Source organism: Enhydra lutris, unplaced genomic scaffold (genome assembly GCF_002288905.1).
Source record: "Enhydra lutris kenyoni isolate GAN:26980312 unplaced genomic scaffold, ASM228890v2 scaffoldscaffold5, whole genome shotgun sequence".
Lineage (NCBI taxonomy): Eukaryota > Metazoa > Chordata > Mammalia > Carnivora > Mustelidae > Enhydra > Enhydra lutris.
This window is the reverse complement of record NW_019154089.1, coordinates 44,413,128-44,544,470: the sequence shown is the minus strand read 5'-3', so window position 1 is coordinate 44,544,470 and position 131,343 is coordinate 44,413,128. Positions and strand designations below refer to the sequence as shown.

Here is a 131,343-nt window from a genome sequence, read left to right as displayed (position 1 = left end):
AATTAGATGAGGTGATATTCATCACATTAAAATCTATTCTTTTGGGGGGCGCCTGGGTGGCTCAGTTGGTTGAGCATCTGCCTTTCGCTCAGGTCATGATACCAGGGTCCTGGGATCCAGCTCCACATGGGGCTCCCTGCTCAGCGGGGAGTCCACTTCTCCCTCTATATCTGCCCCTCTCCCACTAGCGTGCGCACGCTCTCTCTCAAATAAATAAAATCTAAAAAAAAAAAAAAAAATCCATTCTTTTATGTAGTGATCAGTCACTTCTTACCGGGACTTTACAATAGGAAAGACAAACTGTATACTGAGACAGTGAGAGTGAGTTATCCTGATGTTCCACTGAACTAGATGCCCTACTCTTATCTTGGGCTTTTGTTTGCATTCATCACCTTTTTGTTTTCCTCAGAACTTTGATCATGACTAGCACTTTTTTTATTTATTTGAGAATAACTCTACTCAGCATCCACAGTAACATCAGGATATCTTTATAGCCACCTTTTGTTAGATAAGGTGGTTAATTGCAATGTTATCCTTTGCCTTCTTCCAATTTATTGTATGTAACTTTAGCCCTATTCTTAAGAGATGGGAAAGGTGGCCTTAGAGATAACATAGACGGATTTAGCTTCATTATAATAACACTAGTTAATGTTTAGTATCCACCAGCCACTGTTTCAAGAGCATTATTTTATCATTTTATTTAACCCTCACATCCCGAGAATCAGGCATTCCAATTATCCTCATTTTACAGAAAAGGGGTCAAGATATTGCAAGGACTGTATCCATCTGGGGACAGTTACAGGGCTAAATGGAGGTGGTAGGTATTGTAAAACCCCAAGAGGCCAGGGACACCTCTCTGGTTCAGTTGGTAGAGCATGCAAATCCTTTTTATTTTTTTTTTTAAGAGAGGGAAAGGAAGAGGCGGGGTGGAGAGGGAAAGAGAGAATCTTAAGCAGGCTGTAGACACCCAGACACCTTATTAGAGCATGCAACTCTTGATCTTGCACTAGCGAATTGGAGTCCCACACTCGGGAGAAAGAGTCCTTTAAAAAAATGCCAGGTCACACACACACACACAAACATAAGTACCATATAGGACTCTCCAGAGAGAATCATCAAAAAAGCTCCTTCTCTACATTTATGCCTTTCTTATTGATTTATGAGGGTTATGAGGGTAGAGCTAAATTTAGAGAGTTGGAAAATGTGTTACAATATGGGAAAAGGACCGGCTGTAAACTATGGAAAGGATTTGTTTCTTTAAACTGGGTTTGAAAGATATTTTGCAGGAGGACTTACCCAAGCTGCCTAATCTTAGATGCTTCCCTTATGATAGTTGTACTTTGGAAAAACTGTGTCTTGGCACTTAGCATGCTAGATTGTTAATATTTGGTCTATTCCTTATTTGGTCTAGTCTCTATCTTCTTCATTAAACTACTTCTGAAGTCAGAGGACACTTTTTTTTTTTTTGTAACCTGTACACCTGTTGTGTACCTTGAACTCATAACCCCAATATCAAGAGTTGCATGCTCCATTGACTGAGCCAGCCAGGCACCCCACCCAGAGGACATCTTTTCATCTCTATACCCTTAGATCTTAGCTGAGTACTTGGTACACAATAGGCTTTTAATTGTGATAGGAATCACATGCAATACTGCTTTTTCTTGGGTCACTAGTATAGTGATGATAAAAAAAAGGGGGGGGCGCCTGTGTGGCTCAGTGGGTTAAGCCTCTGCCTCTGGCTCAGGTCATGATCTCCAGGTCCTGGGATGGAGCCCCGCATCCCAACTCAGTGGGGAGCCTGCTTCCCCCCCCCCCCCCCCCCCCCGCCGCCACCGCCTGCTTCTCTGTCTACTTGTGATCTCTGTCTGTCAAATAAATAAATAAAATCTTTTTTTAAAAGGCTGGTTTTCTTTTATAGTTTTTGAAAGACTTAAATATTTTTTTAAAAAGAAGATTGCTGGGGCGCCTGGGTGGCTCAGTGGGTTAAAGCCTCTGCCTTCGGCTCAGGTCATGATCCCAGGGTCCTGGAATAGAGCCCTGCATCGGGCTCTCTGTTTAGCAGGGAGTCTGCTTCCCTTCCCCTCTCTCTCTGCCTGCCTCTCTGCCTACTTGTGATCTCTGTCTGTCAAATAAATAAATTCTTTAAAAAAAAAAAAAAAAGATTGGTTTTCATAAAGCGGAACTAAATGGCTTCAAGGTCATCATTGGAGAATATGGAAGTAGACAGTGCAGGCTTTCAAATCCAGCTAATAGGAGAAAGTTTTCATAAATATAGGGGAGAAAATATTTGCAAGCCATATGTTGACAAAAGATTTATATCTAGAGGTGCCTGGGTGGCTTGGTTGGTTGGGCGTCTACCTTCAGCTCAGGTCATGACCTCAGGGTCCTGGGATCCAACCTCAGCAGGGAGCCTACATCTCCCTCTGCCCCTCCCCGCCACCCCCACTGATGTTCTCTCTCTCAAATAAATAAAGTCTTCAAAAAAAAAAAATAAGACTTGTATCTAGAATATATGAAGAACTCTCAAAACCCAGCTATGAAAGAATAATCCAGTTAGGAAATGGGCAAAATACATGAATAGATATTTCACTGATGAAATAGAGGGGAAAATGTTCAACTTCGTTGGGTATCAGGTAAATGAAAATTAAAACCTCAATGAGATTTCATTGCCTACTTATCACAATGGTTAAAGTAGAAAATACTGACAACACCAAATGCTTGCAAGAATGTAGAGAAACTAGACACTGAGTCACTCATACTTTGCTGGTGGGAATGTAAAATTGGTATAATCATTCTAGAAACTAGTTTCTGGCAGTTTCCTTAAAAATTATACGTATAACTATTATACAACCCAGAAATTGCACTCCTGGATATTTGTGATAGTTAACTTTATGTGTCAATTTGACTGGTCCATGGGATGCCCAGATATCTGGTTGAACATTTTTTTCTGGGAATGTGCATAAGGGCACTCCTGAAAGATTAGCATTCAGACCAGTAGACTGAGTAAACAAGATGGTTCTCCCCAAAGTGTAATGTTATCCATTGAGGGCCTAAGGAGATCAAAAGGAGAAGAAAGGGAGAATTCCATCTCCCTGTCTGATTGCTTGGGCTAGGACGTTGGTCTTTTGGCCTTGGACTGGGACTTACACCGTTGGTGCTCTTGTTTCCAGGCCTTCAGACATGGACTGGAACTATACCACTAGCTTCCCTGGATCCCCAGCTTGCAAACAGAAATCACGGGTCGTTTCAGCCCTCACAATCATGTGAGACAATTTTGAGGATTGGTTTTGAATATTACAGTGTCATGGAATTTGCCTGCTAGTAGGTTTCTTTTCTATTTTCCTTTTAGAATGGGAATGTTTGTCTTATGCTTTTCCCACTATTATGTTTTAGAAGCACATAACTTAACTGGTTTCATAGCTTCACAGCTGGAAAGGAATTTTGCCTCAGGATGAATGATACTTTGAATCTCATCCATATCTGATTTAATCTTATTTATTTATTTATTTATTTATTTATTTATTTATTTATTATTTAGTAGGTTCTACACCCATTACAGAACCCAACGTGGGGCTCGAACTCATGACCATGAGATCAAGACGTAAGCTGAGATCAAGAGTTGGATGCTCAACAAGTTGAGTCACCCAGAGGCCCCTAGATAATATTTAGATGAAATTTTAGACTTTAGTTTTTAGACATGGTGCTGGAATGAATTAAGATTTTGGGAGCTCTTGGGATGGAATGACTATATTTTGCATGTCAGAATTTTTTTTTTAAGATATTATTTATTTATTTGATCACAAGTAGGCAGAGAGGCAGGCAGAGAGAGAGGGAAGGCAGGCTCCCCACTGAGCAGAGAGCCTGATGCGGGACTTGATCCCAGAACCCTGGGATCATGACCTGAGTGGAAGGCAGAGGATTTAACCCACTGAGCCACCCAGGCACCCCCAGAATTTTTTAAGAAGGGCAGAATGCTATGAATGTTTGTATCTCCTCCAAATTCATACGTGAAAACTGTAATTCCCATTATGATGATATTTGGAGGTAATTAGGTTTAGATGAGGTCATGATGAAAGAGCCTTCATAATGGTCCTCTTGCACTTATAAGAAAAGGAAGAGACCAGAGACCTCTGTCTTTGTACCATGTGAGAACACAGCAAAAAGATGGTCATCTGCAAACCAGGAAGAGGGTTCTCACAAAAACCTGGCCATACTGGCACTTGATTTTGGACTTCCCAGCCTCTAAAACTGTGAGAAATAAATTTGTTCTTTAATCCACCCAGTCTGTGGTACTTTGTTAAAGCAGCTCAAACTAAGCATTTTTCCCAAAGAAATGAAGATATATGTTCACACAAAACCCTGTACCCAAATTTTAATCACAGCTTCATTCATACTATTCCCAAACTGGAAACAACCTACATGTTCTTTAATGGATGAATGGTTAAACTGTGGTGCATAGAATACTACTCAGCAAGAAGGACAACTCCTGAGACATATAACTTTGACAGTTCTCGCAGGAATTATACTGAGTGGGGGAAAAAAACCAGTCTCAAACAGTTATTATGTGATTCCATTTATACAACCTTGCAATGACAAAATTATAAAGATGGAAAATAGCTTAGTGGTTGCCAGGGATTAAGGAGGGGCTGGGATTCAGAAGGAAGTAGTGTTGCTACTAAAAGGGTAGATATTATGAGGAATCTTTGTAATGGAATTATTTTGTTCTTGACTATGGTGGGGGTCACGTGAATCTACATATATGACCAAATTGCATAGAACGAAATACATGTATGTGTGCATACACACGCACAAATGAGTGCATGTAGAACTGAGGTAGGCATATTGTCAATTTCCCGAATATGATATTGTATTGTATTTATGGAAAATTATGTAAGATATTACCATGGGGGGAAACGGGGTAAAGAGTAAATAAGATCTCTCCGTATTCTTTCTTTCTTTCTTTCTTTCTTTTTTAGGTTTATTTATTTGAGGGAGAGAGTGAGTACAAGTGAGAGGGGCAGAGGGAGAGGGTGAGAGATTTGTAAGCAGACTCTGTACGGACCCCAATGTGAGTCTCCATCTTGAACCCTGATCTGAAACCACGAGCTGGATACTTAACCAACCACGCCAGCCATGTGGCCCTCTCCATATTATTTCTCAAAACTGTTTGTAAATCTGAATTATCTCTAAATAAAAAGTTTTAAAAACTGAATGCATATAAATAAACCTTGTTCCATCTGTTGTGTTTTTTTAAAAGATTTTATTTATTTATTTGACAGAGAAAGACAGTGAGAGAGGGAACATAAGCAGGGGGAGTGGAAGAGGAAGAACCAGGGTTCCCGCTGAGCAGGGACCCCGATGTGGGACTCCATTCCAGGACTCTGGGATCATGACCCAAACTGAAGACAAATGCTTAATGACTGAGTCATCCAGGTGCCCCAACCTTGTTCCACCTTATCCCATCACTTCCTACACTTTCCTAGCTAGTTCAGTTCACTCCTCCCCATCCAAATTATCATTGCAATGTATATTTCATAAATTAATGGGGAGATATTAAGAGAGAGAAGAATTAGCTGACATGTTTGTTCTCTTGTGTCTCTTTTGTATAAATTATCTTCCACTCCTAGTCCACTCCTATATGAAATTTAGTCCCAGCCAGTCAGGACTTGACTCCCATCTGGATCAAGGCTCCAGTCTATCTTTGAGTCTGAGATAGCAAGGAATGCTACTTAGGATTTCCCCAACATCTGGTATGCTTACTTGTTTAATGTTGATCTCTTAGCTGAACTAGAATTCCATGAGGACAGAAATTCATTCACTCACTTATTCATTCATTCAGTAAAAAAAAAATTTTTTTCTTTAAGTAGGCTTCATGCCTAATGTGGAGCCCAACACAGGGCTGGAACTCACGACCCTGAAATCAAGACCTGAGCTGAGATCAAGAGTTAGATGCTTAACTGACTGAGCCACCCAGGTGCCCCTCACTCAGTAAATATTTATTGCATGTCTACTCTGTGCTGGACACTGTTCTAGAGCTGAGGATAAGGAGGGGTGTGAGATTAGTAGCTGTGAGGTGTCTGAGACTAGAAGTGGGAAGACCTGTGATGGTTGTAGCAAAAATTCCAGAGGAAATGATGATGGTGATTAAGGTAGTAGTAGCGGGGCTGGAGAGAAGCGCCAAATTCAAGAAATGTTTCTGAAAAAGCTAACAGATGTATGCAAGGCTTACTAGGAAGCCAGAAATAGGGATGACTCCCAGGATTCTGGCTTTGATCCTTCAGTTTCCAAAAGTGGGCATACCAGAGGGGGGCAGGTTCAGCAAAAAAGGGGACACTCAGTAGCTCCATTTTGGACATTTCATCTGGCACCTGGTGCATCCAAGTGGAATTGTTCAGGGGATGGGTAAATTATGGAGTTAGGGGTCAGAGGAATGTTGCCTAGCATTAGACATCTGAGAGCTGAAGCCATAGAGGAAATAAGATAACTTAGGGAAAGTGGATAGAGGCAGAAGAGGAAAGAGAAGCACACATTTAACGGCTGTTATTATATGAAGAAGAGGGATCTGTGTGTTCTGTTTACATAGGGCTAAACCTGAGAGAAGCCTCGAGAACAGAATGTAAAAAGGAGAGGGCCCTGGGGCACCTGGGTGGCTCAGTCAGTGAAGCGTCTGCCTTTGGCTCTGGTCATGATCTCAGGGTCCTGGGATCCACCCACCTTCAGACTCCCTGCTCAGCAGGGAGTCTGCTTCTCTTTGCCCCTGCCTCTCCTCACTGCTCATTCTCTCTCTCTGTCTCCCTCTCAAATAAATAAATAATATCTTTTTTTTAAAAAAAGGTGGGGGGGATGGCCCAAGAGTGTCATACATTACAGAGAGGCCAAATAAAAGTAGGATTCTGAAGGAATACTAAGTAGGATTCTGTGAGAGGGCCCCTTCTCTGAGCCTGAGCCCTCTACTCACCTCGGCAGGTCCATCCTGCCTATGGCTGCTGACCCGCTGGACAGTAACTGCCTCTGGGAACCAAGGCCCCCTTCATCCTGTGATCTTCCAATTATCTATCTAAATTTGCTTTTTTTTTTTTTTTTTTTAGACTTTATTTATTTATTTGTCAGAGCGAGAGAGGGAGAGAGAGCGAGCACAGGCAGACAGAATGGCAGGCAGAGGCAGAGGGAGAAGCAGGCTCCCTGCCAAGCAAGGAGTCCGATGCGGGACTCGATCCCAGGACGCTGGGATCATGACCTGGGCCGAAGGCAGCTGCTCAACCAACTGAGCCACCCAGGCGTCCCTAAATTTGCTTTTTGAGAAGAACAATAACAACAATAATAGTTAATATTTAGCACTTGGTGCATTCTAAGTAAAAACACTTTACATGAGTTATCTCATTTTAATTATCTCATTTCATCTTTCAAACAACCCTGTGAGGTAGGTACTATCACTTTCCTCGTGTTGTAGATGAAAACACCGAGACTGAGAGAGCTTAATTAACTTGCCTAAGATCACAGAAATAGTGAGCAACCCAGTTCTGTGAAGTGTGGAGTCCACAAGCTGAAACAATTCTACACTTTATCTCCAGAAAACGTGGGTCACAGAGATGCAAATATTCTATTCTATTTGAATTCTATTTCTCACCATAAATTAATAAATAGGCATTCTCACGAAATTTGCAAATGGAATAATATAGATTTGCGAATTATTTGGCTACAAGCAGTTGTCAGTATTAGGAAGCATTGACAGCTCTAATTCTGCCAGTGATATAAATGGGAGAGATATGTGAAGTTTGTAAGGCAAGTATATTACAGATGTTTTGTCACCGTTATAGTTTCTTTTTTATTTTAAAGATGGGAGAAAGATGATTTGTTAGCTAAAGACAGTGAGGGGAGAAAGGAAAACATCAGGAGGAAAGGGGGGAACTGAGGGAACAAAGGACCAGAGGAAGAGGCCACAAATTCAGAGTACAGGTGGCAGAAATAACTTCAGATGGAGGAAAGCTTTTTCCGCTAAGAAATGGAAGCAGATGCAGAGAAATTGCGGGAGAAGGAGGGTGCTGGAAACTTAAGATGATCTCCATGTTCTCAGTAAAAATGGAGATGTCTTTACCTCGAGGGTGGGAGACATAAAAAGGGGGATTTTGAGGAAAGCTCGACGGTTGCAAATGCTGCTCTGGGAAAGGAAGCTGCTTCAGAAGAGGGCCAGTTCACAGAATTCCTGGGGGCCCGCAAAAAAGTCCAGCCGGGGTTGGTAGACCAGGGATTTGCAGGGGCAACGCTCTGAACAATTTTGTGATTTTCCTCTAGCAGCTCTTGATGACCTGATGTAGGAATCGAGCAGTCTGTTACTGGGAGTGAAATTTCATTATGCGGTTAAAGCAGGAGAGTAAAGTCAGAAGGGGTTGAGGGGCTGCTCATGGCTTAAGCTACATAGAGAAAGGATTGAAAACGAAAGATGAATGATAGATCGGAAGGAAAAGGGAATCAAGAGTCAGAAAGAAGGGAGTCCTAAAGAAAGAAAGTGGTGGTCAGAGTATGAGAGCTGAGTTGAAAATTTTAGAGGAAGTTCTAGGTGAATAATTACAATGCGCAATGTTCTACTAATTGCACAGTTCCAAGAATTGAACCGAAGTGCTTGCTGGCTAGCAACGAGATAATGTAATAGCTAGAAATGCTATTTTCAGGCTCCAAATATGGCATTCAAAAGACAATTAGGAACATTAATATTTAATGTATAAATATCGAATAAGAGGTCTTTTGGTACTGACGTGTTCTATCTTCCTAGCTCTCTGCCACAGTCTATGTACTGCTCTTTTTTTTTTTTTTTAAAGAATTTATTTATTTGACAGAGAGAGAGATCACAAGCAGGCAGAGAGGCAGGCAGAGAGAGAGAGGGAAGCAGATTCCCCGCTGAGCAGAGAGCCCGATGCGGGGCTAGATCCCAGAACCCTGAGATCATGACCTGAGCCGAAGGCAGAGGCTTAAACCACTGAGCCACCCAGGTGCCCCTGTACTGCTCTTTTTGTTGGCACAAGGCCAGTACAGTCGATCTTTGAACAACATGGATTTGAACTATGCAGGCCCACTTATATGCAGGCCCACTTATATGCAGATCTTTTTCAATAAATACAATATGGTACTGTAAATATATTTCCTTATCATTTCCTTAACATTTCCTTTTTTCTAGGTTACTTTATTATAAGATATATATATATATATAATACATATAATATAGAAAGCATATGTTAATTGTTTATATTATTGGCAAGGCTTCTGGTCAACAGTAGGCTCTTAGTTAAGTTTTGGAGGAGTCAAAGTTATATGCAGATTTTCAATTATGGGGGGTGGGAGAGGGTCAATACTCCTAACCCCTACATTTTTCAAGGGTCAACTGAATCTTCTTTCTGTTTCAACTCTTATAGGGCACTCACAATGTTTATCTTCCTCTTAACAAATATGTGTTAAATGCCCAATGACAGATAGCTTCGTGACCCCGAGATCAAGAGTTGTAACCTCCTGGGTGCCTGGGTGGCTCAGTTGGTAAGCATCTGCCTGTGTCTCAGGTCACGATCCGGAGGTCCTAAGATTGAGTCCCCATGTCCCGGCTCAGTGTTTGATTATCACACAGAGCTTCTTACTTTGAGATCTTACCTTCTAGGATCTACTTTGGAGCAATAAGTTTGCAGCTATTTTAGGTGCAAGAGCTTGTCTTTAAATAGATTGGATACTCAGACCCACACCCCCTCAAGTCTGCCCTGGTCTTAATGTGTGTGTGTGTGTGTGTGTGTGTGTGTGTGTGTGTGTGTGTGTCAGTGAGGCGCCTGCCCATTCCTGTTCATTCTCTCTTCCTCTCTCTCTCTCTCTCTCTCTCTGTCTGGAATTAAAAGAAAGAAAGAAAGAAAGAAGAGTTGCATCCTCCTTCAACTAAGCCAGCCATGCACCCCTGCCCATTTTCTATTTGGATTTTTTTAAAATATTTTATTTATTTATTTGACAGACAGAGATCACAAGTAGGCAGAGAGGCAGGCAGAGAGAGAGGAGGAAGCAGACTCATTGCTGAGCAGAGGGCCCGATGCAGGGCTCGATCCCAGGGCCCTGAGACCATGACCTGAGCCGAAAGCAGAGGCTTTAACCCACTGAGCCACCCAGGTGCCCCTCTATTTGGATTTTTTAAGAACTGTTGAGTTTTGAGGGTTCTTTATATATTCTACATATACACCCTTTGTAGATAAGTGTTTTGCAAATATTTTCTCCCATTCTTTTCTTTTTTTTAAAAAGATTTTATTTATTCATTTTAAAAAAGATTTTATTTATTTATTTGACCGGGGGGGGAGGAGAGATCACAAGTAGGCAGAGAGAGAGGAGGAAGCAGGCTCCCCGCCGAGCAGAGAGCCCGATGCGGGGCTCGATGCGGGGCTCGATCCCAGGACCCTGATATCATGACCTGGGCCAAAGGCAGAGGCTTAACCCACTGAGCCACCCAGGCGCCCCTATTTATTCATTTGACAGAGAGTAGTAGAGAGTGAGAGAAAACACAAATAGAGGGAGTAGCAGAGGGAGAGTGGGAAGCCGGCTTGAGCAAAGGCAGATGCTTAACCCACTGAACCACCCGGGCACCCCTATTTTCTCCCATTCTGTAGCTTGTTTTTTTTTATTCTCTTAACCTCATCTTTCATAGGTTTTTCTCATTTTGATGAGATTCAATTTGTCAGTTTTTCCTTTTATAAATCAAGCTGTTGGTATCAAGCCACACCCTGGATACTGAAGGTTTTTCTCTTATTTCTTTTAAAAGGTTTTGTGGTTTTGTAACCGAACCAACATGAGTTTGCTCTTTGGTGAGTCAGAAATTGTACCAGGTTGAGTTGTTGCACAAGGAAAACTTGCATTTGTAGCAAATGAGATCATAAGGAATGGCTTCCAAAGCTGTGGCTCCCTGAGAGGGTGAATGGGTTCCTTTGGGCTAGTGTTAGGATGAATGTTTAGATAGAGAAGACTTGTCATCCTGCGGAGAAGAGGGCATAAGGTCATGCCTGTGTCTTAAGGAAACGTGTCTACACAAACATTGTATGTCATGGAAATGCGGCTGAGGCTTCTCCTGGAGCAGAGACTGTGGTATTATAATTAGGTAGAGGTAATTATAGGTCATTCCCTAGGTCAGACCATGGTCCATCTGCAGATGTATGAGCCAGGTTTAGCTCAAATGGTCTTGGTGGTCTGGCCAGCGGGGAGATTTTGTCAGTGCAGTTCGTCACCTGGGGGGTGATTTTAGGTTTCATGTGCCTGAGTCTAGAGGAAAGCCTGAAAGAAGTGCTTAGGGGAAAATGTAAGACCAAAGTTAGTGGGTACAAACAGGTGGGCAGTAAAGGCAGGGTTTTGGGGTCAGGCTGGTGACAGTTTTACATTAAACTCTGTATTCCATTCTGATTTAATTATTGTATAAACTGTGAGACTTAGTTTAGTTGGAGTGATTGTTGCCAATGGATGCTCAGTTATTTTAACACCATTTCTTAAAAGGCAAACTTTCCTCCACTAAATTGCTCTTGCATCTTTGTCAAAATTAAACTGGACACACTTCTGAAAATCTATTACGGGCCGGAACCTGGGCTATCTTCTTTACAGTAGTTTTTTCTCCTAGAAACAACGTGCAAAATCATTATTTAGCATCTGTTCTGTGCCAAGCTCTGTGCCAGTTTGGAGAACTGAGAGGCGGAATGAGCCTGCCTGGAATGCTTCACAGAGGAAGAGACACATGAGCACAAGTCTGCAAAGAGTAGGGAGAACAGGGGCGCCTGGGTGGCTCAGTGGGTTAGGCCGCTGCCTTCGGCTCGGGTCATGATCTCAGGGTCCTGGGATCGAGTCCCGCGTCGGGCTCTCTGCTCAGCAGGGAGCCTGCTTCCCTCTCTCTCTCTCTCTCTGCCTGCCTCTCCGTCTACTTGTGATCTCTCTCTGTCAAATAAATAAATAAAATCTTTAAAAAAAAAAAAAAAGAGTAGGGAGAACAGGGAGAGCTTTCCGTGCTGAAGAAAAAGCGTGTCAGAGGGCTAGGGAGTGTAGAGCAGCTTTGTTCTTTTAGGAAGTAGTAAGTATATTATAGCTAAAAGAGAGAAACAGGAGATAATTTTCTCATGTTGAGTTTAAAATACCTGTGGCTAACTCAGTGGAAATGACCAGCAGGGAGCTGGCTACATGGGTCTGGAGCTCAAGAGAGAGATCTGGGCTGGACACTAAGCTTTGAAGTTGTCATAGCACAGTTGACACTGAGCAGGGAGCCCAACATGGGGCTTTAAACAAACTAGCAATTATTTAGCTTTGTGCTGGCTTTTTGATGTCAGTTTTCCTCCATCCTCTTCCAATTAATGTTGAACAGTGTAAGTTCACTTAGTTGGTTAATATTTGCTTCCTAAAATCAATACAGTCTTGATTGGTCTGTTGGGAAAAAAAAAAGGGCTGAGATTGGGGTTAGCGATGGTTGCCTTAAAACCAGTCAAGTATCTGCATTATTCAAAATCGCTGGAGTCTACAGAGTCTAAGAATACTTTCTCCCAGGAGTTGTTCACTTTGCTAATACTTACTTGTAAAAGGGAAGCTTGAAACCATAAACTACGGATAACTGTTTAACATAATAAGCATAATAAAAACGCATTTAGTTGACCTGTCTCTGGCTTGGTTTTAACTGGATGCAGGGTTTTGATAACGTGTTCTCTTTAGGATTCAGGTGGGTTTTTTTTTTAATTTTAAGATTTTATTTATTTATTTATTTATTTGACAGAGAAAGAGAGAGAGAGAGAGAGAGAGAGTGTGCATAAGCAGGGGGAGCCGCTGGCAGAGGGAGAGGGAGAAGCAGGCTCCTCGCTGAGCAGGGAGCCTAATGTGGGGCTCCACCCCAGGACTCTGAGATCAGGAACTGAGCGGAAGGCAGATGCTTAACCAATTGAGCCACCCAGGCACCCCTAGCATTCAGTGTTTGATCTCATATCTTCTCAGGCTCAGTCTACATTTTGATTTTTGGCTATAGGGCACCTCTCTGTGTTGAGGTTCCAAGACAACCTAATGGTGTGTTATACTCTTCTAAAGATTTAATCTTTTTTTTCTTTTAATAGATTAGGACTCTAAATGGTAAATACTGTCTTTAAGCATTTGTGGGTACAAACTCTCCTAAATTTCAGAGGGCTTAAATTTGGATGTGTTTAAAATTGGATCTATCCTGGGGCACCTGGGTGGCTCAGTGGGTTAAAGCCTCTGCCTTCGGCTCAGGTCATGATCCCAGGGTCCTGGGATCGAGCCCCACATCGGGCTCTCTGCTCAGCGGGGAGCCTGCTTCCTCCTCTCTCTCTCTCTGCCTGCCTCTCTGCCTACTTGTGATCTCTGTCTGTCAAATAAATAAATAAAATATTTAAAAAAAAAATTGGATCTATCCAGGGGCACCTGGCTGGCTTGGTCAGTAGAGTGTGGAACTCTTGATCTCGGGATTAGGTTTGAGCCCCATGTTGGGTGTAGAGATTACATAAAAATAAAATCTTAAGAAAAAAATTGGATTGTCCAAATTTAAATTATCAAATATTTCTTATTTAAGTTTTTGTTTATTTGTTTAAATTAATTATTAATTATCTAAATCATAGCCAAATCTGTAATTCTGTAAGGAAAATCTACATATATGTGAGAGATACTTTTCTTTCTTTTTTTCAAAGATTTATTTATTTGAGAGAGAGAGAGAGAGAGAGAAACAAGTGGGGGAGGGGCAGCTGGGGAGGGAGAGAAGCAGACTCCCTTCTGAGCAGGGAACCTGACATGGGGCTCAATCCCAAGATTCTGAAATCATGACCTGAGCCAAAATCAAGACTCTGCCACTTAACCGACTGAACCACCCCAGCATCCTCAGAGGGGTGGTACTTCTCTAAATGGGGATTGGGGGCGGAAAAAGCCGGGAAGAAGAAGCAGATACCAAAGTGGACAAAGTCCTCACAAAACCAAAGAGGGAATATAACATTTTTGCAAAAATTTTATACAAGGTATTTTCTAAGATTCAGAAGCAACTAACTTACAAACTTTTGGAACTTAATCCAATTTTCTTTGGAGACTGCTATGAATATTTTGTAATTACTATGTAGGAGAGTGGGGCCTAAAACAGAACCTTCCAAATCACAAATGTTTTCATCTGGAGCAATGGCACCAAGCTATGTTCGACAAATGAGAAGAATGAATTTTAAAAATTATCATATACTTACTGTTTAACAGAAAAAGCGAAAAATTGTATGTCATCTTTGAATCTGTTCTGATGTGAAATAAGAAGGTGAAATTAAATAACCCATTAAGCATTCATTTGAGCCAGGATTTCTCAGTTTTAGCACTGTTGGTGTTTGGGACCAGATAATTCTTTGTTGTAGGGAGCTGTCCTGTGTAATGTTGACTGGTTAGCAGCCTCCCTGGTCTCTACCCATTAGATGCCTTCCCTCTGCAGTGTGATGACAAATGTCTCCAGACACAGTGGGATAAAAGTGTCCCCAGCTGGGAACCACTGATTTTTGTTTTTTATTTGGAACCACTGATTTTTAAGCCTTGAAAGAGAAAAGCAACAAATATTGGCCCCCAGTGTTTTAAAATGAGTATTTGTTTTCCCCAGTTTGATTGAGATATAACTAATGTGTAGCGCTGTATACATTTGAGGCATACAGCATAAGGATCTGACTTAACGTATATCATGAAAGAGGCTTAGTCTTAATCCTTACCAATTACTTCTGTCTCGTTGAAACTGCTGTATCTTGAACCTTTTTCTTTGGTTACATTTATCATGGTTCATTACACTTTTTATCTTTTATTATTTTTATTTTTATTTTTTTTTAAAGATTTTATTTGACAGGCAGAGATCACAAGTAGGCAAAGAGGCAGGCAGAGAGAGAGGGGGAAGCAGACTCCCTGCTGAGCAGAGAGCCCGATGCGGGGCTCGATCCCAGGACCCTAGGATCATGACCTGAGCGGAAGGCAGAGGCTTTAACCCACTGAGCCATCCAGGCGCCCCATCTTTTATTATTTTTAAAAATTTATTTATTCAAGAGAGAGAGAGAGAAAGCGGAGGGGAGGGACAGAAGGAGGAGTAGAGAGAAACCCAAGCCGACTCCTCATTGAGCATGGAACGTCACTCAGGGCTTGATATCATGACCCTGAGATCATGACCAGATGGGAAATCAAGAGTTGCAAACTTAACTGACTGAGCCACCCAGGTGCTCAAAGCTTTTATTTTATTTTTTAAAATTTATTAAGAGGGGGTGCCTGGGTGGCTCAGTGGGTTAAGCCTCTGCCTTCTGCTCAGGTCATGATCATGATTGGAGAGTCCTGGGATCAAGCCCCATATGGGGCTCTCTGTTCAGTGGGGAGCCTGCTTCCTCCTCTCTCTGCCTGCCTCTGCCTACTTGTGATCCCCCTCTTTTCAAACAAATAAAATCTTTTTAAAAAGTTTATTAAGAGGATTAGAGGGGCACCTGGGTGGCTCAGTCCTTAAGCATCTGCCTTGGGCTCAGGTCATGGTCCCAGGGTCTGGAATGGAGTTATACATCAGGCTCCCTGCTGGGAGGGAAGCCTGCTTCTCTGTCTCCCACTCTCCTTGCTTGTGTTCCCTCTCTAGCTGTGTTTCCCTCTGTCAACTAAATAAATAAAATCTTTTAAAAAATTTGTTAAGAGGATGAGAAAGAGAGAACACAAGAGTGGGGGAGGGGCAGAGGAAGAAAGAGATTCTCAAGGGGACTCCCCGCTGAGCCTGGAGCAGATGCCAGACTCATTTTCAGGACCCATGAATCATGACTTGAGCCCAAATCAAGAGTCCTATGCTTAACTGACTGAACCCAGCAGCCGTCCACCGCCCTTATATTTCCTGAAATACGGGGCTTGTGTCCTTTCCTGTCTGTGAACTCTTTCAGAAGAAGGGCAGTGTTTTTCCTTGACATCCTCTGGATGCCAGTAGAAGTTCGTTAGTTGAATGACCTTTTATGCTGATTAAAAGCACCAGATGGACGTCCTTTATTTTAAAATTTATTTATTTGTCAGAGGGAGAGAGAGAGGGAGCAAGCACAGGCTGGGGGAGCTGCAGGCAGAGGGAGAAGCAGGCTCCGCTCAGCTCGCTCCATCTGGGCACTCTGGGATCCGCTGGTGACCTAGGGCTGAAGGCAGACTTTAGTGTAAGAGATGTTATTAAAGGAAGGGTTTCTCTGAAGATTCTTTTTAAAGGAATATCTCTGTTTTGCCTATCTTGAATATTTCACTTAAAGTAAAAAGCAGTGATCATGCTGACATTTCACGATGATTGAGCTTTGACTAAGTGAACCATTTTATGTATTTGATTCTTCTCACTTTTAATCAGAAGACACCTGCAGACTAACAGAACTATGTGGAGAGGACAGGCAGGTCCTTATGTTTTGGGGTCCTTTAATAGTTTTGGTGCCATCAACCCAGGCCATGTCCGGCCACTTCATGTCCATCTCTAGCTGCTGGATATTAATACTACCAGCCGCACACGGCTTTCTCTGGGCCCGCCGTGTGAAGAAGAATACGTAGATGTGTGTTAATTTTTGGGCCTTGACATCGTTTCCGAGGAATTTAACTCCACCTCCCCGGGCAGAATGCAAAAACAGCGCCCTTCTTCCCGCCCTTCACTACCCCGTGACCTCCTCCCACTTGCCTTTTGGTCCTCTTCTGTTACAGAAGTTCTGATTTTTTCCTAGACAGCTAGAGGGAAGGTACCAAAAGTAGAGTTATATTATCTCTTTATTTGCTCTGGTGGGACGCTGGAGAGGAAATCACACTTGCAGCTGGTTCTCCAGTTACAAATGTAGCGCCGCAAACTTCAGCGCCCGCGCAGGGCTCCAGGTTTGATTGACAAGGACGCGCCGAGGGAAAGCGCGGAGGCGGGGCAGGGGGCCGCGGGTCGAGCCCGAGACAAAGAAGTTTTGGCTGCTACTGAGGAGTGAAGGGCCCCTTGGGGTAACTAGCTTTGAGCTCCCAGGGGGCGTTCGGCGACGTCGTGTTCTTGTCGGGAGCGAGGGAGGCAGGCACCGGGGCCGAGCGGACTGAGGGGCGGGGTGGGGAGGGGGCGCGGGGCGGGGGAGGGGGCGCAAGAGGGAGTGGGGGGGGGGTACGCCGCCGTCACGTGGCCTCCGCCGCCGCGGGGTTGGGGCTGTTCTTCCGGGTTGGAGGCGCAGAGCGGTGGGGCCCGAACCCGGGTCTGCCAGCGCGGCGTCCGCCGCCGCGTGCCGCCCACGGCCGCCTGGCCTCCCAGCCAAGGTGAGCGGCGCGGCGCGGGCCGCCCAGGGGCGGGATTGGGGCGCAGCTGGGGAGGGGCCGCGGGGGCTCGCGGGGATGGTCCGGGCCCCCGCGGTGGAGACCTGTCAAGAAGCAGAAGGGGGCGGGGTCGGCAGTGACCTGGGTGCGGGGTGCCCCCCGGCGCCCGCAGGCAAGAAGCTTGGGTCCGGAAGGAGAACCGCGCTTCGAGGGCCCTCTTTCCTGTCTCTTGCTGGGGCGACGTGGAAAGGAGTGGCCGGGTGGTTGGGAAACTGGGTACTCGCAGGGGTCAGGGGACTGGCAGCTTTGCAGGTGCAGATCTTGGAGCTTTGGGGGGGGGGGGGCAGCGGGAGTCGTGCGGTGTCATTTCTGCCCGCAAGTTGGGAGGAGGAGGGGAGGTCATAGAGGACTTTTGATAGAGGGTGCACCTAGAGAATTGGCAGCTGGACGCCCCGAAATTGTGCTAGAACCTTGAGGGAATTCGGGGTTGGCGATCGGCTGGAGACCTAGGCGAGCGAAAGTTGTGAGTGTGTCTGTCTGTGCGGGCTGATGGTGGTCCGGGCAAACTTCAGCCGGGCAGAGTGGGGCTCGGGGTTGGCGACCCGAGGAGACAACGGTGGGGGCCGAGCTGATTCGAACCCTGGAGGCGGAATGTCTATTATTCGGCCTCCGCCAATCGGCTCCGGGGGAAGGTTATAAATAGCGGTCCGGTGCAGTTGCCAGCAGCGCGGCAGTTTAGTGGCCGAAGGAGAGGGGCGGTACCGGTGGGTTTGGGCGAGGCCACACTGCCTGCCAGTCTAAGCTTCTGTAGGGTATAGTGTCCTTGGTTGGTATGCTTCGATTTAAAAGCGTGACTTGTTTACGGTTGCAGGCGTCCTTTATTCGCCCTGTTGTGCAGGGCAGTCGTAAAAAGATCGCCTTGTAAGGAGTCTTGTGGGACAGACTCCGTTTGGATGGGGCTTGCATGCTTTTATTTAAAATGCCCCCCTCTTCTCCATCGCACCCCCTTTATTTGCAAACATGGCTCTTTTTTTTTAAATTTTATTAAATGGACAGTTTAGGATTACTTTCTTATCGGCAAGTGTGCTCAGGCTTTTTACCTTTGCTGATGGAATCAGTTTTCCACAAGGATACACAGCATTTCATTTTCAAAGGAAATTTCCTGAAACTCTGTAGAAAGTGTTCCCTAGATACCTAGGTTTCAGGTTACCTAGCCCTAGTTATTCATTCATTCAGTCAAAAAAACACTTGCTGTTTTCCTACTTTGTGCAAAGCTCTGGGCCAGTTAAAATACCAAAGTGAATAATAATAGCAATTAAGATAACTGTGTCTTTTTAATCTTCACAACCCAAAAAGGGCAGTGCTGTCATTATGTTAAAGGTGAGGATATCAGGTTCAGAGGAGTTAAGTGACTGATTTGCCAAGGACACAGCTAATAAATTGCAGAATGGGGGCTTAAAACCAACAGGTCACCTTGTTAGACTGTAGGCTGCCCTCTCTTTCTGCCCTCAAGAATTTTAGGGAAGATAGTTGTCCAAATCACTTACATTACACTGCTGCATGACATACACGGATGATATACTAATTTTTTTTTTCAATTTTGAGTTGTAAAGCTTTCCCCCATCTCTTCAAAGTCGCAGAAGCATGTGGATAATAAAATAGAAGAGAGCTTTTTAAGTGAAGAGAGGGGTAAATGTGACAGTTAAGCTAGTATTCTACATTTGATGGAAACAAGTACCTGTCTGTGATAACACTGTCTCAGATATTCTCTGAATATCTATCAGGGTCATTTGTATTTGATTTAGGCTTAGTGGTAGGAACCGTTCCTGTCAATAAACTACTTTCTGATCGCTGTCTGGTTACGTTCATAACTTGATTAAGTGGAAGTTTTTGGAGAGATCGGCCTCTGAAGGCCTTGTCCTTAACTGATGTCTGATGCCAGGGATCTGTTCAACATCAAATTCCCATTTTCCAAGTAGGCAGGGCAGTTTTTTCCGGATTCCATGAAATAGGACTTCAGCTTTAAGGCATTGTAAAATCTCATCATAAAAGTTTTAGAGCTGAATGGGGGGTCTTACAAATGAGCTTTCCTATGTTTTATATATGGGCAGACTGAGGTGCAGAGAGATTCAGGTCAAGCAGGGAGTGAGTGGCAGTGGGTCTGGGTAAACCTCATCAGCCCCACGAGAACAGTGGTTGTTGGGGAGGTGGGATGATCCGAGAAGAGAAACTAGGGTAAGTGGGGAGATTGGAATAAGACTAGGTCATTGGTAATGGTAGGACAAATCTCCCTCAAGACAAGGATTTTTTATATCTGTATCTTTTATATATCTTTGTATCTCCCTTGGTTCTTGGCATAGATTCACTGAATGTTTTTGAATGTAGGGTTGGATTGCTCTCCATTCTCAGCCATGACTAATCCTACAAGTGACCCATGAATAAATAAGGAGAATATTTATGGGACTCAGGAATGCTTGGGATTGAAATGAAACGACATGTGGAAACACTGAAAATATAAAACCTATTCAAGGGCAAAGCATTATTCATACACATTTCTGATTGCCTGTACCAATCTCGCACGCTTCCCCTTCCTTACTTTTTTTTTGTATTACTTTCTCCATCTTAAATGTTTATTTCTTTTCTTTTTTCTGAGACCTGCAGGAATGCATAATCTCCTTCTTTGATTCCTCAAAGAACTTTGGACTTGCCTTACTCTGCTTTGTAGTGTTATTACTTGTTGACTTTTCTTATCTCAAAATGTGTGACCTATTCCAGTTTGATTTTACAGATGCTTCTAACGACTGTGCCTCTGACTAAGCTCTGTATACATGTTTGTTGAATTAAAGGACATTTTAAGAATAAGCACCATCTGGATTAAGAATTTCCATTCCCAGTGTGGCTTTCTGGTATTTGTAAGAAGTTGCTTCAGGGAGTTGTAGCAGCAGTTCTGAGGGAGCTAGACCCTTCTTCCTCTGGATGCCGGAAGAATGCTTATGGAGGTCTTCTGGGACTGGGTCCTGGGCCCCATGAGGGCCCACATGATGGTGCAGAACTTTTAAAGTAGTTGGTGGAGTTAGCTGAGCTTGAATGATAGGGTTCCAGATCTTCCACTTTTTCCTGATTTTTAAGGAAAGAAAAGAAGGTTGGGGGTTGGGGGAACATTGGGAATCCAGGAATGGTGGGGGTACCTTCCACGTACCCCTGGGGTTCTGCCATGGAGAGCAGTGGAGGGAACCACTGAAGCTTAGGTCATCCAGCCCCTTTAGAGCTGGTGAAGAGTGGCCACTTGTGAGAACCACTGATGGAAGAGTTCCTAGTGGCACTCATACCTACAAGCACAAACTTCTGTGATAATGGCATTTTCCTTTCTTTTTAAAAATTGGAGTCATAGCCCACACATGTTTAATTTTTTTTTTGGGGGGGGGAGATTTTATTTATTTATTTGACACAGAGAGAGAGAGAGAGAGAGAGAGAGTAGGCAGAGGCAGGCAGAGAGAGGGGGAAGCAAGCTCCCCGCTGAGCAGTGAGCCCGATGCATCGCTCGATCCCAGGACCCTGAGATCATGAACTGGGCCGAAGGCAGAGGCTTAACGCACTGAGCCACCGAGGTGCCCCATGTTTAATTTTCTTAAGATGTGCACTTGGCAAACATGCATCTCATGTTCACTTATCTCAATTCAGGGGGTCTTACAGGATAAGCATCTTACTGTACTGACTAGGTTGCCAGTGTTTTCTGTTCAACATGGTGGCTAAGTAGGTTGCTATTATACAGTATTATAGACAATTTAAGGGAAATTCAAGGGTACCTGTGTAATTTTTGTTGAACATGCAGACTTAGAAGGTAACTTTCCCGTTAGATGTGACTGAACTCTAGCAATTTTCTTTTTTAGCTTTCCAGCTACATTAGGGATCAATTAGACTTAGGTGATTGAGGCTTAGAATTGAATAATAGGTTTAGAACCACAATTTAAGTGGGAAAATGAATTCCAAGTTTTAAATATTGGAAACAAACTTTTGAAGCATCTTCTGTAAGTAAAGGATTCGGCAAATAAATTCATCTTAGGTGCCCACACACAACTTTTATATTCCAAACTCTTTGAATTAGTATTTTTAAAAATGTTTTTGATGGTCAAATGACAAAGTATGTTTTTCTTAGCACATAAATGCTTTATTTTCTTTCCTTTTAGTATTTTACTGTCAAGGAAATTTGGCATCCAGAAAGTTGGGAGCTCATACGAACATGGCGAGTCTACTGAAAACCATGGTGACTGGCTGTTCATGTCCGTTACTTAGCAATTTGGGGTCCTGTAAGGTTATACCTGGGAAGAAGGATTTTTTACGAACATTTCATACTCATCAGGCACTGTGGTGTAAATCTGGAAAACCAGGTAAAGTCTCACGTCAATTTATGTAAATCAAACCTTCAAATTGTAGAAGCTAATAGATCTTCTGATGATTGATAAAAGGAAAAATTGGAATGTGATAGCCTGGTGTTTGTGAGTCATTATTTTGCATTAAAGAAAGCCTAAGGAGTGCTTTTTTATATTTTCCATGTATAGAAGTTACTGATCATCAGTGCTAATAGAAAAGAAAAGAAAATAGAAAAAGAGGAACAATAAACCAGTTGAGTTGTATCCGGGAAGCTATTGCTCCGCGTAAACGTTTCTCCCAGCAGCTCTTCTTCCTCTTTCCTTGTCAGTACTGAGGAATTGTAACATACATGGCTCATCTCTGCTCAAGAATTAGCAACAAGTATATGAATTAATCTGAAGTAGTGCTTCTTAGTTTAGTGAATGGCAACTTCATCTCAGTTGCTCAGTTCAGAAACCTTGGGGTCATCCTAGATCTTCATAGAGGTATGGGTCAGCTCTATCTTGTATTTGAGTCTATTCTCACCATCACTGCTATTATCGTCCTGTTCCATGGCACCATCACCTGTCCCTGGGACTACTGTGCTAGGCTTCTAAATGTGCTCTATGCTTTCTGCCTCTGCTCCCACTACAGTCTGTTCTCTACACAACAGCATCATCTTTTAAAAATGAAAGATCATGTACTTTTCTATTCAAAATTTGCCAGTGCCCTAGCCCATGCAGAGTTAAGAGCTGAAGTCTTTCAGTAGCCTATAAGGCCTTCCCTGCTAGGATCCCCACGCTGCTGTTCTAGTGTACAGGCCAAAAGGAGAAGCTAAATGAGGGCTTTCTAAGCTGAGTGAGATCCCTTTATGCACTTTGCACAAAGGCCCTCCTAGGATTCTGTCTATACCTCATTGGCCAAAACTGAGATAGGTGGCCATTATGTGGTTGTAAGGGAGACCTGGACATAAAAGAGGTCCTTTGTTCTAGATGATGACATATTCCACTAAAATTGGCATTTTTTAACTAAGGTGGAAGAACAGGATGGATATTGGGGGGGGGGTAACCTGAAGTCTTTGTCACATAGAATAATGCCCTCCTTTTTAAGTTTGTAGGACTCTTTGCATTTGGGATCCCAACACTGCTATGCTTTTTTAGTTCTTAGGTCTGTCTATCACAGAATTCACAGCCTCTTTTCTTGTTCTCACATGGCAAGTGACTCTTGGCTGGGTACCTGACCCTGCGACTCCTCAATTTTATGTTCAGATTTTTATTTTATTTTAGGTGTTCTAGAAAGCCAAGTGATCCAAGTGTGAGAAAACTGTGTGTAAGATAAAAGTAAGTAACTGCATTGAGGATGTGAGAATTGTCCTTGTGAATAAAGGCTGGACATCAAGATCTCTATAGCAACTATGCAGGAGACTTGTTTATTCAATTTCTGGCTCTTGACTATTTCCTAGATAATTCCTTTTTATATCTAAAAGATAAGGATTCTATTTAAAATATATAACACCACAATTTCATTACCACATTGAAAAGCGTGGACAGTAACCCAGTTAGTATTCATATTTTTTTTCCATTTTTTTAATGGTTGCCTTACCCAAATAATGATCCAAACAAGGTCCATATGTTGTATTTGCTTGCTACATCTCTTCTTTTGTTCTCTGTGCTTCCCTTTTTCTCCTTTTAATTTATTTGTTGAAGAATATCATTGTTGCCTTGCAGAATTTCACATTCTAGATTTAGCTGACGGAATTCCCTTGGTCTTATTTATCCAGTTCCTCTGTCCCTTGTATTTTCTGTGCCGTTTGGCTAGATCTAGAGGTTTGATCAGACTCAGGTTTCCTTTTTTGGGCAGGAATGCTTCATAGTTGATGCTGTGTATGATTTATTGCATTACATCAAGAAGATTAATCAGTGAGTTTAGATGTTGTTGGTATCCATCTATTAAGAAGTTCCCATCAGTGTTTCATTCAAAGGCTACACAGCTGTTTAATGATCATTAACTAAATCCATGGTTTCATGTGGGGTTTTAAAATGGTGATAATGCTATCATTTTATCTCCATTTAGAGCTAGAATTTTTCTGTAAGAAAAACTTTTCCTCTATTATTTAGTTACCCTGAGGTTGCGATGGTGAAGTGGGATGAATGTTGGATTCTGTCCCATTATTCACTAGTTTTGGTAATAATGTCTTGGTACCCTTAAGTATTAGTTGTCTATTTCTGCTGTAACAAGTGATCACAAATATACTGGCTTCATATGACACAAATGTATTGTCTTGCGCTCCTGGAAGCCAGAGTCTAGAATGGCTCTCACTAGGTTTATATCAAGGTGTTGGCGGGGCTGTATTCCTTCTGGAGGCTTTAGAGGGAGGTCTTTTTCCTTACCTTGTCCAGCTTTTGGAAGCTGCTTGTATTCTTTGGCTCATGGCCCCCACTTCCATAGCATCTTCAAATTACTGTTTGACTCTGACTCTTCTGCCTTCTTTTTCCACAGTTAAGGACCCTTGTGAGTGCATCGGGCCCACCCAGATAATCCAGGATAATCTCCTTGTTTCAGGGCCACTTGATTAGCAACCTTAATTCATCTGCTACCCTGATTCTCCTTTGGTGTGTATCCTAACATATCCACAGGTTCTGAGGATTAGACTGTGGCTATCTTTGGGAGACCGTTACTCTGCTTTCTACACATCTGCTAAAGTTGGCCAGTGAAGCTTTTTAAAAATTCTTGTTTTTTGAGTATCATGACTAACTCACTTGGATGTGTTTTATTATATTGCAATTAATTATTCTCTTTCCTGCTCAGATTGCTTCTTATTTGGCCAAGTGGATGCCCTTTCAGGTTGGCTCCTAAATCTTCCTTCATCTTTGGTAGCTTCCTTGACTTACGGTATATAGGGCCTAGGTAATCTGAGGTTGTCAGATAAGTAAACTCCAAATGTGATTTAACTTTGCACATCCATGCAAAATATTTTCCAGCTTTCTATTATTTTCCTCCCTCTTCTTCAAGTAGAGGGTAAGATTCATCATATTTTTGCCTTTGGCTTACTATCAGTTATTACTGCTTATGGAGTATGGGGTCTAAGACTGTGATCAAGTGAAGGTATTTTTAGGTTGACTTCATTTCTCTAAGGCCTCATGTAATGATTATTGTTATTCTGTGGAGATAATTTTTTTATTATGTATATTTAGAGTTTAAGTTGTTAGAGTAGATTTCCAAACTTTAGTAAAACGTATAGAAGCAGATCTTTATTTAAAAAAAAAATCTATTTATGACTGCATGTTGAGTAAAACAACAGAAGAAACTAATCTACTTTAGCTAAAGCTGTTCAGAACCATCTATAAATACTTTACGTATATCATACAGGCTGTTTTGGTTTGCAAGGAACAGGATCCCATTAGGATATATTTTGTGATGAGGGTTTATTGTATGTGTTCTTGTTCTTGTTCATATACTTCTTGGAAAAGTAGAATGTTCTTCTGGATTTCATAGCTATGGCTCATCTTTCCTCTTGTATCGCCACTCCTGATGTTTCTACTGCTGTTGCTGTATACCTCCCTTTGATTACCTCATGACTGCTTACAAATAGCTTCTGTACCACTTACTCCCTCTGTCCTTTTCTGTGGCTCTCAGACTCCCTGAGAAAGAACCTGACTGGATCATCACAGGCCAACATAGAGTGTCCTTGGGCAGTTCCTGTGTAAGTCACATCAGAGGCGTCTGGCCTGTAGACTGTTATCTTTGACCCAGCTGTGGATCCCTGGTCTGATCAGCTGTGGCCAAGAATGTAGGGTCTCAGGATACAACCTTGGAAATCTGTGAGGTATTTCTTGTGGTCAAATTGCCAGGAAGGAAACTCTTGTGTGCGGCAGGCCACCAAAATGTCTAGTATAGGGTAGTTCTTCAAAACAGCAAATTACTTCTGTCTTCCTTAAAGGTAAGGACAAGGTGACCATAAATCCCAGAGGGGTAGTTTGAAGAGTGGAATTTGCCTGTTGATCGATTTTTCACAACCCATTTCCCCCCCTAAGGCTAAACTAATCTAGTCATGTGCCTTGAAGAGAGCCATTTGGCTAAATGAAATATTTGGGTATTTTCTGGGGAGCGGGCATAAATATTTTCCATCATTGATAAAAAAAACTCAGTGTGACTATGAAGTGGGAACATTATGTTGAGCTGTAACTTGTATGTGTAGTATATTTTGAACAAACTGCCTATTTTTGTTTTTATGTTGTTTTTTTTACCTTTGTAGGAATTCCATATAAACAACTGACTGTTGGTGTCCCCAAAGAGATTTTCCAAAATGAGAAGCGGGTGGCCTTGTCTCCTGCTGGTGTTCAGGCCTTGGTCAAGCAGGGCTTTAGTGTTGTCGTGGAATCAGGTGCTGGTGAAGCTTCCAAGTTTTCTGATGATCACTACAGAGCAGCAGGTGCCCAGATCCAAGGGGTGAAGGAAGTGCTGGCTTCTGATTTGGTGGTCAAAGTAATTATTCTTTTCCCCCCTCATTTATGGCATGCTGACTTTTAAAAAACTTTTCGTAAGAAAATTATATTACTCTATTGCTATGTCTCTTCATATTTTCAAACAATGCCTTTTCTCAGAGAAATCCTTGCATGTTCTGAATATTCTTCATATTCCAGTAGAACTTTTATCAGGCAATGTGATCCATGGTTAACCACGAGGGGGAGAAAGTGATCTTCCTTTTTACATTTGTCGTGTGGGAATTCCCTTCTTTTTGGCTGGGGAGAATTTGCACTTCTGGTTCATATATATCTAAAATACCAACAGGTGAGTATTTAACTGCTACGAAATAGAAAAAAGGCATGGAATTCCTCCTGGGACTGAATGTACAGTGATGTTCTGATACATAGAAGGAACAGTGAGGTAATTGACATAAATGCTATTTCTAGAGAGGGCCGCGCTGCCCTGGATAAAGCAACATGGGGCTGAGTGGAGAGTAGCCATACCTACTTTAATAAAAGGTTTTAATATACAATAGAATCTCTGTGCTGAAGAACTTTAGATGTAAAACCTAAAGTAAAAATTCATATAGAGAAAGGAAGAGATTGCATCCCAAGTCTAGCAGAGATAATTACTAGAGGGGAGCATTAACTTAAGTCCTAAGCCTTCTGCAACCAAAACAAGGAGGAAAATAGGGATCATAGAAGCATGATCGTTAGGCTGAAAGAAGCTCCTTCCTTTTTCAGGAAACACGAGCTGTGTGTGTGTGTGTGAGTGTGTGCGTGTGTGTGTATTAATTTTTTTTTTTTAAGATTTTATTTATTTATTTGGCAGACAGAGATCACAGGTAGGCAGAGAAGCAGGCAGAGAGAGAGGAGGAAGCAGGCTCCCCGCCGAGCAGAGAGCCTGATGCGGGGCTCGATCCCAGGACCCTGGGGTCATGACCCGAGCCGAAGGCAGAGGCTTTAACCCACTGAGCCACCCAGGCGCCCCTGTGTATTAATTTCTAAGATGAATCAGTCACATAATTTTTTTCATAATCTCTACTGAATAACTTGGGTAGAGTCTTAGTGATTTTTGCAGAAGACACAAAATTTTTTGCTATAGACGTTAATAGTAAAATTTATGGTACATAGGTAAGTTGCAATTCAACTAAAGCTTTTAGAATGTTTAGGTGTGCAGATGCTTGGTGATATACTTAGTATATTAAAAGAGCTTAGATAGAAAAATAAGTATAATCCATTCCAATATCTGCTCTAGGGATCAAAAACTTTTGAGACATCCCACAGTAAAGGGTTGGTAGGGTACACATAAGTTTTGGAAATGCTTTGTGTTCTTATTAGAGACTCAGTGTGTAGGAGCATGTTAAAAGCATTGAGAAACCTTGTAATATTGAAACTTATATAACTCTGTGCTTGCATTAATAAACTACTTGGCTTTGGGACCTATTTTTTTTTTAATCAAGCCTTTACTATCTTGTGGAACTAGTGATCTAAAAAGCACATTCAGGGAAACATTCTATTGACTTAAATCACTCAGATGCCAACTGTTTCAGCTGAGCATTTGATAGGGGTCAGGAGCATTAATGCAAAGTTGTCCTCTAATTTTTATTAAATTTATATTATAGATTCTCACTGAGGAAAAATAGACCTTGCCAGAGAGTCTTAATTAAGTCCAGAACCTTAATTAATTAATTAAAATCACATGCATCACTAGAGCAGCAACTGACATGGGAGTAACCAATAAAGGTGTCTCAGGTAAATTGAGATGAAATGCTGCGGAATGAAAGTGTTGACCCAGTGTCCATGTTTCTGTTTCCTTTTAAAATGTAAGTCCCCGAGCTATTGTTTTCTGGGCTTACTTGCCTAAGAACACGGCTGCGAAATGAGAGCTAATGAAAGGATACATGTTAATTGGAGACTGATTTTTAAACTTGGATATAAAACACATTTTAAAAGCCAGCCAATGAATTGGCTTACCTGAATGCCTGCAGGAACTTCGGAAAAGCTGGTGGTAGTAAGCCATGTTACCAGCCTTACAGACATTGAAGTCATTAAGGTCCCTGAAAATGGCTATAAGAAATTAAAAAAAAAAAAAAAAAAAGAGAGAGAGAGAGAAAAGCCAAAAATTTAAAAATCTTTTTAGGTGGAATTAAAAAAAAATGTGGTTTCAGAACATGGACATTTGAAACTTCCTAACATATGGTGTGTATGTTCATTGACTTATTTGATACTTCTTCCCAGGACAGAGTTGCTTTTTGCTTAAGTGCAATTCAGCAAGGCTACTAGTTTGAATAGTGTTCATCCATAAATATTCCCCTGGAATTTTAAGGTGACATAAATCTATAGGTATGACAGTGGAGAGTTTAGGTTATACTGTTCTTAACTTCTTGCCACTCCAGATGTTTGTGCTTGCCAAAATTTGCAAGAATCAAAGAACACACAACAAAAAATCCCTGTCCATTTTTTCTAATATCTCTTAATCTTACCAGAATAATAGTATGCTCTGTACTCAGACCAGTTCATAGGTCATCAATCAGAGGACAGATGGCAAAGATCTTTGTGTTCCTTACCTCATTTAGGAATTTAATCAGAAATTTATTGCCGAAAGATGACTTCTGGAGTGTTATTTTAATTATGGCATATTATTTACATTGTCCTAGTTACTTAAAAATATGATAAAGATATTTACATTTTTAATCAGTGATGTGACTTTTTTCCCTCAGGTACGAGCCCCCATGGTTAACCCAACCTTAGGTGTTCATGAAGCTGACCTTTTAAAGACATCGGGAACACTGATTAGCTTTATTTACCCAGCCCAAAATCCAGACTTGCTAAATAAACTTTCTGAAAGAAAAACTACAGTTTTGGCAATGGACCAGGTTCCAAGAGTCACAATTGCTCAGGGATATGACGCGCTAAGCTCCATGGCCAACATTGCTGGGTATGTCGATTCTTTTCCATTTCAGTTGAACAAAAGTACAGTGGTGCTCTAGAAACATTCTCATTGTAGCTCTTCTCTCTTACAGGGATCTTACCTGTAATCATTGTTGGAGATCACAGCTTTTTGAAAGTTTGCTTATTTTTAAGGCTTGTTTTATTTTTTCACAGTTATAGGAAATGACTTTTCATGTTATAGTCCGCTCTGCACCCTTTTTTATTCTTCATAGGTAGAAACCTTATTTCCTTGCACTGAGCAAATGATTATGAAATTATTTGTATGAAGAATAGACTCTCTTCTACATATGTGTGGATACATGAAATGCCTATTTTTAGATATGTTGTGATATGTGATATGTTGAGATGGCTATTTTTTTTCAAGTTTTATTGAGAGATGATTGACTTATAACCTTGTATAAGTTTAAGGGATAAACATAATGATTTGATATATCAGTATATTGTGAAATGATTACCACAGTAAGTTTAGTTGATATAAATGGCTATTTTTATAGGTAAAAAAAATGGTTGGATATTGGCAGTTTCATATGGTTCAACCTAATGTATACATGTTAGTATTTGCCATTTTAATTAGGTTTTACTTAGGGAAATTCATAAACTATTTAATGAATACGGAAAATGTCTGGACTTGAAGAAGTTTCATTTGCTGTCAAAACCCACATTGCTAACTGAGGGCTAACGATGTCCTCTTATCTTTGCTTGCCACTCATATGTTCCCCGGGTACTGGCTGGAGTGCTGTGTAGAGAGGAGACTAAGGCACTTTCTGCTCGGAGGAATGTGGCTCAGACTGAGGAATCGTGCCTGCCCTGGGGAGGGATGGGAGTAGCTGTATGAGTGTGGCCTATTGCTGACTTTGCTAGAGAGTGGGAAAAATCTGGAAATAGATGATGCTTCTGAAATCCTCTCCTCTAAGAGACTAGTTGAATTAGGTTTTAAGCATGAAAACCATTGGTAGTGACAATTTGCTAATATGAATGAGGCACCAACAGATGAAAATGGTTAAATAAACAGTGCTTGAAAGTGAGACTAACTTGAATAAAGCTTTTTATGGCCTTACACACGAGCTGTAGTTTTTCTTAGGTTTTATATCTTAGATGTAGTGGGTCAAATAGGCCAATAGAGCAAATAGATTCTACTTTGGGTTTCAACTGTCTGTTTTTTATAGAAAAGCGGAAAACAGAATGGACAAATTAAAAACACATTTTGCCACTATAATATGGCAAATGGTTGGTTTGGAAGATGATTTTTGTGATATAAAGTATATACCAAAGGACAGAATTTTTGCCATATTATTTAGTTTGTAGAAAAGTTACATTAGGTATTGTGGGACTAAAAATTTTCTGTAGAATGGCTCTAGATCAGTGGTTTTTAACTATGGAATCTTTTGAGCAAATGAAATATTATGAGGTGATATTAACAAATCCAGGAAGAGCAGAGTGGCCTTTCTTAAATTGAGGGATGAAGGGGTGTCCAGAAACATGTTTATTCTCTACCCTTCCTGGAATGGCTCCAGAGCTGGCTGAAATTTGAACCTTTGGGGATTTATGGGGCACAGTGTAAAGAATCACTCTCTTAGGTCCTGATCTGATATATACAAAGGGCATAGTTGCAGGTGAATCTTCTGGTATACTTATCCGCACAGTATGTGACAAATCACTGTCTAACTCACACACATAGCCATGTTACAGCGAGGATATACTCCTTCCAGTTCACTGATGTTCTTCTGGGCTATTTTGTTCTCATCAAAAAAAGGACAAACTGTCACTACTTTTCCCCCCATCAATGTTTTCTTGTACCTTTCCTGTGTGCTCCATCTCATTTTTGTTATTTTTTCAGCATAGCAACTGAATCTTTTGAAATATTCCAGTGTCTTACAGTGGCCTTTGAATCTTTATTATGTTTGCTTTTTGAAAATTTCTATGACTTGGATTCAAAAGTAAGACTAGCAAATAATGTAATCTCTAAAATACTGTTTTCCTGCTATAATAATATTTAACTTAAAGTAATAGTGGTTACCATTTTATACTTTTGCATCCATTATCTTATCAAGTATTATTTTATAAAAAATAGGATCAGGGAAAGGTTTTATTGTCAGCTAGCAAGTAGATCTTATTACACACTTGCATTGTGATTTTAATTGTGTGTATGTTATCAAGTGAGACTGTAGAAGTGTCTTTAAGGTATAAAATGATCTGAAAATGAACTTACTCTAATATGTTAAAAAATCCTAGTAAGGGAAATTGATATATCTTACTAGTTTTCTTGCACAGAGTATTTCTTTAGTCAGAAACACTAATATTTACCAAGCATTTATTGTGGCGGGCTTTGTGCCAAGAGCTTCACCTGCATTATTCCATTTAGTCCTTGCAACAACACTAAGAGACAGATGCTTTTTTTCCCCACTCTATAGACGAGGAAACCAAGGATTAGAGAATTACAAAAATTTACCCAAGGTCACAAAGCCTGGTTAGTGGTAGAATTGGGACCTGAGCTGAGGGCAGTCTGTCTCAGCATCCCATGCTTTCAACCACTAGTGATCAACGGAAATGTTTTGTTTGTTTGTTTTAAATTCCCTGACTCTCTCTGTGTCTCTTTTTACTCATCTATAAAATGAAGATAATAACAGTACCTTTCTACAGGATTGTGGTGGAGGTTAAAGGAGTAGGTATCCATGCGACAGTGAGAATGGTTTTTGACAGGTTTCATGCCTTACAACCTAATTCAACTAGTCTCTTAGAGGAGGGGATTTCAGTAGCTTCATCTATTTCCAGATTTTTCCCACTCTCTAGCAAAGTCAAGAACAGGCCACACTCATACAGCTACTCCTATCCCTCCCCAGGGCAGGCACGATTCCTCAGTCTGAGCCACATTCCTCCCAGCAGAAAGTGCTTTAGTCTCCTCTCTACACAGCCTTAGTCTCTACACAGTACCCAGGGAACATGTGAGTGTACTAGTGTACTAGTACTAGTGTACTAGTGTACTAGTATGTACTAGTACTAATAAGTACTAGAAAATGTTAGTGACTTTTCTTTGACGATTAAAGAAAGCTTAATTGGCAAGGTAGGATAATAGAGGAGTCTAAGATCTTTCATTTCATGGAAATATTTATTTTTTTCAGTTATAAAGCTGTTGTACTAGCAGCAAATCATTTCGGACGTTTTTTTACTGGTCAGATCACAGCCGCTGGAAAAGTTCCTCCAGCTAAGGTAGGAAAAACTTTGCATGTTTCTTCATAATATGAATGGGTGAAAAGTGAGGGTAGGTGTAGTACTAAATAGTACTAAACTACAGTTGTTTTAAAGGTTTTGTTCCGTGTTGACTTCACACTAATAACCCTGTGGCACATACGGACACATGGTGGAGCCTTAAGACTGTTTACGGAGGCTTGACAGAAAAGAATTTGGACATTTCTGGAAGTTCTAGTGTTTTTCCATTTTTGACTTACTAGCTTGAATTCTTGGAGGTGTTTTGGGTAACTCGTTCTGTGTAGCATGTTTATTACTGATTTTTAAGAAAAAGCTTCAAGATACCATTCAGTAAGTTCTCGATTTCACAATGTTGTGACACTTGGTTCATAGGAAAGATTGTCTTAGTTCAGCAAATTCTCGATTTTCCAGCTGTTACATTTCACTCACAGAAAAGATTGTCTTAGTTTTTTCCCTTTTCTTCAAAAATGGGTTAAGAGGAGGGGGAGGGAAGGGAGGTGGTGTAATCCCATCCTTGGCAGAGAGAAGGGGTGTGATTTCTTTAATCTGGATTGAAAGCCGGGAGGAGCCATTGATGAGCTGTGGGGATGGCTGGGTGGAAGAAGAGATTGCTTTGAAACCCTTCAACCCTGCATCCACTAAATGACAGTGTAAGCACATTGTCTGGTTAGAGGAAATAGGACTGAAGAGTATGTCTGTAGGTACAGGTTTCCTTAGTGCTTCCTGCTCTTAAGTACTTTATTATACAAACTGAGAACTCATGTGAGATAAGTCTCCCAGAAAAAAATGAAAGGGAAAAAAAAAAGATATGGCAGCTTTGAGGAATCTAGTGGTATATTGCCTTAAAAAAAGGCCAGGTAAGGAAAATGGCAAGTGGTTTAAATGGAGGCCAGAATACACAGCAAGGAAATTTAGCAAAAACAACAGGGATGTGACATATGAAGGGATTACATTTTTTGGGGGGGTGGGTGGAGTTTATTTAAATCATCTCTACACCCAGTGGGGCTCGAACTCATGACCCCAAGACCAAGAGTCACGTGTTCTTCTGACTGAACCAGCCAGGCGCGCCTGAAGTGATTCCGTTTGATTTCTTTGTCAGGATCGTAAGAGTAGGTCTGGCACTCATGGCAGCCAGCAGTTCAAGGTTGTTTTTTAACTGGCTGAATGCTTTGATGCACAAACCTGTTACTCAGTTTTGGTTAGACTCTTTCCTGAAGTATATGGAAACTGAGAGGAAAGCTGGGAATATATTAGAGATTAAAATGTGAAACAGAAGACGAGAGGCTTAAAGGAAGGAGAATCAGTCAGCCTTTAGAAGGTAGAAAAGAGACTGTCTTTACTGAGAATTTAAACTGCAGCTTAAGGGACTGTGGTCATCTGTCAGAAATAGTTTTCTGGTATTGAAGAATTAGACACTAGGGGGGCATATCATTCCTATAAATATGGAGGGTTCTTACTTGTCTAGAATGAGCTAACAAGCATCGTTTGATGGCTTATGATATGTCAGGCACTATTCTGGAAGCTGTGGAATGAACAAGGCAAACGAGATCCCTACCACATGAAACCTACACTCTAGTAGGGGCCACAGTGAGGCGATAAATCAAATAAATACATGAGATAATCTTAAACATGAAAGGACCAGGATGATGTGATAGTAAGTTGTGGCGGCCAACTGCTTTCACTAGGGCAGTGGGAAGGCTCCTTTGACACTTGAGCTGAGACCTAAAGGATGGCGAGAAACGAACCAGGTATTCAGGATTTCAGGCAAAGGGCACAGCACCTATGAAGCCCTGAGATGAAACAGAGAAAGATAAAGAAGGCTATAGGTCTTGAGTGCGGTGAACAAGGTGGGGAGTGATGTGACTTGGTGGAAAGGTAGGTTGGAGCTGGATGACGTTGGGCTTCTCTTGTCAGGCTTGCTCAGATTCTCTTACAGCTGATGGAAATGTCTGATTCAGGGTCATTTTGGAAAAACTCACTTTTGCTTCTGTGTCTCTGCTGTCCCATAGAACACTTCACTTCTGACACTTCTGGTCACCCAATGTGTGGGGCTTTCTCTACACCGAGCAACTCTGTGACACCAGCAGTGTGTCCCACAACTTATTTCTAATACCATCTCCTTGGGGGTAGTGTGCGATCCACAGGTAGAGGGCTCAGTCCCCCAAGGCTGCCCCTCACCCCCTTCACATGCCAGTCGCCAAGTCCAGGTTGTTACAGACAGACTGACTGTAAATCATTCAGAGGTTCCCATGATCCTTTCCCTGGGTTCAGTTAATTTGCTAGAACTGCTCACAGAACTCAGGAAATTTATAGAAGGTTATGATAACGTGTACAGATGAACTTCCAGATGGAAGAGATGCCTGAGGCAAGGGAGGTGGGAAGGGGCGTGGAGCTTCCATGCCCTCCCTGGACGCTCCTGTCTCTTGCACTTCCCTGTATTCACCCAGAAGTTCTTCAAACCCTGTACTTTTGGGATTTTTAAAGGAGACTTCATCACATGGGCATAATTGATCATTAACTCCTTTTCCAGCCCTTCTCCTCTCTCTGGAGAATGGGAGGTGAGGCTGAAAATTCTCAGCGGCTGTCCACAGACTCTGGTGATCAGCTGCCATCCAGGAGCCCCCCAAGAGCCAGCTTGTTAGAACAGAAGATCCTGCTATCACCCTTGAAATTCCAAGGGATTTAGGAACTCAGTATCATGAACTGGGGTCACTGATGAGTTATTAGAGCAAAAAATGTTCCCAGTGCTTTTCTGGTTTTGGAAATTACAAGGGTTCTAGGAGTTCTGTGTCAGGAACTAGGGACAGAGGCTAATATATGTATATATTTATTATTATCTCATGAGGATTAAAAAAAAATGTATGGAAGTTCTTTGGGAGAATGGTTAGTAGGGGGAAGAGTGAAGGCAAGATCTGTTCGGAATTGACTGCAGAAGTTGTGCCCTGGAAAGGCAGTGGCAATAGAGATGTGTAGAAGGGGATGGGTTGGGAGATCTTTGGGAGTTGACACCAAGAGTACTTTCTGGTGGACTGGAGGTGGAAACGTGCAAAGGGAAGCCTCAAGATGACATTCCCATTTTGGCTTGAACAGTTGTGCGCACAATTAGCGCTCTTAACTGAGCTGGGCAGGCTGAGAGGAGGAACAGGTTAAATGACTGGAAATGGAGAATATCCCTTTTTAAAAAGATTTTATTTATTTATTTAGAATGTGAGCGAGGGGAAGGACAGAGGAAGAGAGTCTCAAGCAGACTCCATGCTGAGTGTGGAGCCCGACATAGGACTTGATGATCTCACCACCCTGAGATCATGACCTGAGCCAAAATCAAGAGTTGGACACTTAACTGACTGAGCCACCCAGGCACCCTGGAGATAAAGAATGTTCCTAAAGGTCATTTCTTTCCCATGGCCTTCCCTGTTTCCCGAGTATATGTCTTGTGTGCCAGTCAGCAGTCAGTGCTTTAGATTCCATCATTTAATATAACTGCCATCTGGGAAGGGTTTTTTTTTTTTTTTAAAGATTTTATTTATTTATTTGACAGAGAGAGATCACAAGTAGACAGAGAGGCAGGCAGAGAGAGAGAGAGAGAGAGGGAAGCAGGCTCCCTGCTGAGCAGAGAGCCTGATGCGGGACTCGATCCCAGGACCCTGAGATCATGACCTGAGCCGAAGGCAGCGGCTTAACCCACTGAGCCACCCAGGCGCCCCTGGGAAGGGGTTTTTGACTGCTCTGTTGCACAAGCCAAGCGGCTTGCTCAGGGTCACCCAGGACTAGTTGGTAGCCGAGTCAGGATTTGACTGTGCCCCTTAATCTCTGTGTCTTTTTCTTCACCCGGTGCTGCAGAGAAAGTAAATTCCTGTTGTGAGATCTACACGGCTTTATTATTGCGCAATTACGGCTTTTAAATTATGGTTTTGTGTGTGTGTGTGGGGGGGGTCATTTCTTGATTCAGGATAGCTTGGTCTAGTCCTGTGATTTTTATTTACTTTATTTTTATTTCACATATTCTTTTTTTGTTAGTTTTTTTTTTTTAAAGGATGTTATTTATTTATTTGAGAGAGAGAGAGAGAGAGAGAGGAAGAGAGCAAGAGAACACGAGCAGGGCCAGAGGGACAGAGGAAGAGGGAGAAGCAGACTCCCCACTGAGCAGGGAACGGACTTGGGGCTTGGTCCCAGGACTCTGGGATCATGGCCTGAGCTGAAGGCAGAGGCTTCACCTGAAGCATCCCTTAGTTCACATTGTCATAGTGTGGAGTGGGGTGGGTGCCTTGGAGCCCATAGCCTTCTTGGTCTCTCTTTGTCCCCTTTTCTGTGGAGTAACCCCCAAACCCTAAACCGTCACCATCAAGATGAATTCACGTGATCTCTAAAACACTGCTTAGGGGGGCCCTGGAGCATGGGTTGACTAGGCTTCTTAAAGAGGCAGAAGGACATGTGGACATGATGGGTAGGTGGGAATTTATAAAGCTTCACTGTTTCTGTGTCTGTGGGTGGCTTTTATTTTTCTATTTTTATTTTTTTTAACACAACCACAAGGAGTTGCCTCAGTTGACTGGGGACTATAATAGAACTTTTTTTCTGGAAGGCCCATTCCAGACTAGAGACAACACTGCTCTTATTGTGTTTCTTAGAAGGCAGGGGCGACTCTTGTTTCTGAGGAATTCTTTGGTTTTCTTGGCTCTGACACTTCCACGGCTAGGGAGAGTCATCGTGTTGCTGTGGTACGGTTCATTCATAATGGTTCAGAATTACGTAGTTCGTCATCTGCTGTTCTTTCAGAAGCATTTGAGCTCCAGATACAGGGTAGAGTAGCTATTTCACCGAAGTTGTACCCATCTTTGAAACTTATTTTGACATCTTATGAACATAGAGAAACCTTCACATTTGAGAGGAGAGAGGTAGCTGGAATGCTACACTGGGAATTTGTTTCAGTACACATAGCTTTTATACACTAGGAAAGACCTAGTAATCTTTAACGTATGTACTGTTCATCAGACTATATGTGGCTTCCACACGGAGAGGCTGGTTGTCTGTTTTCAGTGAAGGTTGTGGGCCTTTGCCAGCAGGTGGTCCTTTCATGAATTTGTAAAAACAGTGGTGGTTCCATTAAAGAGTGGTCTGTCCACTCAGTGTATTAACTGAGGGCTGTTCACCACCAGCACACCTGGTATGTTACTGAATTAACTGTGTAGTGCCCTAGCCGCTGACAGTTATTAGCTGGTGGTTTTTCATAGTCAGTTGATAATGAACTTTATTTAAAACATACCATTCTGCCCTTTCCCCTAGATTCTGATTGTTGGTGGTGGTGTTGCTGGGCTGGCTTCTGCAGGTGCGGCGAAGTCGATGGGTGCAGTTGTTCGAGGATTTGACACCAGGTAAGTGCCTTTCTAGTGATTGCTGCTAAGGCAAAAGCATTTTGTTTCAGGTGGGTATTAGGCTTTCCTTAGGATTTATAAATGGCAGTTGCACATTGAAAACTGCTTTATAAGCTCTTTCCACTTAAAACTATTTCTGTTTCTTCAGTGTTAACTCAAAGTGGAAAAATATTATCTGGTGGGGAAAAAAAAATGGAAGGGCCAGACTCAGTACTGAAGAAATCATTTAAAAAGCAGAGAAATTGGGGGTGCCTGGATGGCTCAGTCGTTAAGTGTCTGCCTTCGGCTTGGGTCATGGTCCCAGGGTCCTGGGATCGAGCCCCATATCGGGCTCCCTGCTTGATGGGAAACCTGCTTCTTCCTCTCCCTCTCCCCCTGCTTGTGTTCCCTCTCTTGGCTGTTCCTTTCTCTGTCAAATAAATAAAAGTCTTAAAAAAAAAAAAAAAAGCAGAGGAAATGAAAAGGAAAGACTCGCATTCAGTTTTGTTTCTTTTCGATGGATTAGCGGTGGGACCAGAGTTAATCCTATCCTGAGTTTGTGATATGTTGCTGTACATGTCCTCTTTCTGTTCAGGATGCATTTACAAATCAGGCAGGACATGACCACCACATCTGTGAGTTTGAAGAAAGAAAGTAGTAGAGGAGATATTTTGGGGGCACTGGGTTGGCTCAGTCGGTAGAGCATGTGACTTGATCTTGGGCTCATGAGTTTGAGCTCCATGTTGGGCATAGAGTTTAGTTTAAAAAAAGTCAGCATTAGAGACATTTTGGAGAACAGACAGGTGGCAGAGAGGTAAGGGGTATACTCTGCCTTGAATGGTTGGAAGCAGATAGAGGTGATTGGGCAATAGTAGAGCCCCTAGGGGAAAGTAGTCAATTAGGTTCACAGTGTACTTTAAAGCAGGCATATCAACGTTGTCAATAATTCTTTAAAGAAAAGTTTGATTAAAATTGTTTTTCATTTTAGAAGATACTAATGCTTATTGAGAACGGCTATCATTTATGTGTATGAATACTATTTCAAGGTTGAAACATGTGGTGGTTATCAGCTGAGATCGGTAAAGGAATAATACCGTGGCTAATCTTGAAAATAGAATGATCAAAATTTTCAAAAAAATTTGCAATATTCAAAGTTGGAAAGAGTGTGCATTTCCGGAGTAAGGAATGTTCCATAGAACGTGGTTGTCAGGGCTTACCTGGAGTTTAGAGAAGTGATGTACTGATGGAAAGCTATCCCGCTCACATGAGAAAAGGCATTTTTGAAGTAACCAGGTTGCAAGACAAGGATAGCCAGAGTCAAGCCTGTCATTAGTGATGTCTTTTAATTTTTAATATTTGCTGATGTGAAGTCTTTGAAGACAGCCAAACCCAGAGGGAGGAGGTTGTGCAAATTTTCATTGTAGTGACAGTAAGCAGCATTAAAGTGGAAATGTGTATTTTTGGCTTAGAGAGGTTTTGAAACTTGATGTTGGGACTTGATGTTTGAAACTTGATGTTGGAGAATTTATTAGGTATTTTGATGTCATTGGTTTAGATTGTATTCAGAGCTGATAGCTTGAGGGTGGCTGTTGCTTAAATCCATTTACCGTTTATTAGGATAGTTCAAGTACACAACGAAGAAAGATGTGCCTGAACTGACATAATGCTTTTCTAAGAATTATAGCTCATTAATCACTATTTTGAGACTGGAGATTGGTATCATATATAAATATGAAATCCAAATGTATTAGAAAACACACGATTACAGACTGAATAATATATATTTTTGGATAAACATCCTAAAACCTTAAGGACAGCTCATTGCCCAGTGATATTAAAGGGGTGTGATTTAAAAATTTTTTCAAACAATAATTAGGAGATTCCCCTCGTAACTATAGTGAGCATCCTACTGAATGCCTACATTGAGAAGTTTAGAAAATAATAGCTTTACTTTTTTATATTTCTGTGTGTGTGTGTGTGTATGTGTGTGTGTTCCAATAAAGTTTCATTTATAAAAACAATTGGCAGGGGTGCCTGGGTGGCTCAGGGGTTAAAGCCTCTGCCTTTGGCTCAGGTCATGATCTCAGGGTCCTGGGATGTGAGCTCTCTGCTCAGCAGGGAGCCTGCCCCCCCCCCCGCCCCCGCCTCTCTGCCTACTTTCTTGATCTCTCTCTCTCAAGTAAATAAATAAAATCTTAAAAAAAAAAAACCCAAAAAACAATTGGCAGGTTTTTGGACACCTGTTCTAATGCTTACTCTCTCAGGCATTGTGCTATATGCTTTATTTTGTTCTTTACAGAACTCTATGATGTAGAGATAAATAGCCCTGTTTTACATATTATAAAGAGATATAATCAATTTTATAACATTCAGTTTTATTTCTTATCAAAAACATAATACATGCTTATTTCTCCAATTCAGAAAAATATAAAAAAATATAAAAAGTGAAAATAGCCTATTCCCTGGAAAGAACTATTAACATCTTTGTATATGTTCCCTTTTCTACATGTTAATTTAAAATATAATTTTACTGATAGTACTAGTTAACTGGCTTTTTTTTTTTTTTTTTTTTTTTTTTTGCTTAACAGTAGATCATGAAGATCTTTACTTACCTACAAATATATTTAATGGCTGCATAGGATTCCACTGTGTGGAAGTACAGTGACCTACTTAATTAGTCCCCTATAATGGACATTTTTACTATGTATAAACAATACTGCATGTATTTTCTGTGTCAGAACATATGTATTTTGAGAGATTGCATTATTTCCTTAGGGTAAATTCCTAGAAGAGGAATTCTGGGGTCAAAAATATTCATGTCTTATATTTTGATATATTATAATAGTTTTAAATGATAATTATTTTGAAGGCAGAGATTCCAAAATAGGAGATGCCTGGGTGGCTCAGTCAGTTAATCCCATGGTCTTGGGATCGAGTCCTGCATCCTGCTTCTCCCTCTGCCTGCTGCTCCCCCTCCTCACGCGAGCACTTTCTCTCTGACAAATAAATAAAAAAGATCCTAAAAAAATTATAAAAAAGCATTTATGGTTCCGATTATGCATGTTCATTTTTAAAAAATACAGAGAAACCGTAAGGAGGAAAAGGAAAATGCCTTTTATAATTCTCTCAGCTAGATAAAATTGCTAATGATTTTGGGGGCATCATTTCTTACAGATATTTATGTAGATACGTTTTGATCAAAATTGTGATCACTCACACATATATGTCATTTTTATTTTTTTATGTCATTTTAAATTTATCTTATTTCATTAAAAATAGTAGACATTTCTAAAACTTGGTAAACAGTAGTATACCTTTGGCTGTAAGGAATAGAAAACAACTCAAACTGGCTGAAACTCTGAGAAAATGTGTTAGCTCTCCTAAATGAAAGTTCATGGGAAGGGCTCCCTTTTTCACATTTGCGTCAGCAGCACATTGGTGCCCTCCAGGACCAGGTTCTTTTTGTCCTTTCTGTTGTCTTCTGCTTTGGCTCATTTCCCTGAGTCACAAGTTGTCTTCCGCAGGCAATCTGGGCTTTAAGTTTCCGTGTTCAAGCCCACAGAAAGGTGAGGACCTCTTGCTCAATCATGTCCTACCCATTGGGTCTGTTCTCTCTGACCCCAGTGGTTGCTGGGGACTGGGAGGCTCAGGCCGCAGTTTCCTCAAGTTTCCTGGTGGCCAGAATTACCTAAAGCTCTTGCTAAAAATAAGTTTCTGTCCTCTCTGGGGGAGATTGTAATTCAGTGGGTCTGGGAAGGGGCCTACGAATTTGAATTTTTAACAAGGCCCTGAAATAATCATTGTCATCAGGGATGTTCGGGGCTCACTGTAGTGGGATGGGTGTTGACAAGCCAAACACACCATCCAGCGTGACTGAGATCTTTGCTGACTCTGGTTTTCCAGCCAGTACACAGTGCACGGCTAGAGTTTATTTATTTATTTATTTTTATTTTTATTTTTATTTTTAAGATCTCTGGTTCACTTGCGAGAGAGAGAGAGAGAGAGAGAGAGAGCCCACAAGTAGGGGGAGGGCAGAGGGAGAGGGAGAAGCAGACGCCCGGCTGAGCAGGGAACCTGATGTGGGGCTCAATCCCAGGACCTGGAGATCATGACCTGAGCCACCCCGCTGCCTCTAGTGTTTATTTTTTTAAAAAAACTGAATGTATTTTTGTGTAATTTTAAATGTATTGGCTCTTTATACCTTTTATAGGTTGCTTTTTCAAACACAATTTAATGAGGACTAGGGACAAAAAATCACTTTGTTAAAATGCTTCTAAGAGTCATTCATGAGGGAGAAGTCCCCCTAATTCAGAACATTTATAAATGAAGATCTCAACTTGAGTGATTTGAATGAAGTCAAATCTTAATGTAGGTCAGAGTTCACATCATCGTTGACAGTGGGGCCCCATGAATCAGAAGTGATTATTGGAGTTATCAGTAGTGAAATTCCTTTTGTGACTGAAGTAAGTAGAAGTTGGAATTCCCTATAGTTTTAATTTTTCCAGGAAAAATTAATTTTTGTAGAAGTGGCACATACTTTTGGAAATAACTGAAATAGTCCAGTCAGAGATATCAAAAGAAAATGTCCAATGTTGCATATATACAGTTTGCTCTTCTTAAAACTCAACACGCACAAAACAAACAATCCAATTAGAAAACGGACAGAAAACATCAATGGACATTTTTCCATCCAGATGGCCAACAGACACATGAAAAGATGCTCAACATCACTGATCATCAGGGAAAGGCAAATCAAAACTACAATGAGAGATCACCTCACATGTGTCAGAATGGCTAAAATGAACAACGCAAGAAACATCATGTGTTGGTGAGGATGTGGAGAAAGAGGAACCCACTCTCACTGTTGGTGGGAATGCAAACGGGTACAGCCACTCTGGAAAACAATATGGAGGTTCCTCAAAAGGTTGAAAATAGAGCTACCCTACAATCTGGCAATTGCACTACTGAGTATTTACCCAGAGAATACAAAAATACTAGTTCTTTTTTTTTTTTTTTTTTTCAAAAATACTAATTCAAAGTGATACATGCACCCCAATGTTTATAGCAACATAATAATAGCCAAATTATGAAAGCAGCCCAAGTGCCCATTGACTAATGAGTGGATAAGGAAGATGTGGTATACACACATACTCTCTCTCTCTCTCTCTCACACTCACACACACACAATGGAATTTTGTTCAGCCATAAAAAGTAATGAAATCTTGCCATTTGCAATGACATGGATAGAGCTAGAGAGCCTAATGCTAAGTGAAATAAGTCAGAGAAAGACAAAAAACAATGATTTCATTCATATGTGGAATTTAAGGAATAAAACAAACAACCAAAAGAAAAAAAAAAGAGGCAAACCAAGTAACAGACTCTTAACTGTAGAGAGCAAACTGGTTACCAGAGGGGAGGTAGGTGGGGGGTTGGGTGAAACAGATGGTGGGGATTAAGGCGTGCACCTGTTGTGATGGGCACTGGGTGATGTATGGAAGTGTTGCCTCACTATATTGTACACCTGAAACTAATATTACACTGTATGTTAACTAACTGGAATTTAAATAAGTAAAAACTTAAAACCTCAAAAATCCCCCCAAAATGTGTAGTAAAAGCTGATCTTGATTTCTGTTAAGGCCCTATAATAACCACCGCTTTCCCTTCAATAATCACCAGAGCTGCAGCTTTGGAGCAGTTCAAGTCTCTTGGTGCTGAGCCCTTGGAGGTGGACTTGAAGGAATCTGGTGAGGGGCAAGGAGGATATGCGAAAGAGATGTCCAAAGAGTTCATCGAAGCTGAAATGAAACTCTTTGCCCAACAGTGCAAGGAGGTGGACATTCTCATCAGCACAGCGCTGATTCCAGGTACGTCCTTAAGCTCACACTTATCAGCAGAGCACTTTGACTAGTGGTATTTCAAAAGGAGAGTGAAAGTTGTTTAACATTGGAATTTCTTTAAGTAAAGATTGATTTACTTTCTAGAAAATGAGAAAGCACGTGAAAGCCAGAATGGACAAAAATCGTGTAGCGCCTGGATAAAGATGATCATTAATAGTGGCATCCACTTTTTTTCTATATATTTTTATGTGACTGTGTTCATAGTCATATTCTGTATATCGTATTATATTTGTAAGCAATTTCGTTTGTTGATACCCTTGATGAATTGGTTTTTAAATTTATTTCTGTTCCCTTTGTTAAAATACTACATTTCCTATTGTAGGACATCCAAACAGTACTGAAAAATATGAAGAAAAAAAGTACATACCAGAAGTTGCAGCAGAGATGACCGTTATTAATATTTTAATCATTTTTCTATACACTAGAGAGAGAGAGAAGGGGACTTGGTGTGTGTGTGCATGTTTTTGGAAATTCTGGTATATGTTTTTTACTAAAGGATGTGACACTTTATCACTTTTAAAATCATTCCCTTTGGCATGTTTGGTCTTTGCAACCAAATTGCAAGCTCTTTGATGGCAGGAATTACTTTTCAATCCTTTACCACATCCTCTTTAAAGAATATTTTTCACTCAATAGATGATTGATTAAACCTTACTGGTTTAGTAAGCAGTTATTAATCAGTAAACAGTAGCTTGATCTAGCAAGATTTTGGCTTTGAAGAAATGCTCCACCCCTCCTCTTCTCCCTTTCCTTCTGATATTGAATAATGACCACCATGCTAACTCTGCTGTTTTCCTTTCTGAAAGGAAGTGGGCCAGATAATGAGAGTTTAGAGGGTTAATGGTTACTTGTGTTAGAATCTTCTAAAGGAAGCTTGCTTTCTCTAGGGGACAGTGGAAAATTAGAAGTTGCTTTGTCATGAGGTCATGGGAGAGGAGAAGTTCTCTTCTGGCATCTTTCCACAACTCCCCAGCTGAATAATGTGTATGCAAGGGCAAGAACTTGAGTGACACCACATCTGTGAGCTTGTAGGGGAAAATGTGTCCCCCAAACTCTTCTTTCTGTCCTCTGTTTACCCAGATGATATCAGATAGGCGAGCTGGTCTCTCCAGACACCCACAGCCCACCAGAGCTGGCTAGGGGAAGCAGATGGCATGGGCTAGTGACACAGGGTTAACCCATAGAAGAATCTGTGAGTCTAGAAATGAGGTGGGTCGGTTACTGGAGGTGGACGCAGATCAGGCCAGCCAGGGGCTCATGGCGGTATTGGTGAAGTCCGCTGACTCATGAACAAGCAGTGGCAGAAGAGCGCTGAAATTTTGTCCTTTCCTTTTGTGGCAGTGGCTTGTGGCCCAGCTGTTGCACAGGTGACTTTGAAGGAGGGATGGGGTGGCCTTTGCTGTAGCCCCCATCTGACCTTTGGAAGTTAGCTGCATGTTCTGGAGAGGTTATGAGCTGACAAGGTACAACAAGTGGCCAGTAGAGGGTGCTAAAACATTTCCTCATGGAGTAAATGATTTCGGACAGGAAGCTGGTTTTAGTCAAGTCATACTCTTTTTGGACATAAGATAATTTGGACATAGTATATGGAATTATTATTGGGGATAAAGCCTAAAGTAAGCAATACAACTCAAGACTTCTTGTATAAAACACATACTCTTTTTAGAGTACTTTTAATACTTTATAAGTATTAAAAAATAATACTTATTTTTTAAATAAGGACTTTATAGTAAGTGTACTTTAGTAAAAGGTCAAATCGTGTAATAGTCTTAAAGAGGATTTGTTAAAGACATTTTGTTAATCTGTTCCACTGAGCCTCTACTGTCTTCCGTCTTTTCTGAAGCAGTGATCTGTTCAGAGCATGTTCAAGTTAGATGAAGTGCCTGACTAGAGGGCTAGTCTTCTGTTACCTTTTTTTCCCTTTTTTAAAAGATTTTATTTATTTATTTGACTCAGAGAGAGAGAGAGATTACAAGTAGGCAGAGAGGCAGGCAGAGGGGGAGTGGGAAACAGGCCCCCTGCTGAGCAAAGAACTTGATGCGGGGGCTTGATCCCAGGACCCTGAGATCATAACCTGAGAAGAGGCAGAGGCTTAACCCACTGAGCCACTCAGGCGTCCCTACATTTTTTTTTGAAAGCCAAAATAAAAGAGAAAAGTTGGTGGGAATATTATGAGGAAGAAGATGATTTTTCTAAAGATCTTTCTTATCCCTGGGGGACTGAGACCCAAAAGTGTGAGCATTTCAACGAAAAGATGAAAAGACTTTATAAAAGCACAAATACCCTTTGAAAAACTGTCCTTGGCATTGTACCTTGACTGGTTTATGTCCTGGGTCTCTGCATGGGTCACCTGATGTGTGTCGAGCTCCTGAAAGACTTCTCGGAACAGAAGCTGTTCTCAAAGTTTCCTTGAGTGGATCCAAAGGGGATTAAGTCAAATGTCAGAAGTTGGCCAAGCTCACTTGCTTGGACACAGGTGCTTGGAAGGCTGCACACAGGACCGGATTTGGATAAGGACACTAAGAGGGGGGCATGGGCAGTTAGCTAGCTTCGGGTAGCAACCTTATGGAGCTGGCAAATTTTTTTTTTTAAAGATTTTATTTATTTATATGTCAGAGAGAGAGAGCGAGAGCGAGCACAGGCAGGCAGAGTGGCAGCAGAGGCAGAAGGAGAAGCAGGCTCCCCGCCGAGCAAGGAGCCCGACGCGGGACTTGATCCCAGGACGCCGGGATCATGACCCGAGCCGAAGGCAGCCGCTTAACCAACTGAGCCACCCAGGCGTCCCGGCAAATTTTTGATCCTCCACGGTGCACTCAGTCTGCGGGCTTGAAAGAACAATTACATTGGGTTTGTGTAGATCGTATGTGGAATTAAATATCTCTGGAAGTTGCTAATTATTATGCTGCCATTTTGTACCACATACTTGTGCCATCATCTGGACTCCCTAGATTGGGGTGGGTGAAGGGTTAAAGGCTCTAGTGTCACTTAATGTAGGTAGCTTCAGGACAGGGCTGACAGTCCCCTTTTGTGGTGCTCTGCACACACGGGAAGACTCCCCAACTTCCCTGTCTGGCTCTTTGTCCTTTGGGGCTACTATTAAAAAGTAAGTCCCTCTGGCCATGTTCAGGTTGTGCTCATAATCTTTTCTGCTAAACTTTTTGAGACTCAAGAGATTTTTCAGCATCTCTCTTGTTCTGGGTGCCATCCTGAGGTCTTTGTTGTTACAGCCTCTTATTTTTCAGTTCTGTCTAAGGAATGAGAGAAAGAACACTCTCTTGGCTCAACTTTTGGGTAAGAATGCTGCAAAGGCCAACTTAAGATTGGGAACCTAGCTTTCTTAAATTTTCCAAAACCAGAATACTTGCCAAATTTGTAATTTGAGGTGGTTAGGTAGGTCTCTCAGGAGATAGAACTGGGAAGTAGTAGGAGGTCTGTCTAGGAGTTAGAAAGTGTTTATTGGTCAGGAAGGAAGATAATCATTGCTTGATTATAAATTATAATACCATAGGTCATATATGCTGGGACATCTTTTTAGGCACAATACAGATTATGATACTTTTTATCTATACTAGGTAAGGTCTGTAGAATATACCCTATACAGGATACTTGTGATAATTCTACATGACTCTGGAGAATTGGGAGGGGCTGTTTTCCCCAACATGCAAAGGCTATATGCATAGGACAGCAAACTAGAGATATTTTGCCATTGCCTGGAAAATCAGCATTGGTTCTCCATCTGACATTACTTGTCTTTTTGAAATCTGTCTATCCCGAAGAGTAGAAATATGGCACACAAGAATACTTTTTCACAGTAATGTTCAAACTTATGTTTAGGCAAGAGAATAATTGATACGGTGATATACTCTCCCATTTGTGAAAACCACCAAGGTAATATTGTTTTCATGCCTCTACAGAGTTTTGGCCCAGAGTCCATGTCTATTGTTTAGAGAGACTGGTCTTTTCCTTCTCTGTAAGCAAGAGGATCTCACAGTACAAAACTGTAGAGATCAGTCATTTCTAACTTTCTTTTTTAAATTATTTATTGTGTTTTACTGACTGATCTAATTAATGGGTCCTCCTTCCCTCCCTTAAATTTATCATATGGCTGTATGGAATTTTGTAATATTACTTCTACGAATTTTCATTTGTTTTGAGAGTTTTGAAGGACAGAGAGAAAGACTTAAGTGTTGCAACATCAAGGGTTGGTAACCACAGGCTGTCTACACACCTCTTGGTAGCTTTCAGCACAAACAGGGCAACTTGTCATCAGGAGGAAGATGCCAAGATGGAGGAGTGTTCATTACCATTTATCAGTTGTGACTTCTGAGAGTGTGTTTGAGCACACTTAGTGAGTGATTGGGCCAAATTTAACAAATGGTCTGCTAGGAAAATTTACGGCACAGAATTATACTCTGGTTTGGTCTGTTATTTCTCCAAAAGTGTGTTGCAAGATTGGAAGCATTGTGTTCCCATCCCTGGCAGTCCCTCAGTTGAAAAGGATTGGGAGGCTGAGGCCATCTCTGGGGAAGAACGCCGGATGGAGTTACTGCGAGCAGCTAGTGTGGCCCTCCACGTGCATTTCAGTATTTTCCTTCTTTCCACTCTCCCTATACTTTCTTGTGCCTCCATGTTGGGGTGGTCTAGCTGCTCTAAGAAAAGAAAGCAAGGCAAAAGCTCAGACATTATGGAAATTTACTCCTTGCTCAGTTAACAGGAATGGGCGGTTGACACACTGGTGGGCAACTCTCCTTCATGTGGTTGTCTGGGGATTCAGGTAGGACAGTGTAGCTGTCGTCGTCATTATGAGGCACTGAAGGGCACTCTAGGCACGGTCTTTCTTCCAGTCAGCCGGAAGGGATGGGGACATAGAAGAATGTGCATAGGATGCCTAGAAATGCCACCTATCACTCCTGCTCATGTTTCTTCGGAAGGCTTAGTCATATGGCCAAACCTAACTGTTAAGAGATGCTGGGAATTGTTGCTTTGCTGTGTGTGCAGGAATAACAGAACATTGTATTAGTCTGCTAATTAGTTAGCTAATCCCAGTTTAAACAAGGTGTTTATTTTCTCACAATCTGGAGGTTGGCAGTTCCAGGTCAAGGCATAGGTAGGTCTGGTTTCTTCTGAGTCCTCTCTGGCTTGTAGATGGTTCTATTCTTGCTGTGTCCTCACATGGTCTTGGCCTCTTCGTATCCACATTTTCTCTTATTTTAAGGATATCCATCAGACTGGATTAGGGCCCAGCCTAATTGCTTCATTTTAACTTAATCATCTCTCTAAAAGCCTTCGCTCCAAATACAGTCCTATTTTAAGGTACTAGGGGTTAGGGCTCCAACATAGGAATTTTCTGGGGACACAGTTCAGCCCAAAACAAACATGGATTTTGGTGAGCAGCTAATAGCTTTTTCCTTTTTCTCACTTTGTAGTTTTATCTGCTCATGTTTAATGCATTCACAGGGGATCAGATCTTGGATTTAGAGCCCGATAGAGTAGATTCAGATGCTAGGTCTACTGCCTGATAGCTGGCTGTTGTGTCTCTCTGAACCTCCAAGTCTTCATCTCTGAAAATGGGGTAAAATTTTTATCCCATAGATCTCTTTCATGAGTAGATGAAGAAAACAATCCCATGTAGGGCCTGGCATAGAGAGCATTAGCGTTGTTCTCTTTTCTGCCATTGGTGATGCCTGGTCTTACAAATGGTACTCAGGACTGAAAACTTACCTCTTTTTTCTTTTTTTAAGATTTTATTTATTTGAGAGAGAGAGAGAACGAGCCCATGCATGCCTGCATAAGCTGGGGGAGGGGCAAAGGAAGAGGGAATGAGAATATCAAGCAGACTCCTCGCTGGGTGCGGAGTCCAACTTGGGGCTCAGTCTCATGACGCTGAGATCATGACCTGAACCATAATCAAGATTCATACCTAACCAACTGAGCCACCCAGGCACCCCTTGACTTTTTTAATAGGAAGTCCGGACAGTCTCAAAGACTCTGTGGAATGTCTAAGACATTCCCTGAAAAACTGCATTTTCCAAAGTTATGCATTTCATTAAGGCTCTTTTGTCAGTTAATCTCATACTGACCTAAGTTGAATAACATGGGAAATAAGCAGTATTATTTCTATTTTTAAAAATAATCTTTTGGGGCGCCTGGGTGGCTCAGTGGTTAAAGCCTCTGCCTTCGGCTCAGGTCATGATCTCAGGGTCCTGGGATCGAGCCTCACATTGGGCTTTCTGCTCAGCAGGGAGCCTTCCTCCTCCTCCTCTCTCTCTCTGCCTGCCTCTCTGCCTACTTGTGATCTGTCTGTCAAATAAATAAAAATCTTTAAAAAAAATCTTTTAAAAATCTTTTAATTATTTTATAAAACTAGTAAAATCAGAATGTGTCATAAGTATTCATTGCTGTTTTTAAGGCATTTTGGTAGCAAAGGGACATCTAAGAATGTGTTGGAAGGAACACAAAGAATGTTGTAATTTATACAAGAATATAGATGTTATATGTTGAGAAAGTATACCTTATATGTTTCTGGGGCACCTGGGTGGTGCAGTCATTTGAGCGTCTGCCTTTGGCTCAGGTCATGATCCCAGGGTCCTGGGATCGAGTGCCCCATCCGGCTCCTTGCTCAGCGGGGAGCCTGCTTCTCCCTCTGCCTGCTGCTCCCCCTGCTTATGCTCTTTCTCTCTGACAAATAAATAAATACAATCTTAAAAAAAAAGAATATTATACTTTCACGCTATAATTTAAATATGGTAGACTGTTTTTTTAAGAATTCCTACTGCTTATGGAGCCATGGTAAAATCTTGACAAATTTTGATTTTCATTTATACAGAATTTTGCCGCTATGAGAGGTGGATTATTAAGATAATCCTTAAAAAATTTTTTATGAATGTGTCCTTTAATAATTAGGTAAAAGCTTGTTTTTAGTTTTTTTCATTCAACAGATCTTTCGGGATTTCTCTAATTTGCTAAAATATGCTGTTGACTAATCATATTTCGTAAGTATTACATTTAGAAATATCTCACGGCATTCGATTTGTAAAAGCCAAGGTTTTGCTGGCCTGGCTTTCTCTCTGTTCCTTATACAAATAATTAATTGTGCAGAGAAAACTTGTCTCTACTTTTATGGATAGAACTCACATGTTAAATACTCTGCTTGGCTCTTTAAGCTTGGGTTAGAATCTCTGTTCGTGAACATAGCTGTCTAAAGCTTAGCCAGTGATAACATAGAAGGAGGGGTTGAATCAGTATGTTGCTCCATGCACCATGAGGCTGGCTAAATCAGACCAAGTAGATGAAAGACCCATGGATCACATACTCTGCAGTTTTTTGCCACTTCCGGTCGATTACATAATCAATTATCTGTTTTTCTCATAGGTATACGTAAGTGTATAAAAACCCTTTTGTCCTTCTCTGTAGGCATTTTTATAGCTTAGGAGCCAAAGCTTTAACCCCCATCTGTGATTTTGAAATTCCAAAAGAGCCTTTGGTATGTATTGATTACGATGACTTTGGCTGTCAGAAGCAGAAATTCCTGCACATTCTGCCTTAAACAGAAAGGATATTTCTTGGGTTATGTATGCAGAGGAAGTCCAGTCAGAAGTGTGGGTAGGTGTGCTGACATCAGGGGGCTTTCACTGTGCTCCTGTGTTCTCTTGTCTTGCCCTGCTCTGTGAGTTGGCCCTGTCCTCAGTGCTGGAAGGCAGCAGCGGGTTGAGCCCTCTGCCGTGCCCAACACAATGTCCACAGGACAAGACAGGTCAGTTCCGATGGTTCCCTCTTGAAGAGGAAGGAAACTTCTTTTTCAGAAGCCCCGAGCAAACCTTCCCGTGTTCTTATTGGCCTTCATTGGGTTAGTGACCATCTCTGAGCCAGTTCACGGAGACAGGGCAATGAGATACCCATTGGCTTACATCTGGATTTCTGAACTGGTCACTAATAAGGTGATGAGATTACCCTTAGGCCAACCAGCCTACATCTGGAGTGGTTTCTGGGGTCAAGTTCCTAGACTGCGTGGAGAAAATGGAAATCAGAGTAGTGACCAGAGGACAAACAAAGTGGGTGCTGGGTAAACAACAGCGCTCAGTGCAAAATTGTGTACTATTAATAATGACATTTCTTTATGTATAGATGCTGTAGTTCAGAATATCTTTACATGCTGTACTTTCCATTGAATCAGTGTATAGTATTGCATTATGTTAAAAATTCTCCTTGTCTTGTTAGTGCTTGTTCATGAGATATTCGCTTTGGTTTGGATAAATATATTCTGTAATTTGTATTTTTAATGTCTTTGCTCCTATATTGTTAAATATACTATGACCTTGTTAAAGCAGAAAGTTTTTCTTGAGCTTGGCTAATTGGATGCCTTATAGGTCAGGAAGTTAGGAATTTCCCCCATCCAATTACATACTATTGAATAATTCCAGTAAATAATGCTAAAACTTCTTTAGAATCATCATAGAATTTTGTGGTAAATCCATTTCATCTTGGTGTCTTTTTATTTTTTTAAGATTTTATTTATTTATTTGAGAGAGAGAGAGAGGGAGAGTGAGCAAGAGAGAGCATAGGTGGAGGGGAGGGGCAGAGGCAGAGGGAGAAGCAGACTGCTCGCTGAGCAGGGCTCATGATCAGAGCGGATGGCAGATGATTAACCGACTGAGCCACCCAGACTCCCCTTGGTGTCTTGTCCTTAATATTTTTAGTGGTTTCCTCTTAGTTTGTTTGTTTGTTTGTTTGATGGGATTAAAGTTGTCTGTGAGGGCTTGATTCTTTTCCTGGTAGAGTCTAAGAATTTATTGATTTCAGATGCTCATATTAAGCCTGATTTATTCAATGAAGTATAATATATTGAAACTTTCTGGTAACTCTTTACTCATTGGTATTTAGTTTAAGCTAAATCACTCTTCTGAATATCATCTTGCAGAGAGGGCAATGATATTTTTTTTGCTATCAGCCCTAGTTGTTACAGCTATTTTTCTTTCTTTCTTTCTTTCTCTTTTAAGTAATCTCTATACCCATGTGGGGCTTGAACTCATGACCCTGAGATCGAGACTAAGAGTCACATGCTCTTCCAACCGAAGCCAGCCAGGTGCCCCTAAAGCTGTTTTCAGAAATGAGTAATTTTTTTAGAAATTTCTTTTTTTTTTTTTTTTAAGATTTTTTTATTTATTTGGGGAGGAGGGGAGAGAGAGAGTGAGCAGGAAGGGGAAGGGCAGAGGAAGAGGGAGAGAGCAAATCTCAAGCAGGCTTGTCTCTGGGCATGGAGCTGGATGCAGGGCTCAGTCTCACAACCCTGAGATCATGACCCAAGCTGAAACCAAGAGTTGGATGCTTAACTGACTCAGCCAGCCAGGCACCTCTGGAAGTTTCTAACTTTAATACTTTTAAAACTTCATCTTAGCGTTCACTTAATGAGAAAATACATAGTATGAAAAGAATTCTATGAATTCTAAAACTGTGACTTAAGTCATATTTAGAATGTATGTGTGTGGATCACAGCCATACATCCACACAGCTAGAAATGGTGCACAGGTGAGGCACTTTTTCAGCCTGGAACCAATTCTTTTTTTTTTTTTTAAAGATTTTTTTTTATTTATTCATTTGATAGACAGAGATCACAAGTAGGCAGAGAAGCAGGCAGAGAGAGAGGAAGGGAAGCAGGCTCCCTGCTGAGTAGAGAGCCCGATGCGGGGCTCGATCCCAGGACCCTGGGATCATGACCTGAGCCGAAGGCAGAGGCTTAACCCACTGAGCCACCCAGGCGCCCCAGCCTGGAGCCAATTCTGATGCACCAGAGATTCAAGGATACTCACCTGAATCTATGCCATCCCCACTCACCCTGAATAATGGCCAACCAATTAGGAAACTATGAAAATTTTTAGATGACTGTTTTAAATACCTCAACTGTTTTGGATAATGTAACTCTTCGCTAAACTTTGAATGTAGCTTCTTTCAGTCCTAAAATATTAGTCTTCATAGTTACAGGGAAAATTTTCCTTCCCTATCCAGCCTGAATGTGGTAGGCACTAAATAGTACTTGAGTGAATGAAAATATGAATATTTGAATGATGACTGTGACGGCACGATGTCCTACCATTGCCTTGGCTAAGATATGGAAACAAACATTCCCCACTGGGAGAGAACAGAATAATCTTACCATGAATGTGATGTCCAAGAACCAGGAGGAACCAAGAAATATTTCATGAAGTTGGACATCAGGTCAGATCTCTTAGCCACAGTTTGCATTGTGCCAGGAAGTACATAAATAAAAAGTTCTCTTTGTTGATTTTTTCTGTCATATTTTCTGTTGTCGTTGTTTTTGGTGGAGGTGGTTTGAGGAAATGTAACAATTTTGGTCTTTTTGTGTAGCTCGTGTTTTGCAGATAAAATTATAAAATTAACAGAAATGAGCAAAGGGGAAAGCCCAGTTGTGCCTGCTTAACAAAACAAAACAAAACAAAACAAAACAAAACAAAACACTTCTTACTGCCTTTTAAGAAGATTAACTCCTCTTCTTTTCTTTTCTTTTCTTTTTTTTTGTAGGATTTTACTTATTTACTTTAGAGAGAGCAAGCAAGAGAGAGCATGAGCATGGTGGCAGGGAGGGCAGAAGGAGAAGCAGACTCCCCACTGAGTGGGGAGCTGATGCAGGGCTTGATCTCAAGACCCCAGGATCATGATCTGAGATGAAGCCATATGCTTAACCAACTGAGCCATCCAGGCTTCCCTTTATTTCTTTTTAGTTAAAAAAAAAAAATTTTTTTTTAAATTTTCAGTGTTCCAAGATTCCATAAACAAGATTGTTTATGCACCACACCCAGTGCTCCATGCAATACGTGCCCTCCTTAATACCCACTACCAGGCTCATCCAACCCCCCACTCCCTCCCCTCCAAAACCCTCAGTTTGTTCCTCAGAGTCCACAGTCTCTCATGGTTTATCTCCCCCTCCGATTTCCCCCAATTCACTTTTCCTTTCCTTGTCCTAATGTCCTCCATGTTATTCTTTATGCTCCACAAATAAGTGAAACCATATGATAATTGACTGTCTCTGCTTGACTTACTTCACTCAGCATAATCTCTTCCAGTCCCATCCATGTTGATACAAAAGTTGGATATTTATCCTTTCTGATGGAGGCATAATATTCCATTGTATATATGGACCATATCTTCTTTATCCATTCATCTGTTGAAGGGCATCTTGGCTCTTTCCACAGTTTGCTGACTGTGGCCATTGCTGCTATGAACATTGGGGTACAGATGGCCTTTCTTTTCACTACATCTGTATCTTTGGGGTAAATACCCAGTAGTGCAATTGCAGGGTCATAGGGAAGCTCTATTTTTAGTTTCTTAAGGAATCTCCACACTGTTTTCCAAAGTGGCTACACCAACTTGCATTCCTACCAACAGTGTAAGAGGGTTCCTCTTTCTCCACATCCTCTCCAACACTTGTTATTTACTATCTTGTTAATTTTGGTCATTCTTACTGGTGTAAGGTGGTATCTCAATGTGGTTTTGATTTGAATCTCCCTGATGGCTAATGATGATGAACATTTTTTCATGTGTTTGTTAGCCATTTGCATGTCTTCTTTGGAGAATGTCTGTCATGTCTTCTGACCATTTTTTGATGTGATTATCTGTTTTTTGAGTTTTGAGTTTGAGGAGTTCTTTATAGATCTTGGATATCAGCTCTTTGTCTCTAGTGTCATTTGTGAATATCTTCTCCCATTCCGTGGGTTGCCTCTTTGTTTTGTTGACTGATTCGTTTTCTGTGCAGAATCTTTTGATCTTGATGAAGTTCCAAAAGTTCATTTTTCACTTTTGTTTCCTTTGCCTTTGGAGATGTGTCTTGAAAGAGGTTGCTGTGGCCAGTGTCGAAGAGGTTACTGCCTGTGTTCTCCTCTAGGTTTCTGATAGATTCCTGCCTCACATTTCGAGTTTATCTTTGTGTATGGTGTAAGAAAATGGTCGAGTTTCATTCTTCTATACATAGTTGTCCAATTTTCCCAGCACCATTTATTGAAGAGACTGTTTTTTTTCCACTGGATATTTTTTCCTGCTTTGTTGAAGATTATTTGACCATAGAGTTGCAGGTCCATATCTGGGCTCTTTACTCTGTTCTACTGGTCTATGTGTCTTTTTGTGCCAGTACCATGCTGTCTTGGTGATCACAGCTTTGTAGTAACGCTTGAAATCAGGCAACGTGATGCCCCAGTTTTATTTTTCTTTTTCAACATTTCCTTAGCAATTGGGGTCTTTTCTGGTTCTATAAAAATTTTAGGATTGCTTGTTCTAGCACTTTGAAAAATGCCAGGCTCCCCTTTAATTAACTCTTCTGACTTCTGCAGTTATGTCTTGAAACACTTGATATGATCATTTGATCTTTTATTCTTATATCTAGAATCTATACCAGACTGTCTCTAGGGTATATGGGATATCTCTTTATATTTGAAGGATTTGAATTAAATAATTGGATATAGTCTTATCTTTGTTTTATATTGTAAAAATCTTCCTGTTTGCTATCCATCCTTATTTAGGTCTCTGTCTCACTCTGTAAGTGTTTTAGAAGCACTTTGAAAGGCTGTCCTAACTGTGTAGCTTCATTTGCTGTAGCAATATTCAACTGGTTTTTAAGTTGTTTTAACTCTTCTAGTACAACTCTTTTTTTTTTTTTAAGATTTTATTTACTTACTTATTTAAGAGAGAAAGAGAGCATGACTGCACAAGTTGGGGGAGGACCAGGGGGAGAGGGACAGGCAAACCCCAGGCTGAGTGTGGAGCCCAACTCTCAGTCCCAGAACCCTGAGATCATGACCTGAGCCAAACACAAGAGTCAGATACTTTAACCCGCTGAGCCACCCAGGTATCCCTCTTCCAATACAACTCTTAATTTATGTCTTCAATCTAGAGAAGAAACTGGTTGTGATTATACAGGAGTACTTTATTTATTTAGGAATACTTTATTATTATATTGTTGTTGTTATTTTATAAAAATAGTATGTGACTTTGGAAATGCGGTAAAGTACAAAGTAGAAAATAAAGATCGTCTGTGATCTCTCTACTCAGTGAAAAATACTATTAACATTTTACTGTTTCCTTTTAGCTTTTTTTTTCCATGCATTTTATTTTTATTTTTATTTATTTTTTTTTTAATTTTTTAAAATTTATTTTCCGCGTAACAGTATTCATTGTTTTTGCACCACACCCAGTGCTCCATGCAATCCATGCCCTCTTCAATACCCACCACCTGGTCCCCCCAACCTCCCATCCTCCGCCCCTTCAAAACCCTCAGATTGTTTTTCAGAGTCCATAGTCTCTCATGGTTCACCTCCCCTTCCAATTTCCCTCAACTCCCTTCTCCTCTTTAACTCCCCTTGTCCTCTAGGCTATTTGTTATGCTCCACAAATAAGTGAAACCATACGATAATTGACTTTCTCTGCTTGACTTATTTCACTCAGCATCATCTCTTCCAGTCCCGTCCATGTTGCTACAAAAGTTGGGTATTCATCCTTTCTGATGGAGGCAAAATACTCCATAGTGTATATGGACCACATCTTCCTTATCCATTCGTCCGTTGAAGGGCATCTTGATTCTTTCCACAGTTTGGCGACTGTGGCCATTGCTGCTATAACATTGGGGTACAGATGGCCCTTCTTTTCACTACATCTGTATCTTTGGGGTAAATACCCAGTAGTGCAATTGTAGGGTCATAGGGAAGCTCTATTTTTAATTTCTTGAGGAATCTCCACACTGTTCTCCAAAGTGGCTGCACCAACTTGCATTCCCACCAACAGTGTAAGAGGGTTCCCCTTTCTCCATATCCCCTCCAACACATGTTGTTTCCTGTCTTGCTAATTTTGGCCATTCTAACTGGTGTAAGATGGTATCTCAATGTGGTTTTAATTTGAATCTCCCTGATGGCTAATGATGATGAACATTTTTTCATGTGTCTGATAGCCATTTGTATGTCTTCATTGGAGAAGTGTCTGTTCATATCTTCTGCCCATTTTTTGATATGATTATCTGTTCTGTGTGTGTTGAGTTTGAGGAGTTCTTTATAGATCCTGGATATCAACCTTTTTTCTGTACTGTCATTTGCAAATATCTTCTCCCATTCCGTGGGTTGCCTCTTTGTTTTGTTGACTGTTTCCTTTGCTGTGCAGAAGCTTTTGATTTTGATGAAGTCCCAAAAGTTCATTTTCGCTTTTGTTTCCGTTGCTTTTGGAGACATATCTTGAAAGAAGTTGCTGTGGCTGATATTGAAGAGGTTACTGCCTATATTCTCCTCTAGGATTCTGATGGATTCCTGTCTCACGTTGAGGTCTTTTATCCATTTCGAGTTTATCTTTGTGTACGGTGTAAGAGAATGGTTGAGTTTCATTCTTCTACATATAGCTGTCCAGTTTTCCTGGCACCATTTATTGAAGAGACTTTCTTTTTTCCACTGGATATTTTTTCCTGTTTTGTCGAAGATTATTTGACCATAGAGTTGAGGGTCCATATCTGGGCTCTCTACTCTGTTCCACTGGTCTCTGTGTCTGTTTTTATGCCAGTACCATGCTGTCTTGGTGATCACAGCTTTATAGTAAAGCTTGAAATCAGGTAATGTGATGCCCCCAGTTTTATTCTTGTTTTTCAACATTTCCATGCATTTTTTTAAAAAGATTTTATTTATTTATTTGACAGACAGAGATCACAGGTAGGCAGAGAGGCAGGCAGAGAGAGGGGGAAACAGGCTCCCCGCTGAGCAGAGAGCCCGATGCGGGGCTCGATCCCAGGACCCTGGGATCATGACCTGAGCCGAAGGCAGAGGCTTTAACCCACTGAACCACCCAGGTGTCCCTCCATGCATTTTTATCCTGTTGGATCAGGATATATATCATTCTCATTTTTCACATTTATTTTATTTTAAAGATTTTGTTTATTTATTTGACAGAGATAGAGATAGAGCACAAGCAGGGGGAGCAGCAGGCAGAGGGAGAGGGAGAAGCAGGCTCCCCGCAGAGCAGGGAACCTGATGTGGGACTCAATCCCAGAACCCTGGGAACATGACCTGAGCCTACCAGGCACTTAATCAACTGAGCCACTCAGGCGCCCCTCATTTTCCCCATTTAATACTATATCATAAGTTTTCTCCTTCATATAGCATGATGAGTCATTAAGAAATTTTTGTACATATATTTTAATTTTGGGGGGGATTTTCTTATTTTAATGCAACACATTTTATTCAATGGTTAACGCAAAGTTGGGCTTTTCATTTAATTCCACTTTTTGTCAATTAAAAATAATGCTCTAACATTTTTTCTGTGTTATTTCATCATGTGTGCCTTCATTTATTTCCCTGGGATTAATCAAATCTTAGAAGTAGAATTACTGGTTGAATGGATATCAACATTTTTGGCTGGTTGATACATACTGGTAAATTATGCTTTCCTGAAACTTTTACGTAGTTCATAATCTCATCAATAGATCATCCAGCTAATTGTTTCATTTCAACATTGTTATGATTTTTAAAAGATTTTATTTTTAAGTAATTTCTACACCCAGTGTGGGGCTTGAATTTATAACCCCAAGATCATGAGTCTTATGCTCTACTGAATGAGCCATCCAGATCCCCCCATTATTATGATTTTTTGATTCTTTCATTTTGAGAGACAAAAAAAAGTATCTCACTTTTTGTAACTTTGATTCATATAAGGGTGAACTTTTTTTTTAATTTGGTTGTTACCATTTCTTTTAGAATTAACCATTTGTGTTTGTTTTCATGTATTAGGATCTTAGTGTTTTGTCTTTAATAAATTTTTTATTATATTAAATTGAATTATATTAAATTTTTATTATATTAACTTTTTGTCATATTGATTTTTGAGGAGTATAATACATACATATTTCATATTTTAATCTATTGATGTTTTCCTTATTTTCCTCATTGCTTTAATTTAAGAAATACTTTTTAATTCAAAGACTAGAGAGAGATTCACCAAGGTTTCCTTTTTTCTTTTTCTTTATGGGTTGATTCTCTCTCTCTCTCTTTTTTTAAGATTTTATTTATTTATTTGACAGATCACAAGCAGGCAGAGAGGCAGGCAGAGAGAGAGGAGGAAGCAGGCTCCCTGCTGAGCAGAGAGCCCGATGCGGGGCTTGATCCCAGTACCCTGAGACCATGACCTGAACTGAACGTAGAGGCTTAACCCACTGAGCCACCCAAGTGCTCCAATTCTCTCTCTTTTTAAAAATTTTATTTAAGTGATCTCTGCACCCAATGTGAGACTTAAACTCATGACCCCAAGATCAAGAGTCGCATGCTCTCCTGATTGAGCCAGCCAGGTGCCACAAAGGCTCATTCTCTCTCTCTCTCTTTTTTTTTTTTTTTTTAAAGATTTTATTTATTTATTTGACACACAGAGATCACAAGTAGGCAGAGGGGCAGTCAGAGAGAGAGGAGGAAGCAGGCTCCCTGCCGAGCAGAGAGCCCGATGCGGGGCTCGATCCCAGGACCCTGGGATCATGACCTGAGCCAAAGGCAGAGGCTTTAACCCACTGAGCCACTCAGGCGCCCCAGGCTCATTCTCTTTTATAATTCATTCTGATCAATAAAATTTAGAGTTTAGTTTGAAGTCTGATATTAGATTTGGATAGATTCCCCTCCCCCCATATCTCACTGATCATCTTATACCTTTTGTTCCTTCCATTTTGTGATGTCACATTTATCATATATTACATTTTTACCCTAGTAGGCCATCAGGGTAAGACAGTATTTTGAAATTGCCTTCTTAGTCTTCCTCTCGAACTATTCTTTTGGGGATTTGCTCATTTGGAACTTTTATGTTCCAAATTTATGTACTCTGCTCCTCTTTTGGCTCTATTTTTTTTTCCCCTTCTGTTTTCAATTTTCATTTCTGCACTTTAGAATTTTCAAAAAATTAATCCACATGTGAACGCTTAAAGCCAGCTGCACTATTATATTCATCATTGTATTCCCTGTAGCCTTTACTGATTTTTTTTAAATTATAAAATTAAAACTAGCTCTTACAGAAAATTTAGGAGATAAAAGCACAAAGAAGAAAATATTCTTACCACTCAAGATGTCCTGCTATGGCTAAATATTATACAACATAGAATTTACTAGAAACTATATAGTATATGTAGTGTTTCATGTATGTATATAAATATATATAAAATTCATATATGTATAAATTTTTTTTACATTAAGGCAGCAGTCTATACATACTATTTTGCTGTGTGCATTTTACTTATAATAGTTTCATGTATTCTAAGTATTCCTCCGTGCCTTAAATAAATTTTAACTCACCCTCTAGTTATTTGACTAAAGAAATTACTTTATGTGAAGGAATAGCCTATCCTTTCAAAAGTGAATGGACTTCAGACTGACAGTATAGCCAGAACACTTACTATCTTTGTTAAGATGCAAGTGTGTGCATTTAAAGGTGTGTCAGCCAGTGCCTAATTGTTTTGTGAAGGTTGAGTGAATAAAATCAAAGACAAATCGGTGGTATATCGGATGTTTTCTAGGGAGCCTAAATGGTTTTGGCCACTTCAAGTCACTAGGGTGCCACAGTCCAGAACTGATCTTAGCTCTCACTGGGTCAGAAGAAGGAGGGACTCCAGAATTTTTAGGGTGGGAGGAATTCGATGCCAAATCGAATTTGCGAAGCCTATGCCTGTAAAGTAGGGGCAGTTAGAAGTCAAAGGGGGTGCATTTGGACCCACATTGCCCCATCAGACATACCAGCCTAAGACTGGAGGGAACAAGTAAGGTGTGAGGAAAAGCTGTTGCAAGCAAGAGGCTGGTTCAAGGAGAGGAGGTCGTGGACTAGAAAAGAGGAAGAAGGACGATCGGAAACACCTAGAAAGTACACATTGGCACTTGAAGTTTCCCAGTTTACATGGATGCGACCATGCGATCCATAGCTTTATATTCTCTCAGAGTTCAGCAGCATGACCTCTGGGGGGGTGGGGGCAAGAGTCCTCAGATGTATGTTCTTTGCATCCCCAAATTCTTATGCTTGAGTAAAGTTTAAATATCCAGGATAGCTTTGTTGGACTGTAGTGGGGGAGAGTAGAGGAAAGGAATATTTCCAGAGAATTTTGAGAGGTGGTGAAACCACCAGGACTTCAGAGTGTTGTCTCTGGGGGAAATACCTCCTCATTCTTGCTCTTTCATGGAGAGTCAAGGGGTTATCCAACAAACCATGTGACAGCTGGCCCTGTGTGGCTGGAACAGAAGGTCCAGGGGGGCAGTCATGAGATAAAATGAGAGAAAGAGTGCTTATAACCAGTCAGGAAGGCCTTCAGTAAGAGGAGGCCTGGGATTTGGACTTTATCTTGGCAGTATACAGTTGGCGTTGAGAAAGAGAGAAGTACTATATAAATACCCCTTTGTACCTTTACAACTCTTTTTTTCCACATGTGCTACAAATCTTTATTTTTCTTTTTTTGAATCCCATGTTTTCCAACCAAGTGGATTGAAAAACAGATAATTATAGTGCAAATCTTATTTTATATTTATTTCCATTTATAAAATCAATAGTGGTCTTCCTAAAATTCTGTAAACAGAGTTGAAAACTTTCTGAAAGAGGAGATAATGATACTGAGGCTATTAACTCTCTACTTTCCTACTACCAGTCTCACAAGTTTATTTCCTTGTCTTTTGGCTAACGCATACATTGTTCCGTGAAACTTGAGCATCGTAATATACTGATGGTGTGGGCCCTGTTGAATGTTACTAATACAGGTTAGGTTGAAAAATCTTAAAGATTGGTGCTCTATCTTCTGTGTAAGAATCAGTGAATGAATTTTTAAAAAATATTTTATTTATTTGACAGAGATCACAAGTAGGCAGAGAGGCAGGCAGAGAGAGAGGGGGAAACAGGCTCCCTGCTGAGCAGAGAGCCCCAGGACCCTGAGATCATGACCTGAGCTGAAGGCAGAGGCTTCAACCCACTGAGCCACCCAGACACCCTGTCAGCGAATGAATTTTAAGTGTGAACTATCTCATGGCTAGAGTGTTCTGTGAGAACAAAGTTCTTTTCTGTTTATCTACCAGTATATTCTGAGCACTAGTATAGGGCTCGACTCACCAGAAACAGAATTAACAGTGTGCAGAGGGAATAAAAGTGTATGCGTGATTCCCAATTCTAATCCCAAACTGGGATTTCCTATTGTTTTCATTTCATGGCATTCCTTTGTCTCTCCTTGAAGTTATCTGGTGTTAAATGAAGGTAGATTAATAAAACATGTGGAAAAGTCTGGTGAAGTTTGTTAAGATATTTGGAAATATTTAATTTAATTCATAAATTACTATTGAATATTCCCTTGACAATTGTGATCTTTATGAATTGTCCAATTCAGGTACACGTATTTTCCTTAATAGCTTACTATATGCATTTAAAAAGAGACGGGCCAAATGTTTGTGTTTTCGTGAGTGCCCTTGGACGTAAACCCGTTTGGAAGAACAGGGTTGCGTGAAGTAAAGGGCGAAATCCCTCCTGCATGTTGACTTTGCAGTTCCTACTTACTACGTTTCTTCCTAGGAGGATGACCAGTTTGGCCGGTGTGATGAACTTTCGGGGTATCTTGAAAGAATTAAATTTCAGATGTTACATTTTTGAGTGTCCAGAGACAACTGTAATAATTAGGAAATAAGAGTTTGAAGAAAGCATAATATAATTTGTGCTGTTCTCTTTGATTTTAACAGGTAAAAAAGCTCCAGTTTTATTTAGTAAAGAGATGATTGAGTCAATGAAGGAAGGTTCAGTTGTTGTGGATTTAGCTGCTGAGGCTGGCGGAAACTTTGAGACCACTAAGCCAGGAGAACTTTATGTCCATAAGGTATAGCAAACAGCTTCTTCTGAGTACGAACCGACTCCCATGTATTTAGTGATTTGTAGGGGAATGTTTATTCCTTTAAGTATTTAGAGAAAGTGAGGCCTGAAATTTTTTAAAATTAAAAACAGGTATATTTAAAGCTCTTTTGAAATCTGTATTTGTTTGTGAGATGTGTATATATTTATAAAGGTATGTAATTTCACAACTTAGCCTTGGCTATGGCAGAGACGTGTTCTAGAAGGATTGTGAAGAGATCGACCTTTCTGACTATAGTTTTGTTCATGTAGGGAGTTACTCACATCGGCTACACAGACCTTCCCAGCCGAATGGCCACGCAGGCCAGCACCTTATATTCCAACAACATCACCAAGCTCCTGAAGGCCATCAGCCCTGACAAAGATAATTTTTATTTTGAAGTGAAAGATGACTTTGACTTTGGTACGATGGGTCATGTCATTAGAGGAACTGTAGTGATGAAGGTAAGTGAAGAGACCTGTTCCCTCCTGAGTTTTCATTAGAACTGTGTTTTAAGATTTCTGTTTTATGGAAGGATCCTATGTTGGAACTGAGATAAAATCTAATAAAGGGTTGATGTGTTGGGTTTATACCCATAAAAAGTGTTTAGAAATGCAGAACGATTTAAAGAAAAATTTCACAAAGGTTTACATACACATGAACTCATCCAAAATATGCATTGCTTTTGAAAAACAGAAACAAAACAAAAAACCAGAACTGAATAAGGTAAAAGTTAAACTTTCCCCTTGCCACCTATCTCCTTTTAGGGGATTGGTCTATGTTTTTCCCATATATGTTCTGTGCCTATAGAAATTATGTATCCATGCATGTGTAACAAACATTCTATATTTATATACACATATATATTTTATAAAATAAGTTAAAAGTGACATGAATTTATTTAAGATTACTTTTTTTAAAAAAAGATTTTATTTATTTATTTGACAGAGAGAGATCACAAGTAGGCAGAGAGGCAGGCAGAGAGAGAGGGGGAAGCAGGCTCCCCGCTGAGCAGAGAGCCCAATGTGGGGATCGGTCCCAGGACCCTGGGATCATGACCTGAGCCGAAGGCAGAGGCCCTAACCCACTGAGCCACCCAGGTGCCCCATTTAAGATTACATTTAAGAGGGGACTGGCTGGCTCAATCAGTAGAGCATGCTGCAACTCTCGATTTCAGGGTTGTAAGTTGAAGCCCCACGTTGGGTGTAGAGATGGTTTAAAAATAGATCTTTTAAAAAAATATGTTTAAAAGAAGCCCCCCCTCCCCCAGCACAGTCACTATCTTCTGTGTTTTTGACATGCTGGACTGACTGTTAAAAAAATGTCTGTTTTTCTAATTTCCATTAGGATGGTGAAGTGATTTTCCCCGCTCCCACCCCAAAAAATATTCCTCAAGGTGCCCCAGTAAAACCGAAGACAGTGGCTGAGCTGGAAGCTGAGAAAGCAGCTACAGTCACCCCCTTCAGGAAGACGATGACTACGGCTTCTGCATATACAGCTGGTGAGAGCCCCGTTCATGAGGATGGAGTCCTGATGGTTTGGATTTTGTAAGAAATGCATTGAGTGTCAAAATTAGTGAATGAGATCCTGTTGTCCTCCTTTGGATTCCATGAGGAAACGGACCTGTTAGAAGCAAGTTTACGTAAATGGGTTACTAGTCTCACCTCCGCGGCCTTGGGGATCACGCTGATGGCTGACCCCAGAGATACAGGAACTTGCTAGATACTGGAGTAAATGTGTGTGAAAGCATAGATGGGCTGTTAATGCTTTTCTGTCATAGAAAACATTTAAAATACAGCTGTTAAGAGTTTCATCTTACATCAAATATATCGGGTAGTGATGTGTGTCAGATTATGTTGGTGCTAAGTGCCTATATATGTGGTTATTTATTTATCTTTATGAGTTATAAAATGTCAGTTATGATTGTCTGCATGTTGCGTAAGATTGGGGAACCACATGTTTGCGGTGAAGAATAAACAGTAGGAGACAGGTACGGCCCTTGGTTCTTTGTCGAACATCCTAAGTTCTTCAGCTAGTAACAAATTTCAGTTTTTAAATTTTCATTTCTTTAAAATTTAACACAAATTCTTTGTCTTTTTCATCTTTATGAAAACATTAAACAGTTGCTGTAAAATAGTGGTAAATATTCATTCTGGTTATGAAGTGTTAGAGTCTGAAGTATGGACATTTGGTTTTTAAATTGGTTTCTCTCTCATCAAATGAATTAAAATTATTTAGATCTACTTGGAGCCAAAGCAAAAACAAAACAAAAGCAAACTATAAAGAATTAAGGACCAGCAGCAGGCACATAATTCTTGTAGCCTCAGCATTCTCCAAATTCCCCTGTGAGCCCAGATGTTTGAAAGAGAAAAATGTAACTCTTCTTGAAGAAAGAGCAATTCTCAGCAAGATGACTGAAAGCCTCTGATTGTGAACATGGTGAATAAATGGGGCAATGTCCCTACTTGCACTTGCTTGTTTAAAAAAAAAAAAAGAAAGAAAGAAACCAGATTATTATATTGTACCTGGAGAGGATTCTTGGGAGGACTGTAAATTTCAATTTCTCTTTGCGATTCATGAGGAAATACAGTGAGGCACATAAGATGTTTTATTTTCCTAGGTTGTTCTTTCGTTTGTTAAGGTTTATTGTATTTTAATAGATATAAAATTAGCATATTTTAGTGAATAAAAGAATGGCCTGATACTTGTTTTTCTTTACCTTAAACTTCTTCGTTTATAATAAAAACAAGTATTTTTCTTTTATGTGTGTGTTAGGAACCTATTTGAATAGCATTCTCCAAAGAATATGATTTGCTTTCTTTTCCCTATCTTTTTTTTCTCTGCCTTTCTCTTTCCTCTGTTACAAAGACTATAGAAATACATTATTATTATTAAATATACTATAGAAAAGACATTAGTTTACTAAAGAGTTGATTAAAAAAACCTTTACATAGGTGATTTTTATCTTAGATGCCCTATAAAAAATGGACTCCAGATTATGATAATTTAGTGCTGCTTGATTAATGTGCTAATTTAACGAATGCTAAGCATTTCACTAAATACTTCATATGCCTTAACCTATTTACTCTCTACAAGACCTCAGTGAGGTGGGCATATTATTATTTTCTTTTTCCAGGTGAAGACAGAGAGGGTTAGTAATTTTACAGATGATGATACTATGGCACAGAGAAGTTAAGTAACTTGCCTGAGATCACACAGCTAGCAAGCAGCAGACGCACAGTTTGAACGAGGCAGTCTGGCTTATGAAAACATATTCTTAACCACAACTCTATATAGCTTCTCTGATGTTTAATTAGAGCACAAAACAATATTCTGTCTCCTCTCCCTCCAGATAGTCAACAGGCCATGTATTGGAACCCTGGGCATTTTATATGTGGGTAAAGGAATATAAATTAAAACTGCAGTCTTATTACATGATCTAAAGTAAAATTAATGTCAATTCCTAGATGTTCTAGATGTTCCACTTATAAAGAAATACTTTGTATCAAGGGGAAAAAAAGTACCTTACTCAAGAAAGTTGAATTCCAGCTCCCTGGTGCCCCCTTTGCATTCTGTTTTTACTGACCACTAGGTAACCCTTCCTTCTGTTGCAGAACAGCGGTCCACATGGTTGCTATTAGGAAAGGCAATAATTAAAGATGTATGTTCAGAGCTGACTGCTTGTATTCTGCACATTCTTAATTTAATTTGTTTTTTGTTTTTTGTTTTTGTTTTTTTTTTTTTTCCTTTTCTTTGTAAAATCCTGTTTGCTGACTTGGTGTTGAGGCTGGAGCTGAGTGCCCCGGCCAGCAGTCCAGTCCAGCTTCAGGAGCAATTGCAAAACTCCTGTCCCCGGGGTCGAGGGGGTGGAGGAGAGGCCATATGTTTTGGGGAGGTGCTGGAGTGAATGAAATCCTTCCTACTCTTTTAAAATCCCTCTTCCTCAGCCAAAGCTGAGTGACATGACATTGGCTTCAAAACACTCCTGTCTTATAAAGGTCATGTCTTGCCCAAGTAGAAAATGCTTGGGTAGATCCCGTGTAGGTCTCTAATTCTGGAGCAAAAGCACTTGTATACACATGTGGCATTGTCAATGAAAGTCAAAACAGGGAAGAGGACAATGGGGAAATTGTTATTAAGGTGACTCATAAATTTCACTAGGTCTTTGCCCCTTATTTTATTTTGGGTGGTGGTGGTCAGGAAGCCGAGTTTTGTCCTTTAGCTTCCCCTGTCCCCCATTGTGAAATGTGTAAAAATATCTCACTATTGGAAGACTCATTACTGGGTGCAGAATGTAAAAGCATTGACTATTTCACATTTGTGTGTGCTTTTAATCTTGAGATAATTGGATGTCAGCTCACACTCTTCTCTTTCTGTAGGTCTCACTGGGATGCTGGGTTTGGGCATTGTGGCTCCCAATTTAGCCTTTTCCCAGATGGTGACCACTTTTGGCTTGGCTGGCATCGTGGGCTACCACACTGTCTGGGGAGTGACCCCTGCTCTCCACTCACCGCTGATGTCTGTGACTAATGCAATCTCAGGTTTGCTCTTCTCTTGTTTTCCCTCATTTTAGGTTTTCATGGGCTTATTCAACTCTCCAGTTGCTTTCAATGAGGTTTCCAGAGTCTTTATTTACAAATTGTATGGCTTGGCCTCTGAGGTGGGTGGTTTGGGCTCTCAGAGTGGGGAGGGCAGGGCTAGAAGTGAGGGTCCAGCAGAGTGAGCGTGTCAGGCCTTTGGGCTGCTCCCATTCCAAGCAGTGCAGAGCCATTGTTCTTTCTTTCGACTGTAATTTCTTTAAAGAAAGGATTCCTCTGATATCACAGAATCGTGCAGCATCGTTTAGGGACTAGTCTTAGATTCATCTAAACATTCAGCGGTAAGTAGGCCACAGCTGTCGTTAGACTTACTGTGAAGCCTGTGGAACAGGAAGCAGCCAGCCAGCCAGGGAGGCGTCCGCCGAGCCTCAGACTGTGCTGCAAGTCTTCGCAGGGGTCCGTGTCCACACAGCTGCACAGGAGCTCTTCTCTTTGGCCCCCAGGGATGCTCAGATCTGAGGGGGGAGACCCACCTCAGACAGTCGGGTGTTGGGGCCTGCCCTGGCGTGGAGGCCTTGTGCTGCCAGTGCTCCAGACACTGCTGCCAGGGGGCTCTGCAGGGATTGTGGCTAATTCCAAGGGGCAGTGTACTCTGGAGGGCTCAGAGTCATGGCTTTGCCCTCCTCTGTTTATAGTTCATGCATAGTTCCTTCCAGTTCAGAAGCAGCTTATCTCCCCACGCTCCCTTTTTATCTCTTGTCCAATGACATGATCGGTTTAGATCTTTATCCGGGGCACAGAGCTAGAAAGTTGAAGGAAGTCCAAAGTTTTATGCAGAAGGAGAAGTTTTAACTCTTTGCCTACAAGAGTACTCCAGTGATGGTGATGCGTGAGGACTTTGTCTGTTGTGCCTGTCCTTGTGAGATCCTGTGACATTTCATTTGTCCTTGTCTCTACAACCATTCACCATCTTGATTCTTTCTTCCTAGGATTGACCGCAGTTGGTGGGCTGGCACTGATGGGAGGACATTTGTATCCTTCCACAACTTCTCAGGGCCTTGCCGCTCTTGCTACATTTATTTCTTCAGTCAACATTGCAGGTACGGTAGTAGTGGTATTGAGAGAGTCCAGAGTGCTATTAAAAAAAAAAAAAATTATTTATTTGCACAAGTTCTAGACCCAGAGTGGGGCTCAAACTCACGATCCCAAGATCAAGAGTCACATACGCTTTCACCTGAGCTAGCCAGGTGCTGCCCCGGTTGATTGCTATTTTTTTTTTCTTTTAAAGATTTTATTTATTTTTTGAGAGAGAGAGAGGGAAGGCATGAGTGGAGGGGAAGGGCAGAAGGGAAGCTGGAGAACTACGTTCTTGTCTCACAGAGTCAAATGAATCTTGCAGACAACAGAGAGTGAATAGAGTGTTAAAAGTTCATTAAGTGAAGACACAGAGAAAGCTCTCGAGAGTGAGGGGGTCCTGACAGGGTTGCCCTTGAGTGCTATTATTAATGAGGACATGAGAAGCAAATATCAATCTATACAGAATAGACATTTGGATTTTTTTTAGACATTTGAATTTCACAAATTTGATTGTGCCTTTAAACATTGTTTCACTCAGACCATGAATGCGCTCTGTGAAGAAAAATTATTTTGCCCACTTGTAATTTTTAGAAAATGTTTGATAAAAGAACACCCCCTCCCTCAGTGCCCCAAAATAAACAAGCAAAATGATTGTCTTGCTGCAAGTTAACTGGGAAGTTATTGAATGCATAGTTTTGAATTAAGTTAACTTGTAGCTATCACCATAACATCTGTAAATGAGTATACTGTTAGATAAAATTTTAGCCTTTGCCTTATCTTAGCTTGTGTTTCTGAAAACTGAAAGCCTAGCACATGTGTAAACTCATTTGATGCTATGTTGTAGCTGAAAAATTAGATGATGGCTCCAAGAAATCTGGTGCCTGTTGATGTGGCATTTTTTTTTTTCTTTTATCACTTATTATAGGTTTAACAAAACAGAATAACTTATTCGAAAAAAATACTAGCCTTTGATCTTTTGCATTCCCAAGCTGTTTGAATGCCTGTTTACTTGTAGTCATGCAGAAATAGTTGGAAGTTTTCATAGGGTTTCCTGCCTTCAGTGAAACTGGCTTGAGTGATAGAATAAATTTCAATTTTGAGGTTCTAAAATGTTACTAATATATTTATCCCTTGGTGATAAAGATGTCTTTAAAATGGAGAAATTGCACCAGTTTAAAAATCATGTTGCTCAAAATACCTCTTTCTGTTTCATATTTACTTTGATAAGGTGGATTTCTGGTGACCCAGAGAATGCTGGACATGTTCAAGCGTCCCACGGATCCCCCAGAATACAATTACCTGTATCTGCTCCCTGCTGCTACCTTTGTTGGAGGATATCTAGCTGCCCTCTCTAGTGGTTATAACATTGAACAAGTAAGAGGATGTCTTGAGAATTTTTATTTTTGCCACCGTGTTTTCTTTCCCGCTAGATTTAACATCATCATTACCCAAACTCAGGCTCCACCAAGCAAATACAATAATAACTCTAGAAACATCTTGGTCAACTAGAGCATTCCTGTCCCCTAATAATCAAGACCCTGGATTCTAAAAACAGATTTGCCTGCTACCTGAATGTGCTAATGTGGGTTTACCTGTTTGTCCCTCAATTTTTCCACTTGTAAAAAGTGTCAAAAGTTTATTGTGTACCTGAATGAATTGTTGTGGGGATACAATGAAATAATTGGTAAGAGAATCTGAAATTTTTCTGTTAAGTACTGTTAGTCTTTTTCCTACTTACTTTCTTCTCCTACAAATTCAGTATATCATCTCTTGTAATCAGGAGATGTTATGTCAATGCATTTTAAAAAGATAGTGTAAAAATGAGTGTTATAGAAAAACAGAATAATCAAGTTGAACTTTGAAAGTTCCATGTCTCAGTGTGATTATAATAGAGACTCAGCTTTGTCCTGAGCTCAGTATTTTTTTTTTTTTTTATCACTTTTTAATGCCTACTGGGAGATTGCAACTGACAGCAGAAAGAACATGTCTCCCTTGGTTTCTGCTGTTTCCAACATTTCTTACTTGTTGAGTGAACAAAATCTTTTTTGAGAAGAGTTGGAGTTGTATGTCAGAGAGACCCTCTGAATCCTGCAATTGCTATTTTCTGATCATGTGACCTTGGAAGAATTATGTAACCTTAAGTTTTGGTTTTTTCTTTTGTAAAATGAGGATGATAATTCTTTCAACTTCCATGAATCTCATGGGACTGACTTGAGTAAAGTGGATGTTATGGTCCCTGGCATTTATAGCATCAGGGGTTGGCTCCTTTACAGCGTTTGGTCAGGTCTAGATCCCATTATAACTGTTTAAATTTAGGTACTTTTTAATGCATTCGTGCATGCTATCAAATCCAATCCCCCCCCTGAGTTTTCATAAATGGTATAATTGCAAGTACAAATTAAGATATTTAATTTGTTAATTTCCCTAATGGATGGAAACATATATTGAAACATTCAAAGAAGAAGTCCTACTGGTCCCTCCATTGTCTGAATTTAAAATTGTTATTAGGAAATCGTGTTTCCTCAAGAGAAGTTCTCCCTGTGGTAATAGACTGGATGTTTTGATAGTCTGTCTTTCTCTCTTCTCTTCTCTTTCTTTTAAAAAGATCATGTATCTGGGCTCAGGTCTCTGCTGTGTTGGTGCCCTGGCCGGCCTTTCCACCCAGGGAACAGCTCGTCTTGGCAATGCATTGGGCATGATTGGGGTGGCCGGAGGCCTGGCAGCCACCCTCGGAGGCCTGAAACCATCCCCAGAACTGTTAGCTCAGATGTCTGGAGCAATGGCTTTGGGCGGTACCATTGGTAAGCACTTGGTGGAATTCTGCCTTTATGGGAATACATGCCCATTTTTTAGCTCATTCTTTTGACATAGTTGATCTACCTTCTCAATGTTAAGGTTTGAAAATGTTTATATTTTAATGAGAATTATACCAACTATGGTTGTTCACCAAAATAAATACATTATACACAAATTATATTATTCATAACTTTCTAATTAATTTGTTAATTTTTTTTTCTATGCTCTTGAGATTACCCATATTATAGCTCTTTTTAGACACATTGTATGAAGGTGGGCTTTTGTCCATCTCTTCCCAACTCCATCTTTAATGACATACATTGGTAGCTTGAAATTGACCATGGTGGTTACATTTATACCATGGAAATCAACAAATGTTACAAATCTGGGTTTCATTTATTGTTTCATTGATTGTCCAGACATAAGAAAGAGATGGAGTAAATATTAATAGTGCAGCTTAAACGTAAAAGTGTGCTGTGACTGTAGCCATTACTTTGTAAATATCACCAAAAAATGAGCAAATATTCTTCCAATGTTTAAAAACTATTATCAGAGTCAAGGTGTTGCTCACATTGTTGACAGTGAGTGAGGTTCTCACATATATCTTGTTTCACTTTCGTCTTACTTGTTAATGCAAACAAAAATGTCAGCCAACATTCCCGTGGGAACTACACTAATTTCATCAGTTGCAAACACGAGATTGGTAACAGATTGAAGAGTTTGGCATTGGTAACAGATTGAAGAGTTTGGCAAAAGTCAACAAAAACACCCCGTGAAAGTCAATTGGCAATATGGAGTTTACCACAGAGTGTATCATATATTTTATTATTTGAAAATTATATGCTACTTTATATCATTAAAAACTTAGGTACACATTTATATAACCACATGTTTTTATCCAGAGAAGCTTGTGGTATATTTACCAGTGTAACAGTAGCTTTAGGCCTTCTTTCATACTTGCCCCCCAAGCTTTGTGTCCTTTCCTGATGATCCCTGGAGAGGATCAAGGACCATGTGCTGTAAGCTCATGACAGGAGGACCTCTAGACAAGATCTTAGCAGATACTCTGAGGCGCACCCCTTCTCTGTCACCTGCCTAGAGCCATGTAGCTCTTTCACAGTCCTCATTTGGGTATTAACTACCCAGGTATTTGCATTTCTTTACCTTTGGACACAGATACACCCACCTGAAAGCCCGGCTTTCCTATTCCAGCTGTTTCTCCTGTGTTCTGGAGCAAGGGGTTGGCTTATGGAGAAGAGCGCTTGGGTTATTCATGCTGTGGGGAGAATGTGAGGGTTGGGTTGGAGCCTCAGGTAATCTGAAGAAGTGTTAGGGAATGTTTGCAGGTTGTGATGGAAAAGGCATGTGTTAATGTTGTATGTGTGGGTTTTTGGAGTTGGACCTTGGTTAGGTGTGTTGAAAACACCTGCTATTTTTAAAGGGTACATAATCAGTGTCCTTACCTTCTGTACAGTCCCTGTAAGAGAATATTTAGCCCAGACTAGGAAGCAGATAAATACTTATTAGGGGCAAGGATGGAAAACCTTAAATGTGGCCTTTTTTTTTTTTTAATTGAGGTATAATTGGGGCATCTGGGTGGCTCTGTCGGTCGGTTAAGCATCCGACTCTTTGATTTCAGAATAGATCATGATCCCAGGGTGGTGAGATCGAGTCCTGTACTGGGCTCCATGCTCAGCGTGGAGCCATCTTGGGATTCTCTCTTTCCCTCTCCCTCTGCCCCTTCCCACATGCATGTGTTCTCACCAAAAATAAAATAAAAAATATAAAATTGAGATGTAAAGTTGACATAATATATTAGTTTCAGATGTCCAAATTAATAATTCTCTATTTGTATATATTGCAAAATGATCACAATAAGTCTAGTAAGCATCTGTCACCATACATAATTGCAGAATTTTCTTTCTTATGATGAGAACTTTTAAGATCTACTCTCTTAGTAACTTTCAAATATGTGATACAGTATTATTAATTATAGTCAACATGCTGTATATTATATACATATGACTTCTTTTATAACTGGAAGCTTCACCTGTTTTGCCCACCTCCCATCCCCTGTCTCTGGCAACCACCAATCTGTCCTCTGTATCTATGAGCTTGGTTGGTTGTTGTTTTTTTTTTTTTGTTTTTTTTTTTTAAGATTCTATTTATTGGGGCGCCTGGGTGGCTCAGTGGGTTAGGCTGTTGCCTTCGGCTCAGGTCATGATCCCAGATCCTGGGTTCAAGCCCCACATCGGGCTTTCTGCTCAGCGGGGAGCCTGCTTCCTCCTCTCTCTCTGCCTGCCTCTCTGCCTACTTGTGATTTCTCTCTGTCAAATAAATAAATAAAATCTTTAAAAAAAAAAGATTCTATTTATTTATCTGAGAGGGAGAGAAAGAAAGAGAGAGAGAGTGAGCAGGGGGAGGAGCAGAGGGAGAGGGACAAGCAGACTCCCCACTGAGTGCAGAGCCTGATTCAGAGCTCAATCCCATGACCCCGAGATCATGACACGAGCTGAAACCAAGAGTTGGTTGCCTAACTGACTGAGCCACCCAGGTACCCTGGTTTGGTTTTTTTTATTTTTAGATTTCATAAGTGAGATCATATGATACTTGTCTTTTTCTGTCTGGCTTATTTCCCCTAAGCATAATACCCTCAAGGTTCATCAATATTATTGCAAATGGTAAGATTTCTGTCTTTTTATGGCTGAATAATATTCAGGTGTTGGCTTTATTGTCGTTGCTTCTCAGAGGTCTGTTGAGTTTTAATTTCTCTTTGACCTGCATTTCCCACAGGACTGACAATTGCCAAGCGCATCCAGATTTCTGATTTACCTCAGTTAGTTGCTGCTTTCCACAGCTTAGTAGGCTTGGCAGCTGTGCTCACTTGTATAGCCGAGTACATTGTCGAATATCCACATTTTGCCATGGACGCAGCAGCAAATCTCACCAAGATCGTGGCCTACCTCGGTACTTACATCGGCGGTGTCACGTTTAGTGGCTCTCTTGTTGCCTATGGAAAATTGCAGGGTAAGTGATTCCATATGACGAAGGAATCGCTGTTGTTCAGGGGTCTCAAGGGTCCGTTTCAGTTTCAGAAAATGGCTTCATGGTAGAACCGTTAGGTGAAGAATTTGCATAGCACTCGGAAATACATAAATACATAAACATATAAATTATGAATATATAAAAGTTTGCTTTCCTGAATGATCCTTACAGATCTAAACGTGGAACCTGTTCTTCTGCAGACAGCCAGTGGAGGAAATAAGTGCACAAAAATTTGTGTAGAGGGACCAGTTGACAATTGATAATACGTGTGAACAAAACTCCGTCTTCCTCAATCCTTAGTTAGAGATGCCTGTTCACAGAAATGAACTTGATACGTTTTCCAGAGTAGAGAGAAGCTTGTTTGTGTGATCACCATACAGTACTTATTTTGAACACAGACACATTTTTCGGCTCTGGCTTGCCATCTTCTGCTACTGCTGAGGTCAGCCATGAGATTGGAAGTGGTGGGGGGGAAACCCTCCAAATCTCACAGAGGCTGTTTTCAGTGTTTTCGTGAATAATTGAGTCTATAGAGAAACTAGTTTGTGATATAAAGATCTGGTCTTTGCCTCTGAGTAATCAAGCCATTGAAATAGAGAACTTCCATGAAACTTAAAAGTCACAAAAGAACTTCAAGCCTCCAATGCCCTTGTCTCCTGCTTTTGTTTTCAAAAACAACTAGCAAACCAGGGCTCTGCTCCCTTGGGCTCAGTTGATAGAATCAGAAATGTGAATGTGCTAGGACTCTGTTTTGAAGTTTTAAATAAATGAAACCACACTTAACAACTTCTGTGTTGGTCATACGGGAAAAATGTAATTTTTTAAGATGCTAGGACAAAGAGTAAAGAAATTGTTGTATGATCAAAGTAAAGAACAGTTAAGTTGAGCCATACTTTTCCTACTTCTGTTAACATTTGTTACGTGTAAGAGCCCTAATTTGCTTTTATGTTTCAGGACCTTTTTTCCCCCCTGATATTTAATTTTGATAGTTTAGGATTAAACGGCGTGCACTTAAGACTGTATGTGTGTGTTTGGCGGGGGGTGGTTGGTGTTCCATGACATGTGCTGGCTTCTGACAGACTTGCACTTGGTCCTAGGTATCCTGAAATCCGCCCCTCTCCTTCTTCCTGGAAGGCACTTACTTAATGCGGGCCTGCTGACGGCCAGTGTGGGAGGGCTAATCCCATTCATGATGGACCCTAGCTTTACCACCGGCATTACCTGTCTGGGCTCTGTGTCGGCTCTCTCTGCTGTCATGGTAAGAAGTTGGGGCAGACGGCACGCCCTCAGTGAGGAGCTGAGTGCAGTCTAACCATGTCTGTAGCTCTTCAAGACCATCGATGCAATAAACATGTCTCAGAGTGATGCTACACGTTCTTCTTTTTAGAATCTGGCTAATACAGGAAAGTGTAAGAAGGAAGCCACTGTTTCTCTCCACCGAATGGTTCCTCTCAAAGTTGTCGGGTGACATCTTTAGTGCTCTGGGGTGGATCACTGGATCGATGGGAATTTTTAAAAGCCAAGTGTTTCTATTCTTTTCATTAGGTGCCTACTTACTGTGACGAGGCCCACAAAACAGTGCTTTGGGTTGTATGCAAAAAGCATCAGATACTCCTTGCGTATTAGTTATGCTCTCATTTACTGGAAGCTGTGGTACCAAGTTAAAGAATTATGTAAAATGAGATGCATTAATAAACCTTGTGTGTTCAGTGGGGGAAGTCAGGGAAGCCTTAATGATCAGTATGGTCCTCCTCTCCCGCTCTCATTTTTGTGTTTAGTATATTGATACACATGGTGTTCTCTAGTTGTCTGTGTGCCCCAGTAGAAACATTTTATTATACCAGTGTACAGTGCTTTGCAAAGCATCTGTTATCCATGGATTCCTTCATGTTTGTCTAGCCTGGAGTCCACATTGTAGACAGGGTATGTGTTTTAGGTTTTTGTTTTTTCAAAGTTCTTATTTATTTATTTGACAGAGAGATGGGGAGAGGGAGAGAGAACATAGGCAGGGGGAGCAGGGTCCAGAGAAGCAGGCTCCCTGCTGAGCAAGGAGACTGGTACAGGGCTCGATCTCAGGACCCTGGGATCACACCCTGAGCCGGAGACAGATGCTTAACCAACTGAGCCACGCAGGTGCTCAGTTTTTAATTTAAAAATTATTTTAAATAATTTAAAAATTTAAATAATTTAAATGATTTAAAAATTATTTTAAAAACTGCCAGTTTTTAAAATAATTTGTATCGCTTAGCACAAAATTAGACATACAGTAATTGCTTATCAAACACATACTGGCTGCTTGGCTCAAGATTTACGATGTTAAAAATGATACTTATTTTTATGTAATGCTAAGAGGCCTGATTTTGGCAGAGAAACTTTAGAAATCTGAAAAGTAGGGGTTCCTGAGTGGATCAGTCAGTTAAGTGTCTGATCTTGATCTCAGCTCAGGTCTTGATCTCACGGTTGTGAGTTTAAGCTCCATGCTGGGCTCCGCACCAGACATGCAGCCTACTTAAAAAGAAAAGAAAAGAAGTGTGAAAATTAACTTAAAATTATTTCCATTGACTGCTGACAGTCCATTTTTTTCCCGGTGTATGTAGCACTGGTTTTTGTTTTATTTGAAACAAAATAAAAATGGTTTTGATATTTTTTTAATCCAGTAAAGCATAATGTCTCAAAATAAAACCAACAGCATAGAAAAGCAAAACTTTAAGAATTACCATTTTTGAGAAGAGATGAATTTGATATTTAAGAGGTACTTTGTGCTTGTATGAGAATGAGTAAGATAAAATGTTTTGTGGACTATTTTAATGGCTTTTGACTTCATTAAGTGGTACATGAATGCATTCACATCTGAAACTCAAAATACATAGGTAGGTGTATGTGGACTAAAAAGCAAAAATCTTTCTCCCCATCATTCTTTTCCCTTTCCGGGGTTTGGTGATTTGGGGTTGCATTAGAGAGACTGTTATATTCCTCCAAAGAGTATTGGTCATTATTTTTTACCTGTTTTTGTAGGCAGCTAACTTGGCTGCATTCAGATTTCAGATCTGGCTCCCTTATGGTGGGGGCAGCTGAAACCTGTTACTACTTTATCCTTCACAGGTTTGCTTGGAGTCAACCAGAGTTTTGGGCAGAGTTCATACATAAAATTTGGGGCTCCCTCTCTTTTGCCTGCCCCTTTGCAATTTCCCTTCTCACTTTCCAGCTGCTGTAGTCACCCTAAGTCCTATCCTTGGATCTTCAAACTAGCAAGACTGTGGGCATATATTTTGGATTTAGCTATTTCTCTTGGCACCACTGGGCCTGCCCTTACGTTAACACCATAAAAACTGGGAAATTCACTTAGTGCTGCTACTTTTTTCAAGTGCAGACCCCTCTCTAGTTTCTGCCTGCTTTTCGTCACTGCCTGTTATGGATTTAGGGCTATTTCTGGGGGTGGGGGATGGAGAGGAAAGTGGTTCAGTGCTTACCTGTGTTATATCTGTGGGAGAAGTGATCAGATGGGAGGCACTTAGTCATTACCAGCCATGGAACTTCAAGGTAAATACATTAATGGGAAAACCAGAATGATCAAAAACCAAGATGTCCAATGTCAGAGGTTTTAATTTTATTTTATTAATTTTGATTTCCACTTTGGATTTCATCCTAGGGTGTGACGTTGACAGCGGCTATCGGGGGTGCAGACATGCCTGTGGTCATCACTGTGCTGAACAGCTACTCAGGCTGGGCCCTGTGTGCGGAGGGCTTCCTGCTGAACAACAACCTGCTGACCATCGTGGGGGCGCTCATCGGCTCCTCGGGGGCTATCCTGTCCTACATCATGTGTGTGGTAAGAAACTGGTGTTTGAACAGAAAGGGAATGCTGTTCTGAAAATAAGGATCTGTTTGTTATTTTACTTGCAGTCAAAAACGACTCTGTCAGTTCTTATTTTTCTTCAATAGAAATGTCCGAGTGTTTCATTTGAATAAATTTATAAGACTGCTTTTAAAGTCCCCAAGTGTAGATAATTAGGAAAATTAAATATCAAGCTGAAAAAATCTGGCTCCATCTGGAGATAAGCACTTAAGATTTTGGTTTATTTCTTTCTATTCTGCGTCTTTCTGTATTACGTATCTGTGTATTTACTAGTCTGATCATATTATATGCTGTTTCAGATTTTATTTTTTTCTTTCTTTTTTTTATTATGTTCAGTTAGCCAACATATAGTACATCATAAGTTTTTGATGCCGTGTTCAACAATTCTTTAGTTGCACATAACACCAGTGCTCACCACATGTGCCCTCCTTAATACCCATCACCCAGCTACCCTCACCCCACACCCCCTTTCCATTTTATTCTTTTCATCTTACTATAGACTTGTCATTTTCTTATTTAAAATGCTTTTAAAATACCATTTTAAGGCACTTTCTACAAATCCATCATTTGGATATATACAATTTATTTAATATTTCCCTAATACTCTACCTTTTATGTTAGAGTTTTTAATTTTTCTCTGTCCATAAATATATGTTTGGCACTTCTGGTTTTTGTCTTCGGATTGATTCCTCGAAGTGAAAGAGGTTTGCTCAGTTTTCTCGGCTCTTTCTGCTTATCACCGTGTTGTTTTGGGCGAGCTTGCTCCAATCTACACTCCCACGGGTCATCTGTGAAGGTGCCTGTCTAAAAGTTCTGAGGTCAGCATGATTTTTTTTAAAAAAGAGAAGAAAAAAAATCAAGAAAATAAATACTTCCTGGCTTCCTTTTTGTTTCTAGTTCTCTTCTGGATGGCAAGAAGATAACCTGCAAATAATTAAAGGTTTGATTAGGAAACTTTTTTAAATGGTAGATAACTGTTTTCTAAATGATAGTTCTGAATGACTGCTTAAGGGGAAGCGTACAACGGAGAGACGTCAGATCATGACTGTGCTGGTTAATCGTTCAAGCAGAGAAAGGATACTTCTTCCACCTCCATTCTTTTATTACAATATTTAAAAAGCCCCTTATTTTATTTTATATTTATTTTTTAAAAAAGATTTTATTCATCTGAGAGGGAGAGAAAGGGAACACAAGCAGGGGAAGGGGGTGGGGAGAGAGGGAGAAGCAGACTCCCCACTGAGCAGGGACACTGACTTTGGGCTTGATCCCAGGACTCGGGGATCATGACCTGAGCTGAGGGCAGCCGCTTAACCGACTAAGCCACCCAGGTACCCCGAAAAAGCCCCTTATTTTATAATTCAGAATTCCTCATATATATTAATTGAAAATCTCTTTGTAAATTGAATACTTTGTAAATTGAATAAAAAATCAGTTTTCTTTGGCCATTTTGTAGAACAAATGATTTGATAGCCCCAAGGAAGAGGTTTTAAAATAAATCTCCCAAGTTGGTCAGGGAATTTGGAAAGGGGGGGTTTGTATCTCCTATTTCAAAAGTTTCAGGCTTTGGGGTTCTAAAAAACAAATGTTATAAAGAAGGAAAAATTTATTCAGTTGTATTAGACATAGTTTTCTCTAAAAATGAACTTAAAAAAAAAAGGTTTTTGTTTTAATTCCAGTATAGCTAACATACAGTGTTGTATTAGGTTTGGGTGTATAATATAGTGATTCAACAATTCTATACATTACTCAGTGCTCATCATGATAGGTTTCCTCCTTAATCCCCATCACCTACTTCACCCATCCCCCCCAACCCGCTTCCACTCTGGTAACCATCAGTTCTCTATAGTCTCTTTCTTGGTTTGTGTCTTTTTCTTTCCTTTGTTTGTTTGTTTTGTTACTTAAACTCCACGAATGAATGGAATCATATGGTATTTGTCTTTTTCTGACTGACTTATTTCACTTAGCATCTAAAAACTAAATCAGAAGGGGAGACAAACCATGAGAGACTGTGGACTCTCAGAAACAAAAAGGTTTTTGGAGGGGAGAAGGATGGGGGTTGGGTGAACTTGGTGGTGGGTATTAAGGAGGGCACATATTGCATGGAGCACTGGGTGTGGTGCATAAACAATAAATTTTGGAACACTTTAAAATAAAGTAAAATAAAATAAATTTTAAAAACACGAACTTTTAACACTTCATTTGACTTTGCTTCATTTGGTGAATTAGAATGACCAGCAGGGGGCAGCAGATTTTCATTATTACTTTAACTTGTGGTTGGTCAAAACTCTGATTTTAAAATTAAATGGGAGGATTTGAATTTTAACAAAGCAAGTGGCGTACTGATATGGAGAGAGCTGAGGACCTGTGTCTAGTTCTTGGAGTGTCATCACAGGTGCCTTCTTGCCTTTAGTGTTTTTTTCTTAAATGGTTTTACTTAGGTATTTGTAGTATTTCCCAAATTTGTCTTTTTTATTTCCTCCCCCCTTCTTCTTTACCTAGTTTCTTTTATTATTGTCGGTTATAGTAACTACAGACACTTATAGTAGCAGTTCTATGACAGTAACTAGAATAAGGTAGTCAGAGGCACTTGCTAAAAAGACTTTGTCCTGCGTGTATTTCTATAACTATACCCTCTTTCTCTTATTCTTTCCTTTCATATTTCTTGATCTGTTATCTATATTTCTTTTTTTTTTTCTTTCTATTTCCACCACCTTAGGCATGCCATTTACTGGCCACATACCATAGCTATTTTTTATTCCTGTACTCTATAATAAAAGTGTTCTTGTAGCTCTCTGTGACAATACGTGTCATCCTGATCAGACGGATACTCCGTTTATAATAGCATCTTGTATTAATTTGGATTTAAAGACAGTTGAAGCTTTAATTTTTAAAAAAAAATACTATTCAGTTACAAAAGTAAAAGATGTTTAATGTGGGAAATGTGGAATAAAGTAGAGGAGGATAAATAAGTCATTTGTAACGCCATTATCACTTAACTCTTAAAATTTAATATTCTAATTCCAGTCTTTGTTCATAAGCCTATATTCAAATATATTCTGTTTTGTTTAATTATATCACTAATAATTAGTGTTTTTTTTCCCCTTCAGTGTACCTCCTTGTGCATTTTGATTATTTCCTTGGGAATGGAGTAAGGGCTTTTTGTTGGCTGCTGATATTGATGAATTGATTTCCAGAAAGGACTCTCCAGCCCGAGCTCTCACCAGCGATGTGTGGGGTGCTCGTTTTCCTGCATGCTCACCCTTCCTCCATCTTATTACAAAACAAACAAGGCCAACAGCAAAAACCAGTCTGCTGTATTTTTCAATTTTGAAGATAGAAATTTTCCTTCCTTCTAAATTGCCCTGATTTTGACTTTTCACATTAATCTTCATTGATTCTTGGCTTGTGCTTCTTTATTATAAGAAATTGTTTCTTCATGGCTTTAGCAGCTCAGAGTGGTTTATGATAATAATGAAAATGAAATAGCTTCGTGTAATTGGGCATAGTAGCAGGCATTAATATACTGTAGGCATTAACGCTGGGTGCTTTACAAATATTAGCTCATTTAGTCCCCACGCTAATTCTGAAGGTAGAGAATACTATTCTCATTTTGCAAGAAAGGTATTTTAAGATGCCATTAATGATTTGCCTTTGTGTTTGTGAAGGCTGACCATGCACCTGGCACAGTCATATGAGTAAATAATTATTAAATGAACATTAAATGAATGTTTTATTTGTTCATTTCATATTTTGGAATCTTCTCTGGATAGGCTGTGGTAACAGATGTACTGCCATATATCAGGATCTGTTGATAATACTAGTATGCTTAGTTTTGTTATTTTATTTTCTACTGAAGAAACATGCAAGTCCAAACCAGAACAGAGTAGTTTTATTATGGGAGAGGGAATGGAATGCTCTCCGAGTGGCTAATCAGTAATCCCTAAAATTGAATTTTTGTTCTGACAAAGAATTCTTTTGGGTGTCTACTAAGCCACACGCTATGGTTATACAATATCCAGTATTAAACTGAAAAATGTCTCGAGTGTCCGGACAACCAACTCAAATGAATGACTTGTTTTATGTCCAGATGTCATATAGACATTAACCTCTTCACGATTCTATAGTCCCTTTACTTGAGATAGTGTCCAAAGTGCCTGGGAAGTAGAGGGCTTACAACAATGGGACAGCATTTTCAAACCAAATTTTCTGATTTTTGCGCTTTGTTACTTGTTTCCAAATGAAAATAGAACAGAAGGAAAGTGGGTCAAAACCAAACCAATACTTTTTTTTTTTTTTTTTTGCTTTGCAGTCAATTATTCAGCACCCACAAAACACTGAAATGAGAGGTGATAGTAAATAGAGTATATGGTATTATTTCTTTGGCTTTGTCTATTTTATGACCTTCCCTTTGTTTTCAGACTCTTTTCTTAGAGTTTGCTTGGAATTACGTGAATTAGGGGTCTCTTTAATGTAGCATACAATTTTCATTATAGGGCTTAATGACTTAAAAGGAATAGTCTTGGACAGTGTTGCGAATATTTTGTCTTGGAAGCTGGGAACTTCTCAATCTGTGGATCAGTGCTCACAGGATAGTCTCATTAATCACTTAAGCAAGCAGGAAAAAAAAAAAAAGGAACAGAACAAAGTCCTAAACCCTAAACATTTGTTGAAAATACGATGTCGCAATGGTAAATTCAGAGATGAAAAATAATCCAGTTTTTAAGAGACCACATGGAATCAGCTTAATGATGATATAATTGTGGATATGTGTTCAACAAGTTGACTTTGATTGTTAAACTACTGTGTGGTTCCTTTTTTTTTCTCCCGAAGATGCCATTAGAATAGTGGGTAATTAAATGTTCTCAGAAATTCTTTTCTTCTCCTTCATTCAGTTTTATAGGGAAGGAAGAATGGTTCCATTTATTTATTTATTTATAAGCTTTTATTTCAATCCTAGGTAGTTAACACAGTGCAATATTAGTTTCAGGACTAGAATTCAGTGATTCATCTCTCACATGTAACACCCAGTGCTCATCATAACAAGTGCCCTCCTTAGTCCCCATCACCCATCTAGCTCCTCTCCTGCCCACCTCCCTCCATCAGCCCTGTTTGTTCTCTCTCATTAAGAGTCTTTCATGGCTTGTTTCCCTCTCTCCTTTTTTTTTTCTTTTCCTCCTTCCCCTGTGTTCATCTGTTTTTCTTAAATTCCACGTGAGTAAAATTGTATGGTATTTGTCTTTCTCTGACTTATTTTGCTTAGCATTAGCTGTCTAGATCCATTCATGTTGTTGCAGATGGCAACATTGCTTTCTTCCCGATGGCTGAGTAATACACCATTGTATGTACATTCCACTACTTTTTTTTTTTTTTAATTTCTTTTTAGTGTAACAGAATTCATTGTTTATGCACCACACCCAGTGCTCCATGCAATATGTGCCCTCCATAATACCCACCACCTGGCTCCCCCAACCTCCCACCCCCCGCCCCTTCAAAACCCTCAGATTGTTTTTCAGAGTCCATAGTCTCTCATGGTTCATCTCCCCCTCCAATTTCCCTCAACTCCCTTCTCCTCTCCATCTCCCTATGTCCTCCATGTTATTTCTTATGCTCCACAAATAAGTGAAACCATATGATAATTGACTCTATCTGCTTGACTTATTTTACTCAGCATAATCTCCTCCAGTCCCATCCATGTTGATACAAAAGTTGGGTATTCAGCCTTTCTGATGGAGGCATAATACTCCATAGTGTATATGGACCACATCTTCCTTATCCATTTGTCCGTTGAAGGGCATCTTGGTTCTTTCCACAGTTTGGTGACAGTGGCCATTGCTGCCATAAACATCATACCACAACTTCTTAATCCATTCATTAGTCGATGGGCATTTGGGATCTCTTCTTAGTTTGGCTATTGTAGACATCTTGCTGTAAACACTGGAGGTTGTATATGTCCCTTCAAATCTTTATTTTTTGTATAGAATGGTTCCTTTTAAGCCAAGTTAGAATAAGGTGGTCCTATTCGTGTACATCTGTCCCTCTACATCATGTCCCTCTGTCATTTGTCCCTCTGCAGGACAGTGGGATGCTGGTGATGAAGTCACTTTGTGGGTTTGACTTTTCTAAAAGAAGTTCTCTATGACAGAAATACATCAATATCTGAAATAGTCCTTTGAACCAGTTTTTGTTTTTTTAAAGATTTTATTTATTCATTTGACAGAGAAAGATCACAAGTAGGCAGAGAGACAGGCAGAGAGAGAGAGAGAGAGAAGCAGGCTCCCTGCTGAGCAAAGAGCCCGATGTGGGGCTCGATCCCAGGACCCTGAGATCATGACCTGAGCTGAAGGCAGAGGCTTTAACCCACTGAGCAACCCAGGAGCCCCTGTCTCTCTCTCTCTCTCGTTTTTTTTTTTAAGTGATAGATTCACACTTATATAGCTTTTACATGGAATAAATAATGGGTCAATGAGATATTTACTATAGCCCTTAAATTAGGGTTTAATAATTTTTTGGAATTTTTTCTGAAGTGAGACATCCAGTTATGATCATGTAAAATGACTGCTTTCTTCCTGTGCTGATTTGAATTTTTAAAAGGCATTTGGATACCCAGACTATCTAGCTTCTTGTCTTGTCTTTTACACCCCAACTCCAGAGGTCTGCAGAAGAACTGTTTCAGAAACCACCCCTGCCATTGTCATGTTTTAGTTGTTGTGTTTGTGTGGCACATTGTTGGATAATTGTAAACGAGCACGCCTTCCTCTGATTGTTTTTTAGCTTATTTTTCCGGTTAAAACGGCAGGCATAAATTTCAGTGAAACAGGGTATGAACTTACTCATCTGCCTTTTCGGAAGTCAGTATTTTAGGAGCCTAATGATGAATCCGGTCACTTCTGCTACAGCTTCGATGTAGCTGATCTGGAAAGGAAGACCCTGTCAGCTCCCGCATTTCTTTTTTTCTTGTCGACAGAGGGCAGCAGATTTCTAAATGCTGTGGCTCGCTGTCCTTTAACAACTCCTTGTTGCCTCTTGACAGCTTGCAGCTGTTAGCAGGATTCACCTAAGACATCCGTAGTCACCTTGTAAAATTTCTCATAGAGACCATTCTCTTTTACACTGGTGAAATATATGTGAATATGGAGATAGAACTTCCTTAATCAGTACACGGACAGTAATAACTGGATCTGAATTTTTCATTGATTTCTTAATGTTATTGGTAATTTTCCATTAAATTCCTTTTTAAAATTAACTTTTACTGAAAATATCTTTTATAGATGTGATCTATGTGATTTTTTTTTGGAAGATCAAATCTCTTAAAATGATTACGAATATCATATATGTAGGATTCATACCACTTTCAAAAAGTTACGTGGATTAAACTCTCACAGCTAATAATTTTGCTCTCCAGGCAATGAATCGCTCCTTGGCTAATGTGATTCTCGGAGGCTATGGTACCACTTCAACAGCTGGTGGAAAACCCATGGAAATTTCTGGCACACATACAGAAATCAACCTTGACAATGCAATTGACATGATCCGAGAAGCTAATAGCATTATTATTACTCCAGGTAAAAAAAAGAAAAAAAGAAAAAAAAAAAGCAAACAGGGACGCCTGGGTGGCTCAGTTGGTTGGACGACTGCCTTCGGCTCAGGTCATGATCCCGGAGTTCCGGGATCAAGTCCCGCATCGGGCTCCCAGCTCCATGGGGAGTCTGCTTCTCCCTCTGACCTTCTCCTCACTCATGCTCTCTCTCACTGTCTCTCTCTCAAATAAATAAATAAAATCTTTAAAAAAAAAAAAAAAAAAAAGCAAACAATCTATAATAGCTATTGGAATTATGTTCGTGCAGTTTCTTATAATAGAAAAATTGAATTGGAACTTACTCATTTTTGAAAATTTAATGGAACCATAGAAGCAACACTATGATTATCAACTAAAAACTCTCAACTGTGTTGAGAATCCTTGGCTTCAGTTAATATTTCAGGGATCACAGAGATTTCGCAGATCGATGTGGTAGTTCTAGCCATGTCTTTCTGCGATTCTGTTCACACATTTTAGTCATCTTTGAATTTTGGTTATGTATTCCTCATAGATAGTTTTTGGAATTATTGTCAATATTAAATTAGATGTAGTACATGAAAGTATTTAGACTCACTCAGTGAAGGCTAGTAAATGTTAATCTCTTTCTTTTCAAAAGTAAATATTTTAAAAAACCATTGAGAATCATATGGTTTCCAATAAGATGAAGTAACATGACTTAATAGAAAGAACTTTGTCTGGGAGTGACAACACCTCACTTCTGTTCTTAATTTTGCTTCTAACAATTGACGTGACATTGACCATGTCATTTAATCTCCCAGCCTCAATTCCCTAATGTTTTGAGGGTTAGCTCCATTTTTCTTTCATTGGACTGCAGATTGCTGTGGTATTACAGCTAATACATTGGGTTCAGATTAAGATTTTAACTCTATCATGCTATCGTAAGAGTTTTCTAGAAAGAAAATCTATTGGTTTGACATGTGGGTGGTTTGCTGGTTGGTTATATACTAAGATGTAAATAACAAACACTAGCAGAATTGAATGTTCAGCTGCAAGCCTTCTCAATTGAGGCAGTATCATTTTCTAGAGGCATTTGAAATATGCAGATTTGGGTTTTTGTCTCGCAGATGGGGCTGCTACTGTCCTAGTGTGTGGGAGCAGACACACTAAATATGTTGTATTGCCCGGGACATTCCTGCATTGTGAATTGTCCCACCCACAGTGGCATTAGTGTTACCTGGTGAGAAACACCTGGAGTATAGAGGTAGAAAGATGTAAAGGACAAACTCTTCTCCCTTTAGACATTTTCTATCTAGGGAAGAAGTCAGATCAATAAATAACGTATAGGGGTTACGGTAAGGGCTAGATTGGACTGTGTAGACACCCTTTCTTGTTAATCATGAGGAGCATTAAGAAGGATTGTCAGGAAGTGAGGGGTTTTTTGGGGCCTTGAGGATGCACCATGTTCGGAATGGGGGAAGGCAGAGGGAACAGACTGAGCAGAGACTTGATATTTGGAAAACTGGGGTAGAAAAGTGAGGATAGGTGTGATTGATTGTATGGGGGGAGTGGACAGAGTGTAAGGGTTAATGGAGAAGGAAGAGGACTGCAGTTTGTGGTCATACCTATAATAACATCAGAAATAGGGAGCACTTTTGGGTTTTTTTTTTGTCAGAAGAGGACATTTTTCTGTTCTTCTTAGGAGACATTAAGTTTGAGGTGGAGATAGGACAATGGACGTGCCATCCTGGAGCTCAAAGGACAGGCTGAGCCTGGGCACAGATTGGGGGTCCTCAGATGGTTGTTGAAGCCATGGGATGGGCTGAGACTTTCCAAGGAGAGTGTGAGGGGTAAAGCCAAGGCCCTTGGAAGTTTCATTGTTTAAGGTGAACTGAAGGAGATTTAGTGAAGGATGTCAGAGAATAGTAACGAAGTGAGGAGAGGAACCAGGGAACTGCAGTGTTCTCAAAACCAAGTCTGAAATCAGTTTAAGACTGTTTACACAAGCCACAGGCACACACACCCAGAGTGTGTGTGCATACAAGTGTGTGTGCGGTGTGGTGTATGGGGAGGGAGTGCCCAGAAGTATCAGACAAGGCAGAACATGGAGGAGGGACCATTAGATTTTGAATTTGACATTTAGGCCAATATTTTTAAAAAGTCCAGAAGTTTGCTTTCATTTCTCATCCTATTAACGGATTGCCTTTTTTTTTTTTTTGGCATAAAAATATGTTTTGATCAAGGGAGAAATTATTCTTCATAAGATTTCAAAATAAAAATCACCCTGTTCTATGTGCTTCATGTTCTTTGCAGGCTATGGTCTCTGTGCAGCCAAAGCACAGTACCCCATTGCCGACCTGGTGAAGATGCTCTCGGAACAGGGCAAGAAAGTCAGGTCAGTGGGTGTAGTGTGAGGCTTGAGGGTGTGTGTGTGTGTGTGTGTGTGTGTCTGTGTGTGTGTGTAAGAAAAGGAAAAGCAATGACTGGTGTTTAGATGACTTTCTTACAGTGGAGTAAGAAACAGTTGTTAAAACCCTATGCTTGCCTTAGTCTGGGTACCTCGTTTCGCTGTCTCTCATACCACAGAACCTAAACACAGGCTCATTTTAGAAAAAGAAACTTTATATTGAATTCCAGGATTTTTATTAATGGGGAAAAACAGAAGTCTGGTTTCTGGTTGGATTTGGGGAAGGAGGTCAAATAAAGGAGGTCAAAGAACCACATCAAGTTGACCCTTTCTGGTTCCTAGTGTTCGCACTGACTCATGAAAAGTATGTCAAATGAGAGGTTCCTGATGAAGAGTGAGTGAGACCCAGTGGTGATCCTGTAGGCTGGTTAATGTCTGACTGGGTTCGCTCTCATATTCGTCTGTGAACAAGACCGGTGCAAATGTTCTTTTCCTAACACTGTACACTTTTTGAAATAAGGATGAGGGCAGTAGCTGTGGCTCCTTCTTGGCATTTGGGCACTAGACTCTGCCCTTGGGAGGATCTTGAGCACAGTGGAGAAGTGGAGGATGCTTCATTTCCAGATGATTCCCTGTGACTTTGGATAAAGGGTTTGAGGGATATAAAGATGGGGTCGGTGGGGGACAGACCCTTGGAATACTTCACATCTGTCTGGTGTACCTTTGGATCCCTGTTCTCGAAGTCTGCTGTCAGGAGTCTGTGAAGGGACCATCTGGAGTTGTCCCTAGGAGTCGATAACTGCTGCCTCTTTGCTAGAGAAGCTGGTTCTCTCGCAGCTTCATTGACATGGTACCATAAGTCAGAGAGACAAGCTAACTCTATTATTAAATAAAATTTGTTCGTTCACCAGAATGTTAATGTATGTTGACAAAACTGTTAATGTCTATTAATGAAAATTCCTTTTAGATGTCTATCTTACACTTTTTCTGAGGCAGATGATAAGAAAATAAGCTCAGCCATGTGCCCAGAACTAGTCAGAGCATCTATGCAAGACTGGGTGCAGAATCCTGAATGTCCCAGCTGTTAATAGTGGTGAAGAGGACTTCCATGATGGAATAAGTGGATCTGACATTTTGTTTTTTTACTTTAAAGATTTACACATTTATTTTAGAGGAGGAGTGGGAGGGACAGACAGAGAGGGACAGAGAATCTCAAGCAGATTCCCCGCTGAGTGCAGAGTCTGACGCGGGGCTCGATCTCATAACCCTGAGATCAGGGCCCTGAGATCACGACCTGAGGCAAAACCAAGAGTCTGGCGCTTAACGGACTGCTCTACCCAGACGCCCCAAGTGGATCTATCATTTTAGTATCAGCTGCATTTGCTCTCTTCCTTCCTTCTTTCCCTCCCTCACTCCCCACTCTGCCTTCCTGTGATCCATAGTTAGTGTTTTCATATATAGAGAGTCAGAATACTCTTTTGTGGTAGGACTAGCTTTTCTGTGATGTCAGTGTTTCCGTGTTTAGTATAATCTTAGAAAATTGAAGATAGACGATGAGAAAAATCTCTTTTAAAAAAAAAAAGATTTTATTTACTTATGTAAGAGAGAGCAAGTGCATGAGAAAGAGCATGCGAACTCGAGTGGGGCAGGGAGGGAGAGAGGGAGAAGCAAGCTCCCCACTGAGCAGGAAGCCGGATGTGGGGCTCCATCCCACGACTCTAAGATCATGACCTGAGCTGAAGGCAGGTGCCCCACTGACTTTGTTTTTTGATTTTCACCTATGAAGTCCCATTTTGGTCACCATTGTCCATTTTCTTATCTGGTATTGTACAGGGCTGCCCTTTTAATCATACGCTTGCTGCTTAAAGCATTTGCAGACCTACATAAGGAAAGGATGTGTTAAAGAATCTTTTATGATTTTCTTAAACAGTGATTGTTTTTCTTTATTCAGTCCACATGTAGGAAGTCTAATGTATTGGTAATGCCTTCTATCACCACAAATGTTTAGGACATGAGTGGCAATCTTACGAAGTAGAGAAAGATGGCTTTCCTGTCTTAGATTATTCCCTTCCCAGAGGATAACTAAGACAGGAAAGCCATTTCTCCTTTGGGAAGGGAATGATTAAGCTGACATCCCTCTCTTATTACCCATTGACCAGCCCATGTTAACCAGACATCTTGGAAAATCAGTCCGGGGTGAGGTGGATGCAGTATTGGAGGGCCTCAAGACTGTCGGGTAACTTGACGGAAGCAGGATGTGAGGGGAAAGGAATAAGAGGGATGGAGAAAATGTTCTGGAAAGAAAAGGGATGAGATAAATGAAATCTCAGTTTCTGACCTGACTAAAATTTGATTTTGATTCATGAGGACATAAGATAAATTGCTGTTTTAGGATGATTTCTGTCACCCTGAGTGGGAAAAATAGTTGCTTGACTTCAGCTATATGGAAGATATTAAACATATACGGAAAGTATCTCAGTTATAATTTGTGCTTTATTGAAGTAATTTTGTGAACAGGATGTCAGACTTGATGTGAGAGAGCTCTCCTGTCATTTCACATAATTGTCATAGTTTGTTCGAATAATTTTTTAATAATAAACTTATTAGTAATTTATTATGTAGGATCAGAGTGAAACAGTTCAGTCTAATTTCTCTATTTGTGAGTTAGGAAAAATTAGCCACTTATGTTGATCAATTTCATAATAAAGGTGAAATTAAATATTAATATATCAGGTTTTTTTACTGTGATCTGTTGAATTTTCAATATGGGCTTTGTAGCAAGTTATGCAGATTTCATGTTTGAATTAAATGGAACATTCCAGAACTATTCTTGCTGACACAGTAACAGTAGATTATCCTATTCTTCCCTTCTAGTTTCTGAGTAGAGTTTTTTTTTTTTTTTTAATTTAAAGGGAGTCATGGAAATTGTTGATTTTTGTCTCATGTACGTCGTCGTCTTTTCCTAGGAGAAATGCAGATTTTCTTGATGGAATTAGGAATATGTGTATCCATAGATGCTAGCTTTTTTTTTTTTTTTAGAAGACAAATGTGTGTTTGCATAAGAGATGGCTGCAGCGTTACCTCATATTTTAATGAAATAAATCTGTATTTACAGTTAGCAGTAATTTAGTACTTTCATCACCCTGTGGAGCTCCCACGGTGTTCATTGAGCACAGCTGCTGGGCCTCTGGTTTTAGGAGATCTTTGTGCCTCAGGACCCAGCATGCCTAGCATCCAGATGTGGCGACATATTCACACACATCCCCCGTGGAAATATGCCAGTGTGGACATACGATTGTCATCAATTAGTTATGCCCAAGTGGTGCCAAGAAGAATTGCCTCTGTCATACAGTCTGTCTAGCTTCACGGCCCATGATTGATTTAGAGACACTCCTGTTTTCCTTTGCTTTGGCTGTAGTCATAACATGCTCACCGGGAGCTGAGATGACATAATGAACCACGTGACATTTCATGACAGCAGCTCATGAGTGTTCACTACCTAGACTTTCTTCAGTGGCCAGTGTACAGTTGCTTCCCAGTTGCCCAGAACACCTCTGTAACTCACCTAACTTATGCTTGATCTCTAAAAGCATTTTATTCCAAAAAATTTATGCTATGAGAGTACAGACCTTTTTTCTCTTGATTTCCCAATCTTTGGATTGATATGATGGGCTTTTCCCTATAGAGCAGAAATAGTGTTCCCACTGAGTAATTCTTAGAAAGAGGTGTATTTTTTCTTTTTGCAATTAATCACAGTTCGATTTTCTTTTCGGAAAGCATTATTGCTTAGATTATCACAGAAGTCTTTTGAGTTTATGAAACCACCCTTCAATTTTTTTTTTTTTTTTGTTATTTTTGCAAATTATCTTTTTTTTTTTTTAATTTTATTTTTTTAAACATATAATATCTTTTTATCCCCAGGGGTACAGGTCTGTGAATCGCCAGGTTTACACACTTCACAGCACTCACCATAGCACATACCCTCCCCAATGTCCATAATCCCACCCCCCCAACCCCCCTCCCCCCATTAACCCTCAGTTTGTTTTGTGAGATTAAGAGTCAATTATGGTTTGTCTCCCTCCCAATCCCATCTTGTTTCATTTATTCTTCTCCTACCCCCTTAACCCCCCATGTTGCATCTCCTCTCCCTCATATCAGGGAGATCATATGATAGTTGTCTTTCTCCAATTGACTTATTTCGCTAAGCATGATACCCTCTAGTTCCATCCACGTCGTCGCAAATGGCAAGATTTCATTTCTTTTGATGGCTGCATAGTATTCCATTGTGTATATATACCACATCTTCTTTATCCATTCGTCTGTTGATGGACATCTAGGTTCTTTCCATAGTTTGGCTATTGTAGACATTGCTGCTATAAACATTCGGGTGCACGTGCCCCTTCGGATCACTACGTTTGTATCTTTAGGGTAAATACCCAGCAGTGCAATTGCTGGGTCATAGGGTAGTTCTATTTTCAACATTTTGAGGAACCTCCATGCTGTTTTCCAGAGTGGTTGCACCAGCTTGCATTCCCACCAACAGTGTAGGAGGGTTCCCCTTTCTCCGCATCCTCGCCAGCATCTGTCATTTCCTGACTTGTTAATTTTAGCCATTCTGACTGGTGTGAGGTGATATCTCATTGTGGTTTTGATTTGTATTTCCCTGATGCCGAGTGATATGGAGCACTTTTTCATGTGTCTGTTGGCCATCTGGATGTCTTCTTTGCAGAAATGTCTGTTCATGTCCTCTGCCCATTTCTTGATTGGATTATTTGTTCTTTGGGTGTTGAGTTTGCTAAGTTCTTTATAGATTTTGGACACTAGCCCTTTATCTGATATGTCATTTGCAAATACCTTCTCCCATTCTGTCAGTTGTCTTTTGGTTTTGTTAACTGTTTCCTTTGCTGTGCAAAAGCTTTTGATCTTGATAAAATCCCAATAGTTCATTTTTGCCCTCGCTTCCCTTGCCTTTGGCGATGTTCCTAGGAAGATGTTGCTGCGGCTGAGGTCGAAGAGGTTGCTGCCCGTGTTCTCCTCAAGGATTTTGATGGATTCCTTTCTCACATTGAGATCCTTCATCCATTTTGAGTCTATTTTTGTGTGTGGTGTAAGGAAATGATCCAATTTCATTTTTCTGCATGTGGCTGTCCAATTTTCCCAACACCATTTGTTGAAGAGGCTGTCTTTTTTCCATTGGACATTCTTTCCTGCTTTGTCAAAGATGAGTTGACCATAGAGTTGAGGGTCTATTTCTGGGCTCTCTATTCTGTTCCATTGATCTATGTGTCTGTTTTTGTGCCAGTACCATGCTGTCTTGATGATGACAGCTTTGTAATAGAGCTTGAAGTCCGGAATTGTGATGCCACCAACTTTGGCTTTCTTTTTCAATATTGCTTTGGCTATTCGAGGTCTTTTCTGGTTCCATATAAATTTTAGGATTATTTGTTCCATTTCTTTGAAAAAAATGGATGGTACTTTGATAGGAATTGCATTAAATGTGTAGATTGCTTTAGGTAGCATAGACATTTTCACAATATTTATTCTTCCAATCCAGGAGCATGGAACATTTTTCCATTTCTTTGTGTCTTCCTCAATTTCTTTCATGAGTACTTTATAGTTTTCTGTGTATAGATTCTTAGTCTCTTTGGTTAGATTTATTCCTAGGTATCTTATAGTTTTGGGTGCAATTGTAAATGGGATGGACTCCTTAATTTCTCTTTCTTCTGTCTTGTTGTTGGTGTAGAGAAATGCAACTGATTTCTGTGCATTGATTTTATATCCTGACACTTTACTGAATTCCTGTACAAGTTCTAGCAGTTTTGGAGTGGAGTCTTTTGGGTTTTCCACATATAGTATCATATCATCTGCGAAGAGTGATAGTTTGACTTCTTCTTTGCCAATTTGGATGCCTTTAATTTCCTTTTGTTGTCTGATTGCTGAGGCTAGGACTTCTAGTACTATGTTGAATAGCAGTGGTGATAACGGACATCCCTGCCGTGTTCCTGACCTTAGCGGAAAAGCTTTCAGTTTTTCTCCATTGAGAATGATATTTGCGGTGGGTTTTTCATAGACGGCTTTGATAATATTGAGGTATGTGCCCTCTATCCCTACACTTTGAAGAGTTTTCATCAGGAAGGGATGCTGTACTTTGTCAAATGCTTTTTCAGCATCTATGGAGAGTATCATATGGTTCTTGTTCTTTCTTTTATTAATGTGTTGTATCACATTGATTGATTTGCGGATGTTGAACCAACCTTGCAGCCCTGGAATAAATCCCACTTGGTCGTGGTGAATAATCCTTTTAATGTACTGTTGAATCCTATAGGCTAGTATTTTGGCGAGAATTTTTGCATCTGTGTTCATCAAGGATATTGGTCTGTAGTTCTCTTTTTTGATGGGATCCTTGTCTGGTTTTGGGATCAAGGTGATGCTGGCCTCATAAAATGAGTTTGGAAGTTTTCCTTCCATTTCTATTTTTTGGAACAGTTTCAGGAGAATAGGAATTAGTTCTTCTTTAAATGTTTGGTAGAATTCCCCCGGGAAGCCATCTGGCCCTGGGCTTTTGTTTGTTTGGAGATTTTTGATGACTGTTTCAATCTCCTTACTGGTTATGGGTCTGTTCAGGCTTTCTATTTCTTCCTGGTTCAGTTGTGGTAGTTTATATGTCTCTAGGAATGCATCCATTTCTTCCAGATTGTCAAATTTGTTGGTGTAGAGTTGCTCATAGTATGTTCTTATAATTGTCTGTATTTCTTTGGTGTTCGTTGTGATCTCTCCTCTTTCATTCATGATTTTATTTATTTGGGTCCTTTCTCTTTTCTTTTTGATAAGTCTGGCCAGGGGTTTATCGATCTTATTAATTCTTTCAAAGAACCAGCTCCTAGTTTTGTTGATTTGTTCTATTGTTTTTTTGGTTTCTATTTCATTGATTTCTGCTCTGATCTTTATGATTTCTCTTCTCCTGCTGGGTTTAGGGTTTCTTTCTTGTTCTTTCTCTAGCTCTTTTAGGTGTAGGGTTAGTTTGTGTACCTGAGACCTTTCTTGTTTCTTGAGAAAGGCTTGTACCGCTATATATTTTCCTCTCAGGACTGCCTTTGTTGTGTCCCACAGATTTTGAACCGTTGTGTTTTCATTATCATTTGTTTCCATGAATTTTTTCAACTCTTCTTTAATTTCCTGGTTGACCCATTCATTCTTTAGAAGGATGCTGTTTAGTCTCCATGTATTTGGGTTCTTTCCAAATTTCCTCTTGTGATTGAGTTCTAGCTTCAGAGCATTGTGGTCTGAAAATATGCAGGGGATGATTCCAATCTTTTGATAATGGTTGAGACCTGATTTAGGACCGAGAATATGATCTATTCTGGAGAATGTTCCATGTGCACTAGAGAAGAATGTGTATTCTGTTGCTTTGGGATGAAATGTTCTGAATATATCTGTGATGTCCATCTGGTCCAGTGTGTCATTTAAGGCCTTGATTTCCTTGTTGATCTTTTGCTTGGATGATCTGTCCATTTCAGTGAGGGGAGTGTTAAAGTCCCCTACGATTATTGTATTATTGTCAATGTGTTTCTTTGATTTTGTTATTAATTGGTTTATATAGTTGGCTGCTCCCATGTTAGGGGCATAGATATTTAAAATTGTTAGATCTTCTTGTTGGACAGTTCCTTTGAGTATGATATAGTGTCCTTCCTCATCTCTTATTATAGTCTTTGGCTTAAAATCTAATTGATCTGATATAAGGATTGCCACTCCTGCTTTTTTCTGATGTCCATTAGCATGGTAAATTCTTTTCCACCCCCTCACTTTAAATCTGGAGGTGTCTTCAGGTTTAAGATGAGTTTCTTGTAGGCAACATATAGATGGGTTTTGTTTTTTTATCCATTCTGATACCCTGTGTCTTTTGATTGGGGCATTTAGCCCATTAACATTCAGGGTAAGTATTGAGAGATATGAATTTAGTGCCATTGTATTGCCTGTAAGGTGACTGTTATTGTATATTGTCTCTGTTCCTTTCTGATCTACTACTTTTAGGGTCTCTCTTTGCTTAGAGGACCCCTTTCAATATTTCCTGTAGAGCTGGTTTGGTATTTGCAAATTCTTTCAGTTTTTGTTTGTCCTGGAAGCTTTTAATCTCTCCTTCTATTTTCAATGATAGCCTAGCTGGATATAGTATTCTTGGCTGCATGTTTTTCTCGTTTAGTACTCTGAATATATCATGCCAGCTCTTTCTGGCCTGCCAGGTCTCTGTGGATAAGTCTGCTGCCAATCTAATATTTTTACCATTGTATGTTACAGACTTCTTTTCCCGGGCTGCTTTCAGGATCTTCTCTTTGTCACTAAGACTTGTAAATTTTACTATTAGGTGACGGGGTGTGGACCTATTCTTATTGACTTTGAGGGGGGTTCTCTGAATCTCCTGGATTTTGATGCTTGCTCCCTTTGCCATATTGGGGAAATTCTCTCCAATAATTCTCTCCAATATACCTTACACCCTTCAATTTTTTTGATTGGCTAACTGATGTTAGACATTGCTTTCCTGTTAATGTTCAACTGTATCTTTCTATTAATAATTTGCTGATAGAAATTTCTTGTTATCAGGTATTGAGAGAAAAGGGTGCCTAAGCCCAGTTGCCACTCTCAAAAGTGTATGGTTATGAAGCAAACAAACCTATAAACAGATGACTCAGTGAATGAATTCCATTTAATGTGATAGTGTGCTAGGAAAAGTAGAGTAGAAGGAGGGTCAGAATGCAAAGGAGAGTAGTTATTTGTCCAGGGGACATTTTAAACCTTTTATGCTACTCGTAACATGAATTTCTGTGCAGGTTTTTAAAAACATTTAATATTTTTTTCATTTTTCTGTCTAAACACATTTAGCCACCAGTGGTGTTTGTGGTTCAATGGTGTTTTATAGTCTTGTGTGACATGGCTTTGGTTTAAATATAGGTTAGTTTTGCTTAGGAATACACTCTTTGAAGATATTTCAGGATGAGATAATTTGTCAAGCTAACTGGATTTTCTTTTTTCGAAGGTTAAATGTAATTCAAGTAAATAGAGTTCAGCCGCTTTGGATTTGTTGTTTATTGAGGTGCAAGAAGAGATAGGACATTCACATGCTTCTGAAGAGAATAGATATTAGGCCAGATAAAAGATTTTGTATTTGAGCAAAGAAATAAGACATTATTCAGCATTTTTTAAAACGATTATTTATTTATTTAAGAGAGTGAGAGAAAGCATGAGAGGGGGAAGGTCAGAGGGAGAGGCAGACCCCCCGCTGAGCAGGGAGACTAATGTGGGACTGGATCTGGGGACTCCAGGATCATGACCTGAGCTGAAGGCAGTTACTCAACCAGCTGATCCACCCAGGTGCCCTATTTAGCATTTTTTAAAAAAAGGTTTTCTTTATTCATGGTTCAGGGGGAGGCAGAGGCAGAGGGAGAAACAGGCTCCTGGAGAGCCTGATGCGTGACTCGGTCCCAGGACCCTGGTATCATGACCTGAGCTGAAGGCAGATGCCCAACTGACTGAGCCACCCAGGCACCCTTAGCATTTTTATGATAGCTTTGCAATACGTTCTTTTTAGACGTGACTACTCATGTTAATGACCATTCACTGAACGACTCATTACATAGTGTTTTGTGCCAGGCACTGTTCTAGGTCCCGAGAATACATCTGTGAATATGCAGAGAGAGTAAAACCGAAGAAAGTGTGTGCATCCACTCACATCTGTTTTCAACCTATTGTATAGAATTGCCAGTAAATTCTCCGCTCAGAGTGTCTCTTGTGCTCTTAGAAAGCAACCCTGTCCCTCCCAGATTCTGGCTGTTGGCCAGACTACCTTTGGCTTTCTGTTTATATGGTATATTGGTGTAGCAGAAAGAAAGTCTGTGATGGTTTGTACAGCCTCCGCCTTACAGTTCATTCTAGGGCGCGTTTCTCAGTCTGTCTTCTCGCAGTTCTGGTGCTCTGAGGGAGAAACTTTACTCCCGATGAAACTGGTGCCTCTGACCACCAGGGTGTTTCTCGGCTTCTTGTTCTAGTATTAGTCGTGATAAACTCTGAGCTGAGGTTCTTCAGTGACGTTCACGTAAATATGGCGGAGTATAAATAAATAAATAAATAAACGCCCATTTCTCATTTCATGTTCCCCTTCTTTAATATTTTGCTGACAGTGTCATCTTACAGTGCTCACTGGCCATTACTTCCCAACAGCATCATGAAGCTTGTTCAGGCAGGAAGATGACATTATGTATAATTTTTTTAAAAAGATTTTATTTATTTATTTGACAGACAGAGATCACAAGTAGGCAGAGAGGCAGGCAGAGAGAGAGGGAGGGAAGCAGACTCCCCGCTGAGCAGAGAGCCTAATGCGGGGCTCGATCCCAGGACCCTGGGATCATGACCTGAGCTGAAAGCAGAGGCTTTAACCCACTGAGCCACCCAGGCGTCCTATGTATAATTTTTTTTTTACCAAGTCTCTGCCCTATGCCAGAATATAATATTTTAGAACTCGAGTGGCAAATAGAATTTCAATTTTTCCCGTGATATCGTTCTTCATAGTCTTGTTGGTTGTTTTGAAATAAAAAGCGTGTCAGTCATCATACAGTTTCTGTTCTGGGCTTGGTTGCTGGATTTGTTTCAGAGATGGAAAAGCCAGATTTGGGCACAGTCTGTAAAAGCATCCTTGGAGGGGAACGGGTGGTGTTGTGGTGTGGTTCTGTAGAGGGCTGCATTAATGTTTGCACTGTCTTCTGGCCTGACCCCCTTTAGATGACTTCTCATTCTTCTGGTGATCTCAGTGTCCCAGGCCACATGCACAAATAGAAAATGGGACTGTAGCCCTTTGGCAAATTCTTTCTCATTCACAGTCATTGAAAAGGTTATATTCTGTATTAGAAAAACTGTGCCCCTGAGACATTTTTGTAAGCTCCTTAACATTCATAATTTTTTTTTTCCTAAAGAAGGGGAGGCTGTAGATAAACATCAGATTTCAGATCAGCCCTGATTTGCCTTCAAAAAAAGAATGAAAGGTACATAATGTTTTCTAATTCTGGCTATTGGAAAGTTCTAGAAAATTAAATGAACATTTTTTTTCCCATTCAGAACCATATAAGTGAGTTCATCTAAACCACTATTTCTAAGGTCTTTCACAATTTTAGAGAGGTAGGTGTCTGTCCTTTTACCTAAGAAGCCTCTCCAGGAAGTTGATTCCACAGCCTTTCTCATTAACCAGTTTTTGTGGACAGCAGCGGCCTTGTCAGGAGGGTTTTTCCCTACTTCATCACAATGTTTCTCTTCAGGTGAATAAGCTAACCTTACCCAGCTGGTCTCAGCCTTTTCACCAGTAAGGATGATTTGTGTAACATTTAGCCTGCTTCAAGCTTTACAAGTTTTTATTCTAAACTGCATTTACTACAGTTCTTTATTTAAAAAAAAAAAAACAAACTTCCTTGTGCTTTTAATCAGTGACGTGTAGCTGTCAATCAGAAGTTGTCATCAGAATGTGACAAACCAAAAGAACCTGCCTTTTCAGGTCCCACCATATTTTCCACAGGTGAAATGCACAATTAGATTACAAAAATAATTAAATATAGTAACAGATTTTTTTTTTTTAAGATTTTTAAAAAATTTATTTGGCAGAGAGAGAGAGTGCAAGCGGGGGAAGCAGCAGAGGCAGAGGGAGAAGCAGGTTCCCCGCTGAGCAGGGAGCCCGATGCAGGGGCTCGATCCCAGGACCCCGAGATCATGACCTGAGCTGAAGGCAGATCCTTAACCAACTGAGCCACTCAGGTGCCAAGATCTTTTTATTACCTTCACGGGCCCTGCTCAGAATGGAGCATTGCCACGTGCAAAACATAGAATACAAGAGTCCTTAAGGTGTGTGTGGCCCAGACCAGGGACTCTTCCTTGCATCTCCAGTGGAGCTCCCAACCTGTTCTGTGATGAATACAGTGCACACATATTTGGTGTAATTCTAAATAAAGGAGTCCTGCCTTGGGAAGTAGTCGATGGGAGAATCTTTAAGGTCTATTTTAACTCTTATTTTTTTATTTTTTAGGTTTTTATTTTAACTACAGTTAACATACAGTGTTGTATTAGTTTCATGTATACAATTTAGTGATTCAGCACTTCCGTACAAGACCTGGTGCTCATCACAAGTGCCCTCCTTCATCCCCATCACCTGTTTCCCCCATCCCCCCCACTCACCTCCCCTCTGGTAATTACCAGTTCTCTACAGATAAGAGTATGTTTCAGTTAGTATCCAAAACATATGAAGAACTCATAAAATTCAACACACAAAAAACAAATAATCCAGTTAAGAAATGGGCAGAAGATATGACTAGACATTTTTCAAAGAAGGCATACAGATGGCCAACAGACACATGGAAGGGTGCTCAATATCACTGATTGTCGGGGAAACACAAACCAAAACTACAATGAGAGATCACCTCACACATGTCAGAATGGCTAAAATGAACAACTCAAGAAACAACAGGTGTTGGTGAGAATGTGGAGAAAGGGGAACCCTCTTACACTGTTGGTGGGAATGCAAACTGGTGCAACCACTCTGGAAAACAGTATGGAAGTTCCTCAAGAAGTTAAAAATAGAGCCACCCTATGACCCAGTAATTGCATCACTAGGCAGTTACCAAGAGAACACAAAAATACTAATTCAAAGGGATACATGCACGCGGATGTTCATAGTGGCATTATCTATAATAGCCAAATTTTGGAAGAGCCCACATGTCCACTGACTGATGGATGGATAAGGAAAATGTGGTATATATACACAATGGAATATTGCTCAGCCATCAGAAAGAATGAGATCTTGCCATTTACAACAACATAGATGGATCTAGAGGGTATCCTGCTGAGCAAAATAACTCAGAGAAAGACAAATGGCATATGAAACCTATCTTTTAAAGGTTCTTTAGTAAGAGATTAATAATTAGTTTTCTTCGTCTCTTTTTATATACCTTACAGTTCCATGGTGACAGTTATTTTCTGTCCAGTCTTTGCCGATTTTATTCCACAGCCTTCTGGCTTCCTTGCTTGGGTTCAGTTCCAGACCAGTGCAGAAGTCTCTCAGTGACTTGATCTCGTATTTCCCAGCCTCCAGGGAGGCGGACATGTTTGTTGTTTTAGTCACCCAGCTTACCGTAGTCTGTTATAGCGGCCCAGTCAGACCAAGACATTCCTGTTCAAGGAATTGGATGGCATTCTCCCTGAGAAATACATCATCATTAGCACTCGTGAAAACATTCTTTTACTGGAGAGCTTTGGATAGTAAGTGACAAAAATCTGAGGAATCCTGAGGTAGGAGAATGAAGAGAGAAATGGCGAAGTGACTTCATTTTTGGGAGTGTGGAAGTGGAATGTTTCCACACTACCAAAAACCTGTTCTGAGTGTGGAAGCATAACTTCACCTTGCCTGTAATCACAAGAGGAAGCAGCAGCTCCCTGGGGCCTGGTTCCTGAGCTGCCTAGCGGCTCCCCAGCCCTCTTGTTTTGACTCTTAAGGTTTTATTGGTTTATAAATATTTATGGTTAAAAGCAGGAAGAATAAACAGGCTTCCAACAAGCGAAACTTCAAAAAGTTTTCCCTTTGTTATGTCTTTTTCCTCATTAATTTGTCAACTTCCTAGGAGCTTAGAGTAGCATATTTAGGAAAATTGTGGGATGATAATACTGGGAGGCAGAATTCCCAAATGTTGTCAACGTATATTTGAAAATATAAAACACAGCAAGAGAAACGAAACGAACTCTTTGAACATCTTGAGTATGAAAACACGTTCTGTGCAGTGACTGGCAAAAATATATGACCAAATAGTTGAAGGTTATAAAAGGATTTTTTTTTTATCTGAAGATCCTTTGCAGTATTTATAATAGTAGGAGGCAGCAAAATGGAGAAAACACTAAATGCTGTAGAATGAGGCCCCGTTGTCTCTGTAGTTTCTTTGTCTTATTGTTGAGTTGGGTCACTTGGCTCTTCTTCATGTTTTATTGCTGAACTAAATCTGGATATTTCCATAATGCAAGAAGGAAAATGTAGTTTATTTGAGCAGTTGTGGTAGGATCCATGTGGTGAATGTTTTATGCTCTCTTTACTAGTCCCACATGTCCTAGAATAACGGCTGTAGCACACCCTGGTCAGACATATTGTCTCCATGGCTCACGATCATGGGAATTCACATCGTTGTGTCCCCTTTAGAACATGTGGTGTCTGAAGTCTAATGGGAAGTTGCGAAAAAGTATAAAAATGGGGTTTATAGCATCATGTGTTATAAAAGAAGCTTAGAAAACGTGTTTTCTCACTTGCATTTTTACCATGTTTTACCCTGTTAACACGAAATTTCAAATCACTCTTGTATACACTCTTATTTGTTGTTGCTCTTTCTTGGGTAATTTAAAAGGCTCTGAAGATCATGTTGTTTTATCTGAGTAGATTATTCCCCTTTTTTGAGCCATGCCTGGGTCTATCGGGAACTTTTAATTAGGGACTGAGGCCTTAGTGTTTATTATATTTTATTACATTTTTATAGTATTTTATTATATAATGTTTCACACAAAACTATCATTTTCATATTTGAGAGAGGAAAAGAGCAAAAAGGAATTACCTGGCATCTTTTTTCTTGAAATTTTTCTTGCTTCAAGATAAGTGAGACAATTATCCTGACTTAATGACGACACTTGTTGTATTTGTCCGTTGGGGAAACCGTATTCTTTTGCCTAATTGTATCTGTGGAACGGTTAAATGTGGCCTTTTGAAATCTGATTTTATCAAAGAAGTGTGTCTCTGCATATTAGTCATGAACACGTTCCCAGTGAGTCCAATATTCACAGTTACTGGCCTTAGTCTTTATTGACTATATCATTCTTTTAGTCTTTTGATGTCGTTGTGAATACAAAGAATGCTTTTATTGGACTATATTGCTATTTACTGGAATTTTAAGGTAAAAATTAGCAAACCAACTCAGAAATGTTGACATGAAACCAACATTTTTTAATGTAAAAATGTGTATTTTTCTATAAATGGTCATTAAAAGGTACATTTATTTGAAAAATACTATGAGCATTTATATTACACAGATGTACTTGAACAGAATATTATCATTGAAGGTTAATTTATTAAAGGCTTATTATGCTTGGTATTGGTCTAAAGTATTTTGTATGAAAGCCTCTTTATATGAACTATCTCACTTAAATCTCACAATAGTCTTCTGAAGAGGTTTGTTCTCAATCCCACTGGGTGCAGAGGAAAGGGAGGCATACAGGAGTGAACTGTCCAAATGTTGCGAATCTGGGCAGTGGTTCTCCAGAACTTTCACCGCAATTCTTTACTACTTCCCTAAATTCTTTCTCTAAAAAGAGATGTAGAACATTTATGAGTCAATGTACCTTACTGGGCACATGGTGTTACTTAAAACCTTTTCTCTCCTTCCTTCCCATTGAGTCCCTAGAAGGAATGCCAGGTGTTGTGGGAGCTGATAAGTAAGCCATATTACTATGTTACTATGATGTTACTATGTTGCAGTGCAACCTAAGGAGGAGAGACATTAAGAGAGTTCTGGGAACCTGGAAGATCTTTCTGTGATCTCATTTTTGTATTATTTTCCTTCTGCAGAATCTTGTTGTGGACAGGGACAGCTGATTTTGCTTTTGTTAAGTATGTGCGCAATAGAGATAATTTTCATGGCTCAAAAGGAAGAACTAAAAGGCTAGTAGGCTTTGCATTTTCAAATTCTGGATATTCTGCATACAATATGGAACATTGATGAGCTTTGGCCATCAGTTCCTGGAAATGACTGGCCATGGCCAAACCAATGTCTGGTATAATTAACTGTAATACATACTTTGGAGATAAGCCAGTTACATGGGCCAGAATTGTTATTAACTCACATTGACTTATCAGTGTGCACATATATATTTCTACAAATTCAGTGTGTTCTGTTATTTCTCTCAAAACACTGGCATTTTCTTGTAAGAGCCTTGCGTGTGTTTCCCTCCAACAGTAGAGTTTTAAGGTTTAGTATAATAAATTATTATGCCAATAGATATAAAATGATCTGTCCTTTGGGATATTCAGCATAAGATATTGGTTAGCTTTGCCATTATTTCCTCTTCACAACTAGCTCAACAGATATAATGTCTTTATGCAGTCTGTTGCTAATCAAATGTTACAATAACAGCATATACATTTAGAGCTCTTTGATTTCTAAATTGGCCCAAGACATGTCAGTTTAAGCATAAAGATGATGGCCAGATGGATTAATTGAAAGATAAGCAAGGACAGTATTCAAAACAAATTAATTAAGATGAAAAACTTACTGCAATAAAGGAGGTATACAGAATTGTTATCCAAAAGTAATTTATATAGTATATATTGGATTATTCAGCTAAAATAGAAACCCTAGTTCATGGAATTTTAGGACTGGAAAGGACGTTTGCGGTAGGCTGAATAATGGCCTTGAAGTGTCCACCTACAATTCCCAGACCTGTGGACATGTTAGTTCATGTGGCAAAGGGGGCTTTGTAGATTTGAGGGGAGGATTTGGAGGTGGGAGACTATCTTGGATTATTTGGGCAGGACCATGTCATCACTAGGGTTCTCAGAGAGGAAGGAGTCAGAGAGAGTCCTAGAAGAAGCTGTAAGAGAGAGTCAGAAGAAGAGATATGGCAGTGGAGGCAGAAGTCGGAGGGATGCATTCACAGGTCAAGGAATGGGGGCCGCCTCTGGAAGCAAGAGAAGGCAAGGAATGGATTTTCCCGTAGAGCCTCTAGAAGACATGCAGCTGTGCCAACACCTTTATTTCAGTGCAGGGAAACTGATTTTCTGCTTCTGACCTCCGGAACTGTAAGATAATCGATTGTGTCATTTTAAGTTACTAAATATGTGTCATTCATTATAGCAGCCATAGGACACTAATACAGACCTTAAATATCACATAGTACAGTGACTTAAAGTCTTCCTCGAGTTTTACAAATTGGGTTTTGTGAAGAGGTTTGGACCTGGGGGGGGGGAGGAAACACTGATTGGTAAGATTGGGAGATTAGGAGAAATTTTCAGTGTTCAATAATTGTTATTTGCATTTCAAAAGAGCACAAATGAGTAATTTGTGGCAATTATAGTACCATTGACTTGAGGTAGAGCGGTTCTTTATTTCTGGAAATCCTGAATTTCATCGTTGTCTCTTATTAGTGGTTAAGACAGTTGCTTTTTTTTTTTTAATTTTTATTAAGATTATTTATTTATTTATTGACAGACAGAGATCACAAGTAGGTAGAGAGGCAGGCAGAGAGAGAGGAGGAAGCAGGCTCCCTGCTGAGCAGAGAGCCCGATGTGGGGCTCGATCCCAGGACCCTAGGATCATGACCTGAGCGGAAGGCAGAGGCTTTAACCCATTGAGCCACCCAGGTGCCCCAAGACAGTTGCTTTTAATCCTCCCCAATCCTCCCAAAGGGAGGATTGTTGCTGCAACTGTCTTGTTGATTACGTGTCCATAACCCAGCCACCCGATCTCTCTCCCCTCTCTCCCCTCTCCTCTCCCCGCTTCCCCTCCAGCAACCCTCAGTTTGTTTCCTGAGATTAAGAATCCCTTATGGTTTGTCTCCCTCCCTGGTACCATCTTGTTTCATTTTTTCCCCTCCCTTCCCCCCACAACCCCCCCACGCTGCCTCTCAAATTCCTCAGAGAGATCGTATGATAATTGTCTTTCTCTGATTGACTTATTTCACTTAACATAACAGCCTCTAGTTCCATCCACGTCATCACAAATGGCAAGATTTCATTTCTTTTGATGGCTGCATAGTATTCCATTGTACATATATACCACATCTTCTTTATCCATTCATCTGTTGATGGACATCTAGGTTCTTTCCATAGTTTGTCTATTGCGGACATTGCTGCTGTAAACATTCGGATGCATGTGCCCCTTTGGATCACTACCTTTGTATCGTTAGGGTAAATACCCAGTAGTGTGATTGCTGGGTTGTAGGGAAGCTCTATTTTCAACTTTTTGAGGCAACTCCATACTGTTTTCCACAGTGACTGCACCAGCTTGCATTCCCACCAACAGTGCAGGAGGGTTCCCCTTTCTCTGCATCCTCGCCGCATCTGTTGTTTCCTGACTTGTTAATTTTAGCCATTCTGACTGGTGTGAGGTGATATCTCACCGTGGTTTTGATTTGTATTTCCCTGATGCCGAGTGATGTTGAGCACACAGAAAAATTTTTTAAATTCTAATTCTTTCCTGTGCATTTGAAGACCATTTTCTTTTCTTCTGTTTTATGCAAATGAGGGTGATTTGGTCAACTTCTGTTTTATTTGGTGTGCTTGAAAATCACGTTTTGCGTTTTTTTTGAGGCAGTTGATCTTTTTTCACTTAGAGATTATTTTCTAGATCATTAGATGTTTTGTGTTTCTCTTGAACTTTAGCCAAGTACCCTCTGATCCTTTTCAACCATAGCTCCTAGAACTAAATCTGTTGTTTACTTTTTTCATTGGGTCTAGTCAGTGATGAAAGTGAGGTTACCTTTTTGCGAATGTAGAGAACCACCCTGCCGTTGTTCACCAAATCAAACACCTTTGAAACTTCCATTCATCATATCTTGTCTTTTTCTAAATTCATGGAGTCAACAGGCTTAGGAATATATTTTAGTTATTTCAGTATAATGCACTTTCTCTCTAGGTCTTTTTTTTTATAGTCATGCTTTAAGTACTGTATTAGTATTTTTTCTTTCTTTCTTACTTTTTTTTTTAAGGAGGCTCCATACCCAACATGGGGCTCGAGCTCACTTCCCTGAGATCAAGAGTTGGATGCTCTTCTGACTGAGCCAGCCTGGTGCCCCTAAAATATTATATTATTATTAAAGTATTAAAATGGTATTTCTGTTCATATTTGAAGTTTAGTAATAATAAGCCCCATTTATTGAGATAAGCTCGGGTGCCTGAAAAATTAAAAAAAAAATGTTTTATGCTATTGCCACTGTAAAAAATACTAAAATTTTAAAGTAGGTACCCCAACCAAAGAGTCGATCTGACATTGCAGAGATGCTTGCTCTGAGACGCAAAAGAGCCATAGTACTGAATCCAGTCTGCATTACCACATGAAGAGTGGGAACATAAATTGTCAGTAGTTCATCTTATTTCTTTTGTTTTCAGGAGTGATTAAAAACTCTGGTTTGGTATCGATTATGACATTAGGAGAGCAATTTGCAGTTTAAAAAAAGAAAGCAATCTTGTCTTTAGAGAATATTTTAAAATTGTACTCAAGTGTCAGACTATTACAGTCCCCAAAATGAAAGGAGAATTTGTGGTTGAAGAACTTAAAACCTTATGAGGTGGTGAGTTTGGGTGATCATGGTCTGGCGTGAACTAATTAATGACTGCCCTGAATTTTATTTTCACTAGAATAAAAGTACAGCTAGCCCACTGAGGGGAAGGATGATGAATTAGTTGAAAGAGATGAAATAGTTCATTCTGTCCCTGTCTGTCTGTTAGTAATTTCTACTCCCACCCTGGGTAATTTTTCAGAATCCACTTGCCCAGCGTTCCGCAGGTGCTCATAAATATTTTACATTGTGCTGGATACTTTGTATACTGCAACGTATTTTTCTCCTGTGTCAATTTTTCATGCAGAGATTTAATGTATTTTGTTTTTTTTTTAAATTTTTTAAATTTTTTTATAATTTTTTTTTCCTTAAAGATTTTTTTTTTTGACAGACAGATCACGAGTAGGCAGAGAGGCAGGCAGAGAGAGAGAGAGAGGAGGAGGAGGCAGGCTCCCTGCTGAGCAGAGAGCCCGATGCGGGACTCGATCCCAGGACCCTGAGATCATGACCTGAGCTGAAGGCAGAGGCTTTAACCACTGAGCCACCCAGGCGCCCCTAATGTATTTTGTTTTATAGCTCTTAGGATTGTTGAAACTTTCTGGGCTCTCAGTTATTCTCAAAGAACACTGTGAATTGGATTGTTGGAACTCCTTCAGGCAGAGGGAAATAGGTGTTCTCAAGGCTGTTCATGCAGCGTTTTCTCTAGCCCTTGGAAGGATGTGGGCTTGTAGTAACCGCGGGTTACTACTGCTCGGTGGGAAAACGGAGACAGAGAGAGGCCTTAAGTAACCTGCCTGACATCAACATAACGAGTAACCGGGGCTGTTAACCAAGCAAAATACCTCTCAAATTGCCTGACCACACTACTATATGCTATAGTAGCTACAAGTTCAGATTCTCGAGGCAGAAAGACCTGGATCTGAATCCCAGCTTAACTACGTACTGAAAAGGTTGTACAAACTGCATAGCACCTCACCAAGGGCCAGCATTAGCCATCCTGTCAAAAGAGATCTACGTTCTTGCTTCTTTTTGGTGGATAGAGGAATGCAGCTCCACAGGCTTGTTTATCTAACCGAGGATGGGGCTTGAATCACTTGCTGGACATTCTAATTCTTGGTGGAGATTTTTAAAAGACAATTAGGGATAGAATGAAATAACACATGAGAAACCCTTTGTAAATTGTGTTACAAGAGAAGAGCGTGAAATGGTAACTTACTTTAAATGAAGTTAAATTTTTTTCACCATAAAAAGTATATGTTTTCCTCCTTTGGCACCTGTGAAACTGGGAAGATCCCATTTATCTCATTGTCCTCCTAGCCCTTCACAGTTTCCCTGAAGCCCATCAGTGACATGGTTTGACTGCCCCCCACAAATGTATACATTCTCACAGAAAATTAGGAAACTATATTTAAAAAAGAGGAGTAGTACAATGATTATCTCTTATATAACTGCTTAGAGGTAACTGCTTTGTTTCCTTTTAGCTTGGGGTTTCTGTTTCTGTTTCTGTTTGTTTTGTTTTGTTTTTAACATAAATTGTTATCTAGGAACATTTAGTGATCCCAGAAGGAAGATGATATAAAAGTGAACTTGACAAAAGAACACCGGTCACTTGATGTCCTTTTTTCCCCTCCCAATTACAAGACCCCTCAGGAAGGCTCTTCGTTACCACTTTTAAAGATGTAGAAAATAATTTATCAGCTATTGGGGCAATCTAAAAGGCCATTTTAAAACTCTTTTCAAGTCTACTTTTGGGGAGGAGTCAGTTCCTCGGTGGCTTTAATCTGTTCCTCACAGGACCTGTGTTCAAAGTGGGGAGGCCTGACTTGGCTGCGGTTCTCATGAAAAATAAAAGGGCGTCTTAAATGACTGTAACTTCTGTATGAGCCAGCAGAGTGTTGTGGCGGCTATAAACGCCGAGGCCGACTTGGGCACTGTCAGCGGAAGAGCTCAGGATGTGGTTTTCTTGCTGCGCCTTGTGCATCTAGATCACGATATCCAGCATATTGTATTCACTTTGGGGGCCTAAGGTTTGAGCTGGATATTGACAGTGTAGAGACAGGTGACTAGGACAGCAGTGGGTCCTGTTGGCATGAATAGTTGAAAGAACTGAGGGTGTTTTGCTTAGTAGGCATCCTAGGAGAGCTCAGAGGAGTCCACATATGAAAGAGGGAGTAGAGGCTATAGATGGCCAAACTACAGACCTTGGAAAGCAACGCGATGGGGGTTCTCTTTGGCTGAATATGAGTGTGTGTGTGTGTGTGTGTGTGTGTGTGTGTGAGAGAGAGAGAGAGAGAGAGAGAGAGATATGTAATTATTGGGATTGTCTAGTAATGGAATTGACCTCTGGAGGGAGTGAGTTTCTGGTTACTGAAAGTATTTAAGCTGAGGTTGGATGGATCCCTGCCAAGAACTACAGTCAAGTACATTTCTTCGCTGCATTTATTCACTCTCACTCACTCACCCACTCACTCCCTCCTGATTGAAGCCTTCCTATGTGTCAGGCATGGTGCCCAGTGCTGAGGATGCAGAGATCAATACTCTGGGCAAGAGGCTGCTTTAAATGACCCCAAAGATCCCATTATGGTCGTGGTCGGAAGAAATTTCTTGATGCTTCGACTTCTTTTGCCTTAATAAAAGTGTGGGGCTCTGACTTGTGTTTCACTCTTTCTTTGAAACGCTCCAGTGTGTTGCTATCACATTTCTCCTGGGATGCGGAGTCATGCTTCATACCATGCTTAGAAAGATTGGAGGCCTTTAACTCCTGTAATGACAATATTTTATTTCTCGAGCTTTGAACATAGAGGTTAAAGTTGAATGTGGAGTCAGCTTTTGATGGAATCGTGGTGATTTTTCATGGCAAGTGTTTAATTCCAGGCTGACTTACATAAGTTTTTAAAGATGCAAGATTTATCAGAAAGTATCATAAAAGAACATAATGCTTCTTAAATGTAAGGTGATATTATTTATTCATGTTGTTGGGAATTCGTTGTACTTGAAACATACAAAGAGTCAGGTTCTAAGGTTACATTTATTTCTCGAGAGGAGCTCTCATTTGTGTATACTGAGAGATTAAACCTCCAACTTCAATATTTGTAGATTGATCATATATCTGGACTGGTTCTAGCCCCTCTTGTAGAGATCAGATAGTACCAGGAAGAGTGAAGGTGCCAAGAACAAAGTGTGCAGATCTGGGGGTGACGTGGGGGTCTCTGTACATTTTGGCCCATCATGTAAGGCCAACTGTTCATTTGTTCCATGTCTAGGTTTGGAATTCACCCAGTCGCAGGCCGGATGCCTGGTCAGCTGAATGTGCTGCTGGCTGAGGCCGGGGTGCCATACGATATTGTGCTGGAAATGGACGAGATCAACCATGATTTCCCAGGTAAGTAGTGGGGGTGATGGAGAAGCTTGTTCTTAGTCCGAATAAAGTGATACCAGTCTTAGGACCTAAATTGTGGGATTACTGAAGACCTACTAGTCAGATGAAGAGTAACCTGCTCCTCGGAGGTGTACAGTTGAAATGAAATAAATGAAAGACAGTACAGAATGAGGTCCAAGAGGCTCGTGAGTGGGAAGGGTACTTTTGGGCCTAGGAGGAGATTGGAAGGTGGTGAAAATATCGGGGTGGGGCGGGGGCAGTAGAAGTCATTGCAGAGGGACTCTAAAAAGACCTGGCTTTCAGATCCAGGTTCTGACTCTTGCTTTTGGAAATGGATACTCAGCCTCAGGTTCCTCACTCATAAAATTGCTTCTGTTGATAATTTCATGTCCAGTTCTTTTCAGCATCTGAGATTTTACTGGTTTCCAATTGTACCAACTCATGATCAAGAAAGTAGTTTTTGGCTTTCTTTTCAAGTGCCAGGACTTTCCTAGATAAGGTGCCATACTTCATGGCTCTTGTTGGGTAGATGTTGAATGTTAATGACATTTGGCTCAAGATCATGTTTGTTAAAGTTAAACCAGTTCCCTCTGGCAAGTATCCACTGTAAACTTAAAAAATACTGTTTATTAGAGGAAAATAATGAAGTTGTGTGTATATCTACATTCACATGGCATTTTTGGCAAAGTTCTAAGGTAATTTATATTATAGAGGGAATTTGGGACATTTTATGCCCGCTTTCAGATTTCACTGTTGCTAAATTATGTGTGAAACCTGCCAGTTCCAGAAATTATGGATGCAGCTTTAATATAGACCCTTAGACCATTTTCTTTGAGACATCAAATAGCATGTTATGTGGTCATTTTAAAAGATGAAGATGGGATGCAAATCTTATAAAATAATGTAACTGGCAAGATCATTGTGAGATAATAAAAAACCGTCAAGTCAGATTGGGTAGATCCGCTGTGGGGGAGGGGAAGCACAGCAATGCAAGGTTCGGTCAGGATGCTCAGGCTGAGCTGCAGGATCTACTGTTTTAGCTGTGTGACGTTGGCTAGGTTACTGAGCCTCTCTGAGGAAGCTTTTTGTACAGTGCCTGGCACAAGTGTGCGTCCTATAAATATTAGCTTCTGTTATTGTTGTTTTAAAGTCCAGATCACTCTGATTGGCTTGAGAAAAAAGAAAATGACCCATTGGCATTTTTTATTTCTCTTTTTTTCCTTTACTATGTAGATACCGATTTGGTCCTTGTGATTGGAGCCAATGACACTGTGAATTCAGCCGCTCAAGAAGACCCCAACTCTATTATTGCAGGCATGCCGGTCCTCGAGGTCTGGAAGTCCAAGCAGGTAAGGCTTCAGACTTGTGTTTCATTGTAATCATCAGATGTCTCCTAGAACACACACACAGAGCTGTCCTGGTTCACGTTGGTGAGGAGTGCCGATGCCTTTTGGGAGCCCCAGGAGCTAGAGTGGGTGTAGGGCCCTGCTGTCTCTATCCAGCTTCTGTCTGTTCAGTGGTCACCAGAGAACCCAAGTAAATGTGCTGGTCAGCATTTGAACTAGATGATGTTATGTGGGTGGATTAACAAAATCTGTAACCACAGCTGAAAAAAGAGCTGTGAGCTTTTGGAATGAGTTTGGCTGACTTCCACAGAGCGTCCAGTGAAGCAGATGGCTTCCCTCTGGGACAGTGAGTCAGTATCATTGCCTTCATATACGAAGACGAGCACATTTTTTCATTTAGTTTTTTTGAAAGGGCATTTGTTGTTGTTATGGAGTGTCCAGAAGAAAGGTGATTTAGAAATCCAAACTCTGACATGGCATAAGGAGGCAAGGCCTGCTCACGCACCTTACCTCCATGGAAGCTAACTGCTGGGTTACGGAGAACTCACAGGCTTGTCCATTTCCGCCGCCCTGGCAGAGGGCTGGTCTCCTTACCACTCTCAGGTCAGATCTGCATTTTAACCGTCGTAATGATGTGATGTACATTTCCCTTTCGTTTTGTTTCTTTTTATCGTAAATATGTGAGCTTGAAATTTGTGGTGGATGAGATACGCACTTGTTCACGTGTAGATGGAAAATTATTGCACTGGTCATCAGTATTTGAGAGTTTGCAGAATGTGTTACTGTACTAAGGCTGTGTGAAGTGGGAGTAAATTTATATTGCTTTCATTTTTGGATAGATTACATGTCCCAGACTACCACAGAAGGGCTTTCCATTTCTTTAAGAACTGACTTGATGTTTAACTGAATAGCACCCTCCATAACTCATGTAATTGTAAGTGACTCTAACGCATCTGTATTAGAGACAGACTGACTTCTTCCATTTTGCTTTGTAGGAGCATAATATTAGTCATTCGCTCTGTCTTGTGACGGGCTAGATCGCTCTTCGGGCTTTCGTTGTGGAACCTTCTGCCTCACTTTAAAGTGATGGAATAAGAACCGTCCCATTTTCCCACTCAGCTACATTTATCTTAGGATCTGTAGCAGAAGTTTATGTGCCAAGTTTGTTCTCTGAAGCCCAGTCAGAGAATGATACTTATTTTTCTGACTAGAAGGTGTTACACAGTCTGTATGGAGAAACGCAGTGAGAAGAAACTCTGTTGTTAATATGATTTTTCTCTCATGGATAGGAGTACGGGCACATTTTTAAAATGAGAGTTAATACAATGTAAACATGCGTTTAGAAAACATTCCCTGTGTGTCGCAGAAGTCTGTGCAGTCGGGAGTTGGTCATGGTACATGCTTCATTCAGCTAGGGCAGGGCGGTGTTGGCCCTGTCACGTCCCCGTCGTGTCTGTTACATACACTCACTCTCTGCCTTTGTCTTTGCTCCTTAGGTCATCGTTATGAAGAGGTCCTTGGGTGTTGGCTATGCTGCAGTGGACAATCCAATCTTCTACAAACCTAACACGGCCATGCTTCTAGGCGATGCCAAGAAGACATGTGACGCACTGCAGGCGAAAGTGAGAGAATCCTACCAGAAGTAAACATTAAAGACCAAGCTGTTGTCTGACAAAGCCACCTCTTCTGTTGTGCGAACAGACAAATACCGTATCACTATATACAGCTGATACACATCTGTAGCAAAGCTCTTGGAAGAAAAAGAAGACAAGAAAACGAAACGTGGGGAGATTTCTCAGGAGCAGTGATCCCTTGATTTAAAAAAAAAAAAGAAAAAAAAGATTCGCCATGTCTTTCTGTGCATATTTTTTGTGTCATGAATTCCAGAAGTATTTTATAAAAGAAAGAACAGCCTTATTTTAGTTGTAATCCATTTGGATTTTTTTTTAATTCTTCCTCAATAGTCAGCAGTGTTTTAAGAAATTAAATCTTTAGGATCTTAGTACTTACATTATATACGTGGATCTGAAAAATCTGACGCTGTAAACATTACCGCTACCTTCATTTATGTTATTTACAACAAATGCTACTTATTTGAAACTTCTGTCAACTCCTGAGCTATCCTCTTACCATTTTACCATAATCTGAATTAATGTTATCAAATTGGCTTCAACTTTTCGAACTGTATTTCCAATTCTAGGTTTCAGGGATGTATTTTCTGACTTCTATTTTAATATATTAAAGGACTAGATAATCTTTCAGAGATGCTGGAAACAAATAATTTGCTTTGTATATTTCATCAGGACATCAATGAAACATGTAATTTGAAATCAGTATCGTATTTTTAAAAGTCCATTTTCCAATCCAAGATCTTTTTTTAATTTCAATCAATTTATAATGTGTATTACTGTATTAAGTGCACTTGAATGGAATTCAAGTATTTGACTAATAAAATGAGTTCATCATGTTTGCATAGAGATGTAGCAATTGTCTCTGGTAACAAAGGGCTAAAGCGAATAGTTCTGCCTGTTAGTAACATCTGGGGAAAGCTTGCTACTATGAAATAGATGAAGTTAATCAGTCTCTTAACTGTTGGCAAGAATTTTTTTTTTTTTTTCCAAATCAGAGTATGTTTTGAGGTCTTATGTAATTGATGACATCTGAGAAAAATGGTGGCACTTTTTCTGTGCTACCTCTTTGTTTATCTGAGCACCAGTAAAGATCATGTCTTTTTGCAGCAAAAGTATAGATTTTCTTTGTGACTTTGGTACTGTGCCAAAATGTCTAGGTGAATGTGTGAGGAATACTTGGGATATCTGCCTCTCTACATAATTAATTTGGTACTACGTTTCTCAAAAACAATTATAAATACATAAAAGCTATTTCTAAACCAGAAAAAGAAATAACAGGTGTGAAATTTTTTACTGTCATGCTCGTGTTTACTCAGTTTACAACTCACGGTATCTGCTGGTTTGGTAAGCAGCTTCCATTTTGTTGTGCCTGAGATCACGATCTGTGTGTGTGTGTGTGTGTGTGTGTGTGTGTACGGGTGTGTGTGTGTGTGTGTGTGTGTGTACATATGTTTTAAAGCAGGAAAGACTCCTTTTTAATTTTTAAGTGGTAAATGCAATTTGCTAATGGATCTCAGGTCATTAGTAACCTCAAGTCTGGATTATATCATGAAAGTTCTACTAGAAAAAAGTAAATATTATCTTTATTTATGTCCTTTTCCCTTTATCAAAGTAGTAGGTACATCTGGAGAGTAGCAACTTGGATTGTTTTTTGTTGTTGTTATTGTTGTTGAAATAATTCCTGCCTTCAGCTTAAACTAAAAATAATTATACTTGAATTTATTTATTTTTATTTTTTGTAGTAAGTATTTTTCCATGTTTTTAAAAGTTAGGACCTCATTCTTTGCTACTTATTAGTCCTTTGTCATCCAGTTGCGTTAACTGAATTGAACCAATATCCAATTGGTTTTATTTTACTTTATTGGTTAGGGTATTTAAATGAATTTGGATATATTTCTTAAAGTACAACTCCCTAAAATTTGGTGGCCTTGGATTACTTATGGTAAAGTCTAATATCAACAAAAATAATCTTCATCTGGGGTGCCTGCGTGGCTCAGTGGGTTAAGCCTCTGCCTTCGGCTCAGGTCATGATCCCAAAGTCCTGGGATCGAGTCCCGCATTAGGCTCTCTGCTCGGCAGGGAGCCTGCTTCCTCCTCTCTCTCTCTCTCTCTACTTGTGATCTCTCTCTGTCAAATAAATAAAATCTTTAAAAAAAAATCTTCATCTATCCTGTTTTTTTAATTTCGTTTTTTTCTGCTAAGTCCTATAACTAGAATATCCGACTTCTTTTTATTCTTGTATTGCTCACATTGTATAGTGCTATTCAACTAGAAAGAATTTTCAAAATCAATCCATTGTACCCCAGAGTCTGTTACCAAAAAAAAATTTTTTTTTTGAATTCTACCTAGGCATTGAAAGGTTAATGTTGACATGTCTTTTAGGCCTTTTAACAATCCTTTATTTTCTCTTGTTTGTCCTAAATTGGTAGTTTGTGTTTAAAGTTATGCATCTAAGTAAATAATGTGTAAAAGTAAATATATACATTTTAATGCATTATATGTATGTTTCTGTCTGTGTAACTGTGGACGGTTTTCTGGCATATAAATCTTCTTATCATTCTCTCTCCACATTTTTTCTAGGGATTGGAATAGAGAGGACAGAGAGAGAGGACTAATCTTTTTCTGCAGTGGGCGTTTCAGGCATTTATGGACTCCGTGAATAACAGTTCGGTGTTTGGTAATGAATCTGGATGGTGGGCTCTCGCCTTTCTGATTCCATCCAAGTCATGGCCCTAACTTTTAGATTTTGCTGTTTTATCATCCAACACAAATATGGGATATATTATGTATCAGTCAGCTTTATGGTTTAGTTCAATTTATCCTATCCCAGAGCCTTATTATGTATAATTAATAACTCATAACCCATGTGTTCATCTGACTGAGAGGCAAATTTTCAAGTCCCTTAAGGCATAAGCCTTATGAGTTAAAGCATTTTCGTACTGGAAATTTGGACAGCTGGGGGAGAAGAGTTCAAATGTCTAATTTATAGCTCTCGCCAGTTTTTGAGAGTCTTTGCCAATAAATATTATTGGGTCAGAATGGTAAGAGAAAACAAAAACAACAAAAAACAACCAAAACTCTACACTCCAGTGGCAACAACTTGTATATTCCGGCTCCTCTTTAGATTCTCAAGGAATCTAAATCTTCAAAGGAAAGAAGCATTAGTTTAATTAACGAGGGGGAAAATTTTTAAAGTGAAACTTTTTTTTAAAAAGATTTTATTTTATTTATTTATTTGACAGAGGGAGAGATCACAAGTAGGCAGAGAAGCAGGCAGAGGGGGGGGGGGCAGGGAAGCAGGCTCCCTGCTGAGCAGAGAGCCCGATTCGGGACTCAATCCCAGGACCCTGAGATCATGACCTGAGCCAAAGGCAGAGGCCCAACCCACTGAGCCACCCAGGTGCTCCTTTAAGTGAAACTTTTAAAGTGTTAAAAGGAGCAGAAATGGTAACATTTGAATGTCAAAGCACTTAAGATTGCTGTTCTTAAACTTTTAGAAGTTCCATATTGGATTAAGGGATTGAACTGTTCACGATTGAAGTGGTTATATGGACATTTACTGTGGTGTATACTGTAATTCTGGATGGAAACCTTTTGGATAAAACAGTGATACAGCTGATGACACAGTAATTAGAATGCTAATATTTGAAACTCTGGTATATAATGATTAAGATAATGGTAGAAAAAGATAGTTGGATCTTGGTACATACTTTTTGGGGGGAAGAGTGGAAAACTACATTGGATAGGGAGAGAAAGGCCAGTTTATGATTACAGAGAACTTTAAAAGCTTGAACTGAAGTAGTGGGGAAATACTACATCTCTGTCATTTTGATTGTGAAAGCAGATGACTACTTGATTCTATATAAAATATTTGTACTTCATATTCTTGCCAAAGATCATAACTTTGAACTCTATTTTCCAATTCCTCCCAAAAGCCCATTTCTGAAGAATAATAACTAATGAAAAGATAGCCTAAAGGATATGGAGTCCAGTTTGCCCCCAGATATTTCAAATTTTGCTCAGAGACCAAGCCAGTCTTTCAGAGATCTAGGTGCTTGGGCTGTGTTGTGTGGGTCATTGTGGATAACAATGATATGAAGGTACTGGAATGGGGGCAGGGGAGGGATCCAGTTCCACCTCAGGGGACTCCGAGTTTGGGGGACGTATATGTGGCAGCAGTAGAATGGTGGGGAGTAAAAGTGGTTGTCACAGACGTTGAGAAGAATTGAAGTGATGTGGATTTGGGGTATGCAGGTGACACATGGGAAGATGGTGGCTACACTTCCCACAGTGATGCAGAGACGTGAATTGGAAATGAGACCTTAGAGCAAGAGGTTGGAGGTGTTCCTATTTGTTATGAAGACAGAAGAGGAAGATCTAAGAGCTCTCTCCTCCTTCCTGTTGCATTTGGGACGTTGAAAAACACAGCAGCACAGTGATTTAATATATAGTGAATAGGAAAAACCCATGGAAAAGGAACATTTAGAAATTAAAATAAGGCCATATTCCCCCTCATCCTCACACTCTGTTTTTGGCTTACTACAGGAAAAAAACAAACAAACAAAAAAAAAAAAAACAAAAAAACAAGAGCAAAAAGAAAAACAAAAAATTTGGAAACATCTCCAGTAAGGTGTAGACCTAGATTTAGCCAGTGAACTTTCATCTAAATCAGCCCTTTTCTGGATCCAATTTTCCAAAAGCCAGTGAACAGCTGTCAGCCAGCCTTGCTTTTTTCCCTTCTTAGGAAGTCCATTTTCCGTACAAGTACGGTGTTTACACAGAGTAGCAGGGGCTGTGCCTGGTGAATTCCATCCAGACCTTGTGATTCTCGACCTCCACTACACACACACGCAGATGCTGGGTTCAAATTGAAAGGTCTCCTCAAACCCCTAGAGAAATGGGAGAAAGTCTGAGTGGGTAAGTTCCTTGTATTATGTCAGAGGGAGTAACTTCTTCCCCAGAGGGAGGAAACAGCCTGTCATGGCTTTATCTTAGAATGTTTTGTCACTACTCTCTGAGTTTACTGGAACATGATGCTTCAGAAATCATTCCTTCTAGAAGAGGCCTTGTAAAGCTTTCAGGGCTTTACTGATTCATGGAAAATTTTGTTCTTGCAAATTATAGCCAGCTCTGTGGTTTTGTCCCATTGGGGTATCTATGAGCATGGAAATGTAGACATCCTTTAGGTCCACACCCTTGTATCTGATTAGGGATAACTGCTTCATTAGTGTTAGGTATAATTATAGTAACTTGGATGCATGGTCATATAAGGATTAGAAATCATCATTGTAAATGAGACCAACAGAACTTTCAAAGACTATGACAAAATCTTATGAAAGTCTTATTCTACACGTAAGAATTTTAGCGTATCTGTACTGCTTTGGTCCTTGTTGTCATGGACCAGAATACTGTCTCACCCAGAATACTGTCTGTGTAAGCATCACGAATGGATGATCTTTGATGATTGAATATAGGACAAGTGGTTGGATGATGGCATCACTATGAAAAGTGTTACTACGTTCTACATAATGAACCACATTGGATAACGCTTAATATCTGGAGGGTCTCACCTTTTGCTAAATTAAACATAAAGGCATTTTAATAAGTATGTTCCCATGGGCGTGGAAGGAGGGTAATGATTTTTGTGTGTGGTCCACATGGATTTCTGTTTAGGACTCATTATCTGGAAGATTATCTTAACCTTTTTTTTTTTTTTTTTTAATTCCAGATAGAGAGACTCTGCTCTCTTACTTGTTTTAGTAGCTCAGTGGGTAATATTAACAGCAGCTACTAGTTAACAAGTGCTCAGTTTGTGCTGGGCACCATCCTGTCCACATCCTGTGAGTTTTCAGGGCCTCCTACAACAGAAAATGGCACCCTCGACCTGGCTGGCAGCAGGTATGCTCAAATCACTCTCTTGATGTTTGTCAAGCAAAAGTAGCTAAAGGAAAGTTGGCACTCATGAAAGGGAGGAACCTTGTCATACTAAACTATTAAAGTATATTTTTCACATATGGCACGACAAAAGTTGCTGCCTATTCCGTCATGATTTGCCTCTCCGCCCATTCTCTCTCCAAACACCTGCTGCCATTTGCCTCATGCACAGAAGCTTAAATCCTGGGATTGCTTCTTCCCTAGGAGCAGAACCAAGAAGCCTTTGGAGCAGCCTTTCTGGGTTTTGCTTTCCAGAGTCATACCTACTGCACTGCCATGCCTGCTTTGACTTCTCACAGCCTCCCACCCGACAGCCAGTCAGGCAGGCCACAGTGTTTTGGTGGGAATTGTCACCTCCCAGGCCACAAACTTTGATGTACCAAAATATGACTTTATTTTCTGTAACTGAACTGAATTCCTTTCTTGAACTCCCATTGTTCCTGTTGTTGAAAACGTCTCCTCCTATTCCTGGGGGCACATCTTCACTCGGAGGCAAAGTAGGGTGGAGAGCCGGGTGAGTTACAGAGATGCTTGAGTGGAGTGCGCGGGTCCTTGGTCTTCATCGGTCTAGTCTGGCCTCCTCTGACGTTGTTATTCCTCTTACCGAGTTGTGGTTACTGATATCTTTACCCATCGACATTCTCTAATTTCCTCTTTGGTCTAATGGAATGAAAAAAAGTTACAAGATTGTTTAAAGCAATGTAGAATGGAAAGGAAGAAATATCCAAAGTGGAGGATATCATCCTCTCAACATATTTTGGCAAATTTCTCCTACGATTTATATTTGGGGTGAAAGCCTTTGTATGAGAACAGAATATTAATATTATTTCTATGAAGAAAGTAGTTAAGTACTCTAAATAATTTAAAATGAATTGATTAGAATGCTTTAACCAAAGAAATTCTGAGGAGCCATTTAATTATTTTCCTGAGACCAAATGAATGTGAGCTTCAGGTCAGAGACCTTTATTTTTTAAAACTTTAGACATTGAGCTGTTTTAGGGAAGGTTTTTCATTTGGTCTTCTGCCCTACGAGGAATGTAAAGTGCTCTATCATCTATTAGTTTATCAGCAGTACTTTGGTATTAAATCTATAGCCAAAGTCGAACCATTTGTTGTGAGTTGGAGCACATCTGAAATAAAGACAAAAAGGTAAAAAAAAAAAAACCCAGCTCTTTTGATAATTATTCTTTTTAAGAACACAAGTTAGAATTTATAGCCCATCTAATTTTTTTATACTGATGAAATATTTTTTTAAAAATAATGATTTCTGTGTATGTTATTAATTGTAATTTTCACTGGGGAAAGTGGAGCACAAAACATCACAATATTCCCCTAATTACCCTGTGGCAGATGGAGCAACAAGAACCGTATCTTCTGCCAATTAATTATATTTGTCTTCTTAAATTACAATGCCTGGTAAATATCACTATTCCTAATTTATGCATAAGCTTTTTGGTCCTCTGGAATAATATATTCTCCTTCCCCCGCCCACTGGAAATAAAGGAAGTTGAATAAACAGAACAAAGAAGGTAATAAATATGTTCGGAAGTACCATGACTTAATATTTTCATGGCACCACTGGAGTATGAAAGTAGAATAGATGGCAAGGGACAACAGGGGGCAACCATGTAGAGAGCTTAGCAGAAAAGGTGTTGCTGATGTACCAGAGTCTGGAGGATTAGAGGTCTTGTCCAGGTGGATCAGAGGGTGAGAGGGGGAAATGGCCACTGCTCAGCCTGGGGGAGATGGGGAAGGAAAGAAGAGAGACCAAGGGAGGATTCAGGAGGTGGGTCAAATCCAAACTATGCTAGTTCTTCTAGATTCCAGGTGAAGAGAGGGGATGGCAAAGGAAAGAAGAATCAGAGATGTTTGGCATGAGATTTTTGGAAGAGATGTGGAGTAAGGAGTTTTAGTTTAAACCAGAAGAAGCCATAAAAAGAGTTAATGGTAGCACTGATGACATTTTCTAGACCACAAGGTGATTAGGAAATTGCTTATGCTTGCAATGTTTTTTTTTTTTTTTAAAGATTTTATTTATTTATTTGACATAGAGAGAGAGAGATCACAAGTGGGCAGAGAGGCAGGCAGAGAGAGAGAGAGGGGGAAGCAGGCTCCATGCTGAGCAGAGAGCCCAATGCAGGGCTCAGTCCCAGGACACTGGGATCATGACCTGAGCCAAAGGCAGAGGCTTTAACCCACTGAGCCACCCAGATGCTGTGCTTGCAATGTTTTGTATTCTATTCCCTCCACCACTGACTCAGTCGGGTTTCCTATCTATAAAATATATGATCAAGAGACAATGGAAAGCCTAGCTGTTATTTATTGTTTGACGTGTGCTATGCCAGGGAGCAGATACATGTGGCATCTTCCCTTGCAATGAAATATGGAATGCAAAATTGTAATTTGGTGGAAGTGCAAAAACAAAATGATTTGCAAATTATGGAGGTAGCTCATAGAAGAGAATGATTATTACTGCCTGGGTAAGAGGAGGGAATTCTGGGGACCTTGTGCAGAGAAGTGTTTTGGAAGATAAATAAGAGGTAGTTAGGCACATAAGGAAGGACAAGCATTTTATTTTACTTTATTTTTAAAAAGATTTTATTTACTTGAGAGAAAGAGAATAAGTTGAGAGAGAGAGAGTGAGCACAACCCAGGGGGGAGAGTCAGAGAGAGAAGCACACTCCCCACTGAGCAGGGGGCCTGATGCGGGACTCGTTCCCAGGACCCTGGGGCCATGACCCGAGCGGAAGTCAGATGCCTAACCGATTGAACCATCCAGATGTCCCAGAACAAGCATTTTATTTTATTTTTATTAACATATAATGTATTATTTGCCCCAGGGGTATAGATCTGTGAATCATCAGGCTTACACATTTCACAGCACTCACCATAGCACATACCCTCCCCAATGTCCATAACCCCACCACCCTCTCCCTACCCCCCTCTCGCCTCAGTTTGTTTTGTGAGATTAAGAGTCTCTTATAGTTTGTCTCTCTCCTGATTCCATCCTGTAGAAAAAACATTTTAAATGGAAGAGATAGCATGTGAAAATTCACTGAATCACAATTTTTCACAGGAAATAATTCTCTTCAAATATGTAACAATACATATTTTTAATTCATAGTTGGTAATATTTTAAATAAAACCCTGGTGCCAGAGGACTGTCATTTTCCAAGTTATTGTGGGGAGGACACTTGGAGTCATGAGTCTTGGAATAGTCATTGTTTTTTAAAAAAAATTTCTATTGCCTTTCAGTAGTCATTTGTCAATTTTGGTACTGATGAATCTCTCTTTCCTCATGCTGCTCTCACAAGTAAAATAAAAAATAACATTGCCAGTATTTTTCACAATCTATTCTCCCCCATCCTAGAGCACAAATGAAGAAGGAACTCTATTTGTGTAATAGAAGCCTCAGGTTACCAAGAAATAGTGGAGTCAGTTGAAACTGGGCAGTGGTTATTCAGTAGTACTAGTTTCTCTACCTTTTCCCAAGATCTGGGACTTTTTTGGCTTCTGAGTTGATCTCAGAAGATCAGTCTGTCAGGCCTGTTTCTGATGGGTGGTGACCACAGTCAGTATGGTTTTGTGTCAATTTAGCTAATCTGGAAGTACCGTTCCTAGAATTTCTTTCCTTGTCTGAGTCTACATTAACCCCAAGAGAAATTGCGTGAAGTTTGGGAGATGAGGCAAAGCAGCAGCCATACCACTCTGAAGGCTTGTTCCGGGCCCCCGGGGACTGCTGCAGCTCCGTGGGGACTCATCTCCAGGCCAATTTGCTGACCTTGCACTTTAGTTGGGACCCCAGCTCCTCTCACTCGTGTTGGATCTCTTTCTTCAGCTTCTCAACTTTCTGGGCAAAACCCATGTACGTGGATTTGGGAAGGGCACCAGCTTCTGCAGGTCACCTGTGTTGTTGTGTGTGACAGATGAGGGGTCCAGTGTGTCCTCACTCTTTTGCAGTTCATATTGGGCTGGAGGCTTTCACTTCTTCCCAGCATCTACAATTGTGTCAAGTCGTGTTCCTAGTAAATCTCTTCTTTCCTATTACTCATAGTGGTTCTGCTTCCCGATTGAAACTTAACTGGTAGAGGTCCCTCATGACACGTCATGAACGCTAATGTAACTAATCTGTGATCATTAATGGTGATAAGGAATTGGGATGGCATAAGTAATTGAAATTACAGGTGGTCAAGCGTCTTGTTTAATAATTTCAACCGTTTCTCCTAGTAAATATCAAAATTAGATGACTCACATTTCACCAACTTTGCAAGTGGATTAAAAGATGAATTCAGTGAATGATTCTTTCATATAGAGCCATGCTTTTTCCAAAGAGCACAATCTAGTGTCGTAGGGATTAAAACACTTGTGAAAGCTATCTTGTTTTTGGCATAGAGTGGGGGTGTGTGAAGAGAATGTTTGCTGGTATGAAAAAAAGAGCAGACTAAAAATTTCCACAATGTTTTTGTTCTAGAATATGCACACATACAGAGAATGATTGACACCATTTTTAGAAATTCTGAGAACTCTTGTTTTTGCATATGTGAATCAATCCTTTGACTCTGGGCTTTCCCACATGCCTCGCTTTGGCCAATGGGCATTAACAAGTGATATGCAGAGGGAGGCTGGACAAGTGCTTGTGGATCGGGGCTTGGCCTTTTGGAAAATTCCTTCTTGGGAGCTTGTGGTCATACTATAAGGAACCTTGGGCTGAATCACGAGAGGCAATCTGGAGAGAGTCTTGGAGGATTAGGGGCTGTCTTGGATGTAGCAGCTGAAGGCAGCTGCATTAGCAACATCCTTGTAACAGGAGAATCACCAGCTGAACCCTGCCAGAATCCTAATAAACAGAATTCTGCACAATAACAGCTTGTCGTTTGGGAGTGGTTTGTTATACAGCAATGGAAGATTGAAACAGCTATGACAAAGTGCTGATAACAAGACTTTGTTCCTTCTCCTTCCCCTTCTTCTCCTCCTCCCTCTTCTCCTCCTCCCTCTTCTCCTTCTCCTTCTACCTCCTCCTCTTCTTCTCCCCCTCCCCTCCCCCCTCCTCCTCCTCCTCCTCCTCCTCTTCTTCTTCTTCTTCTTCTTCTTCTTCTTCTTCTTCTCCTCCTCCTCCTCCTCCTCCTTCTACTCCTCCTCCCCCTCCTCCTCCTCCTTCTTCTCCTTCTTCTTCTCCTTGTCCTCCCCCTGCCCCTCCTCCTTCTCCTCCTCCTCCTCCTTCTTCTTCTCCTCCTCCTCCTCCTCCTCTTCCTCCTCCTCCTCCTCCTTATTCTCCTCCTCCTCCTCCTCCTTCTTCTTCTTCTTCTCCTCCTCCTCCTCCTCCTTCTCCTCCTCCTCCTCCTTCTTCTCCTTCTTCTCTTCCTCCTCCTTATTCTTCTTCTTCTCCTTCTTCTCCTTCTCCTCCTCCTCCTTATTATTATTCTCCTCCTCCTTCTCCTCCTCCTCCTCCTTCTTCTTCTCCTTCTCCTTCTCCTCCTTCTCCTCCTCCTCCTCTTCCTCCTCTTCTTCTTCTCCTCTCTTCTTCTTTTAGAAAAAAACCCATGCATTGACTTAGTTCTGACTATACCTCCTTTCTCCCTTTCCTTAAATTCCTTCTTATTATGGTTCATTGTCTCCACTTCCCCCTTCCTCGTGCAAGCATGGGTAGTCATTTTTCCAGGTGGCAAGAGTTGGGAGACACTTAGAAACCTTGTTTACTCCAGAATATCTTTCTTCTTAGTCTGTCCTGGTACTTGACACTTCAACATTACTTAAATAACGATTTTTTTCCCTTCTAAGCTAAGAATTTCCATCTCCAAAGATGAATGCGTAACTATCCTTGGACACACAACATCGCTCCCTGTCATTGACCTTGGAGCCAGGCTTCCTTTGTTAGTTTGCTTTCCCAGGAAGCGGCTCAGAGGAGCTGGCCCTGCCTTGCCAGAGAACCTTGCTCCCACATTTACATCAGTCTGCAAGACTTTCCCTTATTTTGTCATCCAGTTAACTACTTCTCTTCCTTCAGTTCTTGGCTCTGTTACCACTTTCTTAGGGAAGTGTCCCAGAAGCCCCTGATTAAGGCTATTCTCCTATGAGAGGTGCTCATAGAGCCAAATGCCTTCTCCAGAGCAATATCAATTTAACCTTTTTTATATGTAATTATATTACATTTATACCACCTGAGGCCATAAGCTCCAAGGAGGTAGAGATCTTGTTGATTTTTGTCCACTGGAGTATTCTCAATACTTAGAATATACTGCAAGCTGTGGAATGTGTTCAATATATGTGTGTTAGAGAAATGAATGAATGGATGGAGGAACTGAGATTCTGAACAATTGACTTCTCTTTTACCTTCTTACTTGAGACAGTTTTGTGCCTGGACTGGGTGTTTCAGTCCTATTATGGTCAAGAAAGTAGGCCCCTGGCATTCTAAAAGCTCTAAGAGATGTTTCAAGGGGGGAAATCTGTTAAGAGTGCTATGCTTAAGCTAAGACTTACCAAAGTATGATGGATCCCCTTGCAATGCCTAATCCATTTAAATTCTTACCCCTGAATAAAGACCTTCTCAGAAGCAAGAAAACTAATAAGAGTTCACATGAGTACTAGCACGCCTTGTAAAAACATCACTGGGCTGCCATAAATATTCCTGTTTTCCCATGCAACAAGAGTTAAAAACTTCCCTTTCTTTTATAACTAAATTTCAGATTATTAAGGAAGAACTGTAATGCTTTATTTTAATTGAGGTACAACTGACATATAACATTGTATTATTTTCAGGTGTACAACATAGGGATTTAATATTTGTGTACACTTTAAATGATCACCATATTAAGTCAGAACTATAATGTTTTAATACACTTGGCAGTTCTCACATTTATCTTCATTAAAATAAGTAATAATTAAGCAGAAAATAATTCATAGTGGGTTTACTAATGTGAGCAGAAAAAAGGAAATGTTGGAGCTTTATGTTTTATTTTAACACCGCTATTCTGACTTTGAATGGGTTGAGCAAGAATGGCAATCATGATTTAGCCAATATTCAATTTATGAATAGCGTTTTTATAATCCTCTGAGGGTTGTGAAATCAAAACCTTGTACGTTTATTTCTTCAGGGATAACTGCTGTTTATTCTTTAATTTAGAGTATCTGGGAAGTAATTGACCTGGAGAAGCATTTCTCAAAATGTGGCACTTACGACAGGTAAGAGGAAAACGGTTTCTATGGTCAAAAAAGTTTAGGCAAAGCTGGATTAAACAAAATTCAATAGTATTTTTCTTTTTTTAATTACAGAGACTGATAACATTCATTGTAAAGCTCCAAGAAAAAAGGACGTAATAGACAGCATTTCCTACTGTCATCTGGTCACTGAATTTTAAAATGAAATTCAGTATTATAATTTTATTGTTTTGGTTTGTGGGCTCTTTGGAATTTAAATGTGCTCTGCTAAACACTTAGAAGTCTTCTCTTATGTATTTAGAGAGGTTTGTCTATACATTTACCAAATCCCTGGTGACTTATTGGTCTCCTGGTCTTTTCCATAACCACAGCTCTCTGATCCTCCTATTCTAGGAACTACGTACTGGGTTCCTATTCCTATCAGCATGCTAATTATGATAATAGCTAACCTTTGTTGAATCCTATGTGCCAGGCATGACTGTAAAAACTTCAATGTGATAATTCATTAATCACAACAGAACAATCCTTTGAGTAGGTATCCCATTTTAACAGCTGTAGAAGCTCAGAGTCCAATGAATTTAGTAGGTTGTGGGGTCAGGATTGGAACCTGGGCAGTCAGGCTCTACTCTGAACCACAGCACTATGCAGTTGTAGAACTGGTTTACCAGCTAACTTTTAGAGAACAACCTCTTGCTCAGATGGGAACTACTTGTAATTTGTGAACTCTTAGGGATGCTGAACAAAGAAGCAAAGAAGTACAGTTTAATGTACCAGTTTGACATCTGTTCACTCCATTCATGTATTTGGCAGTCGATTTTTCCAGAAGATGTCTTCACCTTTTAGAAATACAGAGTCTGTTGTTTTGGTGTGGTGCCATGAGAAGGATCCTGTGCTTCGCTCCTAGGATAAGGGACAACTAGTGTTTAAGTACAGGCTGCTCCTGGGTTTTCCTTTTCTTCCTTTTTCCTTTTTTTTTTAAATGATGTGGCTCTCCATAGAGAGCCAGCCTGCCTCTATATCTGGTCCTGCTCTTTGCTGCCATCTGAGATCTTCCTTGTCTTCTGCTGGTCCCTGTGCCCTACAGAGGTTACTTCGTTAGAGCAGGGCTGGTTGAGTTTTTGCAGAAAATTGCCTTTCATTCGGCAGTTCCTCACAGTTTAGACTCTTTTCTTCTTTATTACCCTAATAATTCTGCTAAGAATGTTAAGCCACATTCTACTTCCTCTATATTACCCCCAAACTTATCTTTCTATACTTGTTTATCAAGTATATGTAAAATTAAAATGAAGTATTAAAATGTATTGATTGTTAGAGGCAGAGCATAGCTGAAGCTTTATAATAATCTAAGGAGACAAACCACTATGCTCTTGGGTTTTAATTATAGTTTTGTTTTTTTGCTCTAAATTGTGAAACGTTGTCAAGGTTTTCTAAAACAAGAGAACTTAACATTAATCGAACATTAGTTTATCTTCTCTACCTAGAAGCTATTTTCTGGGTGCCTGGTTGGCTCAGTGGGTTAAGCCTCTGCCTTTGGCTCAGGTCATGGTCTCAGGGTCCTGGGATTGAGCCCTCCATTGGGCTCTCTGGCCAGTAGGGAGCCTGCCTCCCCCTCACTCTCTGCCTGCCCTTCTGCCTAGTTGTGATCTCTGTCAAATAAATAAATAAAATCTTAAAAAAACCCAAGAAGCTATTTTCTTTACCAATTCAAGCTCTCAAATGAGTAGTTTACTTTTGCCCACACCCTCTTTACTCCTTAGAAACCTTTGTTTTGGCTCCTATCCTAATTATTTAGCTAAAATCACTCTCTTGAAAGTCACTAACAACCACCTTATCACCCAGTGTAAATCTCAGAACCCATTTTCTTGGACACTTCTGTCACATTTGACACCAGTGATTGGCCACTATGGAAAATGCCTCTTCTCTAGGATACTACCACTGTAATTAACATAGTCTCTGAGCACATTACCTCTGTCATAATACCTGTAATACTTTATTTCCCTAAAGTCTATATCTCCTGGATAGTGAGCTTGAGGGCAGAGACTGTCCTTGACAAATGGTTAGGTGAATGTATTAAAAAATTCATGTTAGTGTGATAATGAAAGGAGGGAAGAAGAAAGTAGTGCATGGACTGACATAGAAAATGAAATGTCAAAACTACCCTAGGTATTCATACAGTGAAATGTGTCACTTTATGCTGTCTGAGGACCCATAATATTTGGTAGTAGAAAGGCCAATTGAAATTGGAAATAGAAAGCATGCTGATTTCTAAAATTCTGAATTTCTAAAATTCAAATTTCTAAAAATTTTCTAAATTCAACTTCTAAAATTCAATTTCTAAAAATTCAAGACAACAACACAACTTGAAATGTGTAGTTTTGACCTTAGCCATAATGTTTGCATTTCACAAATCTCATTCTGTTTTAGAACAGCGGTAAAAGGATGCTCATTTAGGCTTAATTAGTACTGATTAAATCGTGATCAGCAACAGGAACTGTTCTGTAATTATTCTGCTTCTTCACTAGATGGTGCTTGTGAGCTAATTAGAAAAAAAGATTGGAAAAAAAAAAAGAAAAAAAGATTGGGTTTATGGTTTATTCACTGAAGGGGAAGCAAGGGGAAAATTTGTGAATTAAATAGAATAAGGCTATGAAAAATTAGAAAAATTTAAGACAGCACTTTAGAGTTATTAGAGTACTTGGAGAAAATCTCATCTTCCTTTTTGGTAAAAATATTAAGCCTTTGAAAGAAAAAAAAATTCTCATTAAGAATAATCACTAAATTTTGAATGTATGGTGGGCTAACCGTCCAAACCTAGTGAATTAAAAAATTCTCTTTCCTCTCCTTAAAATGTAGCATTAATCTTTGGCTGGAAACAAAACCATTTAAATTGTTACATGTGGAGAGTAATCGTTCCATTTTATAGTGTTACTTGTGAAATGGGTTATTGTCTAGATTTTAAATGGTGTGATAGGATATTCCTTTCTTTTCATGTAGAGGCTTTCAAGTGTAGGAGTTGAACGAGAAGGCTCTGGATTCATACTGCTTGACTTTACTCCAGATCTGCCCCTTCCTAGCTGTGTAGTCTTGGGACTTACCCTCTCTAGACTTCCTTTCCCTCATCTTGGAAAAAGAGGGTGCCATAGTTTTCACCTTATTGGATTGTTGTGACAATATATAAAAAAAGACTTAAAATGGTGCCTGGCACATAGTAAGCCTTCAAAAAATGTTAACATTCTTGACATTTCTCATCGTGTTTCACTTACCAATGAAGACTGATATATTCCGAGTCACAAAACAATCATGGAAAATGTCACTTTAATTAAGTTAGCCTTTCTTTCCTTTTTTTCTCCTTCTAGTATCGTAACCTATTATCGCTCTGTCTTTATCTATGAAACTCACTTATATTTACCAAGTGTTTGTTTAGGGGACAGACCATCCCTTCAAGCTCAGTCGAGGCATTCATTTTCTTGCTCTGGGGCCACGCTAATCGTCTCTATATTGTTCCAATTTTGGTACATGTGCCGCCAAAGCGAGCACGAGGCATTTATGTTCTAATGTGCGGTGTTTGGGATAGCTTAGCTTCTTCTGAACTTCAGGAAAAGACAGTTTCGTTTTCTCATCGTAGATCCTGAGATTGAATGAGTGCAGTGACCGACAGCAAACTTCTCCCCTTGAAGCTTCTGTTGCTCTCAGAACCTGAAGGATGCCACAGGGGATGATAAGTATCACAGGTAAGAAAGCAAAGAGTGTGAGGAAGAAATTATTCCAAGGAAATATGTATTCTTCCCCAAATGGTGGCAATATGGATGTGAAAAAGAAAAGGACATACATTTGAATGGATACGTTTTGAAATGAAGAAAGGCTATGTCCACGTCTAGGAAGAATCAGGAACAAAATCACCAGTCACCATTTTTGTTTACACTTATATGTGTAGTGTACGTGCATCCGCACGCCCCAACTGACAGTTATCATCACGTGA

General features: G+C 40.2%; 1 protein-coding gene across 4 annotated transcripts; it reads left to right on the top strand.

Annotated features, from left to right (window-relative positions):
- Positions 1 to 16,686: 16,686 nt before the first annotated feature.
- On the top strand, positions 16,687 to 115,543 carry LOC111141000 (NAD(P) transhydrogenase, mitochondrial). 4 transcript variants are annotated; one of them, XM_022493307.1, is made up of 22 exons: positions 16,687 to 16,842; positions 21,441 to 21,641; positions 25,859 to 26,088; positions 28,793 to 29,010; positions 32,144 to 32,231; positions 37,515 to 37,603; positions 43,259 to 43,446; positions 63,189 to 63,322; positions 63,607 to 63,798; positions 64,682 to 64,835; positions 67,714 to 67,875; positions 68,862 to 68,972; positions 70,178 to 70,323; positions 71,555 to 71,750; positions 74,539 to 74,772; positions 75,888 to 76,048; positions 78,440 to 78,619; positions 86,049 to 86,208; positions 88,494 to 88,575; positions 111,183 to 111,301; positions 112,532 to 112,647; positions 114,141 to 115,543. In XM_022493307.1, exons 2-22 carry the CDS (start codon positions 21,494 to 21,496, stop codon positions 114,288 to 114,290), a joined length of 3,258 nt encoding a protein of 1,085 aa, XP_022349015.1. In that variant the 5' UTR covers positions 16,687 to 16,842; positions 21,441 to 21,493; the 3' UTR covers positions 114,291 to 115,543. The 4 variants fall into 4 exon arrangements, with proteins under 4 accessions (XP_022349015.1, XP_022349016.1, XP_022349017.1 ...); XM_022493308.1 differs by lacking the exon at positions 16,687 to 16,842 and adding an exon at positions 16,892 to 16,956; XM_022493309.1 differs by lacking the exon at positions 16,687 to 16,842 and adding an exon at positions 20,844 to 20,861.
- The last annotated feature ends 15,800 nt before the right edge of the window (positions 115,544 to 131,343 follow it).

Excerpts from the sequence above, each read along its gene's own strand:
- LOC111141000 (XM_022493307.1), top strand. The coding sequence starts at position 21,494 with ATGGCGAGTCTACTGAAAACCATGGTGACTGGCTGTTCATGTCCGTTA. Across the intron at positions 63,799-64,681 it reads GAGGAACTGTAGTGATGAAG|GATGGTGAAGTGATTTTCCC; the intron begins GTAAGTGAAGAG and ends AATTTCCATTAG. Across the intron at positions 64,836-67,713 it reads GGCTTCTGCATATACAGCTG|GTCTCACTGGGATGCTGGGT; the intron begins GTGAGAGCCCCG and ends CTCTTTCTGTAG.